Source organism: Primulina eburnea, chromosome 9 (assembly GCF_022965805.1).
Source record: "Primulina eburnea isolate SZY01 chromosome 9, ASM2296580v1, whole genome shotgun sequence".
NCBI lineage: Eukaryota > Viridiplantae > Streptophyta > Magnoliopsida > Lamiales > Gesneriaceae > Primulina > Primulina eburnea.
Genome location: NC_133109.1, coordinates 16,465,795 through 16,609,973, shown reverse-complemented (window position 1 = coordinate 16,609,973; position 144,179 = coordinate 16,465,795). Strand labels below are relative to the sequence as shown.

Here is a 144,179-nt window from a genome sequence, read left to right as displayed (position 1 = left end):
CCTTGATATTTATTGTTCGTTGAAGATGGGATTGTTAAATTTTACTATTGCTATAGCCATGTTTCAAGCCAAGCCCATGTATATGTAGTTGTTATGTATAGCTTTCTATTTACTGAGTTTTATCTCATTCCAGTTAATATCATGTGATGCAGGTGATAAAAAAGAAAGAAATGGATTGTCCGAGGCTGAAGAAGTCATATGGCTAATGGAAGGGAAAACCTTTTGAATTGTCTCACTTTTGTTGGGGTGTTGAACATTAATAGTTTTGGGTACTTGGTATTTTGTATTAAATGAATTACATGTTGATGGTTCTTTTGAATATATGGTGATAATATTTTGAAAGTTGTTATGTTAGAAGTTTAAAAATCTTTTTATGAAAATAGTATTTTATGGTTTCCTTTTTTCCATTGTAATGCTTCCGCATATGTTATTTATTTAAATTAAATATCATAGGATTGGGTTCTTTCAATTGGTATCAAAGCAAAAGTTTCTTCGGACCATATATGACTTCTTCTACCTAGGACAACCCGATATGTTTTCGATCCTGCATCTATTGATTTTAACATTGAGAACAATTCTATTTCATTGCAATTGATGTATTCTTTCTTCCTATCTATGTTAAAGTGAGCATATGTGTAGGTTATGCCTCCCAAGAGAAAGAGTATCGAAGGGGATGATAGGACCCCTACTACTGATAAGACTGCCAAGGTTGTAGATGAATTTAGTAAGTTATTGAAAGAACAAGCGAAGGTTCATGGAGAACAGATTCAACAGTTATTGAGCATGCAAACTCCGACCTAGGGTCGTGACCAAGGAAGAGGACAAGGTAGAACGAAAAGTTCTGAAGATGGTGCTTATGATCGTTTCAGGCATATGAACCCTCCTGATTTTATTGGTGGCCCTGATCCACTAGTGGCTCTTGAATGGGTCAAGCATTAGAGGCCATATTTGATTAATTTGAAGTTCACTGACCAAGATAAGGTAAGTTTTGTTGTGTTTATGTTGATCAAAGCTGCTCGTATTTGGTGGGAAGCTACCAAAGTCATTGTTAATGTTTGAGAACTAAAGTGGAACTAGTTCAAGGAATTATTCTATGCCAAATATTTCTAAAAGAAAGTCAAAGCCAAGAAGGTGAAGGAATTTCTTGAATTGAGGCAAGATGTTATGTCTGTTATTGAGTATACTTTGAAGTTCGAAGAAGGATTCGTCTTTGTTTCTTTTATTGCTGAAAATGATAAAGATAAAGGAGAACAGTTCTGTTGGGATCGATTAGGGGAATCACCGTTGAGCTACAATAGCTCGGTTCTTGAAAAATTGAACACCGATAAATTAAATCGAATTTGGTGTTCAAACCAAGCGGAAAATACTCGAAATAATCCTTCGTAGAAACCGATTAAATCTTTCGTAAAGCATTTAAAATATATGCAAGTTGAATGAGTAAAAGTATTTCAGTTGAAGCATTTTATCAAACACTTGGTATGAAATATTTTGATATTTTAAGAACACATAAAATGCTTCAACAATGCATGTTTAAAACTATGAAAATGATAAGTAAATGCAATAAACAAATAGACACGAATTTGTTTATGGATGTTCGGAGATTTCAAACACTCCTACGTCACCCCTTCTTCCCCTTGGGAAGGATTTACTAGAAGACTTTGATTTATACAACACCTTGTACAAACCCATTCAGCTAGGACTTACTCACTGCCTAAAATGAACTCCTAGCACTCAAGATTGTAGGCAGTACCTCACAATCAGCATATTGTTTAATGTCTCATATGCAAAGACTACATACACAAGTTTATAGTCTTTGTGCGAGACTCACTCAACTAATCTTTGAACTTCAACTCTCTCGTATATGTGTGAGTGATCGTGTGTGAGGAATATATTAGTTACAGTGTACATCTCAAATGTATCCTCACACAAGGGCTTGTGCTCTCAACTAGCTAATATATTCATGCTAACTGCTCATGCTTTGAATCCACTTCAAAAGCTCTTGTTTGATCTTCAATATGTTGTATTTATAGGCTCCAACACTGATATATACGTTAGACAGAAAAATAAGACTGTTGGAAAGTTTCTGTACTGTTTCTGGAATTGCAATGGTCAAATTCGTCTTGCTGGACATTTTCTCGACTGGTCAACTCTGGTCAACTCTGGTCAACTCAACTGGTCGTTCAGTTCAACTGGTCAGCAGCTGGTTCAGTTCAGTTGGTCAACAGCTGGTTCAGTTTCATTTCAGCTGGTCAGCAGCTGGTTCAGTTTCAGCTGGTGTGCTGAAATCAGCTTAGCTGATTTCAGTTTGTGCAGAACCAGTAGCTTCATCATCATTTATCAGCATCGTAAGCTTCGATTCAGACTTTGAATTCTCAGAATGATTTGTATATCTTTGTCTTATCTTTCCAACGCATACTGAATCGCTTCGTTTCGATAATCGAGCTGAAAGATATGACCAAAATACCGCAGCTGCTCAAACCCAACTGATTGCTGTTTTCGTGTGATCAGTTCGGTAATTGAGCGATCAGTTAGACCATGATAACATCCGATATTGACCAACTGACGTGATATACGATTTGTTCCAAATTGAGTTTTCTAATCAGTCCAATTGGCGGATTGTCATTTGAATCATCCAGCTGGGCGATATCATCAAAACGCCGAAGCTCGCCAGAAATTCAGTTTGTGCAAAATTCAGTTTCAGCTTGCTTCTTGTATTTGCAACTTCGCACTTGAGTAAATATGTTAGAATCACAATACCAAGTTTTTTTAACATCAAAATAAGATTGCGAACTTGAAAAGTTCCAACAATCTCCCCTTTTTTGATGATCACAAAACTTGGATAAACAATCAACTCAACTAACATATTTCTCCCCCTTTTTATGTGAATCAAAAAAGTCATATTTTCAAAACATTTTAAACAAAATTTTCTCCCCCTCAATATTTAAAAATAATCTACTCATTAAATTTATAATGAGTTCTCCCCCTATATTTTTGAAATTTTGAAAAATATAAAAGAAGAGGGATAACTAACCAATTTTCTTCATGGCTGATTTTCTGCTGCAGCACAGATGCTCTGTCATCCACGAATAAACTATATTTTTTTCGTGCATAATTAGGCTGTAAATTTTATACCACTGTAAATCTCTACGAGTCTAGTTTGCAACGCAAAAAGCGGTTTGTCATCTGGACACTCGAGCAAGGAGATATGCCATTTTTCCCATTGTCGCTACAAGCTGCGCGAAAATTCAGTTTTGCATATATATGTGTAAAAAATCTGAAATTTCGAATTTTAAGCATCAAAATCAGTTTCAATGTTCTTTCAAGAACACCTGCTCTGATACCACTTGTTGGGATCGATTAGGGGGATCACCGTTGAGCTACAATAGCTCGGTTCTTGAAAAATTGAACATCGATAAATTAAATCGAATTTGGTGTTCAAACCAAGCGGAAAATACTCGAAATAATCCTTCGTAGAAACCGATTAAATCTTTTGTAAAGCATTTAAAATATATGCAAGTTGAATGAGTAAAAATATTTCAGTTGAAGCATTTTATCAAACACTTGGTATGAAATATTTTGATATTTGAAGAACACATAAAATGCTTCAACAATGCATCTTTAAAACTATGAAAATGATAAGTAAATGCAATAAACAAATAGACACGAGTTTGTTTATGGATGTTCGGAGATTTCAAACACTCCTATGTCACCCTTTCTTCCCCTTGGGAAGGATTTACTAGAAGACTTTGATTTATACAACACCTTGTACAAACCCATTCAGCTAGGACTTACTCACTGCCTAAAATGAACTCCTAGCACTCAAGATTGTAGGCAGCACCTCACAATCAGCATATTGTTTAATGTCTCATATGCAAAGACTACATACACAAGTTTATTGTCTTTGTGCGAGACTCACTCAACTAATCTTTGAACTTCAACTCTCTCGTATATGTGTGAGTGATCGTGTGTGAGGAATATATTAGTTACAGTGTACATCTCAAATGTATCCTCACACAAGGGCTTGTGCTCTCAACTAGCTAATATATTCATGCTAACTGCTCATGCTTTGAATCCACTTCAAAAGCTCTTGTTTGATCTTCAATATGTTGTATTTATAGGCTCCAACACTGATATATACGTTAGACAGAAGAATATGACTGTTGGAAAGTTTCTGTACTATTTCTGGAATTGCAATGGTCAAATTCGTCTTGCTGGACATTTTCTCGACTGGTCAACTCTGGTCAACTCTGGTCAACTCAACTGGTCGTTCAGTTCAACTGGTCAGCAGCTGGTTCAGTTCAGTTGGTCAGCAGCTGGTTCAATTTCATTTCAGCTGGTCAGCAGCTGGTTCAGTTTCAGCTGGTGTGCTGAAATCAGCTTAGCTGATTTCAGTTTGTGCAGAACCAGTAGCTTCATCGTCATTTATCAGCATCGTAAGCTTCGATTCAGACTTTGAATTCTCAGAATGATTTGTGTATCTTTGTCTTATATTTCCAACGCATACTGAATCGCTTCGTTTCGATAATCGAGCTGAGAGATATGACCAAAATACCGCTGCTGCTCAAACCCAACTGATTGCTGTTTTCGTGTGATCAGTTCGGTAATTGAGCGATCAGTTAGACCATGATAACATCCGATATTGACCAACTGACGTGATATACGATTTGTTCCAAATTGAGTTTTCTAATCAGTTCAATTGGCGGATTGTCATTTGAATCATCCAGCTGGGAGATATTATCAAAACGCCGAAGCTCGCCAGAAATTCAGTTTGTGCAAAATTCAGTTTCAGCTTGCTTCTTGTATTTGCAACTTCGCACTTGAGTAAATATGTTAGAATCACAATACCAAGTTTTTTTAACATCAAAATAAGATTGCGAACTTGAAAAGTTCCAACAATCTCCCCTTTTTTGATGATCACAAAACTTGGATAAACAATTAACTCAACTAACATATTTCTCCCCCTTTTTGTGTGAATCAAAAAAGTTATATTTTCAAAACATTTTAAACAAAATTTTCTCCCCCTCAATATTTAAAAATAATCTACTCATTAAATTTATAATGAGTTCTCCCCCTATATTTTTGAAATTTTGAAAAATATAAAAGAAGAGGGATAACTAACCAATTTTCTTCATGGCTCATTTTCTGCCGCAGCACAGATGCTCTGTCATCCACGAATAAACTGTATTTTTTTCGTGCATAATTAGGCTGCAAATTTTATACCACTGTAAATCTCTACGAGTCTAGTTTGCAACGCAAAAAGCGGTTTGTCATCTGGACACTCGAGCAAGGAGATATGCCATTTTTCCCATTGTCGCTACAAGCTGCGCGAAAATTCAGTTTTGCATATATATGTGTAAAAAATCTGAAATTTCGAATTTTAAGCATCAAAAATAGTTTCAATGTTCTTTCAAGAACACCTGCTCTGATACCACTTGTTGGGATCGATTAGGGGGATCACCGTTGAGCTACAATAGCTCGGTTCTTGAAAAATTGAACACCGATAAATTAAATCGAATTTGGTGTTCAAACCAAGCGGAAAATACTCGAAATAATCCTTCGTAGAAACCGATTAAATCTTTTGTAAAGCATTTAAAATATATGCAAGTTGAATGAGTAAAAGTATTTCAGTTGAAGCATTTTATCAAACACTTGGTATGAAATATTTTGATATTTGAAGAACACATAAAATGCTTCAACAATGCATCTTTAAAACTATGAAAATGATAAGTAAATGCAATAAACAAATAGACACGAGTTTGTTTATGGATGTTCGGAGATTTCAAACACTCCTATGTCACCCTTTCTTCCCCTTGGGAAGGATTCACTAGAAGACTTTGATTTATACAACACCTTGTACAAACCCATTCAGCTAGGACTTACTCACTGCCTAAAATGAACTCCTAGCACTCAAGATTGTAGGCAGCACCTCACAATCAGCATATTGTTTAATGTCTCATATGCAAAGACTAAGTACACAAGTTTATTGTCTTTGTGCGACTCACTCAACTAATATTTGAACTTCAACACTCTCGTATATGTGTGAGTGATCGTGTGTGAGGAATATATCAGTTACAGTGTACATCTCAAATGTATCCTCACACAAAGGCTTGTGCTCTCAACTAGCTAATATATTCGTGCTAACTGCTCATGCTTTAAATCCACTTCAAAAGCTCTTGTTTGATCTTCAATATGTTGTATTTATAGGCTCCAACACTGATATATACGTTAGACAGAAGAATATGACTGTTGGAAAGTTTCTGTACTGTTTCTGGAATTGCAACGGTCAAATTCGTCTTGCTGGACATTTTCTCGACTGGTCAACTCTGGTCAACTCTGTTCAACTCAACTGGTCGTTCAGTTCAACTGGTCAGCAGCTGGTTCAGTTCAGTTGGTCAGCAGCTGGTTCAGTTTCATTTCAGCTGGTCAGCAGCTGGTTCAGTTTCAGCTGGTGTGCTGAAATCAGCTTAGCTGATTTCAGTTTGTGCAGAACCAGTAGCTTCATCGTCATTTATCAGCATCGTAAGCTTCTATTCAGACTTTTAATTCTCAGAATGATTTGTATATCTTTGTCTTATATTTCCAACGCATACTGAATCGCTTCGTTTCGATAATCGAGCTGAGAGATATGACCAAAATACCGCAGCTGCTCAAACCCAACTGATTGCTGTTTTCGTGTGATCAGTTCGGTAATTGAGCGATCAGTTAGACCATGATAACATCCGATATTGACCAACTGACGTGATATACGATTTGTTACAAATTGAGTTTTCTAATCAGTCCAATTGGCGGATTGTCATTTGAATCATCCAGCTGGGAGATATCATCAAAACGCCGAAGCTCGCCAGAAATTCAGTTTGTGCAAAATTCAGTTTCAGCTTGCTTCTTGTATTTGCAACTTCGCACTTGAGTAAATATGTTAGAATCACAATACCAAGTTTTTTTAACATCAAAATAAGATTGCGAACTTGAAAAATTCCAACAATCTCCCCTTTTTTGATGATCACAAAACTTGGATAAACAATTAACTCAACTAACATATTTCTCCCCCTTTTTGTGTGAATCAAAAAAGTTATATTTTCAAAACGTTTTAAACAAAATTTTCTCCCCCTCAATATTTAAAAATAATCTACTCATTAAATTTATAATGAGTTCTCCCCCTATATTTTTGAAATTTTGAAAAATATAAAAGAAGAGGGATAACTAACCAATTTTCTTCATGGCTCATTTTCTGCAGCAGCACAGATGCTCTGTCATCCACGAATAAACTGTATTTTTTTCGTGCATAATTAGGCTGCAAATTTTATACCACTGTGAGTCTAGTTTGCAACGCAAAAAGCGGTTTGTCATCTGGACACTCGAGCAAGGAGATATGCCATTTTTCCCATTGTCGCTACAAGCTGCGCGAAAATTCAGTTTTGCATATATATGTGTAAAAAATCTGAAATTTCGAATTTTAAGCATCAAAATCAGTTTCAATGTTCTTTCAAGAACACCTGCTCTGATACCACTTGTTGGGATCGATTAGGGGGATCACCGTTGAGCTACAATAGCTCGGTTCTTGAAAAATTGAACACCGATAAATTAAATCGAATTTGGTGTTCAAACCAAGCGGAAAATACTCGAAATAATCCTTCGTAGAAACCGATTAAATCTTTTGTAAAGCATTTAAAATATATGCAAGTTGAATGAGTAAAAGTATTTCAGTTGAAGCATTTTATCAAACACTTGGTATGAAATATTTTGATATTTGAAGAACACATAAAATGCTTCAACAATGCATCTTTAAAACTATGAAAATGATAAGTAAATGCAATAAACAAATAGACACGAGTTTGTTTATGGATGTTCGGAGATTTCAAACACTCCTATGTCACCCTTTCTTCCCCTTGGGAAGGATTCACTAGAAGACTTTGATTTATACAACACCTTGTACAAACCCATTCAGCTAGGACTTACTCACTGCCTAAAATGAACTCCTAGCACTCAAGATTGTAGGCAGCACCTCACAATCAGCATATTGTTTAATGTCTCATATGCAAAGACTAAGTACACGAGTTTATTGTCTTTGTGCGAGACTCACTCAACTAATATTTGAACTTCAACACTCTCGTATATGTGTGAGTGATCGTGTGTGAGGAATATATCAGTTACAGTGTACATCTCAAATGTATCCTCACACAAAGGCTTGTGCTCTCAACTAGCTAATATATTCGTGCTAACTGCTCATACTTTGAATCCACTTCAAAAGCTCTTGTTTGATCTTCAATATGTTGTATTTATTGGCTCCAACACTGATATATACGTTAGACAGAAGAATATGACTGTTGGAAAGTTTCTGTACTGTTTCTGGAATTGCAACGGTCAAATTCGTCTTGCTGGACATTTTCTCGACTGGTCAACTCTGGTCAACTCTGTTCAACTCAACTGGTCGTTCAGTTCAACTGGTCAGCAGCTGGTTCAGTTCAGTTGGTCAGCAGCTGGTTCAGTTTCATTTCAGCTGGTCAGCAGCTGGTTCAGTTTCAGCTGGTGTGCTGAAATCAGCTTAGCTGATTTCAGTTTGTGCAGAACCAGTAGCTTCATCGTCATTTATCAGCATCGTAAGCTTCTATTCAGACATTTAATTCTCAGAATGATTTGTATATCTTTGTCTTATATTTCCAACGCATACTGAATCGCTTCGTTTCGATAATCGAGCTGAGAGATATGACCAAAATACCGCAGCTGCTCAAACCCAACTAATTGCTGTTTTCGTGTGATCAGTTCGGTAATTGAGCGATCAGTTAGACCATGATAACATCCGATATTGACCAACTGACGTGATATACGATTTGTTCCAAATTGAGTTTTCTAATCAGTCCAATTGGCGGATTGTCATTTGAATCATCCAGCTGGGAGATATCATCAAAACGCCGAAGCTCGCCAGAAATTCAGTTTGTGCAAAATTCAGTTTCAGCTTGCTTCTTGTATTTGCAACTCCGCACTTGAGTAAATATGTTAGAATCACAATACCAAGTTTTTTTAACATCAAAATAAGATTGCGAACTTGAAAAGTTCCAACAATCTCCCCTTTTTTGATGATCACAAAACTTGGATAAACAATCAACTCAACTAACATATTTCTCCCCCCTTTTGTGTGAATCAAAAAAGTCATATTTTCAAAACATTTTAAACAAAATTTTCTCCCCCTCAATATTTAAAAATAATCTACTCATTAAATTTATAATGAGTTCTCCCCCTATATTTTTGAAATTTTGAAAAATATAAAAGAAGAGGGATAACTAACCAATTTTCTTCATGGCTCATTTTCTGCCGCAGCACAGATGCTCTGTCATCCACGAATAAACTGTATTTTTTTCGTGCATAATTAGGCTGCAAATTTTATACCACTGTAAATCTCTACGAGTCTAGTTTGCAACGCAAAAAGCGGTTTGTCATCTGGACACTCGAGCAAGGAGATATGCCATTTTTCCCATTGTCGCTACAAGCTGCGCGAAAATTCAGTTTTGCATATATATGTGTAAAAAATCTGAAATTTCGAATTTTAAGCATCAAAATCAGTTTCAATGTTCTTTCAAGAACACCTGCTCTGATATCACTTTTTGGGATCGATTAGGAGGATCACCGTTGAGCTACAATAGCTCGGTTCTTGAAAAATTGAACACCGATAAATTAAATCGAATTTGGTGTTCAAACCAAGCGGAAAATACTCGAAATAATCCTTCGTAGAAACCGATTAAATCTTTTGTAAAGCATTTAAAATATATGCAAGTTGAAGGAGTAAAAATATTTCAGTTGAAGCATTTTATCAAACACTTGGTATGAAATATTTTGATATTTGAAGAACACATAAAATGCTTCAACAATGCATCTTTAAAACTATGAAAATGATAAGTAAATGCAATAAACAAATAGACACGAGTTTGTTTATGGATGTTTGGAGATTTCAAACACTCCTATGTCACCCTTTCTTCCCCTTGGGAAGGATTCACTAGAAGACTTTGATTTATACAACACCTTGTACAAACCCATTCAGCTAGAACTTACTCACTGCCTAAAATGAACTCCTAGCACTCAAGATTGTAGGCAGCACCTCACAATCAGCATATTGTTTAATGTCTCATATGCAAAGACTACATACACAAGTTTATTGTCTTTGTGCGAGACTCACTCAACTAATATTTGAACTTCAACTCTCTCGTATATGTGTGAGTGATCGTGTGTGAGGAATATATCAGTTACAGTGTACATCTCAAATGTATCCTCACACAAGAGCTTGTGCTCTCAACTAGCTAATATATTCATGCTAACTGCTCATGCTTTGAATCCACTTCAAAAGCTCTTGTTTGATTTTCAATATGTTGTATTTATAGGCTCCAACACTGATATATACGTTAGACAAAGGAATATTACTGTTGGAAAGTTTCTATACTGTTTCTGGAATTGCAACGGTCAAATTCGTCTTGCTGGACATTTTCTCGACTGGTCAACTCTGGTCAAATGGTCAACTCTGGTTAACTCAACTGGTCGTTCAGTTCAACTGGTCAGCAGCTGGTTCAGTTAAGTTGGTCAGCAGCTGGTTCAGTTTCAGTTCATCTGGTCAACAGCTGGTTCAGTTGGTTCAGTTTCAGCTGGTGTGCTGAAATCAGCCTAGCTGATTTCAGTTTGTGCAGAACCAGTAGCTTCATCATCATTTATCAGCATCGTAAGCTTCGATTCAGACTTTGACTTCTAAGAATGATTTGTATATCTTTGTCTTATCTTTCCAACGCATACTGAATCGCTTCGTTTCGATAATCGATCTGAGAGATATGACCAAAATACTGCAGCTGCTCAAACCAAACTGATTGCTATTTTCGTGTGATTAGTTCGGTAATTGAGCGATCCGTTATACCATGATAACATCTGAATTTGCCCAACTGATGTGAAATACGATTTATTCCAAATTGAGTTTTCTAATTAGTACAATTGGCGGATTGTCATTTCAATCATCCAGCTGGGAGATATCATCAAAAAACCGAAGCTCGCCAGAAATTCAGTTTGTGCAAAATTCAGTTTCAGCTTGCTTCTTGTGTTTTCAACTTCACACTTGAGTAAATATGTTAGAAACACCATAACAAGTTTTGTTAACATCAAAATCAAGATTGCAAACTTGAAAAGTTCCAACAAGTTCCTTCGTGGTTCGAAACCAGAAATTCGAAGAGATGTTCATATGTCAAAGGTGGTCACATACCAAGACATTGTTGAGAGAGTTTTGATTGCTGAACATGATGAGCAAGAGATTGACAAAGAGTGGTAGTTAAGAAGGCAAGCTTTGCAAGCTAGTGGTCAAGGTGGAAGTGAAAATGTTCGAGGTGGCCACAAATGTAAAGGTAAGATGGAGCAGGGCAATAAACCTTCTGTGCCTTCTTCTGATACTGAGCGACCGGTGTGTCCTAATTGTGGAAAGCCACACAAAGGTGAATTTTTGGTGGGGCAGTGGTCGATGTTACATATGCAAGGAAATGGGGGCACACAGCACAGAAGTGTCCTATTTCATCAGATAAAGGAAAAGTTCGAGGAAGAATTTTTGAAATGACAAAGGAAAGTGCTAATCCTGATTCTTCGGTGATATCAGGTAATATTTTAATATCTGGCAAGGTAGCACTTACATTAATTGATACCGGTGCGACACATTCTTTTATGTCTGAAGTGTTTATGCATTCTTTATCTGTTGAACCTACGGTTATGTCATTACACTTCAATATTGTGTTGGCCTCGGGAGATAAAATTTGTCCCACTAGTATTCTTAAGGTATGTCCTGTGAAAGTGGGTACTAGATTATTATTTGCTGATCTTATTGTTATTCCGATGGTTGCATTTGATGTCATATTGGGTATGAATTGGTTATCTGTTTATCGTAATGTAATTGATTGTATGGGCAAGACAGTGAAGTTTTTAGCCGATGACCGTGATAGTAATGTGTTTGTTGGTCTAGGCTCTTGTGGGGCCTCGGGTCCGACATTAATACTAATAATTATAAATGTAACAAACCAAATGATTGAGTAAAATACATAATTTGTTGTTCGAAAACTGACATAAACATCTTCAGAATAATTTAAATGTCTCAAATGTTTGAAATATAATTAGTTTCAACATGCCAAAATAAACTAGTGACCAAATTAATCCAAACATCATCAAATAGCTTCAAAGACCCGAGAATCCCACTCTAACTCGTATCTCCTCGCCTGGAACTGGACTCTGGCATCCCAAGCCTCGCCTCACCTACCGTCAAGCACATGAAAACAAGAGGTAGCCGACATGCCGGTGAGTATAAACCCAGTACGATACAGTCAATAACATATGATAATTAAAATGACAAATAGTTCATATGAAATTCATAAAGATGCAATATAATGCAATGCATGATCAGAAGCTGTGGGCTATCAATAAATCTCAAGATCAAGTGAATCATTTGGTCATAGGGTACCCAAGGGAATAGAATCACCCAACAACATCCACCGATTCATCCGCTCGGGGTGGATTGCTGTGTTCTACAATCCCAGGACTATGGTCCGCCTATAGAGAGTGTTCAGGCCATAGCAACGACCTCCGCATACACTATGCCAACTCAACTATATCCACATACGTCCAACAAATCAATAAATCAAGGCGACCTCCGCCATATCAAATCTGAATCGACAAGTGGCTCAATATGCAATGTAATGATCCAAATCAATATCATAATTTCGATATAATAATAAACTCATCTCAAGGCCACAATCATCGTATGTTACCGACCGTAACATGCCTTTCAAATATTACCAAAAGAAGATCAAAATGTGTAGATGAGAGGTCTTGAACCTCTGAATTCTACTATAACTCAAGAACTCGGATCATTTATCAAAACAGAGCAATTTCTGTACAAAATTCAGAATTAATTCAATATGGCTTCAAATCAATATCCGCAAATTAGATATTCAAGAAAACTCAAATTCCAACAATTGTGTAAAGAATTAATCCGTATCATTTCTTAACCGTAATATGCCATAATAACATTCATTGAATCATTTTGTCAAACACGTGGCGTGTGCGTGCTAAAGAGTTAGCTCTTTACTTTGCCCTTGGCTTCAATTACATTTCTTTTCAATATATCAATACATACAATATACATAATCAATGATTTAAAGGAGCTAAAATCAATTGAATCTTCATTTATGATATACATAGCTCATGAGATGTATTCAAAGGAAGAATATACTTACAAGCAAATAGAGATACACTAGTTTTGGCACTTGGTGATGATTCTACAAGATCAAACCATAAAAGAATCCATTAATATCATTTTCATAAGCTTTCAATCCTCCGTAATTCGAAAACTTACCAATACAAACTTACAACTCAAGGAATCCAAGAACAAGACAAAGTAATAACTTACCTTGATCTTTCTATTAGCGTAGATGAAGATGCCAATTTGGATTGAAGGAATAAATCAAGAGATGATAGGAGGGAAAGAAGAAAAATGGAAGAACCCTAGCTTCTAACCGATGTAGAGAAATGAGGATGAGAAGAAATGATACAAAAATCATTCCCCAATCTAATATATACCATCCAAACCTCAAAACACGTTTTTGAGTATGTTGATGGGCGCCATGGCACGTGTTTTGGCACAGGGGGGCGCACAATACTTCCCAAAACCCAAAGTTTCAGCACCGGGCGCGCCATCGTGTGGGATCTGGCGCAGGGGCGTGCCGTATTCTGTCCAAAATGCATTTTTAACTTCAGAATTTGCGAAAGTGGTAAACTAGAAAGTTGTAGCACTATGTCTTGGCTTGCATCCCCAATTAACCTCATGTCATTTGGAGGTGTGAGTAAAGAGTTATGCTAAATCTCCCAACATGTGTCAGTGCAGGAACGACGATACACACGACACAGTTTGGGCCACTTTTGTCTCGTCTTGCCTAATGATTTGACCAAAACTCAAATAAGAAAGTTATAGCCTTATGTCTTATCTTTCTAATGAAATGGCCTCACATTAATTGGATCAATATACAAAACATTATGCTAAAAACCACAACTACTGTCACAATTTTAATACCGTTTCTGCACTTCCATTACCTATTTAGCTCAAATTCCACCTTTGATTCTACCCCTCAATTATCTATTCCGTTCTATAACATTCATTACCATTCATACCATAACTTAAAGCCAAGAACCATCACAACTACTGCCACATTTTTCAAAATTCGGGCATTACAATTCCTCCCCTCTAAAATAGATTTCGTCCTCGAAATCAATCATCTCTTTCAAGTCTAGCATGTAATAATCAATACTGAGAATAAAACCGAGAATAGAAGCATACTTCATTTGAATAACTCTGGATATTTTTTCTCATTTTATCTTCTAATTCCCAAGTTGCCTCTTTGACACCATGTCTGTTCCACTGTACTTTAATCAACGGTATCAATTTATTTCTAAGTTGCTTATCTTTTCTATCTAGAATTTGAATCGGTCTCTGAATGTGGCTCAAATTCTGATCTAACTCAACTTCATCGTGTGGAAGTAAATGAGAAGGATCTGGATGATATTTCCTCAACATGGACACATGAAAAATATCATGAACACCTGATAACGCAGGAGGAAGAGCTAATCTATAAGCCAAATCACCAACACGTTACAAAATCTCATACGGACCTATGAATCTCGGTGATAATTTACCTTTCTTTCCAAATCTAACTGTACCACAAAAAGGAGATATTTTTAGAAAAACTCTGTCACCTTTCTCAAAAATCAATGGCCGTCTCCTGATGTTCGCATATTTAGCCTGCCTATCCTCAGCAGCTCGCATACGACTTTGAATCAATTTCACCTTCTCTGTCATATCTCTTATCATATCAGGTCCTAAAATTGGTGCTTCAGATAAATCATCCCAACACAGAGGAGATCGACATTTCCTGCCATATAGTGCTTCAAATGGTGACATTCCAAAACTCACTTGATAACTGTTGTTATAAGAAAACTCGACAAGTGGCAACAAATCCTGCCAACCAATGCCAAAATCCATAACTACAGCTCTTAGCATATCCTCTAATGTCTGAATAGTACGTTCTGCTGTCCGTCTGTCTGAGGATGACATGTTGTACTCAAATGCAAACGAGTACCAAGGGCTTCTTGTAAACTCTGCCAAAAATGAGAAGAAAGTCTGGGATTACGATCTGATACAATGGACTTAGGCACACCATGCAATCTCAAAACTTCTCTGATATACAATCTGGCCATCTGATCATGCCTATATGTAATCTGATAAGGAATGAAACACGAAGACTTGGTTAATCTGTCAAAGATAACCCAAATTTCATCGCAACCTGTAATAGCCGAGCCCGGTGTATGGTACGGTTTAAGTTTTCGTATGTTATAGATTTATTGATTTAGTTTTAAGTCTAGTAGTGATGTTAAGAGTTGTGATTATAGGCCATAGTATTGTTGGTTATTTTGTCTTGAGGTGTGGTTGATATTGTTAGTTGTTGGTTGTTGCGTTGTTTCAGTGTTTTGGTTCGATTTTAGTTGCCTTAGATTTTGTCTTGGCCGTGACCAGACCGCACCCGCACTCAGTGTAAGGACCGCACCCGCGGTCGTAATTGTTGGATTTTGGTGTTTTGGCCGTGAGCACACCGCACCCGCGGTGATGTTAGTACCGCACCCGCGGTGTAGACCGCACCCACGGTGTTTGCAGGACCGCACCCGCGGTCGTATTTTTCAGGGAACTGTTTGGATTGCCGAGAGCTTAGCGCACCCGAGGTAATGATAGAGTGCACCCGCGGTCATGCATTATTGAGGTATGGGCGAGATTTTTAGTACTTAATCGGAGTGGTTAGCTTTACTCTTCCTCATTCTTTCCTCTCCAATCTCGATTTTCTCTCTAGGACCAAGGGTTTTCCTCCATTTCTTTTATTTCCTATCTTCAATCCAAGCTTTTAGTTGGAGTTTCGAGTAGAGATCGAAGTTCTCCTTGGTGCTAGGAAGCTAAGGTAAGCTTTTGGTTGTGTTATTTCTTGGTTTTGGAGAAGAGATGTTATGGATTTGTTGTATGAGTTGGTTTAATGGGTTATTTGACTTGGGTTCTTGGATATTGAATTGTTGATGGTGTTATTTATGGATTGTTGTTGTAGGATTTCAACCAAGTGATTAGTGGAGGTGTTCTTGTGCTTAGTGAGTGGAATTTCATCCCTTGTGCTCACATGATGTTATTTGTATTGTGTTTCAAAGGTTTTAATGTGTTATTCCCTTCAATTGCTTCATAGTTATGTATTTATTCATTGTTATATTTATTGGAGGCGTTATATGTCTCAATTGTATTGAAAGGGAATACAAAGAGTATAGTTTCCAAAGTGTTTGATAAATGTCAAAGAGAGTTTAAATGTTTTATGGATTGATAGATACATAGTCAGAGATTGCATGCAATTAGTTGATCAACGACCATAGGCTTATATCCTCAGAGTTATCGATTTATATCGATAGGATACGAGCACCACAGACAGAGATACTATTGATATCAACCCATACCAGAGAAAAGAGAAATACTATCTCATTGTTACTGTTATTGCTATGTTAATTATGATTCATAGATTGATGGTATTCAATGTTTTAAAGCCATGTTTTACAGAGTATGCTATGTTCATTGCTATGTAAGAGTTCCACTTGCTGAGTTTTATACTCATTTCAGTTATTTTAATGTGATGCAGATAAGAGCGTCAGGCCAGGACGTTGACTGTGGATGGGAGTCATATGCATACGAAGTTGGAAGGATGGCATTTTGGACATGATCATAGAAATGATATTTTGTGTTTTTGATATGTCATTTGAATGATCATGTATTTATTTTGATTGCAAATATTTTGTAAATGATTTTATGTTATGAAATTGTAATCCTTCAATTGAAAATTTTAAATTCCGCTGTATTTTAATTGTAACGAGTCAAGGTTTCACATTTAGTGGTATCAGAGCACCGTTCCTCGGACCAATGCATATGACTTCGTCTACTTTCAACTGTCCGGGTATGTTTTCTTTGCATCTATCCATTGTTATCTATTGATATGTCTTTTGTGAGCACATTGTAGAGTATGCCACCTAAGAGGAAAGCCGTAGAGGGTGAGGATAGTTCTTCCTCGAGAGTTGTCGATGAGTTCGGCAAGTTGCTTAAGGAGCAGGCCAAAGTCCATAGTGAGCAGATTCAGCAGCTGCTTCGATTGCAAGGAATAGGACAGGGTAGAGGCCAAGGGAGAGGCCAAGCAGCTCAGGCAGTTGGTACTGATGCCGTCTTTTCTGCTTTCAAGAGAATGGATCCACCGGAATTCGCAGGTAGCACTGATCCGTTAATGGCTGTTGAGTGGGTCAAAGCGCTTGAAGCAATCTTCGATCATCTCCAGTACGAAGTTAAAGACAGGATCAGCTGTGCAGTATTCATGTTGGTAAAGGCTGCACGTATCTGGTGGAATGCAACCAAGGTTGGCGTGAATGTTTCGACACTGAAGTGGTCAGAGTTCACTGATTTGTTCTATGACAAGTACTTCCCAGAAGCCCTTCGAGCTAGGAAGGTGACTGAGTTCTTGGAGCTTCGTTAGGGAGGTATGAACGTTGATGAGTACATTCTCAAGTTTGAAGAGGGTTGTCTTTTTGCTCCGTATATTGCTTCAAACGACAAGGACAAAGGCGCTCACTTCATTCGAGGCCTTCGTGCAGAGATCAGGAGAGATATCAACATGTCCAAGGCCGTGACTTTCAAAGAGATCGTGTCGAAGGCGTTGTTGGCCGAACAAGACGAGAAGGATATCGCCAGAGAGAGACAAGAGAGGCATCAAGCTAGTGTTCAGAGAGGCCAAGGATCGAATCAGAGAGGCAAAGATCGTTTCAAAGGGAAGGGTAAGATGGAATCGAGTCCTAGACCACCGTCAGTTCCAGTTGATCCCGAGAAGCCGCTGTGTCCTAAGTGCAGCATACATCATCGAGGAGAGTGCAGATTTGGCACTCATTCTTGTTACCGTTGTGGCACTGCAGGCCACATTGCTAGAGATTGTCCTAGGGGAGCGAGCAAGGATAAAGTGCAGGGTCGTATCTTTTCGATGACCAAGGAAGGTATAAACCATGATTCTTCTGTGATCTCTAGCACTATTTTGATTTCAGGCAGAGTAGCTACGACTTTGATTGATACTGGTGCTACTCATTCTTTTATGTCTGAATTGTTTTTGAGATCTTTGGGTATAGTTCCTTCTGTTCTTCCCCTCCAGCTTAATGTTTTATTGCCTTCGGGGGACGTGTTGTGCCCGACGTCTATTGTTTTTGCTTGCCCTGTTCATATTGAGGAGCGAGTTGTTTTTGCTGATTTGATTCTTATCCTGATGGTTGCCTTTGATGTTATTCTTGGCATGGATTGGCTGTCGACCTATCGTGCTGTTATTGATTGCGTTGCTAAGTCGGTGACCTTTGCAGATGATAGCATTAAGGGAGGAGTTCTCGCCAGTGCAGGTACTTCGCTGGTCCTTCCTTTTATATCTTGTCTTGAGGCTGAGAAGTTGATGTGTAGAGGTTGTGATGTATTTCTGGCTTCTATGTGGATGTGGATAGAATGATTAAGTTGAATATTGATGATATCGATGTTGTGAGGGAGTTCGCTGATGTGTTTGAAGATGATGTGCCGGGTTTGCCGCCGGACAGAGACGTTGAGTTTGTGATTGATTTAGCTCCAGGTACGGTTCCTATTTCTAAGGCTCCGTACCGAATGGCCCCTACTGAGATGAAGGAGTTGAAGACGCAGTTGCAGGATCTATTGGAGAGGGGTTTTATTCATCCGAGTTCTTCGCCTTGGGGAGCTCCTGTTCTGTTTTTCAAGAAGAAGGATGGGTCTTTGCGGCTGTGTATCGACTATAGGGAGCTCAACAAAGTGACTGTCAAGAATAAGTATCCGTTGCCACGGATAGATGATTTGTTTGATCAGCTTCATGGTGCTACTGTATTTTCGAAGATTGATCTTCGGTCTGGCTATTATCAGTTGAAGGTTAGGGAGTCTGATATACCTAAGACAGCATTCCGGACCACGTATGGTCACTATGAGTTTCTTGTGATGTCTTTTGGTCTGACCAATGCTCCTTCAGTTTTCATGGACCTGATGAGCCGTGTGTTCAAGCCTTATTTGGATAGCTTCGTCATTGTCTTCATCGATGACATCTTGATCTATTCCAAGACCAGAGAGCTTCATGCAGAGCATCTTAGGTTGTTCTGCGATTGTTGAGAGAGAAGAGGTTGTTTGCCAAGTTGAAGAAGTGTGAATTTTGGTTGGATCGGATTTCTTTTCTAGGCCATGCCGTTTCGAAGGATGGTATAGCTGTTGATCCAGTGAAGATTGAGGCAGTTCAGAAGTGGCCTATTCCTACTACTGTTTCTGAGGTACGCAGTTTCCTTGGTTTGGCGGGTTATTATCGTCGTTTTATTTCAGATTTCTCCAAGATTGCCCTGCCATTAACCAATCTGACGAGGAAGACTGTGAAGTTCGAGTGGTCCATTGATTGCCAGAGTGCATTTCAAGAGTTGAAGGATAAGTTGACGACAGCTCCTGTTCTTTCATTGCCCTGTGGTTCAGAGGATTTTGTTGTGTTTACTGACGCGTCGAAGAAAGGCCTTGGTGCAGTGCTGATGCAGCGAGGTAAGGTTATAGTTTATGCTTCTCGCCAGTTGAAAGATTATGAGAAGAATAATCCGACGCACGATTTGGAGCTAGCAGCTGTGGTTTTCGCCTTGAATATTTGGAGACATTATTTATATGGCGAAAAGTGTGAGATCTTCACAGACCACAAGAGTTTGAAGTATCTGTTTTCCCAGAAAGAGCTCAATATGCGACAGAGGAGGTGGTTAGAGCTTGTTAAAGATTATGATGTTACGATCAGTTACCACCCAGGGAATGCGAACGTTGTGGCTGATGCTTTGAGCCGAAAGTCGAGTTCTTCTTTGAGTTCTTTGATTCAGAGACCTTTGTTGATGGACTTGCAGAGAGAGGAGATTGATTTGGTAGTTCCGGGGACCATTGCTCGTCTATCAGCGTTGGTCATTCGGGCTACATTGACGGACAGGATCCGTAGAGAGCAAGCTACTGATTTGCAGTTGTTAGAGTTGAGAGCTAGAGCTGAAGAGAGGGGTAACTCAGAGTTTGCGTTGAATGGTGATGGTTTGGTGACTTTCAGAGGCCGTATTTGTGTTCCCGCTGGTGATGTTATTCGGCGAGACGTCTTGACAGAGGCTCATACCGCGCCTTATTCGATACATCCAGGCAGCACCAAAATGTATCAGGATCTTCGTCGACTCTATTTGTGGCCAGGTATGAAGAAAGATATTGCTATGTTCATTTCTCAGTGCCTAACTTGTCAGCAGGTGAAGATTGAGCACCAGAGACCTGCTGGGACATTGCTATCTTTGCCGATTCCTCAGTGGAAGTGGGAGCATATTACGATGGATTTCGTGACTGGTCTTCCCAGGATGCAGAAGGGTTTCAACTCCATTTGTGTTATCGTTGATCGATTGACCAAGTCAGCGCATTTTCTCCCAGTCAAGACGACGTACTCTATGAACCAGTATGCCGAGGATTATATAGCAGAGATTTTTAGACTTCACGGTGTCCCTATGTCGATTGTGTCTGATCGTGACCCTAGATTTACCTCAGAGTTTTGGAAGGGTTTGCACAGAGCTATGGGTTCACGGTTAGCTTTCAGTACTGCATATCACCCTCAGAGCGACGGTCAATCAGAGAGAGTCATTCAGATTCTAGAGGATATGCTCAGAGCTTGTACTATTGATTATTCTTGTAGCTGGGATTCTAAATTGCCTCTTGTAGATTTCACGTACAACTATAGCTACCAAGCGACGATTGGGATGGCACCGTACGAAGCACTTTATGGCAGGAAGTGTAGATCTCCCTTGTATTGGGATGAGGTTGGTGAGAGGATGATGTTGGGACCAGAGTTGGTCCAACAGGCAGCCGATGTTGTTGCTATTATTAGAGAGAGGATGAAGACTGCGCAGTCGAGACAGAAGAGTTATGCAGATGTTCGTCGTAGACCTTTGCAGTTTGAGGTTGGCGATCACGTGTTTCTGAAGATAGCACCTCTCACGGGTGTGATGCGGTTTGGCAAGAAGGGCAAGTTGAATCCGAGATTCATTGGCCCCTTTGAGATCTTGGACAGAGTTGGTGATCGAGCCTACAGGTTAGCCTTGCCGCCAGATCTTGACAGAGTTCACAATGTTTTTCACGTATCGATGCTCAGGAAGTATATTGCAAATCCTTCCCATGTTCTTCGCCACGAGCCATTGGATTTGACGCCGAATTTGACTTACCAAGAGATCCGGTCCAGATTTTGGATCGCAAAGTCAGAGTTTTGAGGAACAAAGAGATCGGCATCGTTAAATTCCTTTGGAGGAATCATTTGATCGAAGAGGCTACGTGGGAACCGGAGGATGAGATGAGAGAGAAGTATCCTGAGTTGTTCGTGCAGTGACGTCAATTTCGAGGACGAATTTCCTCTAAGGAGGGGAGATTGTAATAGCCGAGCCCGGTGTACGGTACGGTTTAAGTTTTCGTATGTTATAGATTTTTTGATTTAGTTTAAGTCTAGTAGTGATGTCAAGAGTTGTGATTATGGGCCATAGTATTGTTGGTTATTTTGTCTTGAGGTGTGGTTGATATTGTTAGTTGTTGGTTGTTGCGTTGTTTCAGTGTTTTGGTTCGATTTTAGTTGCCTTAGATTTTGTCTTGGCCGTGACCAGACCGCACCCGCACTCAGTGTAAGGACCGCACCCGCGGTCGTAATTGTTGGATTTTGGTGTTTTGGCCGTGAGCACACCGCACCCGCGGTGATGTTAGTACCGCACCCGCGGTGTAGACCGCACCCACGGTGTTTGCAAGGACCGCACCCGCGGTCGTATTTTTCAGGGAACTGTTTGGATTGCCAAGAGCTTAGCGCACCCGCGGTAATGATAGAGTGCACCCGCGGTCATGCATTATTGAGGTATGGGTGAGATTTGTAGTACTTTATTGGAGTGGTTAGCTTTACTCTTCCTCATTCTTTCCTCTCCAATCTCGATTTTCTCTCTAGAACCAAGGGTTTTCCTCCATTTCTTTTATTTCCTATCTTCGATCCAAGCTCTTAGTTGGAGTTTCGAGTAGAGATCGAAGTTCTCCTTGGTGCTAGGAAGCTAAGATAAGCTTTTGGTTGTGTTATTTCTTGGTTTTGGAGAAGAGATGTTATGGATTTGTTGTATGAGTTGGTTTAATGGGTTATTTGACTTGGGTTCTTGGATATTGAATTGTTGATGGTGTTATTTATGGATTGTTGTTGTAGGATTTCAACCAAGTGATTAGTGGAGGTGTTCTTGTGGTTAGTAAGTGGAATTGCATCCCTTGTGCTCACATGATGTTATATGTATTGTGTTTCAAAGGTTTTAATGTGTTATTCCCTTCAATTGCTTCATAGTTATGTATTGATTCATTGTTATATTTATTGGAGGCGTTGTATGTCTCAATTGTATTGAAAGGGAATACAAAGAGTATAGTTTCCAAAGTGTTTGATAAATGTCAAAGAAAGAGTTTAAATGTTTTATGGATTGATAGATACATAGTCAGAGATTGCATGCAATTAGTTGATCAACGACCATAGGCTTATATCCTCAGAGTTATCGATTTATATCGATGGGATACGAGCACCACAGACAGAGATACTATTGATATCAATCCATACCAGTGAAAAGAGAAATACCATCTCATTGTTATTGTTATTGCTATGTTAATTATGATTCATAGATTGATGGTATTCAATGTTTTTAAAGCCATGTTTTACAGAGTATGCTATGTTCATTGCTATGTAAGAGTTCCACTTGCTAAGTTTTATACTCATTTCAGTTATTTTCATGTGATGCAGATAAGAGCGTCGGGCCAGGACGTTGACTGTGGATGGGAGTCATATGCATACGAAGTTGGAAGGATGGCATTTTGGACATGATCATAGAAATGATATTTTGTGTTTTTGATATGTCATTTGAATCATCAGGTATTTATTTTGATTGCAAATATTTTGTAAATGATTTTATGTTATGAAATTGTAATCCTTCCATCCTTCAATTGAAAATTTTAAATTCCGCTGTATTTTAATTTTAACGGGTCAAGGTGTCACACAACCCCTTGACGACCTAGGCAATTTCGTGACAAAGTCCATGGTGATATGGTCCCACTTCCATTCTAGAACTTTAAGTCTATGCAAAAGACCTCCTGGTCGCTTCCGTTCTGCTTTCACTTGTTGATAATTCAAACAACGAGATACAAATTCTGCTATGTCAGATTTCATTCTTTTCCACCAAAATTGTTTCTTCAAATCACTGTACATCTTTTTACTTCCAGGGTGTACACTGAACTTACTGCAATGAGCATCACGCAAAATCTGTATCCGGAAATCTGAAATATTAGGAACTACAATACGATCATTCACAAACATAATACCCTCATTATTGACCTGAAATTCTGATTGATGTCCTGATTTGACAAGTTCAACTGATTTCTGAATGCTTTGATCTAACTTTTGGACCTCTCTAATTTTGACCAGAACTTTTCACAAACATAATACCCTCATTATTTGCCTCAACTTTACTCAGATCAACTGATATACCAGAACTTGAAATAACATGTCAAGAAAAATCACTCTATCCAACCAAAACTCGCATTTGGATAATTTAGCTTACAACTTTTCAGTTCTCAAAATCTGCAAAACAGCTCTCAAGTGCTCGGCATGCTCAATTTAAGATTTTGAATAAATAAGAATATCATCAATGAAGATCACAACAAATTGATCTATAAACCGTTGAAACACACGGTTGATCAAATCCATAAATACCGCAGGTGTATTGGTCAACCAAAAAGGCATAACCGAAAATTCAAAATGCCCATACCTGGTACGAAAAGCAGTCTTAGGCACATCTGCCTCTCTAACTCTTAACTGATGATATCCATATCTTAAATCAATCTTAGAATATACTGAAGAACCATGCAACTGGTCAAAGAGATCATCAATCCTTGGCAAAGATACTTATTCTTTACTGTGGCATTATTCAATTGTCTATAATCGACACAAAGCCTCATAGACCCATCTTTCTTCTTCACGAATAAAACCGGAGCACCCCAAGGTGAAACACTTGGTCTTATATATCCTTTAGGCAATAGATCCTCAAGTTGTTCCTTTAGTTCCTTCAGTTCAATTGGCGCCATCCTATAAGGAGCTCTAGAAACAGGTTGTGTACCTGACATCAACTCAATGTTGAAATCAATCTCTCGGACTGGAGGAAATTATGGAATCTCATCTGGAAATACATCTGAAAATTCACTAACAATTGGAATATCTGCCAATTTAGGTACTGACCTTGAAATATCAATTGCATAAACCAAGAAACATTCGACTCCTTTCTGCAACAAACGAGTCATGGACAAAATAGATATCAAAAGAATCTTAGCTCGAGAACCTTTGCCATAGAATGTCCTGTGATCTGTCATATCAGGCCTAAACTTAAATATCTTCTGAAAAACAATCTACAGTAGCCCTGTATCTTATCAACATGTCAATACCAACTATGCAGTCAAAATCAGACATCTCCAACACAATGCAATCAACCACAATGACATTATCCTCATAACGAAATTCACAACCACTTATCATTTCTGCTGACCTCATCTCTTTGCCCAGTGGAGTAGAAATACATAATGTAGATGATAAGGCATAGAATGCAATGAATGCTACGAGACAAAGTGCTCAGCTATGAAAGTATGTGATGCACCACTATCCACCAAAAACATAAGCAGGATAACTTGAAAGAAAACAATTACCTGCAATAACATTATCTGGAGGATTATGTGCCTCATCCTCAGTGAGTGCAAAACTCGGGCCTACTGTCTAGGTGGCTGTCCTACCCTGTGGTCACCACTCTGTTTGTTCTGATATGACCGGTTTGACTGCTGATAGGAATGAGCTGCAGGGGTCTGACAATTCTGTGAGGTGTTTGTCTCAATGATCCCCCACTCTGAGATATATCACCGCCACGATTAGGACACACTCGAGCATAGTGTCCCACTTGGTTACACAAGTGGCAAGCTCCCGATACTCCTCTACACTGATCGGTATAATGTCTACCACCACAATGACCACAAGTCGGGCCTGAATAACCAGTGCTCTGAACTAAACTAGACTGTCTCGATCCACTAGAACTCGAAAAATTACTGCCATGCCTCTTAAATTGTTTTCCTCTAGCCTTGAACTGCTCTCTTATGTTGCCAATGTTACCGCCAGTATTACCCTGTCTGAACTGCTGTCGGAACTGTGGCTATTGGGGTCTTTGCGAATATTGAGAACCTCTCTGCCTAATTATTCCAGTTTCAGCTCCCTTGGATCGATCAAGAGCCTCAGCAAAAGTGTTAGGCCTTCCAGTATTAACCAGGGTAAATATATCAGGATTAAGACCATTTATGAAACGATCGGCTTTAGCTTCTTCATCGGATGCTACATGAGGAGAAAATCTCAGTAAATTCAAGAACATAGCAACATAGTCCTCAATATTCAGATTTCCCTTCTTTAAATTTGAAAAGTCGGCTCCCCTATCTTTCCTGTAAGAGGTAGGAAAGAAACGCTGATAAAATTCAGATTTAAAAATATCCCAGGTAACAATCGTACCTCGACCCTCTAAAGCTTTCTTTGTCATGATCCACCAAATCTTAGCAACGTCTAATAACTTATGAACAACTAATTTGATTCTATGATCATCTGGATACTCAAGAGATTCAAATATCTGATCCATATTCTCCATCCAGTTATCACACTCTAATGCATTCTCTATACCCTTCAACATCGGTGGGTGCAAAGACTGAAATCTGGCTAACAATATCTCCATCGGAGTCAGAGTTATATCCATCTGAGTATGAGTAGCACTGCCTTGATCTTGTGCCACTGGTATGTTCTGTCTAGGTCTACCATGACCTCTACTCGAGTAGCCATGTCTGATATACAATATATCAACACATATTAAATCACAATGTCATAACCATCTCAATCTTGTATCAATCATCTATGGCTCTCGAGACTCAACAATCTCAAATAAAGCTCAACAATATAGTATCTCAATTATGATCATGTATTTCACATTACGGCATAGTGAAAATGCTAGCAAAATTATCACATGATCAAGAAATTCGAACTGACTCGATCTACCCTGTTCCCAAATATCTTACGCTCTGATACCACCTAATGTGGGGCCTCGGGTCCGACATTAATACTAATAATTATAAATGTAACAAACCAAATGATTGAGTAAAATACATAATTTTTTGTTCACAAACTGACATAAACATCTTCAGAATAATTTAAATGTCTAAAATATTTGAAATATAATTAGTTTCAACATGCCAAAATAAACTAGTGACCAAATTAATCCAAACATCATCAAATAGCTCCTAAGACCTGAGAATCCCACTCTAACTCGTATCTCCTCGCTTGGAATTGGACTCTGGCATCCCAAGCCTCGCCTCACCTACCGTCAAGCACATGAAAACAAGAGGTATCCGACATGCCGGTGAGTATAAACCCAGTATGATACAGTCAATAACATATGATAATTAAGATGACAAATAGTTCATATGAAATTCATAAAGATGCAATATAATGCAATGCATGATCAGAAGCTGTGGGCTATCAATAAATCTCAAGATCAAGTGAATCATCTGGTCATAGGGTACCCAAGGGAATAGAATCACCCAGCAACATCCACCGACTCATCCGCTCGGGATAGATTGATGTGTTCTACAATCCCAGGACTATGGTGCGCCTATAGAGAGTGTTCAGGCCATAGCAGCGACCTCCACATACACTATGTCAACTCAACTATATCCCCATACGTCCAACAAGTCAATAAATCAAGGCGACCTCCACCATATCAAATTTGAATCGACAAGTGGCTCAATATGCAATGTAATGATGCAAATCAATATCATCATTTCGATATAATAATAAACTCATCTCAAGGCCACAATCATCATCAAATCACAAGTAATTCATCGAGCCATAGAATTTTCAAATTAAAATAAAAATGATACTTTTACCTCGTATATTACCGACCGTAACATGCCTTTCAAATATTACCAAAAGAAGATCAAAATGTGTAGATGAGAAGTTTTGAACCTCTGAATTCTACTATAACTAAAGAACTCGGATCATTTATCAAAACAGAGCAATTTCTGTACAAAATTCATAATTAATTCAATACGGCTTCAAATCAATATCCGCAAATTAGATATTCAAGAAAACTCAAATTCCAACAATTGTGTAAAGAAGTAATCCATATCATTTCTTAACCGTAATATGCCATAAAAACATTCATTGAATCATTTTGTCAAACACGTGGTGTGCGTGCTAAAGAGTTAGCTCCTTTACTTTGCCCTTGGCTTCAATTCCATTTCTTTTCAATATATCAATACATACAATATACATAATCAATGATAGGAGCTAAAATCAATTGAATCTTCATTTATGATATACATAGCTCATGAGATGTATTCAAAGGAAGGATATACTTACAACCAAATAGAGATACGCTAGTCTTGGCACTTGGTGATGATTCTACAAGATCAAACCATAATTGAAACCATTAATATTATTTTCTTAAGCTTTCAATCCCCCGTAAGTCGAAAACTTACCAATACAAACTTACAACTCAAGGAATCCAAGAAAAGGACAAAGTAATAACTTACCTTGATCTTTCTATTAGCGTAGATGAAGATACCAATTTGGATTGAAGGATTAAATCAAGAGATGATTGGAGGGAAAGAAGAAAAATGGAAGAACCCTAGCTTCTAACCGATGGAGAGAAATGAGGATGAGAAGAAATGATACAAAAATCATTCCCCAATCTAATATATACCATCCAAACCTCAAAACACGTTTTTGAGTATGTTGCTGGGCGCCATGGCGCGTGTTTTGGCGCATGGGCGTGCACCATACTGCCCAACACCCAAAGTTTCAGCACTGGGCGCGCCATCGTGCGGGATCTGGCGCAGGGGCGCGCCGTATTTTGTCCAAAACGCATTTTTAACTTCAGAATTTGCGAAAGTGGTAAACTAGAAAGTTGTAGCCCTATTTCTTGGCTTGCATCCCCAATTAACTCATGTCATTTGGAGGTGTGAGTAAAGAGTTATGCTAAATCTCCCAACATGTGTCAGTGCAGGAACGACGATACACACGACACAGTTTGGGCCACTTTTGTCTCGTCTTGCCTAATGATTTGACCAAAACTCAAATAAGAAAGTTATAGCCTTATGTCTTATCTTTCTAATGAAATGGCCTCACATCAATTGGATCAATATACAAAACATTATGCTAAAAACCACAACTACTGTCACAATTTTAATACCGTTTCTGCACTTCCATTACCTATATAGCTCAAATTCCACCTTTGATTCTACCCCTCCATTATCTATTCCGTTCTATAACATTCATTACCATTCATACCATAACGTAAAGCCAAGAACCATCACAACTACTGCCACATTTTTTCAAAATTCGGGCATTACAGCTCTTCAATGAGTATTCCTATTATCTCTTGTCTTCCAGCTAATTAGTTGTTGCACAAAGGTTGTATGGGTTTTCTGGCTTCAGTGGTGGATGTGAGAAAGGAAAGTAATATGCAATTACAGAATATTGATGTGGTTCAGAATTATCCTGATGTATTTGCTGATGATGTGCCTGGATTACCACCTGATCGAGAGGTGGAGTTTGTTATTGATTTAATTCCAGGTACAGGTCCAATCTCTAAGGCTCTGTACAGAATGGCTCTGACTGAGATGAAAGAATTGAAGAATCAATTGCAGGAGCTATTAGATAAAGGTTTTATCCGTCCTAGTTCCTCACCATGGGGAGCTCCGGTTTTATTCATGAAAAAGAAAGACGGATCCTTGAGATTATGTATTGACTATCGAGAACTCAACAAGGTAACTGTTAAGAACAAATATCATTTGCCACGTATTGATGATTTTTTGATCTATTGCAAGGAGCATCATTATTTTCGAAGATCGACCTTCATTCTGGTTATCATCAATTGAAGGTGAAAAAGGACGACATACCAAAGACTGCTTTTAGAACGAGGTATGGCCTTTATAAATTTTGGTGATGTCGTTTGGACTAACCAATGCTCCTTCAGTTTTCATGGATTTAATGAATCATGTCTTTTAGCCGTATTTGAATACTTTTGTCATTGTTTTTATTGATGACATTTTGATCTATTCAAAGACACCATAACTTCATCATGAGCATTTGAGAATTGTGTTGCAGCTGTTGAGGATAAGCAATTGTATGCCGAGTTAAAGAAATGTGAATTCTAGTTAGAGCAGGCGGCATTTTTGGGCCATATCGTTGAAGAGAAGGAATATCGGTTGATCCATCCAAGATTGAATCCATTAAGCAATGGTCCATTCCAAAGACAGTTTCAGAGGTAAGATGTAATGCCCGAGAATTTAATTACCGTAATCTAAAATGATTGGGATATGATTACAGTAATCGGAGATTAATCCGGAAGGATTTATTGAATTAATCGCGATAATTATAGACGGGACGGATCGGACTAGAACACATGAGAAAGGTGTAAATGTGTGTGCCAAGAAAGAGCCTCGCGCACATGCGCTGTATGGATTGGCACACATGCGCGGAGCTGGCCGAAGCTTGCGCGCACATGCGCAGCAAGGCCAGAACCAGTGGCGCATATGTGCGAAGATGCTGGCGCATATGCGCGGGAGGTCCAGTAGGTTGGGCGCATATGCGCGGAGGTGTGTCGCGCATATGCGCTAGCCAACGAGTGCCGAGCAGAAAGTCTCGCGCACATGCGCGATGGGGGTGCGCGCACATGCGCGGAGCGTCCAGAGGCTGTGGCGCACATGCGCGAAAGATGGCGCGCATATGCGCGGAAGATGCTGCCGAGACACGCGCCACAGATTTGTGTCTCGCGCATATGCGCCGATGATTGTCGCGCATATGCGCGAGACGTGTTGCGTGAGGGACGAGCCATGTGCTTTGCTGCATGTGAGTGTAAGTATATATATATATATATATAGAGCTCGTTTTCCTTCAGATTTCAGAGGAAAAATCGAGAAATGGGTGAAAGGCTTTGTTCTTGATTTTAGAAATTGATTTGCGAGCGAATCGTCTATCCAAATTGAAATCCGACTTCGGTACTGTGTTCCTATCAACGCAGGCTACGCAAGGACGTAAGTTTTATTACGTTTAGACAAGATTTGAATTTATGATGTTGTTAGAATTGAATATGATTCAGATATGGGATTTCTGCTACCGTAGATATTGTAGAATCGAAGTCAGATTTAGAAACAGATTGTTTATGGAATTGTTATGAATTTTAGAGTTGATTTGATTGAGATTGCTATCATAATTATGTTGTTATTCATTTTAAAGTGTACAGATATTGAGGTTATAGATTGTACTGAGATTTATTAGGAATTCTGATATTATAATTGGGATGTTAAGACTGATGGGGTTACAAGACTGTAGTGTTATACCGTCTAAACATCAGTGGGTACAGATTGATCAGATTCAGTATTGGTTTCTGTTATCTTGTGATATTGTTGATATGAATCAGATTGTAGATTATTCAGATATTGACCAGACAGATTGTGAATTGGATTACACATTGATACAGTGTATTGGTTATTGTCATTTCAGATCAGATATGGACAAATTCGACTTCGAGACGTCTTCTTCATCAGATCAGGAAGACAAAGGTATAATTCATGTGATATTCGGGAAGCATAAATCAAATTAGATTAATTTGAGTTTCCCAATAAAATCACATACTAGATTATTATTTATATTGTTACCTGATTATGCTTTGATTTTAGAATTGTATTCAAGCAGGTAAGATAATTGTGATATTCAGTTATGAATATGATTATGCTTGTTTACAGATTGTTATTCTTTGCATTTAAGATAGGAAAGTCTTGACAGTCATTGTCAGACTTCTAGACGTTCGGTGTATCTCAACTTAGGAGTAGTCATTACTCCTATTGCCAGCCGTTGATACAGCTCGGACCGAAGTCTAGGAATAAGACGTACAGTCGACCCGAGTGGTTGGGTAGGTGACAGCCAGTGACGTCTTATTCACCCCGGGATCCCTAGAGTTATAGTTGAGTCGAGTCTAGACATGATTTGATTAGGACTGCATGCTCATATGGATGTGGCTCCTAGATCATGGGACCCATCGTTATTGCTTCCAGTTGTGCTAGCATGTCTTTATGATTTAGATTGGTTATAAGCATGTTTAGCTGATTTGAAGTGCATGCTTATTGTGATTAGATTTCATAGCTTATGAAATCTAATGTTTTGATTTTATTCGTGACAGCATGTTTTATGAATTATTTTATGTACATACATGTTTACCATGTTTTATACTGGGATTTATTCTCACCGGAGTTATCCGGCTGTTGTCTTGTTTTGTATGTGTGCATGACAACAGGTGGGGCTGGATCAGGGTCAAGATGATGATGAGAGAAGACGAGTGTAGCGTGGTGATTCCGGACTTACAGTAGACTTGGTTTTATTACTGGACTTTAGTAGTTGAACCTTAAATTAGCTTGTTGTACTTTAATACTGAAATGTATTTTATACAGACATGTATAGTATTTAGATTCCATTACCTTCCGCAGTTATATCTTAAAACGAAAAATTTTTAGACCTTGTTTTATCTTAATTGATAATTAAATCCCAATAAGAATATGATTAGCGTCCGGGTCCCCACAACAGGTGGTATCAGAGCGAGGATCCTTTGGAGATAGATCTGTAGATTGAGATAGTTAGAACTGATAGATCTTTTAGATTGACTTAGATTGAGATAGAAGAGAATGAGCGGGGTAGATGAATTTTCTTTCCTTGCATGTGTGTGCTAGCATGAGATTGATTTTAATGTTGATTGACATTATGTGCTAGCATGAGACTATGTGTTACTGCTTAAAGACACATGTTTACCTGATTATATGATTTGAATGGGTATTATGTATTCTTAAATATGAATCAGATCGGATTCATGATCAGCAGTAAGATGATCATGATCAGAAAAGACTGGCACAGATTTGTATTATTGGGTTACTAATGTTTGTGGTAATCAGATGTACCTCCCCGAAGGATTTTGGAAACAGGCAGTACTTTGTATGAGCAGCAATATATACCAGAACCGCAGATAGATGTGTCAGCGACTCCGATGGAAACCAAGTTGGCCGAATTTCAGTTATTTCAGCCGCCGATTCTGAGTGGTACAGAGACGCCTGAAACGTGTCAGCACTGGGTTGAGGACATAGAGATATTGTTCGATCTACTGGATTGTACAGATGACCAAAGAGTTAAATTGGTATTTCACCAATTACAAGAGGCTGCCAGAAGTTGGTGGATTACAATCAAAAGAGTATTAGCACTACGTGGTACTGTGATCACGTGGGAAGTCTTCAAGACTGAATTCTATCAAAGATTTTTCTCCGTCTCGTACCGAGAAGACAAGAAAGCAGAGTTTGAGGCTAAATTTTCTACTCTGTTGCGTTTTGCTCCTCATATGGCTAGAGATGACGAAGCTGTAGTGAGTCAATTCGTTAGAGGATTAAATTCGGAGATAGTTGCATTCATGAATCTACAGCGACCCTATCACTTTGCTGATGTCTTGAGTAAAGCAAAGAGAGCAGAAGAGAGTCTGATTCGACAATTAACGAGGTTGTGTGTGAAGCAACCCCATACACCACAATCCCCTTCGAGATTTGAACGTGGCAGCACGAGTGGAAAGCAAGATTTGCTGAAAGCTCGGAAGAAACAGTTCAAGAAGTTAGGCAGTGGTTCCTCCAGTTCCAGTGGTTCCAGTCCGAGTTATACTGGAGTCTATTGCGCTAGGTGTGGAGGGAGACATCCCACCGAACAATGCCAGGGAGTAACTGGTAGATGCAATATCTGCGGACAGCATGGGCATTTTTCTAGAGTGTGTCCTCAGAAGGGTTCCCAAAGATTCTGGGGAGCAGGACCATCGGGTGGCAAAGCGTGAAAAACAGACCCAGTAGTTACAACAGGTACCATTCTTTATGATTATATTGCATACGTATTGTTATATACTAATGCATTCGTTATGAGTATCTGTGAATGAGTAGTATGGAGATATGCTGTATCTGTTGGGTCTGTGTATACTGTAGTATTGATTCCTTGGCTGTTGAGGAATATGTTGATATCAGAAATTTCTGTGACATATTATATACTACATTTAGATGAGGATGGGACTGGATTAGATTATGATGTACTTGTAATTGTCTGATTTGGATTGCATTATTGACATGTATATGCTAAACAAGTACAGAAATATCGTAGAATGTGTTCCAGAAATGGTAAGATTAAGACCAGATCTAGTTGATAAATGAGGATTTTCGATCCAGAAGTCCTCAGAAAATTGTAGGGTTTAGGACTCGATTATTACAGAAAGGAACAGATGGCATCCTTATGTATTCAGTAAATCCACTGAAATTGAGCCTAAAATTTGATATTAATATCATAGTTAACTGGTGTTTTCTTAGATAAGATATCAGATGGGTTCTCTATCAGAGAGAATTGAAAGAATTGACAGATTAAAGTATGGGCTAAGGAATCCAGTTGATTGTGTATTTCTCTTGAAGACATTTTAGTTCTGTTTCTAGATTGGCAGATTATGTGTTCAGGGGTATTTTGAAGAATTATGCTTGTTATATCTATGATTCCGGGATATATCCACAGCATCTGATTGTTTATATTGAATATTTGAAGACTGGGTTAAATATTCCGAGAACTGTGATTATGGTATACAGCAATGGGTCAGGTAGGAATCCGGTATACAGTTATTGATACAGGTTTATATTCGGACTATGCGGTATCAGGAATGTCAAAATTAACAGAATGTCAAAGATGTCAGAATTTTATTAGCTGGTTTGAGCAGATTGTCTTCTTCTGATTTTCTTATTCTCGTATTGTTGTATATCTGCTGAGTATTGTTATTGTTCTAAATCAGTATTTGAGACATTTTATATTGGTTAGGAGTATATTCTATTTGCAGATGAGATATAGCAGTTGATCTGGGCAGTATGAAGATTTGGTCAGCCAGCCAGAATTTATTATGTTATGAGTTTTTTTAAACTCACTAGATCTGTATAAGTTCTTTCTATTCAGAATTCGATGTGATATTACCGTTAGTGTGAATCAGTGTAATACAGTTTATTGTAAACAGTTGAAATCAGAGCAGAGTATCGTTTACAGTAACAGATATGTGACTTTCTGTTTGTATCAGACAGACTACTTCTAGTGTGTGAGGTCAGAATGTTTCAGAATTATTTATAGCTTTTGATATGGGTAGTCAGAGCCGAATACCAGGTAGGTATTTCTTATTTATTTTATGTTATTCACTGATCTTTTACAGCATAGTTCGAATCTGAACTCTCAGGCAGTGTCAGAAATGCACAGTAAGGGATTCAGTTTTCATTCAGATATTTCAGAATGTATGATACTCGAACAAATAGTGTTGGTATAGACAGATTTGATCAGTTATAACAGAATTTGTACCGAAAGGGTGGTAAAAATGGTACTGATATGTCTGGATCGCTAACAAAAGAAGCCAGAAAGCTAGGAATCAGAAGATGATTTCCGACTTAGTATATTCCTGAATAGAAATGGGAGTACATTTCTATTACTTTTGTGATAAAATTACCGCTATTTTCTTCAGACTGGGATATGGTATGATCGTGATTGATAGATTGTTCAATCTATATCTAGTAGTTTGTAAAGATGATGTACAAACAGAACTAAGTGACAGAGATCCCTGTCAAAGAAATAGTCAGATTGACTAGAATGATGATTTCGAGTAGAGTATATCAGACTATGATTATGATTAAGTGTGTACTTGTGATAGATTATATCATCAGCTCTCTCTCTGGCAGATTGTTCACAAATTGACAGGTAGTCGGAGTGTCTTGTTCAGATATTGAAAAATATTGATAGAACTCTAGTGCTGGATGTTAGCACTAGTTATCAAGATAGTGCAGAATGAATTAGGAAACCAATGTCGGATGATGACGAGTGGTACCTGAAACCGAGGATGGAATATGTCCTTAAGCGGAATAAACAGATGGAATAGCAACTACAGGTGGTATTGCTTTGTTATGGATTGCAAGTGGCGTATACGGGTGTTGTATAGCCAGTAATATGAGATTGATTCGGCTAGTGAAATGAGTTTGGATTTTAAACTCTGTTCTACAGTTCTTCTGATAGATTTGGGTTGATAATTGGTGAGTTCGAGGACGAACTCAGTTCTAAGAGGGGGAGAAATGTAATGCCCGAGAATTTAATTACCGTAATCTGAAATGATTGGGATATGATTACAGTAATCGGAGATTAATCCGGAAGGATTTATTGAATTAATCGCGATAATTATAGACGGGACGGATCGGACTAGAACACATGAGAAAGGTGTAAATGTGTGTGCCAAGAAAGAGCCTCGCGCACATGCGCTGTATGGATTGGCACACATGCGCGGAGCTGGCCGAAGCTTGCGCGCACATGCGCGAGATAATGCGCGCACATGCGCAGCAAGGCCAGAACCAGTGGCGCATATACGCGAAGATGCTGGCGCATATGCGCGGGAGGTCCAGTAGGTTGGGCGCATATGCGCGGAGGTGTGTCGCGCATGTGCGCTAGCCAACGAGTGCCGAGCAGAAAGTCTCGCGCACATGCGCGATGGGGGTGCGCGCACATGCGCGGAGCGTCCAGAGGCTGTGGCGCACATGCGCGAAAGATGGCGCGCATATGCGCGGAAGATGCTGCCGAGACACGCGCCACAGATTTGTGTCTCGCGCATATGCGCCGATGATTGTCGCGCATATGCGCGAGACGTGTTGCGCGAGGGACGAGCCATGTGCTTTGCTGCATGTGAGTGTAAGTATATATATATATAGAGCTCGTTTTCCTTCAGATTTCAGAGGAAAAATCGAGAAATGGGAGAAAGGCTTTGTTCTTGATTTTAGAAATTGATTTGCGAGCGAACCGTCTATCCAAATTGAAATCCGACTTCGGTACTGTGTTCCTATCAACGCAGGCTACGCAAGGACGTAAGTTTTATTACGTTTAGACAAGATTTGAATTTATGATGTTGTTAGAATTGAATATGATTCAGATATGGGATTTCTGCTACCGTAGATATTGTAGAATCTAAGTCAGATTTAGAAACAGATTGTTTATGGAATTGTTATGAATTTTAGAGTTGATTTGATTGAGATTGCTATCATAATTATGCTGTTATTCATTTTAAAGTGTACAGATATTGAGGTTATAGATTGTACTGAGATTTATTAGGAATTCTGATATTATAATTGGGATGTTAAGATTGACGGGGTTACAAGACTGTAGTGTTATACCGTCTAAACATCAGTGGGTACAGATTGATCAGATTCAGTATTGGTTTCTGTTATCTTGTGATATTGTTGATATGAATCAGATTGTAGATTATTCAGATATTGACCAGACAGATTGTGAATTGGATTACACATTGATACAGTGTATTGGTTATTGTTGCGCGCACATGCGCGGAGCGTCCAGAGGCTGTGGCGCACATGCGCGAAAGATTGCGCGCATACGCGCGGAAGATGCTGCCGAGACACGCGCCACAGATTTGTGTCTCTCGCATATGCGCCGATGATTGTCGCGCATATGCGCGAGACGTGTTGCGCGAGGGACGAGCCATGTGCTTTGCTGCATGTGAGTGTAAGTATATATATTTATATATATATATATAGAGCTCGTTTTCCTTCAGATTTCAGAGGAAAAATTGAGAAATGGGAGAAAGGCTTTGTTCTTGATTTTAGAAATTGATTTGCGAGCGAACCGTCTATCCAAATTGAAATCCGACTTCGGTACTGTGTTCCTATCAACGCAGGCTACGCAAGGACGTAAGTTTTATTACGTTTAGACAAGATTTGAATTTATGATGTTGTTAGAATTGAATATGATTCAGATATGGGATTTCTGCTACCGTAGATATTGTAGAATCGAAGTCAGATTTAGAAACAAATTGTTTATGGAATTGTTATGAATTTTAGAGTTGATTTGATTGAGATTGCTATCAGAATTATGCTGTTATTCATTTTAAAGTGTACAGATATTGAGGTTAAAGATTGTACTGAGATTTATTAGGAATTCTGATATTATAATTGGGATGTTAAGACTGACGGGGTTACAAGACTGTAGTGTTATACCGTCTAAACATCAGTGGGTACAGATTGATCAGATTCAGTATTGGTTTCTATTATCTTGTGATATTGTTGATATGAATCAGATTGTAGATTATTCAGATATTGACCAGACAGATTGTGAATTGGATTACACATTGATACAGTGTATTGGTTATTGTCATTTCAGATCAGATATGGACAAATTCGACTTCGAGACGTCTTCTTCATCAGATCAGGAAGACAAAGGTATAATTCATGTGATATTCGGGAAGCATAACTAAAATTAGATTAATTTGAGTTTCCCAATAAAATCACATACTAGATTATTATTTATATTGTTACCTGATTATGCTTTGATTTTAGAATTGTATTCAAGCAGGTAAGATAATTGTGATATTCAGTTATGAATATGATTATGCTTGTTTACAGATTGTTATTCATTGCATTTAAGATAGGAAAGTCTTGACAGTCATTGTCAGACTTCTAGACGTTCGGTGTATCTCAACTTAGGAGTAGTCATTACTCCTATTGCCAGCCGTTGATACAGCTCGGACCGAAGTCTAGGAATAAGACGTACAGTCGCCCCGAGTGGTTGGGTAGGTGACAGCCAGTGACGTCTTATTCACCCCGGGATCCCTAGAGTTATAGTTGAGTCGAGTCTAGACATGATTTGATTAGGACTGCATGCTCATATGGATGTGGCTCCTAGATCATGGGACCCATCGTTATTGCTTCCAGTTGTGCTAGCATGTCTTTATGATTTAGATTGGTTATAAGCATGTTTAGCTGATTTGAAGTGCATGCTTATTGTGATTAGATTTCATAGCTTATGAAATCTAATGTTTTGATTTTATTCGTGACAGCATGTTTTATGAATTATTTTATGTATATACATGTTTACCATGTTTTATACTGGGATTTATTCTCACCGGAGTTATCCGGCTGTTGTCTTGTTTTGTATGTGTGCATGACAACAGGTGGGGCTGGATCAGGGTCAAGATGATGATGAGAGAAGACGAGTGTAGCGTGGTGATTCCGGACTTACAGTAGACTGGGTTTTATTACTGGACATTAGTAGTTGAACCTTAAATTAGCTTGTTGTACTTTAATACTGAAATGTATTTTATACAGACATGTATAGTATTTAGATTCCATTACCTTCCGCAGTTATATCTTAAAACGAAAAATTTTTAGACCCTGTTTTATCTTAATTGATAATTAAATCCCAATAAGAATATGATTTGCGTCCGGGTCCCCACATAAGAAGTTTTCTTTGTTTGACAGGATATTACAGACGATTCATAGCGGACTTTTCGAATATAGCTTTTCCACTAACGAGTTTGACTCGGAAGTCTATGAATTTCGAATGGACCATAGAATGCCAACAAGCATTCCAAACATTAAAACATAAGTTGACTTCTACCCCTATACTAGTACTCCCTTGTGGTACTGAAGATTTTGTTGTTTATACATATGCTTCAAAGCAGGGGTTAGGTGATGTATTGATGCGGCGTAGGAAAGTGATAGCATATGCTTCTAGTTAGTTGAAGAACTATAAGAAGAATTATCCCACTCATTATTTGGAGTTGGCGGCTTTGGTTTTTGCTTTAAAGATTTGGCGGCATTATCTATATGGTGATAAATTTGAAATATTTATGGATCACAAAAGTTTGAGTTATTTGTTTTCACAAAAAGAATTTAATATGCGGCAGAGGAGATGGTTGGAACTGGTGAAAGACTATGATTGCACCATTAGCTATCATCCTGGTAATGCTAATTTGGTTGCGGATGCTTTGAGTCCCAAGTCGAGTTCTTTATTGGGTTCTATGATTTCTGAACCATTGTTGCTTGATCTGCAAAGGAACGAGATAACTTTGGTATCTCCAAGTACAATGGCTCGATTATCTGCATTGATTATCCACTCAACTTTATTTGATCTAATTTTGAAGGAACAACAGTCCGATGATCATGTATTGGTGTTGAAGAGAAAAAGTTATCTGACAGGAGTTTCAGAGTTTGGGTTTAATCGTGATGGTTTATTGACCTTTCGAGGAAGAATATGTGTTCCTATGGGTGATGACATTCGAAAAGATGTGCTTCTTGAAGCTCATACAGCGCCATATTCTGTACATCCCGGTAGTACCAAGATCTTCGACGTCTTTAATGGTGGCCAGGTATGAAGAAAGATATCATGTTATTTGTTTCTGAATATCTAACATGTCGACAGGTTAAGATTGAACACCAAAGACCGGCGGGATTGTTGCAATCCTTGTCTAACCGCAATAGAAATGAGAACACATAACAATGGATTTTGTTGTTGGGTTGCCAAGGACGTATTGGTCCGATTAGCTTATTTGGATAAAGAATAATAGATAATCAATTTCATGACGACATCGAAATATATTAAAATGGAAACTTAATAAATAGTACTTGAATATTTTATAAGACATAAAATATGGATTTTGATTTTATGAATTACCTTCACTATTTTGACATATTTAACCAATCTCTCATGAAAACAAAAAATTGTATTTCCTTAATGAGTACGCATGACTCAATTGCTAAATTATGATCATGAATATTATCAACTAATCATAATTTCCATAAGGTAGAGCCTAATTGCATGTCGAGACCAGTCCATCTATGTCGAATCTTATTGGGGGATTTTAATTTTGAAAATTTATCTCGCCATTTAATTTTAAAAATTGCACCATGTTTGTTTGTGTATTTGAAGAATTAATTAATAATAACGTACATATTGATTATTTATAATATATCACATCATTATAAGTAATAAATTATTATTGATAACCGATAGTTATTTGATCCATGATAGGTATACACGGATGCAAGTCCAAAACCTAAGTAAATATAGGGATGCAAATACATTATTAAGTATGGTTACAATACTTTACTTGTATTGGATTATCAAAACTATAGATGATCTGGGCCCACTTTCTTCAAGTCCTGATATCCCACTAAATCAAATATTTACGTTAAATTTCAATGCCACATTGAGATACAAATTTAAGGGGTAAGAATTTGACACAAACAGACTGATCACTTTAATATTTACCAAATAAAAATCACAACAATGTAAAATATTTTAAAATACACCTAGCAATGGCTCTTGATCATCCTTTTATCATATAATATCTTGTATTAACCATATAATATCATATATTATAATTAAATCATGTATCTTGAAAATTTGTCATCAACCACCAGAATTAATAATAAATACATAAATTAAATAAACACATTCATTGAATTATCCCATTAATATTTTAATAACTAAAGTTTATTTTAAAATAATTTTTATCATAAATAATAAAAATCGTATTCAATTATTTATTTTATATGAAAATTCCATGAATTTATAAAAATATTAGTTTCATAGTAAATTTTTCATATAATATCAATTTAGCTCATAATTTTAAAAAGACATAAAATTGTACCTGGACCCAAACAATTCGAGCCCGTGGACTGCAGCTGTCTGAGACCATCTCGAAAACCTTGTTCATGCGCCGCTCGTATCCCATTTCTCATGTAGGGCAGAACGCTGCCTTCCTTGAAGCTAAAAAAAAAGATTTTGTTTTAAAAGTGTTCTCGGCTCTCTAGCTGCCCAGATTAGCAGATGTTTCCTGAGCAAAAATTTTTTCGTTTTTTAAATTTTTTTTTTCACGACTGCAGTTTCTGGAATTTCTTGAGCGATTATAATCAAATAAATCAACATGATTCAAAAACAACAAACAAATCCTGATACCACTATTGAAATATCGTTTTCTAGCACCCAAGACGAAGTGAAAGTTTAAAAATTTTAATTTTTGACTATCAAAATGTTAGACATGAATTTTATTGTGGCGATGATAACTAAAACCAGTAGACCAGCAGACCAAAACAACAGAATAACTTATCAGTAGCTGCTGTTCTAGTAAAACTAAACCAGTAGAAAAGGGATAACAATACAAAACCAGTAGAGAACGTTTTCTAACATTGCTAACTTAAATGTTACCGTTAAAGAGTTCCTAGTACTAGTATTAATTGCAGCATTAAATACTATACGGAGTCATTTAATGCATATTACCCAATTAAGTATAAAACAAGACTGATTGTTTTATAGCTTTTCTGCAGGAACTTGTTTCGGTAATAAAGCTGATTGTATCAGTTATCTGAAGACTTCTCTGATTGTGAACGTTGAACTCAGTCGATCATATATACTTGGATCAAATCCTTGTTCGACATGACACTTCGCTTATTATCATTTTCAAGGAACAAAGCTTCTCTCTTATCAGACGAAAATCAAAATTCCTTGAGCATTTAAAAGTTCAACACAAAGAAAAGTAGCACACGCTTCATAGCTTGTATCTGATCTTTTAAAAGATCATCTTGTGCTACTAATTCTTACACTCTTCACAATCTTTACATCACTTATACTTTATCAAGAAGAGTTTGTAATCTGAAAAGAGTCTTTTCGGAACTGTGTGTTTCATATTTTTCGTAAGTTGAGAAACTAAGAGTTTCAGTAGGCTGAGGTGTAAGTCCTTCTGAAGTGGGTGTGTACAAGAGTTGTATTGTAATATCCAAAGTTTTTAGTTATACCTTCTGGAAACAGAAGAATGGGAGACGTAGAAGAGTTTATCTTCGAACTTCCATAAACAACTGTTGCCTACTGTTTTACTGTTTTTCAACCACTTCATCAGATTGTTTCCGCACGTTTTTATTGTAATCAGGTGAAAGTATTCGCACAAGATCAACTACTATCCTTAACAGGATTTTAGTACCTCATCAGAACGAAAAACGAGTAGAGTTTATTCACCCCCCCTCTAAACTCAACTTTGTTCCTCAACAATTGGTATCAGAGCAGGTTATTCTTGTTTGTGAAAAACTACAACAAATGGCACACTTCAGCAAGATCCCTATGTTCTCTAAGGAAGATTTTGATGACTGGAAGATAAGGATGCAAGCTCATCTTGCAGCACAAGATGATGACATGTGGTATGTCATCACAGATGGTCCCTTGAAAATTTTAAAGCCTAACACAGCTGTTGCTGTTACTGACGGTGCACCACAGATGGTCGAAAAATCAAGAAGTGAATGGACCAGTGAAGATAAGAAAAGGCCAATCTTGATAATGTGGCGAAGGACATATTGTATAAAACTCTCGACAAGAACACCTTCAGCATGATCAAAATGTGTTCTACTGCAAAGGATATTTGGGAAAAGCTCATCCAGATATGTGAAGGAAATGAGCAAACGAAAGAAAATAAACTGTCTGTAGCAATGCAGAAGTTTGAAAATCTGAAAATGAGAGCTGGTGAAACTCTAAATGAGTTTGATGAAAGATTCAGTAGCTTGGTCAATGAGCTAGCTGCTCTGGGTAAAGATCATAGCAACAGAGAAATAGCCCTCAAGGTGATGAGAGCCTTACCCAGAGAATGGGATGTTAAAACAATGGCTATGAGAGTATACAAAGACTTGAACAAATTGGAACTGCATGACTTATTTGCAGATCTGAAGGCCTACGAGTTCGAATTGGAACTGAGAAGTGGAGAAGAGCCTTCAAGCCTACCCACCAAGGCTCTTGCTGCTACTGCTACTGCTACTGCTACTGCTTTTACTGCTACTGCCTCTACCTCTTCTACTGCTGCTGAAGTTGTACCTTAGGCATTACCTGCTGTGATCATTGACAATACAATGGAGAAGACTGCTGAACAAATCAGTAGTGATGCTATGTCCTTATTTGTGAAGAAATTTTCCAGGTTCATGAAGAAGAATCATCGAACTTATCAGGGTCCCAATCGCAATTACAAGAAAGATTCACCATCTGGTGATATGAGATGCTTTAACTGTGGAAAGATAGGTCACTTCATTGCTGATTGTCCTAAACCAAAGAAGAATGACCAAAAGAGAATGGATCACAAGAGGAATGACAAAACGTCCAGAAGAGATCGAAAAGCGATGATTGCCGAAGAAAGCAAATCTAAGTGGGCGGACTCTAGTTTTGAGTCATCTGACTCAGAAAGTCATTCCAGTGATATTGATGCAGAAGAAGTCAAATGTCTAATGGCAGACAATGACTCAACCTCGACATCTGGAGAGGTATTTGATTTTGGCTCTAATGAATTTACACGAAATGACTTGATTGATGCACTGCATGAAATGGTAAAAGAGTATTCCAGACTTTCTCAATCATTTGAAGAAGTTAAGATTGAAAATCAGAACTTAAAGAATCAGAACAGTAAGTTAACTTGCTTGCAAGTAGACAGCTGCAATGATTTACAAGTTAAGATAAGTAAATTAATAACTGAGAATGAAAGAGCCAAAGCAGATTACCAGAAGGTGCTTTCTGAAAACCAGAAGTTGTCGCTACTGGTAAATGCTTGGAACAAGTCTTCTGTTTCATTGGAAAAGATGCAAGAATTACAAAAACAGTCAGGAGATAGGAGTGGTCTCGGTTTTTGTAATAATGAAGGCACTTCTGAAACGAATACTAAGCCAACACTGGATATGTGCAAAGGGAAATACATTCACTTTGTGAAATCCAGTGTGGTACAGGAACCAGAAGTACCTACTGCTTCAGTTGAAAGGAATGTAAATCTGACGAACAGAAGAATGCACTATGGTCTGGGTTACGTTAAACCTAAGGAAAAAGTTGACCAGAGTTCTAGATTCAGAAATGAATTCAACTCTGGAAGACAACATCCTATGAAGGTTAAAAACTACCAGTACTACAACTCTAAACCTGTTCAGAAGAGATACAGACTGGAAAACAGAAACAGAAGGGAAGAACAACATTTTGGTATGCATACTGTTAGATATAACAGACCTTCTGTTGCACACACATCTTTGAATACCCGAAGTACAAAGTCACCAAGAATTGTACAAATGTGGGTTCCCAAAGGACTGATAAGGCTTGGACCCAAATAGATTAAGGTACCAGATACTAAAATTTGTGTGTGCAGGAACAGCAGAAGGAAGCAGAAATCAATAACTCTACATGGTATCTGGACAGTGGATGTTCCAGACACATGAATGGACAAAGAAACCTACTTTCCGAGATAGTGAGCTGTACTGGACCAAAGATAACTATTGGAGACAACTCAAAAGGTAAAACCATGGGTAAGGGTAAGATTATCCATGGTAACATAACTATTAATGATGTGTTATTAGTTGACAATCTTTGTTACAATCTAATCAGCATTAGTCAACTATGTGATAATGGGTATTCTGTGGCTTTTCAAAAGCATTCATGTATAGTTAGAGATTCTACTGAAACTACTGTGTTAACCGGAAAAAGAGAAGGCAATACTTACAGAGTCTCTTGGAACTCAAATCATGTCAATACTCCTACATGCTTAGTTGCTTTTCTTAGCAATAAACACTAGCTATGGCACAAGAAATTGAATCATCTGAATTTCAAGTCAATCAATTATCTCAAGAAGCAGAATATAGTTGATGGATTACCTGACATTAATTTCGTTAAAAATCATGTTTGTTCTGCTTGTCAGCTCGGGAAACAGATAAGATCCAGTTTCAAGACCAAAGATAGCAAATCAACTTCAAGATGTCTGGAACTATTGCATATGGATCTATTTGGTCCTATCCCCATCATGAGCTTAGGGGGAATGAAATATACTCTTGTTGTTATTGATGATTTTTCTAGATTCACTTGGGTAATCTTTCTCGCAGGAAAAGATCAAACCAGTAGTCTCTTGATCAAGCATCTGAAAAGGATTCAAAATGAAAAATCTACTACCATCATTAAAATCAGGAGTGATCGGGGCACTGAGTTCACTAACAAATATCTTGAATTATATTTGAATGAGCAAGGGATTCATCATGAATATTCAGCTGCCAGAACACCCCAACAAAACGGAGTAGCTGAGAGGAGAAATAGAACTCTAAAAGAAGCAGTTAGAACAATGCTAGCAGATGCAGACATTTCTCAGCGCTTCTGGGCTGAAGCAATCAATACTGCTTGTTACACGCAAAACAAATCTATGGTCAACAAAAGACACAACCAGACTCCTTATGAAATATGGAAAGGGAAGAAGACCATTGTATCTTATTTTCATGTGTTAGGTTGCAAATGTTTTGTACTAAATAATGGCAAAAATCATTTGACGGGATTTGACTCAAAATCAGATGCTGGAATATTTCTTGGTTACTCTGCTGTAAGCAGAGATTTTAGAATCTTCAACAATAGAACTCTTAATGTTGAAGAATCGATTCATGTTGTCTTCGATGAAGACAGCAGTGCTGAAATTTCTAACATATCTGATTTAAGTAACAGGTTAGACAGGATTCACTTGGAAATTGACAGTGAAGATGATGTAGAAGCAAATACCAAGGATCTTCAAAATCCAGAACCAGACACACCAATAGTGGAAGCAGAAGTACAGAACTTGGATCTATCAATACCAGCAGAAGATGTTCAAGAACCTGCTACTGGTTCTGTAGAAGACAATCTTAACATATCAAATCAGGAAGATGTCCATTCAAATCCGTTTATCTGGAGAAAATCTCATCCTCCATCATTGGTTATTGGTAATCCAGCAGCACCGTTGAGAACCAGAAGGCAAATGCTTAATGAATACATGCATGCTGCTTTTATATCTCAGGATGAACCAAAGAAGATTGAAGAAGCTCTTCTGGATCCTAGTTGGATTGAAGCCATGCAAGAAGAGCTGAATCAATTCAAACATAATGAAGTTTGGTTTCTAGTACCTAGACCATCTCACCAAGCTGTCATTGGAACTCGGTAGGTATTCAGAAACAAACTCAATGAAGAAGGCACAGTGGTGAGAAATAAAGCTAGATTGGTAGCTCAAGGCTTCAGACAAGAAGAAGTCATAGACTTTGATGAGACTTATGCACCAGTAGCAAGGCTCGAAGCAATTAGAATATTCTTAGCCTTTGTTGTTTTCAAGAATTTCAAAGTATATCAAATGGTTGTGAAAAGTGCTATTCTAAATGGTCTTTTACAAGAGGAAGTATACGTCGAACAACCTCCAGGTTTTATCGATCATTTCTCTCCGCATCATGTATTTAAATTACACAAAGCATTATATGGTCTAAAACAGGCACCTAGAGCTTGGTATGACACTCTATCACAATTTCTTATTGATCATGATTTTACCATTGGAGCAGTAGATAAAACTTTATTTACTTTAGTCAAGAATAAGCACATTCTTTTAGTACAGATCTATGTTGATGATATTATCTTTGGGTCAACTAACCACAAATTATGTGCAAAGTTTGGAAAATTGATGCAGGATAAATTTGAAATGAGTATGATGAGAGAATTAACATTCTTCCTAGGATTACAGATTAAGCAATCAGAGACTGGAATCTTTATAAATCAAGCCAAGTACACCAAGGAGTTTCTGAAAAAGTTTGGAATGGAAGCATGCTCTGCTGCTTCTACTCCAATGAGCTCATCTATTAAGCTTGATAAAGATGAAAGTGGTATTCCAGTAGAGGTAACTCAGTATCGAGGTCTTATTGGTTCATTATTATATTTAACTGCCAGTAGACCAGATATCATGTTTGCTGTTTGCATTTGTGCTAGATTTCAATCTAACCCCAAACAATCTCATTATATTGCTGCTAAACGTATTTTGAAGTACTTGAAAGGAACTCAAAATGTCGGCTTATGGTATCCCAATGATTCATCGTTAAATCTTATTGGATATTCAGATGCTGATTATGCAGGTTGCAAACTAGAACGAAAAAGCACAAGTGGGTTTTGTCCATTTCTTGGTGATAGGCTGATATCCTGGTTTAGCAAGAAACAGACTTCCATAGCCACATCTACTGCAGAAGCAGAATATCTGGCTGCTGGAAGCTGCTGCTCTCAGATACTGTGGATTCAACAACAGTTAAGAGACTATGGGATTCAAGCCTCCGAATCACCTATATTCTGTGACAATACCAGTGCAATTGCAATCACACAAAATGCAGTACTTCATTCCAGAACGAAGCACATAGACATCAGACATCACTTTATTAGAGATCATGTGCAGAAGAAGAACATTCGTCTGGAATATGTTTCTACTGATCAACAAACAGCAGATATCTTCACGAAACCCTTACCAGAAAATAAGTTTTCTTACTTTCGTAATTCTCTTGGTTTGATAGATTTAACTTAATTATTTTCTGTTAACTTAGTTAAGTTTTATTCTTACTCGCTTATTTATCGTATTGAACTAACAATAAGATATTTGCAGAAAAGCAGAAGGAAAGTCAGATACGTAATCTGGAATTTTATTAGAAACCATTTCAGTACATTACAAGATGCAAAAGTAAAAACAGTAGATCTTCTTTGCTATTTAACCAGTAGCGTTACATGTAGCGTTTGTCTTCTGTAATAGGAGCTCTCTGATATTTGCTTGCAAAGTACTTCAATAGGAACAAGAGAAAGGCCTAGAAAGAATCTAGCAAGCTCAGGTCTTGTCAGCACTAATGTAATTTTTAGATGCCTTACAGGGCATCAGAGAGGATTTCAGTATCATCAATCCACCAGCACTCTCTTATTGCATTAGCATGCTTCTGGAAGAAATCGATGCTACATTTCAAACTCAATCGAAGCAAAAGATCTGCTTGACTGTGGAAATTACAACTCCAGGAGTGTATTTCAAGGATCATTACGTAAATAATGATATTCTCAAACATCTCTCTGAACACCTTTGATTCGACTCCAGGATCAAACTCTAACTCTCTTTTTACTTGAGTCTTCATTTTTTTTTGTTTTGTTTAACCTCGTTCAAGATATGCAGGTATTTATAGAGGGAACAAAGACTCTTGTGAATCGCAAGATTGCGACTGTTCATTTTCAAAGGCTCAGATTGAGAGATGGCCAAGAGTCACTTGTCGCAATTATGACCACTTCTTAATTGCATTTACCGAGGGGGAACAATATCTTAGTCAGACTAAGAGTTTGACACCTTTTCAAAAAATAGATAGGATGTTTGTCTTTTTGATAAAACTACAAGTCTGCTGGTTTTGACAAAGTGCTCACATATTTCAGCACCCTGAAACTTCCAGCAGACGTTATCATAAAATGACAAATCCTTTTCTGATTTCTTTTAGTAACCGTCTGGACAGCCCGCTATTTTTCAAAATTTTCAAAATCATTCGTCTTTCTAACAGTTTCTGCAAAACTTTTCAAACACTCAACCAAGAACATACTGACACGTGTCTTTATGTTTATTTGACGGCTATATATCTATTTCAAATTTCACCTTTTCACCTTTACTATTTCATAACTATCGCTACTCAGCTACTGCTTTCTCTATATCTTCAACTAACTACTGCAAAATTTGTCTGATCTCATCTGCATACAAAAATGGCTGGAGCATACACTCTTAACGCTTATAAAGTTAACTTTGCTTCCGTTCTCAACATCAAGGATGAGAATCTCGTGAAAATGTTTCAGGATATTGAAATATCCGGACTCAGAAAATTCCTGGAAGCGCCAGCAGTTATTTACAAAAATGCTCTCTTGGAATTTTACGCTAAAGCAACAGTGCATGAAGAAAGGATTGTTCATACTCAAGGAGATGCATCTATCTCTATTGATGCCTCACACTTAGGAGCAACCTTCCTCCTTCCACTTTCAGGTACGTCTGAACTCTCTGATATTTCCAAGACAGATATTTCTGTTGGACTCAGCAACTTCTCAGCATCTGGAGAAGAAGTGTCTCATTCCTGTCAAAAGAAATTGCTCAAAATAGAATATCAGATTCTGGCCGATATTGTGGCTAAAGCTATTTTGGTCAAAGCTGGCACCTTCGACAAGTTGACGAAGGAGAAAGTTCAAGTAATGACTGCCATCACTAAGGGGATTAAGGTGGACTGGAGTCATTTTATTTTCAGAATTATGAAGGATATGGTTATCAGAAAGAGTTCTGGTTTCGCTGTTCAGATCAGCGTTATGCTCAAGGATGCTGGTTTTGCCTCTACCAGTGATCTAGATGCTACTTCAGTCACCATGATCGATGCTGCAAATGTACTGGCTTTAAGGCCTAAGCCAACTGTGGCGGAGTTTGTTGCGTTGAAAAGGAAATTGGGGAAACTGCTTCTGAGGCTTCAAAACCTCAAAAGAAAATTTCAAAGAAACGAGTGGTTATTTCGACGGGTTCAGACAAAACAGCATCAGAAGAGTCTGCTGCTGCTGTTCAACCAGCAGTGCCAACCACAGCCAAGAAGAAACCGCGCACCATTCTTAAGATTAAAAAAACAGCAGCACTGTCTGAAATTGAGAAAGTACCTATTCATCAGGTCTTTCCAGAAGCGGTTACTTCTGCTCGATCAACTGCTTCTTCGACTGCACACGCTACTGCGTCTGTTTCAGCACCTTCTATTGCTACTGTTTTTAAGCCAACATCTGGAATAGTTATTCGAGAACCAGCAAGCGGGTCTTCTGCTTTTCGACCCATCGTGCCTATTTCATCTTCTGACAAAGGCGAAGGGAAAATGGTTGAAGAACCACCTATTTTTGGTCACAAGACCACTGTCACCACCGGCGTTGATCTTCATCTAGCCGAGATTGAGACCTCTGCAAACGATGGCATGCGTTTCTTTGATGAATGGCATACTGTCCGACTATTCCACTCTTTTGATTACTTTAAAACAAAAGGGAATTATAGCAAGATGATGAATGCAGAAAGGAAGATTTTTCAGCTGGCAAAAACAGAAAATGTCATCGAGGCCTTGCGAAGAAGGAATTTTATCCTCGATCAGCTGAAATGTCAGAAATTAGAATCGGTTCTGAAAGTTCTTCAATCAAATTTTGATTCTGCTGTTCCTACTGCTGTTCAGGATCAAAATGTTATTATGATTCTTTATGACAGATTACAGCAGATGAGTGAGAAACTTCTTGCTCAAGAACAAGGCTTTGGAGAGCCTACTGTCTATCATGTTGGCCTTGTCCCGATCTTTCAACAGAATCAGACAGTTGAGGAAAGGACTACAGCCTCCCCAAAGGCTGCTGTTCTTAGTACTCCTGCATCTCCGACTAGGCCCATTCAGTCCTCATCACTATTGTTCGTGCATGAACTGGCTTTGGTTGAGGAAGTCATTGAATCGATTTTCCCTTCAGTCTCCACTACTCTGGAAGTAGCACCGGCTATTTTCTTGCCCCCTTCTGGTTCTCCTAACCCAGGGCAACAAATAGCAGAACCAGATGCTACTTCTTTACTACCGAATTTAGAGATGTTTTCTGCTGCTCAGCAAGCAGAAATGAACATTCTTCTGGAACAGCCTTCTGCACCTTCTACTGAAGCACCTTCAGATTCACAGGTTGTTATTGCATCAACGGAAGAAGCTTTGGCCTCTGACTTGGCCGTTCCTACTGAAGAAATCGCTCTTCCCATGATTGCTGTTGAACCTACTGTTTCTGCAATTCCAGTAGAAAGCACAGCAGATCCTGCTCCTTCTACTGCCTTGATGGATGCTAATCTTGTTTCTACTGCGTTGACTGTCTCTCTTCCTGTTTTGAGTGAGACGAACTCTCGTCTTTCTGAGATTAAACAACGCATTCTTGCGCGAAATCCCTCCCCGGAATCAGATGCATTTAACCTGGAACATCATATTGAGTCTCTACAAACCGAACTCAACAACATCTCTGCTTTAGTGAAACGTATATCTTGTGAAAACATTTCGGAATTCAGTGGTGCTCAATATTTCAGAGAACGAATGGGCAAACACATCTATAACACTAAGGAGACCATGGACAACATGTATGCTGAAACCGTCGTTTTCAGACAAGCTATCTCAAGAACTCACGTCACCATCATGCTTGCTCAAAATGATATACTCACTCGAATCACTGAGCATGATGATCTCTTTCGATCTCTCTCTACTTCTGTGGAACTTTTGGATGCCTAGATTGACTCTCAAAATCAATCTATCACTGCATTAGATAATCGCATCTCTTCTCAGACCCCGTATCTGGAGATGCTAACCGATGGCATTCACAATATTTCCGGCAGACTGAAATATTTCCGGCAGACTGAATGATCTCTTTACCCATATGGTTGCCGCTGATGCCAAAAAGGGGGAAGAGAGAGCAGCTAGAGGAGATCAAGCAGGAGTTAGGCAAACAGAAGATGAGGCTGAACCTTTTAACATAAGAGATCAAGAACCTCAGAATGAAGAAATCATTTACAGGGATATTGGAACCGATTGATTTGTTTACTTTGATGCTTTATTAACATTATCCTTTTTGTTTAAATGATTATCTGTTTTACTTAACGACTTTCTACTGTTTAGGTTTTGGCATCACCGCAAAGGGGGAAATTGTTAGACATGAATTTTATTGTGGCGATGATAACTAAAACCAGTAGACCAGCAGACCAGAACAACAGAATAACTTATCAGTAGCTGCTGTTCTAGTAAAACTAAACCAGTAGAAAAGGGATAACAATACAAAACCAGTAGAGAACGTTTTCTAACATTGTTATCTTAAATGTTACCGTTAAAGAGTTCCTAGTACTAGTATTAATTGCAGCATTAAATACTATACGGAGTCATTTAATGCATATTACCCAATTAAGTATAATACAAGACTGATTGTTTTATAGCTTTTCTGCAGAAACTTGTTTCGGTAATAAAGCTGATTGTATCAGTTATCTGAAGACTTCTCTGATTGTGAACGTTGAACTCAGTCGATCATATATACTTGGATCAAATCCTTGTTCGACATGACACTTCGCTTATTATCATTTTCAAGGAACAAAGCTTCTCTCTTATCAGACGAATATCAAAATTCCTTGAGCATTTAAAAGTTCAACACAAAGAAAAGTAGCACACGCTTCATAGCTTGTATCTGATCTTTTAAAAGATCATCTTGTGCTACTAATTCTTACACTCTTCACAATCTTTACATCACTTATACTTTATCAAGAAGAGTTTGTAATCTGAAAAGAGTCTTTCCAGAACTGTATGTTTCGTATTTTTCGTAAGTTGAGAAACTAAGAGTTTCAGTAGGCTGAGGTGTAAGTCCTTCTGAAGTGGGTGTGTACAAGAGTTGTACTGTAATATCCAAAGTCTTTTAGTTATACCTTCTGGAAACAGAAGAAGGGGAGACGTAGAAGAGTTTATCTTCGAACTTCCATAAACAACTGTTGCCTACTGTTTTACTGTCTTTCAACCATTTCATCAGATTGTTTCCGCACGTTTTTATTGTAATCAGGTGAAAGTATTCGCACAAGATCAACTACTATCCTTAACAGGATTTTAGTACCTCATCAGAACGAAAAACGAGTAGAGTTTATTCACCCTCCTCTAAACTCAACTTCGATTCTCAACACAAAACTTTCTTAGGTGTCGTATGATTCAAATCTCAACAATAGGATATTTAGAAGATTCACTTTTAGTGTATAACACTCAGCTCCAAATATCACATATTTAGACATTAAGAGACCTTCTTGATCAATCTCCTTTCTTCAATTATTCGAACCAAGTTCATGTGAATCGATACTCATCGTCAAGATTACAATAGAAATCTAGATCTTGACGAAATTTGTGTAGAGAATCGTTGGCCGAAAGGCGGCAGAACCACGGTGGCAACACGTTGGGGAGGCAATGACATGTGTTGTCGAGAGTGGTGCTCGACGACTGATGGCTTTCTCCAACCCAGGTGATGGTCCAGTTTTGTGAGAGTGGAAGATTAGATTTTATCTTGTATACAACTATAACCGCAGACTTATCTACTCTATAAGTTATAACCACTTGAAAAATACGAGGGAAGACATTTACAGATCTCTTTCATTATCCTATTTCAGGATTGTTCAATGATTTATCACATGATCAGTCATCTGTATGTTTTGACATCTTCATATCACTATCAATTAAACAATGTACGCATCATAAATGTTAATATCAAGATGAAACAACTTTTTATTGTTATTTTAGATGGTTGATTTGACTAAACACACATTTAATATATATATCAACTAAATAATGAATTTCATTATCGCCATCATATGTTGCTAGGAATTAATCATAAGGATAAAGCATATTTGAAGGTTTATTCTGTGACACCTTGACCCGTTACAATTAAAATACAGCGGAATTTAAAATTTTCTTTCAAATATATGGAAGGAGTTTCAAAATACATCTCCAAATATCAACAAAACTATCAACATGATCAACTAAATGATACATCAAAATACAAAACATCATTTTAATGATCATGTCCAAAATATTGCTTGCAAAACAAACTTCTTCCTTCCAATCTTCGTATGCATATGACTCCAATCCACAGTCAATGTCCTGGCCCGTCACTCTTATCTGAATCACATGAAATAACTGAAATGAGTATAAAACTCAGCAAGTGGAACCCTTACATAGCAATGAACATTGCATACTCTGTAAAATGTGGCTTTAAAACATTGAATACCATCAATCTATGAATCATAAATAACATAGCAATAACAATAACAATGAGATGGTATTTCTCTTTTCTCTGGTATGGATTGATATCAATAGTAACTCTGTCTGTGGTGCTCGTATCCCATCAATATAAATCGACAACTCTGAAGGATATAAGCCTATGGTCGTTGATCAACTATTGCATGCAATCTCTGACTATGTATCTATCAATCCATAAAACATTTGAATTATCTCTCTTTGACATTTATCAAACACTTTGGAAACTATACTCTTTGTATTCCCTTTTCAATACAATTGAGACATACAATGCCTCCAATAAATATACAAGTGAATCAATACATAATTATGAAGCCAATGAAGGGAATAACACATTAAAACCTTTGAAATACAATACATATACATCATGTGAGCACAAGGGATGAAATTCCACTTACAAAACACAAGAACACCTCAATCTAAGCTCTTGATACACCACCTACAACAATAATCCATTAATAACACCATTATCAACTCAATAATCAAGAACCCATGTCCATTAATCCATAAAACCAACATAAACATCAAACCCAAATCATCTCTTCTCCAAAACCATGAAATAACAACACCAAAAGCTTACCTTAGCTTCCTAGCACCAAGAAGAACTTCGATCTCAACTCGAAAATCCAACTAGAAGCTTGAATCGAAGATAGGAAGCAAAAGAAATGAGGGAAAACCCTTGTCTACCAAGAGAAAATTCGAAATGGAGAAGAAGGAAAAGGGAAAAAGTGAAGTCAACTCATCCAAAAAGCACTTTAAATCTCAACCATACCTCTACTGTTCATCACCGCGGGTGCGCTACTCTTGTACCGCGGGTGTGGTAAGCTCACGGCACACCACCAATAATTCTGAAATCGATGACCGCGGGTGCGGTCCTGCAATTACCGCGGGTGCGGTCTACACCGCGGGTGCGGTACTAACATCACCGCGGGTGCGGTGAATCCACGGTAAAACCCACAAAATCCAACAATTACGACCGCGGGTGCGGTCCTTACACTGAGTGCGGGTGCGGTCTGGTCATGGCCAAGACAAAATCTAAGGCAACTAAAATCGAACCAAAACACTGAAACAACGCAATAACCAACAACTAACAATATCAACCACACCTCAAGACAAAATAACCAACAATACTATGGCCCATAATCACAACTCTTAACATCACAACTAGACTTAAACTTAATCAATAAATCTATAACATACGAAAACTTAAACCGTACCGTACTCCAGGCTCGGCTATTACAATCTCCCCTCCTTAGAGGAATTTCGTCCTCGAAATTGACGTCACTGCACGAACAACTCAGGATACTTCTCTCTCATCTAATACTCCGGTTCCCACGTAGCCTCTTCGATCAAATGGTTCCTCCAAAGAACTTTAACAATGCCTATCTCTTTGTTCCTCAAAACTCTGACTTTGCGATCCAAAATCTGGACCGGAATCTATTGGTAAGTCAAATTCGGCGTCAAATCCAATGGCTCGTGGCGAAGAACATGGGAAGGATTTGCAATATACTTCCTGAGCATCGATACGTGAAAAACATTGTGCACTCTGTCAAGATCTGGCGGCAAGGCTAACCTGTAGGCTCGATCACCAACTCTGTCCAAGATCTCAAAGGGGCCAATGAATCTCGGATTCAACTTGCCCTTCTTGCCAAACCGCATCACACCCTTGAGAGGTGCTATCTTCAGAAACACGTGATCGCCAACCTCAAACTGCAAAGGTCTACGACGAACATCTGCATAACTCTTCTGTCTCGACTGCGCAGTCTTCATCCTCTCTCTAATAATAGCAACAACATCGGCTGCCTGTTGGACCAACTCTGGTCCCAACATCTTCCTCTCACCAACCTCATCCCAATACAAGGGAGATCTACACTTCCTGCCATAAAGTGCCTCATACGGTGCCATCCCAATAGTCGCTTGGTAGCTATTATTGTACGTGAACTCAACAAGAGGAAACTTAGAATCCCAACTACCAGAATAATCGATAGTACAAGCTCTAAGCATATCCTCTAGAATCTGAATGACTCTCTCTGATTGACCGTCGCTCTGAGGATGATAAGCTGTACTGAATGCTAACCGTGAACCCATGGCTCTGTGCAAACTCTTCCAAAACTCTGAGGTAAATCTAGGGTCACGATCAGACACAATCGACACAGGGACACCGTGAAGTCTAACAATCTCTGCTATGTAATCCTCGGCGTACTGATTCATGGAATACGTCGTCTTGACTGGAAGAAAGTGCGCTGACTTGGTCAATCTGTTAGAGTAGGTGCCCGTCGAGCCAAGTGTTGGCCGAGTGTTCACAATGAAACTCTATGTATAAACGATCTTTATTTTAATTATATTTGAAATTATTGTTTTGGCATATCTTTATCTGTATACCCATGCTAGTTGCATAGATAAAGTCCTTGAATATACAAATAGTAGAAAGAATATGAGATGCTCATATGATGAGTATCATGAAACTCATATTTGGAATACTGTATATTCTAAACAGTTCCTAGTCGATTCAGCCGCCGCTAAGAAGGATATAGGCCGCTCGAGTTAGAGACTAGTATCTGCGATGTGAGTACCATGTTTCATTGGTAGGGGACATTGTGATGTCCAAGCATGCAGATAGGTGCTCCTTGTAGAGTGCACTGAACAACCCTCCATTAAGGACTTTCCAAGTGGTTCTCACTTATCGAGTTGAAACGTCCTAGTTTATGGTTGTACACCATTAGTCCTTATGACCCGGGACAACATTGAGACTCTATGTGCTAGCATTGCACTTTGACTTGTTTACCGACTCTCAAGGGGTCATCAGGTGGCAAGGTTGGGTGTTCTGTCGAAACATATAGGAGTCGATGCATTGTAGTCGGGGATTCACCGCTTACCTTCGGGTATGGATATCCTATGTGTTTTCATGTATATGTAGTGTGAAATCTCTGATCAGAGTATGGTGGTAATTATGAAAGGAGTTTCATAGATTACACCATCGATGCAACTACGGCATGACACATAGTATCGATTCATTGATAACTCTCGATAAACCAATGGTTGTCGAATCGGTCGGGATATATGACTTGAAGGGACCGTACTGTACGCTAACCATAATTGAATGGTTCTTGCAGGCACTATCATTTGATACCTAGGGAATCATGTAAGCGATGCTGCTAGGCGTTTAACATGATTGGTTGGGTACTATCAGACTTGAGTTCTGACGTTCTTGTTATCAAGGAGTTGATAAGTAAGAATGGAGCAATTGGGGTATGCTCATATAAGGACATGTTTAGTCCGAATCACATGGAGATGTGAACCCACGGCTAGTTGTATCAATGAACCATTGAGGGCCACACAAGTGCTGGCTTTCTAGATCCCGTTGAGAAGTAAAATTAGTTCAATGTGTTGAACGGCTTATAAAGGAGTTTATAAGCGTAAGGAAAATTAGAAGTATGACTTCTATAAAGGAGAAACTAGTTCAATGTGTTGAACGACTTATAAATGAGTTTATAAGTGTAAGGAAAAATAGAAGTATGACTTCTATGAGAGAAATGTAAATTTTAATTTATGGAAGTGTTCCTAAATTAAAATTTGGCCAAGTGAATAATGTATTTGAAAATTGTGATTTTCATAAACATTATTATGGACTAAATTAAATTAATTCAAGTGTTGAATTAATTAAACACTAGTGGACCTAGTAGAGTCCAAATAATTAAATTAATTCAAGTGTTGAATTAATTAAATTATATTGAGTCTTGTAGAGCTCAATTTAAATTAATTATTTAACTAGTGTGACTTGGGTAAATTCAAGTAATGTTTAATTAGTCTCAAATATGTTTGAGATAATTAAATTTAGTCCATGATTTTTTAATTTGTTAAAAACCATATAATATTTGCATGCATGGGAGGTGAAGGGTTGGAGACAACTTTTGCAACTATCAAGGCTTGGCATGCTACTTTTGTCTCTACTTTTTGCAAGACCAAGACAAGTCTCCCTTCCCCCTCATTCAAGCTAGAATGGCCGAATTCTCCACACATATTCTCTCAAGTTTTCTCTCAATTTTTCTCTTCAAGTGTTGAGGAAGAAAAATACTTCTCTTTGAAAAATCCTTTTATTTTTCTAGTGCAAAATAAGAGGGGTTCTAGTTTGCTAGTGGTGGGCCTAATTTGAAGGAAAGAAAGGAGTCCAAGGAAGCTTGTAGATCTTCATTCCATTCAAGAGCCAAGTTGTTTACAACTTGGTTGGAGCCATCATCAATCATTAAGAGGTTGATAGGTAACTATTTCTAAACACACTATGAATGTCATTTTGGTGTTTTATTGTATTTCCTACACAAACTCATGGTGGCCGAAATTTATATGCTAAAATCGAAAAATTTTGTGCTTCCGTTGCGTTTCCGGCCACCGTAACCGATCCTCTTTCAAGTGGTATCTGAGCTATGGTTACGTTTTTGTGTAGCAAATACAAGATATTATGTTGAGATCGATTTCTAACCGCATGAGTGTATTTTTTGCAACAAAATACCAAGGCTTTTGGGGAAATTTCGGGCAGCATTTTGCTGCCCGTGTCGGGCAGCTCGGGCTGCCTTAGGGGCTGCCCGAGGGGCTGCCCGAACAGCCCCATCAATTTAACAAATAAAAAAAAAAATTTGTTGCCGGAATCCGGCGACGGAGCTCCGGCGACGGCGATGACGACTAGGGTTTTCAAAAGGTGTTTTGAAATATCCAAGTGTCATGGGCCTTGAGTTGTTGGGCCATTGGATGGCTAACATATTTGTGAATTTTAAATGGGCCAAAACGTTTTTGGTGAAAAATGAGTTTTTGGGCCCTTAAGTTTAAAATTACAAAAGTTGCAAATATTTTCTCATGAAATAAATAATTTAAGTTGGACTTTAATAATTTATAGTAAATGGTGATTTACAAGAAATTCGGTTATAAATAAATTAATTGGAAAGTAGACAAAGGTGTTTGTATACTTTGTTAATTTAGTTTATAATCGTGGCGGTTAGTGATTGGATCAAGATATATAATATTGGATCAATTAATTATTGTGATAATTAATTGATGGTGTATGATATGTGATATTATGCATGAAGGATGATCAAAAGCCCAAGCCCAATTTGCTAGGTGTATGCTAGGATATTTTGTGTTGAATGATTGTAATAATTATCAATTTATAAAGTGGGCTTGGTTTATGGCCCGTTCCCACCCCCCATGAGATGTATCCCTATTTGCCATGGATATTTATTTGTAAGTATTATTATAATGGATGATCAAGATTGGAAGATGGTGGCCATGATGATTATGAAGATCGAAGACATGTAAATATTGGAAGCTTATGTAATAGTTGCATTTGCATCCCGTGCATTTCCCTAGGTTTGGACCTAGGCCCGTGTTTAGCTCACACAGTCCGTTAGTATTGGGGCGATTGATCATCCTTGTTTGTTTACTGTTTATAATATATGCATGATATGTTATAAATAATGAGTATGTGCGTTATTATTATAATAACAAAGTTGCATGAATCCGGCAAACATACGATCAAACATGGCGAGCTTTTAAATAAAATTAATGATGAGACCTTTTCAAAATTAAAAACCCTCGTTTTGAATTAGATTCAAAATTAATATCAAGCTCGAAAAGGGGAATTATAAATTTGTTTATAATTTCCTTGTCTTCCATCGACAAATGGGTGCATGACGAATCGCTACCCGTACTCGGGGCTCGGCTCATATTATTGGGGGGGCCCTTTGTACCGGAAAGCTGTGACATCCATTTGACATGGTGATGTGAACTACGTGGAACTCCCATGACTTCGGCTCATATTATTGGGGGAACTCTTGGCGACCGTCCATTAAGGTTCAACATCGATGGGTAAGGCTTGACACGTAAAGATGAATGACGTCATATTATTGGGTCCTAATCAAACGTGAGACAAAAGTTTACGTAGAGGGTTGCATTGTGATGCAATTGGAAACTACCTTTTAGGAATTGTGATTGGCTGATATTATTCGGGATCATAATTCGCTAATTGGACCTTACATACCTACTGAGGAAAGGAGTTTCCCGTTTTCACTAGAGGGTAGTGAAAGATGTCAAAACAGTGGGAATAAACATTTATAAAGTTAAAGTCCATACTTTATATCTTACTAAATATTTTAAAATAGTCATTAACATTTATCTGTTTACTTTTCAGTACTATTTGACAATGTCTTCAATTCGCAATCCGCTTTCTGCCATACTCGAAAAACATGTGTTAACCGGACCTAACTACCTCACTTGGCTAAGAAACCTGAAAATCGTCTTGAACTCGGAAAAGATTGCATATACACTGACTGAGTCGCCCCCTGATAAGGCTCCGACTGACTGCACTCCTGAGGAATTGCAGACCTACAAGGATTGGTGTGACCATGACTTGAAGACCAAGTGTTATATGCAGGCTTCTATGAATGATGAGCTGCAGAGGCGTTTTGAGGGTGCAAAGAGTGCTGCTGACATTCATTTGCACCTCAAGGAGCTCTTTGGTGAGCAGACTCGGCCTCTTAGGCATGCTACCGTCAAGGAGCTAATCACTTTGCGCATGCGAGATGGGGCCTCGGTCCATGAGCATGGCCTAAAGATGATTGGACTCGTGGACAAGCTTGTTGGCATGGATTTGATGTTGCCTTCAGAGTTGACCACCGACGTGTTGCTGCTATCGCTGCCTAGCTCATTTGATCCTTTTGTGGTGAACTTCAATATGAACAAGATGGAGCCGACCCTTGAGGAGTTGGTGAACATGCTTGTGACTTTTGAGTCCACTATCAAGAAAGAGAAGTCGGTTCTTTATGTGGGTTCTTCATCTGGTACGAAGACCGATCCACGTGGGAAGAGGAAGAAGCGTTCTTTCCAACGTCCCAAGAAGAACGTGCCCATGAAGAGGCAAGCTCCGAGTCCCGTTGTGGTAGCCACACCAGTGAAGGCTAACAAGACTGTTGACGTTTGTCATTACTGCAAGAAGCCTGGACATTGGAGGCGTAACTGCAGGGAATATCTTGCCCAGAAGGGTTCTGGAAACGGTATGTTCTATATTGAAGTAAACATTTCAATTAACTCTACTTCTTGGGTATTGGATACCGGCTGTGGCTCACATCTCTGTAATGATTTGCAGGTGATGGGAAGAAGTAGAAGGCTTAGAAAAGGTGAGACCTTTTTGAGGATGGGCAATGGAGCAAGGGTTGCTGCCAAGGCCGTAGGAGATGTTTACTTGCTTTTGAACAATGATTTTAAGTTAATTTTGAGAGATGTTTTGTTTGTACCCGACTTGGTGAAAAACATTATTTCCATTTCTATGTTGGACAAAGATGGATTTTCTTGTTTATTTAGCAAAGGTGTTTGCAACATTTACAAGAATGAATGTTTAGTTGGTACCGGGGAACTTGAAAACGATCTCTATAACTTAAAATTGAAAGATATTCCACTAAACAATGTCCAAGCGATAACAACAACAAACAAGAGAAAACAAGATACTCTAAATTCGGCACAATTATGGCATGCTCGATTAGGATATATTTCCTTATGAAGGATGAACAAGCTAGTGGGAGTTGGCATGTTTGATATGTCTGATATTAATGCTCTCACGACTTGTGAATCCAGTCTAAAAGGAAAGATGACCAAAATTCCATTTAAGGGCCATGTGGAGCGAGCCAAAGGGTTATTGGATTTGATCCATACCGATGTGTGCGGTCCGCTTAGCATCACCACTAAGCATGGACATGCCTACTTCATCACCTTTACCTATGATTTCTCGAGGTATGGGTATGTGTATTTGATGAAATACAAATCTGAAGCTTTTGAAAGGTTCAAAGAATTCAGAAGTGAAGTAGATAATCAGTTGGGACGAAGCATCAAGACACTTCGATCGGATCGGGGTTGTGAGTACTTGAGTGCCGAGTTCCAAGAGTATCTAAGGGAGAATGGGATTCTCTCGCAGTGGACTCCGCCCGCTACACCACAGTTGAATGGTGTTTCGGAGCGTCGTAACCGGACTTTGATGGACATGGTTCGGTCTATGATGGGGTTCACGGAGTTGCCGCCATCCTTTTGGGGATATGCGCTTGAGACAGCGGCACTGTTGTTGAACAATGTCCATACAAAAGCAGTTGATAAGACACCATATGAGATATGGATGGGTAAGCCACCCAAATATTCATATTTTAGAATATGGGGGTGCCCTGCTTATGTGAAGCAGGTAGTGGGAGATAAATTGGATAGTCGATCCATTTTATGTTACTTTGTGGGATATCCAAAGAATTCTGTTGGATATTACTTCTATCATCCCCAAGAAACAAAGGTATTTGTTTCTAGGAATGCAACCTTTTTGGAAAGGGAATTTCTATTGAATAGAAAAGGAGAGATGATAGAAATCGAAGAAGTTCGAGAGACACCCACAATTGTAGAACCCACACCCGAAGAGCCAAGGGAGGAGATACAAGCTCCTAGAAGATCCGAGAGAGTCTCGAGACCACCTATGAGGTATGGTCTGCTTCTTGAAGAGGGCCGTGATGAGCCTAACCATGGATGTGATCCAAGGACCTTCAAGGAAGCGTTATCTGATGCCGATTCATCCAAGTGGCTTGAAGCAATGGAATCAGAGATGAATTCCATGCATTCGAACCAAGTGTGGAATCTTGTGGATCCACCTGAGGGAACTGTTCCCATAGGGTGTAAATGGATTTACAAGAGGAAACTTGGGGCGGATGGGAAGGTATTGACCTTCAAAGCGCGATTGGTAGCAAAAGGATATACTCAAAGACAAGGAGTTGACTTTGAAGAAACCTTTTCTCCAGTCGCAATGTTCAAGTCCATAAGGATTTTGCTAGCCATAGCTGCATGGTATGACTATGAGATATGGCAGATGGATGTTAAGACAGCCTTTCTTAATGGGGATATTAAGGAAGAAATTTACATGTCTCAACCCGAAGGGTTTACATCTGTCGGAAGTGAGCATATGGTATGCAAACTTCAGAGATCTATTTATGGTCTAAAACAGGCATCTAGGAGTTGGAACCTTAGATTCGATAGTACAATCAAAGAGTTTGATTTTACTAAGAATCCTGAGGAACCCTGTGTGTATAAGAAGGTCAGTGGGAGTGCTGTGACATTCTTGGTGCTGTATGTTGATGACATTCTACTCATTGGGAATGATGTAGGAATGTTGCAATCAACCAAGATATGGTTAGCAAGCAAGTTCTCGATGCAAGACTTGGGTGAAGCATCTTTTGTATTGGGAATACAAATCTATAGAGATAGATCGAAGAGATTGCTTGGTCTCACCCAGTCCACATACATTGATACCATCCTGAAGCGATTCTCGATGGATGAGTCCAAGAGAGGACATCTACCAATGTGTCATGGCGTGACCCTATCCAAGTCTATGTCTCCCAAGACTGATGCGGAGATAGTGGCGATGACACACATTCCGTATGCTTCGGCAATTGGTAGCATCATGTATGGAATGATATCCACACGTCCTGACGTGGCTTTTGCACTAAGTGTAGTGAGTAGATATCAATCGAACCCTGGTCTTCCACATTGAAAAGCTGTGAAAGACATCCTCAAGTACTTGAGGAGGACCAATAAATTGTTCCTGGTCTATGGGGGTGGAGAACTAAAATTGGAAGGCTATACCGACTCTAGCTTCCAAAGCGATATTGATGACTCAAAGTCAACCTCTGGATTCATATTCATGCTCAATGGTGCTGCTGTCTCTTGGAAGAGTTCCAAGCAAGACAGTACAGCGGATTCCACCACTGAGGCAGAATACATTGCTGCATCAGCTGCAGCAAAGGAGGCAGTTTGGATAAGGAATTTCGTCCAAGAGTTGGGCGTCATTCCTAATGGAGTTGCTCCTGTCCCGGTGTTTTGTGACAACACGGGAGCCATTGCTCAAGCAAAGGAGCCGAGGTCTCATCAGAAGTCCAAACACGTATTGAGAAAGTACCACATCCTCAGAGAGATCGGGGAAAGAGGAGATGTCATGATTGACAAAGTCGACTCCGCAGATAATGTTGCTGATCCACTAACTAAGCCTTTACCTGGACCATTATTCGAGAAGCATCGCGAATCAATGGGTTTGAAGCATATGGGTAGTTGGCTCTAGTGCAAGTGGGAGATTGTTAGAGTAGGTGCCCGTCGAGCCAAGTGTTGGCCGAGTGTTCACAATGAAACTCTATGTATAAACGATCTTTATTTTAATTATATTTGAAATTATTGTTTTGGCACATCTTTATCTGTATACCCATGCTAGTTGCATAGATAAAGTCCTTGAATATACAAATAGTAGAAAGAATATGAGATGCTCATATGATGAGTATCATGAAACTCATATTTGGAATACTGTATATTCTAAACAGTTCCTAGTCGATTCAGCCGCCGCTAAGAAGGATATAGGCCGCTCGAGTTAGAGACTAGTATCTGCGATGTGAGTACCATGTTTCATTGGTAGGGGACATTGTGATGTCCAAGCATGCAGATAGGTGCTCCTGGTAGAGTGCACTGAACAACCCTCCATTAAGGACTTTCCAGGTTCTCACTTATCGAGTGGAAACGTCCTAGTTTATGGTTGTACACCATTAGTCCTTATGACCCGGGACAACATTGAGACTCTATGTGCTAGCATTGCACTTTGACTTGTTTACCGACTCTCAAGGGGTCATCAGGTGGCAAGGTTGGGTGTTCTGTCGAAACATATAGGAGTCGATGCATTGTAGTCGGGGATTCACCGCTTACCTTCGGGTATGGATATCCTATGTGTTTTCATGTATATGTAGTGTGAAATCTCTGATCAGAGTATGGTGGTAATTATGAAAGGAGTTTCATAGATTACACCATCGATGCAACTACGGCATGACACATAGTATCGATTCATTGACAACTCTCGATAAACCAATGGTTGTCGAATCGGTCGGGATATATGACTTGAAGGGACCGTACTGTACGCTAACCATAATTGAATGGTTCTTGCAGGCACTATCATTTGATACCTAGGGAATCATGTAAGCGATGCTGCTAGGCGTTTAACATGATTGGTTGGGTACTATCAGACTTGAGTTCTGACGTTCTTGTTATCAAGGAGTTGATAAGTAAGAATGGAGCAATTGGGGTATGCTCATATAAGGACATGTTTAGTCCGAATCACATGGAGATGTGAACCCACGGCTAGTTGTATCAATGAACCATTGAGGGCCACACAAGTGCTGGCTTTCTAGATCCCGTTGAGAAGTAAAATTAGTTCAATGTGTTGAACGGCTTATAAAGGAGTTTATAAGCGTAAGGAAAATTAGAAGTATGACTTCTATAAAGGAGAAACTAGTTCAATGTGTTGAACGACTTATAAATTAGTTTATAAGTGTAAGGAAAAATAGAAGTATGACTTCTATGAGAGAAATGTAAATTTTAATTTATGGAAGTGTTCCTAAATTAAAATTTGGCCAAGTGAATAATGTATTTGAAAATTGTGATTTTCATAAACATTATTATGGACTAAATTAAATTAATTCAAGTGTTGAATTAATTAAACACTAGTGGACCTAGTAGAGTCCAAATAATTAAATTAATTCAAGTGTTGAATTAATTAAATTATATTGAGTCTTGTAGAGCTCAATTTAAATTAATTATTTAACTAGTGGGACTTGGGTAAATTCAAGTAATGTTTAATTAGTCTCAAATATGTTTGAGATAATTAAATTTAGTCCATGATTTTTTAATTTGTTAAAAACCATATAATATATGCATGCATGGGAGGTGAAGGGTTGGAGACAACTTTTGCAACTATCAAGGCTTGGCATGCTACTTTTGTCTCTACTTTTTGCAAGACCAAGACAAGTCTCCCTTCCCCCTCATTCAAGCTAGAATGGCCGAATTCTCCACACATATTCTCTCAAGTTTTCTCTCAATTTTTCTCTTCAAGTGTTGAGGAAGAAAAATACTTCTCTTTGAAAAATCCTTTTATTTTTCTAGTGCAAAATAAGAGGGGTTCTAGTTTGCTAGTGGTGGGCCTAATTTGAAGGAAAGAAAGGAGTCCAAGGAAGCTTGTAGATCTTCATTCCATTCAAGAGCCAAGTTGTTTACAACTTGGTTGGAGCCATCATCAATCTTAAGAGGTTGATAGGTAACTATTTCTAAACACACTATGAATGTCATTTTGGTGTTTTATTGTATTTCCTACACAAACTCATGGTGGCCGAAATTTATATGCTAAAATCGAAAAATTTTGTGCTTCCGTTGCGTTTCCGGCCAGCCGTAACCGATCCTCTTTCACAATCGATCAACAATAACCCAAATGGAATTAAAACCTTTCTGCGTCCTGGGAAGACCAGTCACGAAATCCATCGTAATATGCTCCCACTTCCACTGAGGAATCGGCAAAGATAGCAATGTCCCAGCAGGTCTCTGGTGCTCAATCTTCACCTGCTGACAAGTTAGGCACTGAGAAATAAATACGGCAATGTCTTTCTTCATACCTGGCCACCAGTAAAGTCGACGAAGATCCTGATACATTTTGGTGCTGCCTGGATGTATCGAATATGGCGCGGTATGAGCCTCTGTCAAGACGTCTCGCCGAATATCATCACCAACGGGAACACAAATACGGCCTCTGAAAGTCACCAAACCATCACCATTCAACGCAAACTCTGAGTTACCCCTCTTCTCAGCTCTAGCTCTCAACTCTAACAACTGCAAATCAGTAGCTTGCTCTCTACGGATCCTGTCCGTCAAAGTAGCCCGAATGACCAACGCTGAAAAGCGAGCAATGGTTCCCGGAACTACCAAAGATATCTCCTCTCGCTGCAAGTCCAACAACAACGTCTTCTGAATCAAAGAACTCAAGGAAGAACTCGACTTACGGCTCAAAGCATCTGCTACAACATTCGCCTTCCCTGGGTGATAACTGATCGTCACATCATAGTCTTTAACAAGCTCTAACCACCTCCTCTGCCGCATATTGAGTTCTTTCTGGGAAAACAGATACTTCAAACTCTTGTGGTCTGTGAAGATCTCACACTTTTCGCCATACAAATAATGTCTCCAAATCTTCAAGGCGAAAACCACAGCTGCCAGCTCCAAATCGTGCGTCGGATAATTCTTCTCATAGTCTTTCAACTGGCGAGAAGCATAGGCGATTACCTTTCCTCGCTGCATCAGAACTGCACCAAGACCCTTCTTCGACGCATCGGTAAACACAACAAAATCCTCTGAACCACTGGGCAATAAATGAACAGGAGCTGTCGTCAACTTATCCTTCAACTCTTGAAATGAACTTTGGCAATCAATGGACCACTCGAACTTCATAGTCTTCCTCGTCAAATTGGTCAATGGCAAGGCAATCTTGGAAAAATCTGAAATAAAGCGACGATAATAACCCGCCAAACCAAGGAAACTGCGTACCTCAGAAACAGTAGTAGGAATAGGCCACTTCTGAACTGCCTCAATCTTCACTGGATCAACAGCTATGCCATCCATCGATACAACATGGCCTAGAAAAGAAATATGCTCCAACCAGAACTAACACTTCTTCAGCTTAGCAAACAGTCTCCTCTCTCTCAACAACTGAAGAACCACTATAAGATGCTCTGCATGAAGCTCTCTGGTCTTGGAATAGATCAAGATGTCATCGATGAAGACAATGACGAAACTATCCAAATACGGCTTGAACACACGGTTCATCAGGTCCATGAAAACTGAAGGAGCATTGGTCAGACCAAAAGACATCACAAGAAACTCATAATGACCGTACCTGGTCCGGAACGCTGTCTTAGGGATATCAGACTCCCTAACCTTCAACTGATAGTAGCCAGATCGAAGATCAATCTTCGAAAATACAGTAGCACCATGAAGCTGATCAAACAAATCATCTATCCGTGGCAACAGATACTTATTCTTGACAGTCACTTTGTTGAGCTCTCTGTAGTCGATACACAGCCGCAAAGACCCATCTTTCTTCTTGACAAACAGAACCGGAGCTCCCCAAGGCGAAGAACTCGGACGAATAAAACCCTTGTCCAAAAGATCCTGCAACTGCGTCTTCAACTCCTTCATCTCATTAGGGGTCATCCTATACGGAGCCTTAGAAATAGGAACCGTACCTGGAGCTAGATCAATCACAAACTCAATATCCCTGTCCGGCGACAAACCCGGCACATCATCCTCAAACACATCAGCAAACTCCCTCACCACATCGATATCATCAATATTCAACTTAATCATTCTATCCACATCCACAATAGAAGCCAGAAATACATCACAACCTCTACACATCAACTTCTCAGCCTCAAGACAAGAAATAAAAGGAAGGACCAGCGAAGTACCTGCACTGGCGAGAACTCCTCCCTTAATGCTATCATCTGCAAAGGTCATCGTCTTAGCAACGTAATCAATAACAGCACGATAGGTCGACAGCCAATCCATGCCAAGAATAACATCAAAGGCAACCATTGGGATAACAATCAAATCAGCAAAAACAACTCGCTCCTCAATACAAACATGGCATGCAAACACAATAGAAGTCGGGCACAACACGTCCCCTGAAGGCAAAACAACATTGAACTGGAGGGGAAGAACAGAAGGAACTATACCCAACGATCTCAAAAACAATTCAGACATAAAAGAATGAGTAGCACCTGTATCAATCAAAGTCGTAGCTACTCTGCCTGAAATTAAAATAGTGCTAGAGATCACAGAAGAATCATGATTTATACCTTCCTTGGTCATCGTAAAGATGCGACCCTGCACCTTATCCTTGCTCGCTCCCCTAGGACAATCTTTAGCGATGTGGCCTGCCGTGCCATAACGATAACAAGAATGAGTGCCAAATCTGCACTCTCCTCGATGATGTCTGCTGCACTTAGGACACAACGGCTTCTCGGGATCAACTGGAACTGACGGTGGTCTAGGACTCGATTCCACCTTGCCCTTCCCTTTGAAACGATCCTTGCCTCTCTGATTCGAGCCCTGGCCTCTCTGAGCAATAGCTTGATGCCTCCACTGCCTCTCTCTGGCGATATCTTTCTCATCTTGTTCAGCCAACAACGCCTTCGACACAATCTCTTTAAAAGTCACAGCTTTGGACATGTTAATATCCCTCCTGATCTCTGCACGAAGGCCTCGAATGAAATGAGCGCCTTTGTCCTTGTCATTTGAAGCAATATACGGAGCAAATAGACAACCCTCCTCGAACTTGAGAATGTACTCATCAACGTTCATGCCTCCCTGTCGAAGCTCCAAGAACTCAGTCACCTTCCTAGCTCGGAGGACGTCTGGGAAGTACTTGTCATAGAACAGGTCTGTGAACTCTGACCACTTCAAAGCTGAAACATCGACACCAACCTTAGTGGCATTCCACCAGATACGTGCAGCCTTTACCAACAGGAATACTGCACAGCTGATCCTGTCTTTATCTTCATACTGGAGATGGTCGAAGATTGCTTCAAGCGCCTTGACCCACTCAACAGCCACTAACGGATCAGTGCTACCTGCGAATTCCGGTGGATCCTATCTCTTAAAAGCAGAAAAGACGGCATCGGTGCCAACTGCCTGAGCTACTTGGCCTCTCACTTGGCCTCTACCCTGTCATGTTCCTTGCAATCGAAGCATCTGCTGAATCTGCTCGCTATGGACTTTGGCTTGCTCCTTAAGCAACTTGCCGAACTCGTCGACAACTCTCGAGGAAGAACTATACTCACCCTCTACAGCTTTCCTCTTAGGTGGCATACTCTACAATGTGCTCACAAAAGTAAATCAATAGATAACAATGGATAGATGCAAAGAAAACATACCCGGACAGTTGAAACTAGACGAAGTCATATGCATTGGTCCGAAGAACGGTGCTCTGATACCACTAAATGTGACACCTTGACCCGTTACAATTAAAATACAGTGGAATTTAAAATTTTCTTTCAAATATATGGAAGGAGTTTCAAAATACATTTCCAAATATCAACAAAAGTATCAACATGATCAACTAAATGATACATCAAAATACAAAACATCATTTTAATGATCATGTCCAAAATATTGCTTGCAAAACAAACTTCTTCCTTCCAATCTTCGTATGCATATGACTCCAATCCACAGTCAACGTCCTGGCCCGTCACTCTTATCTGCATCACATGAAATAACTGAAATGAGTATAAAACTCAGCAAGTGGAACTCTTACATAGCAATGAACATTGCATACTCTGTAAAACGTGGCTTTAAAATATTGAATACCATCAATCTATGAATCATAAATAACATAGCAATAACAATAACAATGAGTGGTATTTCTCTTTTCTCTGGTATGGATTGATATCAATAGTAACTCTGTCTGTGTTGCTCGTATCCCATCGATATAAATCGACAACTCTGAGGGATATAAGCCTATGGTCGTTGATCAACTAATTGCATGCAATCTCTGACTATGTATCTATCAATCCATAAAATATTTGAATTATCTCTCTTTGACATTTATCAAACACTTTGGAAACTATACTCTTTGTATTCCCTTTTCAATACAATTGAGACATACAATGCCTCCAATAGATATACAAGTGAATCAATACATAATTATGAAGCCAATGAAGGGAATAATACATTAAAACCTTTGAAATACAATACATATACATCATGTGAGCACAAGGGATTAAATTCCACTTACAAACCACAAGAACACCTCAATCTAAGCTCTTGATACACCACCTACAACAATAATCCATTAATAACACCATTATCAACTCAATAATCAAGAACCCATGTCCATTAATCCATAACACCAACATAAACATCAAACCCAAATCAACTCTTCTCCAAAACCATGAAATAACAACACCAAAAGCTTACCTTAGCTTCCTAGCACCAAGAAGAACTTCGATCTCAACTCGAAAATCCAACTAGAAGCTTGAATCGAAGATAGGAAGCAAAGAAATGAGGGAAAACCCTTGTCTACCAAGACAAAATTCGAAATGGAGAAGAAAGAAAAGGGAAAAAGTGAAGTCAACTCATGCAAAAAGCACTTTAAATCTCGACCATACCTCTACTGTTCATCACCGCGGGTGCGCTACTCTTGTACCGCGGGTGCAGTAAGCTCACGGCACACCACCAATAATTCTGAAATCGATGACCGCGGGTGCGGTCCTGCAATGACCGCGGGTGCGGTCTACACCGCGGGTGCGGTACTAACATCACCGCGGGTGCGGTGAATCCACAGTAAAACCCACAAAATCCAACAATTACGACCGCGGGTGCGGTCCTTACACTGAGTGCGGGTGCGGTCTGGTCACGGCCAAGACAAAATCTAAGGCAACGAAAATCGAACCAAAACACTGAAACAACGCAACAACCAACAAGTAACAATATCAACCACACCTCAAGACAAAATAACCAACAATACTATGACCCATAATCACAACTCTTAACATCACAACTAGACTTAAACTTAATCAATAAATCTATAACATACGTAAACTTAAACCGTACCGTACTCCGGGCTCGGCTATTACATATTCAATGCTCCAGAAGAGATGATAATATATATATATATATATATATATATATATATATATATATATATATATATATATATATAGAACAATAACGTGTTTCAACTGTATAGCCAATGCCAAAGAACGATGGAGATCATCAAGGAACTGTGACCCAAAGTAATCCCTCCTTAAATCTTGCTCATTTATAATCTTTAATCCATTTTACCACACTCAGAATTAGCAGGGAGACCAAATAAATAAAATGAAATACTAACAATAGGCACAAAAACATCAAGAATCAGACGTAGTATTTGAAATTAGGAAAACTATCACGCTTTTAATTCCAAATTATCATACAAAATTACAAATTATCAATGGTGACGATCAGACTACCTTCGAACATTTCACCTAAGTAGAAATGGACCAGAACCAGTGACATGAGGAATTCGGTTTTCCTAATTCGAATAACACCCAAGCTTGACTTGATTGGCGAGGGCTCGCCCAAACAATCTTTGTTTCATTTTGTTACATGTTGAATCTAAACTTTTACATCGGAAATTACTTCAAAATTGGATAAGTTTCACTACTAAAACATACCACGTGTGATGCAGAATTTCAAGGGACCAAAACAACGACTTCTGCTTTACAAGTTAGAAGATTTGGTTCACACACCATACCCACTACAACTTTGCAGCTAAAAAATTGCAATATTACAATGTACACATTAATAAACGAAAAAAGAAAAAGAACAGCATTCCCTTAAAAGTTGCTACAAAATACAGTTACTCGGGCAACGAAAATCAACTGCAAAACAAATCTAATATATTGTTTGTGTGGATCACACACAAATGATACTTCAAGATTTCCTTACCCAATATAGTACCTGGCAGCGGCTGTGAATAATCATTAATTTTTCCTTGTTTTCTTCCTTCTCCGTCTATCATCGCTATCAGTCTCACTTTCGCTCTCACTCGATTCAGATCTGGATTCTGTTTCAGTACCAGAACTTTCAGATTCATCATCTGATTCTGATACTGCTTTCTGTTGTTGCATGATGAGTCGTGGCATGTTCTTGAGATACTCTCTCAGGTTTTCTGTGATTCCACCGAGCCCAATGGAAGTGAAAAAGTTGATCGCGAATCTAGTGTTTTTGGGAGTATCCCGAGGAAAGATAGATTCAAAAGAATCTTGCATTGTGGGTGTGGGATCTCGGTTTTCTACACGCCCAAACGCAACGGAAGTTTTAAAAATTTATTTATTTTGACAATCAAAATATGTTTGGGCGCTCGTATGGTTTTATCATAAACATACATAGGGAGTTTAGAAAATACCTTTGGTGAATAATTTCACTTGGCACCAACTACTCCGGTATTAGCGGACGTAGCTCTTGTTGTAAATCCCTACGAACATTCTTCGATCTCCTAATCCGGTCCACGACTGGAATATTTGTTCCTCTTCTTCTAATTAGGTCCACGACTGAATTGTATATTCCTCTTCCAAATTGCACTAGTAAATATGGAAGAGATTTTGCGTAGGAGAAGAAAAATTGAGAGACGGCTCACAAATCCTTTTCCATAATAAAGCAGCCGAATTTTTCCCCTTTTTGAGAAGGTGTTCTCGTGAGATATAATTGTAGTGGGGCTAGGGTTTGACTTTCAAGTATTATTTATAATTAACTTAAACCCTAATTACATAATTAACATTAATGGGCTTGATTTAATTAATTGGGCTAGTTCAACTAGTTTAATTAATTTAATCAAAGTCCATTAAAACTTTAATTATTTATTATGTTGGACTTGTACTCCTACAAGCCCATTAAACATAATACCCACCATATTTAATTTATTAATTAATCAACTCAACTTTTGAGCTTAATAAATTAAATACATTATAAATTCAACATTTGAATTTATTATTTAAATTATAAATTCAACTTTTTGAATTTTTATCACCTCCAAAATTTAATATTGAATAAACCCAACATTTGAGTTTAATAAATTAAATTATCACATTTTATAAATTCAACTACTTGAATTTATTCTCTCAAAATTTATTTATCATAAATTCAACTCCTTGAATTTACTATATAATATAAATTCAACTTCTTGAATTTATTCTCTCAACGGGAACAAACAATCCAGTACTTGTGTGACCCTCAATGGTTCAGGGATACAGCTAGCTGTGGGTTCACAACTCCTTGTGATTCAGAATAACATTTATTCTTATTCGGGCTTACCCTAGTTAGCCCCATTCTATTCATCAACTGTAGTGACCCGTTCCAGAATCACCTACTAATTGAAAACTAAGCATGCAATTAACTTAATAATTACTAATCAGAGATAATAGCGGAAAAGTCAAAAAATAATGGTTATACAACCCAATCGAAGTCTAGAACAATTCAAAATAAGGTAAAGAATATCTGGTACAACCATATCGAATCAAATGATACCGAAACTAAACCAACCGGCTACTCAACGTCCTCCTCCTGCTCCTCCGGAACCATCCAACCTGAGACCTGCCCCGAGGGAATGGGGTGTCCAAGATAAACAAAACCGAGGACGTGAGCGATAAGAACGCCCAGTACAAAAGTATGAGTATACAGACCTATATGAAATGCACATGCTATGATCATGATACCGGGGTAGTCAAGAAACAGGAATCACAAAAGGATCTCAACAATGCTCAGTCTAGAGGCGCCAAGTGGATAGTGCCGCGCGGTCCAACCTCTGGGTCACTGCATCCACTACAAGACAGACGTGGACCTAAAATGTCCCGGACCACCGAAGCCCTCCCGACCCGTCGGCCACTGTGTACTCTCGGTGTCCATGCGTCCACAAGACAGGGCTGAGCGGCCCCAAGATATAGCTTATCTCGAAAGAGATACAGCTCAACAGCAAAGGCTATCTCGAAGGAGATACGGCTCAACATGAAATGCAACGTGCAGTAATAAACGTGACATAATAGCATGCATCATATGACATATATCAATGCACCACATAATCATGCAACACATATATGAATGTATACTCAACCAGGATATCTCGGATAGTACTTTCGTACCTCTATCACAGCAATCCTAATCCACTGGAACAACCAGACAACAGGTCTAATCCAAGCCTATTCATCAAGTGAAAACCATCACTAAACTTATCTACCAGACTTAACTAGATAATCCTGAGATAAATACTGATAAAATTCCAAACCTTCGTCCGTCGCTAGCCCGCTGATGCCGCTAGCTCCCAACTAGAGCACAGCTCTGCTACAAGACCAGCAGCTCCCCGCTAGTGCCCAAATCTCGGAACAAGACTAGAACCTGTCAGAAACGACTGAAATGCTATGGAACTCTCTGAATTGGCGAGTCAAAATGAGGAAATCCGACCACTATTTATAGGCCATGTTCGGATCCTCCGAACACCACTTCGGAACGTCCGAACGCTACGTGTCCACTGGCTCTTGACAGCTCATGATCGGATCCTCCGATCATACACTTCGGACCGTCCGAACATGCACGTGTCCAGCTGCTCTTGACACCTCATGATCGGATCCACCGAACCTACACTTCGGAACGTCCGAACTCCCACGTGTCGATCAACTCTTGACACCTAATGATCGGATCCTCCGATCTCACTTCGGACCTTCCGAACTCTTCGGTGCTTCCGAACCATCTTCGGACCTTCCGATCATGATTAATCACCATTAATCCGTTAATTACCCAATTCGGCATTCGGGCTACTACATTCTCCCCCCCTTAAAAGATTTCGTCCTCGAAATCAGGCTTAGAGAATGAACAAAACGAAATAACAACATCGCTATTATATCTCAATTGTTGTTGAATACAACTGATATCTCGATTACAATTGAAAAACACAAACATATACAAAGCAAAACTCAAAAGAGCTCTGGATGTTCTGAACGCATACGACTCTCTAACTCCCAAGTGGCTTCTTCAGTGCCTCTGCGCTGCCACTGTACTAAGACAAGAGGAATGATCTTATTCCGCAACACCTTGTCTTTGCGATCGAGAATCTGAACTGGTCGCTCCACGTAAGACAAATCTGATTCAAGTTGAACTTCAGAGGGATGCAAGATGTGAGACTCATCTGCTACGTATCGTCTCAACAAAGATACGTGGAACACATCATGAATACCGGACAAATACGGAGGTAATGCTAACCTGTAAGCTAAATCTCCCACACATTCTAGAATCTCAAAAGGACCAATGAATCTCGGAGATAGCTTACCCTTGAGACCAAATCTCAAAATCCTGCGAAAAGGCGAAACTCGGAGAAACACTTTCTCACCTGGCTGAAAATAAAGAGGTCGCCGCTTGGTGTTCGCATAACTAGCCTGTCGATCCTGGGCAATCTTAATCCTCTTCTTGATTACTGCAACTTTATCAATAGCCTGCTGGACTAACTCCGGTCCCTCAACATGTCGTTCACCAACTTCGTCCCAGAATAAAGGAGTACGACAACGTCGCCCATACAACGCCTCAAATGGTGCCATACCAATACTACGATGGTAGCTGTTGTTGTACGCGAACTCAATCAAAGGCAAATGATCCTGCCAAGCGAGTCCGAAATCCATAACACAGGCTCGCAACATATCCTCAAGCGTACGGATAGTCCTCTCTGACTGACCGTCAGTCTCCGGATGATAAGCAGTACTCAGACTCAGTGTAGTACCCAAAACTGACTGGAAACTACCCCAAAACCGTGAGGTAAAACGAGGATCTCTGTCACTGACAATACTGACAGGCACTCCATGCAAACGTACAATCTCCTGAATGTACAATCGAGCCATACGATCGAAAGTGAAATCCCGGTTATAAGACAGAAAATGAGCAGACTTGGTGAGTCGATCCACCACTACCCAAATAGCGTCACTATTCCTCGACGATAATGGCAAGTGAGTAATGAAATCCATCGCGATATGCTCCCACTTCCATTCAGGAATAGGTAGATTCAACAATAATCCTCCAGGTCGACGGTGCTCTGCCTTAACCTGTTGACAAACAAGACACTTGGAAACAAACTGATAAACACTGCGCTTCATCCCTTTCCACCAAAATCGTGTCCTCAAGTCTTTATACATCTTATTACTTCCTGGATGAATACTCAACTTACTTCGATGAGCATGAGATAAGATCTCCTCCCTCAAATTATCATCTTCTGGTACTACAACTCGATTAGACAAACACAGAAGACCATTAGACTGATAATGGAAACTGCTATCTCCACCCGCTAACCGAGCTAATCTCTGAGTCTTGAGATCAGACATCTGAGCATCTCGAATCCGAGCGAACAAGGCTGGCTCAGATAAAATGGTAGCAACACGAATGCTCTCCATACCTTTCCGATGTTTGAAATTAAATCCCAACGAACAACAATCCTGAATAGTACTAATCATAGCACTGGTCTGAAGTGCAGAAACTCTCACTTTGCGACTAAGAGCATCAGCTGTGAGATTTGCAGATCCTGGATGGTACTTGATCTCGCAGTCATAATCTTTCAGCAAATCCATCCAACGACGTTGCCTCATGTTCAACTCAGCCTGAGTGAACAGATATTTCAGACTCTTATGATCAGTAAAGATTTCAAACTTAACCCCGTACAAGTAATGACGCCAAATCTTCAGCGCGAACACAATAGCTGCCAACTCTAGATCATGAGTAGGATACTTCTCCTCGTGAGATTTCAGCTGTCTGGAAGCATAAGCAATCACATGACCGTTTTGCGTCAACACACACCCTAAGCCTTGAGAAGAGGCATCGGTGTAAACACTGAAACCATCAGATCCTGACGGTAACGCCAAAACAGGTGCAGAAGTCAGAAGTCGACGAAGCTCTCTGAAACTATCTTCGCACTCAGATGACCACTCAAATGGAACATCCTTCCGAGTAAGTTGCGTCAAAGGTCTAGCTACCTGGGAGAAATTCACGATGAAGCGACGATAATACCCTGCTAGACCTAGAAAACTACGGATCTCAGCCACCGTCGTAGGTCGTGACCAATTTAGCACTGCCTCAATCTTGCTGGGATCCACAGAAATTCCTTCCTTGGAAATCACATGACCAAGGAATACTACACGATCAATCCAGAACTCGCACTTACTCAGCTTAGCATACAATTGCTTCTCGCGAAGAATCTGCAACACAATCCTCAAGTGCTGGACATGCTCTTCCACACTATGAGAATAGATCAAGATATCGTCAATGAAAACCACCACAAACTGATCCAGAAAATCTCGGAAGACTCGGTTCATCAGATTCATGAACACCGCTGGCGCATTCGTCAATCCGAATGGCATAACTAGAAACTCGTAATGCCCATAACGAGTACGAAATGCAGTCTTGGAAATATCATCATCTCTGACTCTCATCTGATGATAACCTGATCGCAAGTCGATCTTGGAGTAAACAGAAGTACCCTGAAGCTGATCGAACAAGTCATCAATACGGGGTAATGGGTACTTGTTTTTGATCGTCACCCGATTCAGCTGGCGATAATCAATGCACAACCGCATCGATCCATCCTTCTTCTTGACAAACAAGACTGGAGCTCCCCAAGGCGAAACACTCGGGCGAATATAACCTTTATCAAGAAGATCCTGCAATTGCTGCTTCAGCTCTCTCATCTCTGACGGAGCCAGACGATAGGGGGCACGAGAAATCGGTGCAGTCCCTGGCATTAATTCAATGCCAAACTCCACCTCTCTAACCGGAGGAAAACCAGGAATCTCTTCTGGAAATACATCAGGAAATTCACAAACCACTGGAATATCCTCTATACCAACACTACCTGTGGACGTATCAATTGTATAGATGAGGTAGCCTTCCCCGCCCGCCTCTAAAGCACGACAGGCTTTCAGAGCAGATACTACTGGCATCGGAGGTCGCGCTCCCTCACCATAGAAAAACCAACTAGAGCTCTCAGTCGTACGAAACTGAACAAGCTTCTGGTAACAATCCACAGTAGCTCGGTAGGTAGTCAAAATGTCTATACCCAAAATACAATCAAAATCTTCCATCTCCAGAATCATAAGATTCGCAGTCAACTCGTTACCCTCAAAATCTAAAGGACAACCCATCACTAGACGCTTGGCTAAAACCGAATGACCCATCGGGGTAGAAACAGAAAGAATGACATCTAGAGAAACATGCGGTAACTTATGACGTTTAACGAATCGTGCAGAAATGAATGAATGAGATGCTCCGGTATCTATAAGAACAAAAGCAGGAATACCGCATAAACAAAAAGTACCTGCTATGACTCTCTCGGTCTCGTCTGCAGCCTGATCCTGGTTCAACGCAAAAACTTGACCTTGGGCACGAGGTCGAAGATTCGAACTACCCACTGCCTGACCCTGCCTCCTCTGCTGAACAGTCGCCTGAGATCCAGAACCAGATCCTGCTCCACCTCGCGACTGAGGACAATTCTTCTTAATATGCCCCATCTCTCCGCACTGATAACAAGCTCCTGCGGCTACTCGGCATTGCTCCGATGGATGGTTCTTCCCACAATGCGCACAAGACTCCTTCTTCTTACCAAAGCGGAAAACACCGCTAGATCGAGATCTAGATCCAGAAGAAGACGAACCAGATTTCTTGAACGACTGAGATCGAGGCCTCAAAGTACTCGGAGGTCTAGAAGAAAGAATAGCCCTACCACGCTGGAGACTGATCTCTGCTTGACGACACCGGTTCACCAACCCATCGTACGAAGTAGGATTATCACAGACAGTGACTCGATCAAAGATCTCCTGATTAAGGCCCTGGAGGAAATGATCATACTTGGCCTCAGAACTGCCACTGATATGAGGAGCGAAGGGTAATAACTCAAAGAATTTCTGCTGATACTCATCAACAGACATACTCCCCTGCTTCAGGTTCAAGAGCTCAATCGTCTTGGCCTGGCGAAGGGCTGGAGGAAAGTACAGCTGCATGAACGCTGCACGGAAATCGGCCCAAGTCGCTCTACCCTGAGACTGAACTATCGGCGCAGAAGTCGATCGCCACCACCTGCGAGCACGGCCCTCAAGAAGAAAACTAAGGGTCTCCATCTTCTGCTCATCGGTGCACTGGAATGCGCGGAAACAACTCTCCATGCGCTCTAACCAATCCTCCGCATCATCGGGAGTCTCACCGCCAACTAAAGGCTTAGGCCCCATCTGCATGAAACGATGCATATCGAAACGCCTAGGACCATCCCGACGATGACGATGCTCATGGTGACGCCTAAGATCATCCTGGTCACCCCATCGACCTACACTCCCCTGACTACTCCCGTCATCAAAATGGTCAGCCATCGCTACAAGATAGAATAGGGAAAAATGGTCAACGGAAATCCCAAAACAAAATCTATATCCCAAAATCATACGCATGCTCTGATACCATAAATGTAGTGACCCGTTCCAGAATCACCTACTAATTGAAAACTAAGCATGCAATTAACTTAATAATTACTAATCAGAGATAATAGCGGAAAAGTCAAAAAATAATGGTTATACAACCCAATCGAAGTCTAGAACAATTCAAAATAAGGTAAAGAATATCTGGTACAACCATATCGAATCAAATGATACCGAAACTAAACCAACCGGCTACTCAACGTCCTCCTCCTGCTCCTCCGGAACCATCCAACCTGAGACCTGCCCCGAGGGAATGGGGTGTCCAAGATAAACAAAACCGAGGACGTGAGCGATAAGAACGCCCAGTACAAAAGTATGAGTATACAGACCTATATGAAATGCACATGCTATGATCATGATACCGGGGTAGTCAAGAAACAGGAATCACAAAAGGATCTCAACAATGCTCAGTCTAGAGGCGCCAAGTGGATAGTGCCGCGCGGTCCAACCTCTGGGTCACTGCATCCACTACAAGACAGACGTGGACCTAAAATGTCCCGGACCACCGAAGCCCTCCCGACCCGTCGGCCACTGTGTACTCTCGGTGTCCATGCGTCCACAAGACAGGGCTGAGCGGCCCCAAGATATAGCTTATCTCGAAAGAGATACAGCTCAACAGCAAAGGCTATCTCGAAGGAGATACGGCTCAACATGAAATGCAACGTGCAGTAATAAACGTGACATAATAGCATGCATCATATGACATATATCAATGCACCACATAATCATGCAACACATATATGAATGTATACTCAACCAGGATATCTCGGATAGTACTTTCGTACCTCTATCACAGCAATCCTAATCCACTGGAACAACCAGACAACAGGTCTAATCCAAGCCTATTCATCAAGTGAAAACCATCACTAAACTTATCTACCAGACTTAACTAGATAATCCTGAGATAAATACTGATAAAATTCCAAACCTTCGTCCGTCGCTAGCCCGCTGATGCCGCTAGCTCCCAACTAGAGCACAGCTCTGCTACAAGACCAGCAGCTCCCCGCTAGTGCCCAAATCTCGGAACAAGACTAGAACCTGTCAGAAACGACTGAAATGCTATGGAACTCTCTGAATTGGCGAGTCAAAATGAGGAAATCCGACCACTATTTATAGGCCATGTTCGGATCCTCCGAACACCACTTCGGAACGTCCGAACGCTACGTGTCCACTGGCTCTTGACAGCTCATGATCGGATCCTCCGATCATACACTTCGGACCGTCCGAACATGCACGTGTCCAGCTGCTCTTGACACCTCATGATCGGATCCACCGAACCTACACTTCGGAACGTCCGAACTCCCACGTGTCGATCAACTCTTGACACCTAATGATCGGATCCTCCGATCTCACTTCGGACCTTCCGAACTCTTCGGTGCTTCCGAACCATCTTCGGACCTTCCGATCATGATTAATCACCATTAATCCGTTAATTACCCAATTCGGCATTCGGGCTACTACATCAACACCTTGATCAAGAATGTCAGAACTCATTTCTGATTGCACCCATCGGATCATGGTAGGAGCGTCTAGTAGGATCGCCCCATGATCCCCTAGGTATCACTGATAGTGCCTGCAAGAACCAGTCGATTATGATTAACGTACAGTACGGTCCCTTCATCTCATATATCCCGATCGAATCTGCAACCATTGGTTCATCAAGGGTTGCATATTAATTCGATAACTATGTGATAACTATAATAGTGGCATCGCGTGTACTATTGGAGAACTCTTTCTCTAACGTACATCTCATACTCTGGCCAGAGATTCCATGTACTATTAATTCATCAGATCACACAGGATATCCATACCCGTAGGTGAGCGATGAATCCCCGACTACAATGCACTGGCTCCTATATGTGTCGCAACTGTACCCAACCTCGCCACCTGATGACTCTCCTGGAGCCGGTAAACGAGTCAAAGCACAGCCCTAGCATATAGAGCCTCAGTGTTGTCCCGGATCTTAAGGACTAATGGTGTACAATCATAACCACGGACTTATCCTCTCGATGAGTGATAACCACTTGGAAAGTCCGAGGGAGGGTTGTTCGGTATAATCATCATATGACTACCCATCTGTATGTTTGGACATCTCTATGCCCTTACCAAGAAACGCAGTACACAACATCACAGATGCTAGTCTCGAGCTCAAGCGACCTTTATCCATGTTTTAGGCGGCTGAATCGACTAGGAACGAATTTAGAATATGTAGTGTTTACAAATGAGTTTCAACATCGAATTACGATTCATTTGTATTAAAGCATAATCAAGGACTTTATCTATGCTGCTTGCATGGGTATACAGATAAAGTATTACGAAACCATTAAAAGTTAAATTATATTAAAATAAAGATTGTTTATTACAATGAGTCAATAAAATCTCTAGCCAACCGTTGGCTTGCAGGGCATCTACTCTAACAGTGGGTACACTGAGACGCTCGTTAAGCAAGCGGATGCCAAGGTGCTCAGATAATTCCTGCAGTGAGAAGTCTTAATAAGTAAAATTTTGCATCATTTAGTCAAAAGTTCAAAATAAGATGCACACACAGGCAAATAAATATGTAATCCGCCAAGCAGGTTGTTCAAGTTCTTCACTTTTGTATCTTGCTCTCTATATAAACCATCTGAATGCCTGATTACGAAAACTTGTACTTTTGAGTTTTCAATTAAGATATAAAAAAAAACTGCAAAATCTACCTTTGTTGGTCTAAAATCTTTCAATAATGACAAGAATAATGTGTCCAGAGTATCCTTATAAAGAAGCAAACACTAGGAATATACAACATTCAACAGATAATAAATCAAACAGAAAGAAAAACAAAAAAATAGGGGGATAGCAGTAAGGGAAAGATTAATGTAATCGCACCTGGAAGAGAATTTTAATGAAAATACGGGAAGAAGAAGAAGTGTCCTCTTCAGTCAACCGGATGTAGGACAGAACATGCCACGGAAGCGCATCTGTGCCTAGTAAATGGGCAAAAAACTTCGCCACATTCCGCAATTTATTGGTCTCTAGTCGGTGAATCATGGAATACTGTTGAACAAAACACTTTTCAAAATTTTCTTGATGGACCTTGTTTATCATACAAAATCGCTGCCCAAGAAGTCCGTAATAACGGAGGTATGTTCTTTCCTGACTGCAACACTCCAACAACATAATGCACAACTCCATCTGCGCAGAAAAAACCGACGACAAAATGATATCAACATGCAATACGTAACAATTTAATAAGCAGTGCATAACATCTAACATTTCAAGAGAGTAATCACTCACTTGTCATCCCCAGGTTTTCAGATATACCCTGGGATGTAAATAAATAAACCCAAAAAACATCACTTACCTAAGATCTAGTAAGCCACAACTGTGGGGACCCGGACGCTAATCATCTTCTTAATCATCGTTGGGATTTAAATATCAGTTCTGATAAACAGGGTCTAAAAATTTTTCTTTTTAAAATGTAAATGCGGAAGGTAATGGAATCTGAATAATATACATCTCAGTATAAAATACATTTCAGTATAAAAGTACAATACTGTACAATCTAAGTCTAAGGTACGGTTACTAAGTTCAAGGAATAAACCAAATCTACAGTAAGTCCGGAATCACCACGCTAACTCTTCTTCTCTCCTCATCCTCTTGACCCCGATCCAGTCCCACCTGTTGTCATGCACACATACAAAACAAGACAACAGCCGGATAACTCCGGTGAGAATAAATCCCAGTATAAAACATGGTAAACATGTATATACATAAAGTAAATCATGAAATATTCTATCATGAATAAAACTAAAAGCAATAAGTTTCATAATCTATGAAATCAAATCAAATAAGCATGCAACTCGAATCTGATAAACATGCAACTCCAATCAAATCATAAAAACATGCTATCATGACTGAAAGCAATAACAACGGGTTTCATAGTCTATGAAACCACATCCATAAACGCATGCAGTTCTAGTCAAATCTTGTCTAGACTCGACTCAACTATAACTCTAGGGTTCCCGGTGTGAATAAGACGTCAATGGCTGTCACCTACTGAAACGTCTGCTTATTCCTTTTCTTAAAAAGTACTAGAATTTTTTTTTTTTTTCAAACCTCGCATAGCATTTGGCTGAATCATAAAATATTTTGGAACCATTTCAAAAATAAAACAACCAACTATTTATCAACCCAAAAACATTATTTGAAAAATATAGCTCATACTTTAACCTCTAAAAAATCACTCATAAATAAATTCTCGTAAAAATATCTTTAACATCACTTAAAATCATAAATCATAACTAGTGCGGAAAACTAGCGTAGGTCCTCGTGTTATGTGCACCTTCAGTCCAGCAAAGTCAACCATCAAGACCTCCATAAACATTATTATCATAATCACCTGCATCAATCACACCCAGTGAGTCTAAAGACTCAACACATCATATCCTTGATAACAAGTAATACGTAATACAGTTAACATATAACAGTGAAAAATACTTGTACTTAAAATATTGTTTTCATGAAGATGCGTAAACTTTAAACAAAAACATTTTTCATAAACTTTTCATGATGCATAAAACTTTAAACAATAACATTTTCGTAAACTTAATCATATCATCCTCAGCATATTCATATTCATATTATCATCAACATATACGTATTCCTTTTTACTTTCGTTGAATTCAGATCGTTAGTTGTGACTTTCGTGTTCATCTACGTCTACGTCTACGTGTTGGGCGATGGATCCATCTACATGTAACCACAGTACTGGGCGGCGGGGACACCAGCGACACTCTCACCCGTCAACTGGGCCTTGGCCTTACGTATTAACATATCATCGTATACATCTACATATCCGTATCCAAGGAAACACGATCGTCGGGCTCCCACTGGGACCATAACCCTCACGAAATTTCCAACATATCATCGTATTAGTCACAATTATTTCACTTCCTTCAACGTTTCATATTCTCATCACTTTAAAAAAATTAAACATGCGTATAACGTTTTTCTTTTAAACCAAGCATGCAACATATCTTTTAAATGTCCATAATTAAACCATAAAATCCATAAACGCTTAAAAACAATAACATTTTAACATATAATTAACCATGAACATTTAAAATAACATTTTAACATTTTAAATCATAAACATTTGAAATAAATCTTTCGTCATAAAAATCCCTAAATATATAAAATTCCATCAACATTTAAAATAATCATATAAAACCCCATAAACATCCATAACCATTGAAAATAATCATATTAGCACATAAAACAGCAAATAGGACACTGCCATGACGTTTACTAATTTTTAGGTGTAAAATGACCGTTTTACCCCTGGAAGTAAAATTTCCCGTTTTTGACATTTTCCTAATTTCATTGACTCTAACATGTCTCAAATAATTATTTAAGCTTACATGAATTTTCTCATATTTTTATTTAGCTTAATCGATGACTTTTAATTTATTCTTTAAATGTGACGTATTAATGCGTTTTAATCCCGAATAAAACAAACCTTAATATAAAATTCCCAAATTAAAAACTTAGACTTATAATAATTATTTAAGCTTAAACCTAATTTTTCATAATTTTATGAAGCTTAAAACTAGGCTTTTCAATTAATTCGTTAATTAGCGTTTCATGCGGCGATTAAATCCCTATTAAATCCAAAACTTGTTATTTTGAGCCCAAATTTTTAACATAGCCTTTTTATTATTTATTCTACCCTTCCATGACATGAGCCACCCCCGTGGACCCACGGAATCAATTTTGGCTTAATTAATCTCGTTTTTGACCCTTCGACGAACACACCGAGCCATCTCCTAATTTACCCGAGCCACGCCCGAGCCACCTTGGACCAAAACCTATCCAACACACCTAGGGACCCTACTGTGCAAGCCCAGCCCCAAAACATGAACCTAACCCGCTCAAAAAGCTCCTGGAACTCGACCCATATTTCTGCACATGTGTGTGTGTAGTGTCCTTGAACAAAAGAGACTCCTATCTAGTCTAGGAGTCCTCCCAACTCTTAACCACCGACCACCCATGACCCTAACCTTCCCTGGACCACGCCCAAACCATACCCAGACCAGCCCATTGAAAGGGAAGGATTTAGGGAGACCGAAACACGCAACGGAAGCTACAAATTTTTCGAAAATCACATTTTCTTAGAAAGAAAATTTCGGCCCCTCATAATTTGTGTAGCAAAATACATTTCAACACCATAAATCTCATTCATAGGGTGTTTTAGAAGATATTACCTATCAACCTCTTGAGGTTGATGATGGCTCCAACTTTGTTGTCAAGCAACAAAGCTCTTGAATGGCATGAAGATCTACAAGCTCTCCAAGATCTTGCATCTTTCCTTCAAATTAGGCCCATCACCAACTAGCTAGACCCCTTCATATTTTGCACTAGAAAAATATGAAGATTTTTCAAAGAGAAGTGTATATTTTCTCCTCAACAATTGAAGAAGAAAAATGAGAGAAAACTTGGAGAGAACACCTTGAGAATTTCGGCCATGAGCATGATAGAAATGGGGGAGAGGAGACTTGTCTTGGATGTCCAAAAAGCAAAAAGCAAAAACACCTTTTTGCATGCCATGCTTTGATATCCCAAAAAGTAGTCTCCAACTCTTCACCTCCCATGCATGCACATTATATTATATGGTTTTTAATCAAATTAAAAACCTTGGACTAAATTTAATTATCTCAAACATATTTGAGACTAATTAAACATTACTTGAATTTACTCAAGTACCACTAGTTAAATAATAATTTTAATTGAGCTCTACAAGACTCAATATGATTTAATTAATTCAACACTTGAATTAATTTAATTATTTGGACTCTACTAGGTCCACTAGTGTTTAATTAATTCAACACTTGAATTAATTTAATTTAGTCCACAATAATGTTTATGAAAATCACAATTTTCAAATACATTATTCACTTGACCAAATTTTAATTTAGGAACAATTCCAAAAATTAAAATTTACATTTCTCTCATAGAAGTCATACTTCTATTTTTCTTTACACTTATAAACTTATTTATAAGTTGTTCAACACATTGAACTATTTTCTCCTTTATAGAAGTCATACTTCTAATTTTCCTTACGCTTATAAACTCCTTTATAAGCCGTTCAACACATTGAACTATTTTTACTTCTCAACGGGATCTAGAAAGCTAGTACTTGTGTGACCCTCAATGGTTCATTGATACAACTAGCCGTGGGTTCACATCTCTATGTGATTCGGACTAAACATGTCCTTATATGAGCATACCCCAATTGCTCCATTCTTATTTATCAACACCTTGATAATAAGAACGTCAGAACTCAAGTCTGATAGTACCCAACCAATCATGTTAAACGCCTAGCAGCATCGCTTACATGATTCCATAGGTATCAAATGATAGTGCTTGCAAGAACCATTCTATTATGGTTAGCGTACAGTACGGTCCCTTCAACTCATATATCCCGATCGATTCGACAACCATTGGTTTATCGAGAGTTGTCAATGAATCGATACTATGTGTCATGTCGTAGTTGCATCGATGGTGTAATCTATGAAACACCTTTCATAATTACAACCATACTCTGGCCAGAGATTTCGATCTACATACACATGATAACACATAGGATATCCATACCCGAAGGTAAGCGGTGAATCCCCGACTACAATGCATCGACTCCTATGTGTTTCGACAGAACACCCAACCTTGCCACCTGATGACCCCATAAGAGTCGGTAAACAAGTCAAAGTGTAATTCTAGCACATAGAGTCTCAATGTTGTCCCGGGTCATAAGGACTAATTCTGTACAACCATAAACCAGGACTTTTCCACTCGATAAGTGAGAACCACTTGGAAAGTCCTTTTATGGAGGGTTGTTCAGTGCACTCTACAAGGAGCACCTATCTGCATGTTCGGACATCACAATGTCCCCTACCAATGAAACATGGTACTCACATCGCAGATACTAGTCTCTAACTCGAGCGGCCTATATCCTTCTTAGTGGCAGCTGAATCGACTAGGAACCGTTTAGAATATACAGTATTACAAATATGAGTTTCATGATACTTATCATATGAGCATCTCATATTCTTTCTACTATTTGTATATTCAAGGGCTTTATCTATGCAACTAGCATGGGTAGGTATACAGATAAAGATTTGCCAAATAATAATTTCAAATATTATTAAAATAAAGATTGCTTATACATAGAGTTTCATTGTGAACACTCGGCCAACACTTGGCTCGACGGGCACCTACTCTAACACCCATGCCCTCGAGCCCACCTGCAGCGAGCCACTTAAACAATACAGCCGCTGCGCACAGCCCTTGCTTCCATGCGTCTACCTCACGTTTCTCGCACCAGCAGCCAGCCCAGCCGTCCCAGACCCTGGCCCGACCCTTGTGCACCCTCCTAGGACCCTAAGGAACTATCCTAGCCCAGCCCAGAGCCCCCGACCGAGCCAACATTCCATGCACAAGCTGCTGCAGCCTGCACCACTTCTTGATAACTCTCGTGGGTGGAGTCCTCGATTGCTAGGACTCCTCCCCAGCCTATTGTCTCGAGTCCTAGCATGGCTAGGACTCCCCCTTGACCCCTCACGGACCCTGGCCAAGCCTTGGTCCCAACCCTGAGCAAGCCAAGTCCCATAACCCATGAAATCGAGCCCTTGACACCCACACAAACCACTTTCTGTTCCAGCTTCACGTTTCTGTGTTTTGTGCAGCGTTTTGTTGCTTTTATGTGTGATTCTAGACCTTTAAAATTGTGGAAATACATGCCTATTCATATCATAATTCATGGCAGCCCCTTGAACATCATATAAACATGATTTTGGGTGAAAAATCAAGAGTTCAAACCATGGGGATGCATAGTTCCGAAAATATTCAAGTTGTGTGCCTTGTTTTCTTTCAAAACATGTTCAAATAAATATTATGGTGTGATGATGAGTAAAAGGAGAATATGGCGTGCCTTTGTGTTTTTAACGCACGAATATCCGTTGACGAAACGAAGAACAGCGACGAGAAACGACGGCTTGAAAAATCTATCAAACTTGATGCTTTTTCCTTCCACTTTTGATGTGTGTGCCGTGTGTATAGGTAAGAATTTCAGAAGTGGGGCGTGAGCTTTTTTGGAAGAATTGTAGGGTTAAAGGAGTTTATCACATAATATATACTACTTAATTACTAACAAGGCTTTTAGGCCTATTAAGCCATCAATTAAGCCCATTAGTCTTAATTAAGATATTAAAAATAATTTTTTTAAAATAAAATTTGTGAATTTACTAGCCGGGTTGTCAAAATGTTTATATTTTTGTTGAAAATCCAACACCGATAAAATTTACGTCTCGGCGTATAAAATCACCCCAAAACCCCATAATTTCAAAAATAAGGAAAAATCATCACCTTTATTTAAAATAATTAAAAACAATTATTTATTAAAAATATTTTCTATTTTTCAGTCCTCGGTCTCCGTTCCTCGATCGCAACTCGAATAACCCTTAAAAATACATTTTAATGCAATCATGTAGAAAAATAAATTTTAAACATGCAAATATGGACAACATAATTAAATAATGCAATTAAAACATTTAATTAAAATACAAAGGAATTTAATAATTAAATGCATGTGGTTTGCGTGGACCTTTAAATTTTCGGGGCGTTACAATCTTTCCCCCTTAAATTGAATTTCGTCATCGAAATTCGCTTATCCTAGAAATCCCAAAGTTTAGAGTTTGTTCTAGTATCCCAAAAGTCCACGCTTCCGCTGCGCTACTCTGATAAAACTTAAATTCTAGAAGGTCCTTACGTCTCCTTGATCCCAATTAATTTATTTTCTAAATCCTTATTTGCAAATTGTAACTTAAAAAGACCCAAATGACTTAGTACTATTACTATTATAACATCGAATTTCCACTTTTTTCTTACGATTCCCAATATTAAAGGCTGGATAACCAAACTTATAGTATATTATTTTCCTTAATTTATACCCAAAATGTTCGTCAACTTATGATATTTAAATCTTAACATCCCAAACACATTCGCAAACGCTTAGATTTTCAAGCCTAATATCGATTCATCCTTAAAAACCCTTGATTCCAATTCCTTATAATACTAAAACCATGATATCCCAAGATTCCAAATATTTTTAAAAGTCTAAATCCTCGAAATTCTTATTATTTAAACCATTTAATTATCGCTTATTGCTAAACTAGTCCCCAAATTCCTTAATATTTTCAAAATAAATTCTTAATTTCCTCAAAATTATCTTAATTGGTCCTTAATTTCGAAAATCCTACGATTAACCCATAAGTTCTTGGCATTCTTAATTTCCTTCTATTGGTTTCCCATAACATAATTTCAAAAATTTCAAACTTATTAACCCAAAATCAATTCTCATAATCAATCTTACCTTTCATCAAAACATAAAATCCCACTTTATACATTTTCTTACTCCCAAATCGTTGGAAATCCTTAAATCATTATTTCTTACGCCTAATTCCCAAAATTTAATTCGACTAGTAACCATGAATCATAAATATTTTCTTAGAAGTACGTGTCCCAAAAACATTCATAAAATTCACTATTAACTTATAGCCCAAAAATAGAACGTCGATACTAATACCCAAGAATCAACATCGTCCAATTCCACCACGAAGCCAACATGCTTTGAAAAAAATAATTTCTTATTTCATATCATATCACGTATAAAAATTATAATGCATATAAATCATATATTATCATGAAGCTACTAAACATGTTACGTAAACATATAATTCATGTACTTATGCAGGTAACATCATAAAATCATATAAAGCATGTAAAAACTTACAACTTCGAGGCTTGACGACTGATCTTTCCGGCGCTGATGGTGGCACAACCCTTTACAGAACCATTGCTCTGATACCAACTGAAATGTCTGCTTATTCCTTTTCTTAAAAAGTACTAGAATTTTTTTTTTTTTCAAACCTCGCATAGCATTTGGCTGAATCATAAAATATTTTGGAACCATTTCAAAAATAAAACAACCAACTATTTATCAACCCAAAAACATTATTTGAAAAATATAGCTCATACTTTAACCTCTCAAAAATCACTCATAAATAAATTCTCGTAAAAATATCTTTAAAATCGCTTAAAATCATAAATCATAACTAGTGCGGAAAACTAGCGTAGGTCCTCGGGTTATGTGCACCTTCAGTCCAGCAAAGTCAACCATCAAGACCTCCATAAACATTATTATCATAATCACCTGCATCAATCACACCTAGTGAGTCTAAAGACTCAACACATCATATCCTTGATAACAAGTAATACGTAATACAGTTAACATATAACAGTGAAAAATACTTGTACTTAAAATATTGTTTTCATGAAGATGCGTAAACTTTAAACAAAAACATTTTTCATAAACTTTTCATGATGCATAAAACTTTAAACAATAACATTTTCGTAAACTTAATCATATCATCCTCAGCATATTCATATTCATATTATCATCAACATATACGTATTCCTTTTTACTTTCGTTGAATTCAGATCGTTAGTTGTGACTTTCGTGTTCATCTACGTCTACGTCTACGTGTTGGGCGATGGATCCATCTACATGTAACCACAGTACTGGGAGGCGGGGACACCAGCGACACTCTCACCCGTCAACTGGGCCTTGACCTTACTTATTAACATATCATCGTATACATCTACATATCCGTATCCAAGGAAACACGATCGTCGGGCTCCCACTGGGACCATAACCCTCACGAAATTTCCAACATATCATCGTATTAGTCACAATTATTTCACTTCCTTCAACGTTTCATATTCTCATCACTTTAAAAAATTAAACATGCGTATAACGTTTTTCTTTTAAACCAAGCATGCAACATATCTTTTAAATGTCCATAATTAAACCATAAAATCCATAAACGCTTAAAAACAATAACATTTTAACATATAATTAACCATGAACATTTAAAATAACATTTTAACATTTTAAATCATAAACATTTGAAATAAATCTTTCGTCATAAAAATCCCTAAATATATAAAATTCCATCAACATTTAAAATAATCATATAAAACCCCATAAACATCCATAACCATTGAAAATAATCATATTAGCACATAAAACAGCAAATAGGGCACTGCCATGACGTTTACTAATTTTTAGGTGTAAAATGACCGTTTTACCCCTGGACGTAAAATTTCCCGTTTTTGACATTTTCCTAATTTCATTGACTCTAACATGTCTCAAATAATTATTTAAGCTTACATGAATTTTCTCATATTTTTATTTAGCTTAATCGATGACTTTTAATTTATTCTTTAAATGTGACGTATTAATGCGTTTTAATCCCGAATAAAACAAACCTTAATATAAAATTCCCAAATTAAAAACTTAGACTTATAATAATTATTTAAGCTTAAACCAAATTTTTCATAATTTTATGAAGCTTAAAACTAGGCTTTTCAATTAACTCGTTAATTAGCATTTCGTGCGGCGATTAAATCCCTATTAAGTCCAAAACTTGTTATTTTGAGCCCAAATTTTTAACATAGCCTTTTTATTATTTATTCTACCCTTCCATGACATGAGCCACCCCCGTGGACCCACGGAATCAATTTTGGCTTAATTAATCTCGTTTTTGACCCTTCGACGAACACACCGAGCCATCTCCGAATTTACCCGAGCCACGCCCGAGCCACCTTGGACCAAAACCTATCCAACACACCTAGGGACCCTACTGTGCAAGCCCAGCCCCAAAACATGAACCTAACCCGCTCAAAAAGCTCCTGGAACTCGACCCATATTTTGCACATGTGTGTGTGTAGTGTCCTTGAACAAAAGAGACTCCTATCTAGTCTAGGAGTCCTCCCAACCCTTAACCACCGACCACCCATGACCCTAACCTTCCCTGGACCACGCCCAAACCATACCCAGACCAGCCCATGCCCTCGAGCCCACCTGCAGCAAGCCACTTAAACAATACAGCCGCTGCGCACAGCCCTTGCTTCCATGCGTCTACCTCACGTTTCTCGCACCAGCAGCCAGCCCAGCCGTCCCAGACCCTGGCCCGACCCTTGTGCACCCTCCTAGGACCCTAAGGAACTATCCTAGCCCAGCCCAAAGCCCCCGACCGAGCCAACAAGCCATGCACAAGCTGCTGCAGCCTGCACCACTTCTTGATAACTCTCGTGGGTGGAGTCCTAGATTTCTAGGACTCCTCCCCTGCCTATTGTCTCGAGTCCTAGCGTGGCTAGGACTCCCCTTTGACCCCTCACGGACCCTGGCCAAGCCTTGGTCCCAACCCTGAGCAAGCCAAGTCCCATAACCCATGAAATCGAGCCCTTGACACCCACACAAACCACTTTCTGTTCCAGCTTCACGTTTCTGTGTTTTGTGCAGCGTTTTGTTGCTTTTATGTGTGATTCTAGACCTTTAAAATTGTGGAAATACATGCCTATTCATATCCTAATTCATGGCAGCCCCTTGAACATCATATAAACATGATTTTGGGTGAAAAATCAAGAGTTCAAACCATGGGGATGCATAGTTCCGAAAATATTCAAGTTGTGTGCCTTGTTTTCTTTCAAAACATGTTCAAATAAATATTAAGGTGTGATGATGAGTAAAAGGAGAATATGGCGTGCCTTTGTGTTTTTAACGCACGAATATCCGTTGACGAAACGAAGAACGGCGACGAGAAACGACGGCTTGAAAAATCTATCAAACTTGATGCTTTTTCCTTCCACTTTTGATGTGTGTGCCGTGTGTATAGGTAAGAATTTCAGAAGTGGGGCGTGAGCTTTTTTGGAAGAATTGTAGGGTTAAAGGAGTTTATCACATAATATATACTACTTAATTACTAACAAGGCTTTTAGGCCTATTAAGCCATCAATTAAGCCCATTAGTCTTAATTAAGATATTAAAAATAATTTTTTCAAAATAAAATTTGTGAATTTACTAGCCGGGTTGTCAAAACGTTTATATTTTTGTTGAAAATCCAACACCGATAAAATTTACGTCTCGGCGTATAAAATCACCCCAAAACCCCATAATTTCAAAAATAAGGAAAAATCATCACCTTTATTTAAAATAATTAAAAACAATTATTTATTAAAAATATTTTCTATTTTTCAGCCCTCGGTCTCCGTTCCTCGATCGCAACTCGAATAACCCTTAAAAATACATTTTAATGCAATCATGTAGAAAAATATATTTTAAACATGTAAATATGGACAACATAATTAAATAATGCAATTAAAACATTTAATTAAAATACAAAGGAATTTAATAATTAAATGCATGTAGTTTGTGTGGACCTTTAAATTTTCGGGGCGTTACACCTACACTCCCAATCGGGGTGACTGTACGTCTTATTCCTAGACTTCGGTCTGAGCTGTATCGAATAATCTACAATAGGAGGGTGTCTGCTCCTACGTAACGATACACCGAACGTCTAGAAGTCTGACTATCTGTCAAACTTTCCTATCTCAAATGTAATGTATAACAATCTGTAAACAAAGCATGCTCATTTCAAAAGATTTGAATATAAAGTCTATAAACAAATCATAATCATATCAGAAGATAAACAATAATCAAGTATGTGATTTTATTGGGAAACTCAAATGAGATCTGATTTGAGTTATATCTTCCCAGATATCACATGAATTATACCTTTGTCGTCTCTGTCTGACGAAGACGTTGACCTGTATTCAAATCTGTCCATATCCAATCTGAAAAGACAATATCGAATACATAGTATCAATGAATAACTCCATTCACAATCTGTTCTGATAAATACTCAACTCAGTACATAATTTGATCAATATCTGAACAAAATACAATCTGATTTATATCAACGATATTGTAATACCATCGAAATCAAATCTGAATCTGAACAATCTAATTTAACTGATGTTTCAACGGCATAACGATACTGTCTCGATACCCCGTCAGTCTAAACATCACAGATATAATATCAGACTTCGTAATCAATAACAATACCAGTCATAATCTCAATAACAATAGAATTCTGATATGAAATCTCAGTCAAATCGACTCCAAAAATCATAACAAATACATGAACAATTTGTTCTTCAGTCTGACTTCAATTATACGATATCTACGGTAGTAGAAACATCATATCTGATTCATATTCAGTTCTGACAATATCATCAATTCAAAACATGTCTAAAAGTAACAAAACTTACGTCCAGTTGTAGCCTGCGTTGATAGGAACACAGTAATGAAGTCGGATTCAAAATCAGACGGACGGATTTCACGTAACAATCAATTTTTCTCTCGTAGAACCGTAAGCTTTCTTTCTCTAATTCTTTGCCTTAGTTCTGAAGGAATAATCGGATGATTGCATATATACATATACACCATGCATGTACAAAACGTGGCACACTCCTTTGTGCAGCACGGCTCGCGCTCGGGAGGACATAAAGTTCCGCCCGGGCGCGGAACTCTCGGCCCTCACAAAATAAACAATCGTGCTCGGGCGGACATAAAGTTCCGCCTGGGCGCGAGATGCCCGGCTTTCTACCAACATTCAATGGCGCTTGGGCGGACATAAACTTCCGCCCGGGCGCCGCACCTTCGGCCCGAATCTATGCATTGCATATTCTTTGCCCAAATCTGAGTTCGGAATGGCCCGGCTATACTCACATCAATTCATAATCAATAAATCATATCAGATTACCATAATCGAATTTTCGGGCATTACAACAACCAAACCTCGACAAGACGTAACATACAAATTGCTATCCTTACCACTTCGAAAATTTGGTAAAGCGTGAAATTATAGCCTCCCAACAGTAGGGACATCGATTTAGGGTATCTCGTGACACTTAAAACCAGATCACATAATTCAGAAAGTCCTCGAATTCCCTATTACTGCCTAACAAAAAGTATAAAAAAGGGGAATTAGTCCATCTAATGATATTAAACAACACTTGTATATTGCCGCATCTTGTCTCTTAAAACCAGACTGCATAACAGCCAAAACCGAAAGTAACCATCATCTGAATGACCATTATGAGGGCTAAAATCATGCTCCAAGTCTCCTTGAATCATTACTTATGACACATTAGCAACACACTTCAAGTGATTTTTTTCATCAAAAACACGAGATAAGATATAGAGATCATATAGCTCACCTCTTGCCCAGGCTCTGATTTGATTTTGAGTAGCTTATGTCCAGCTTCCTCAAAATCAACACTGGACATGATCGTCAAATAGATAGTTCTTCGAAGATTGACCAAATTTGTCTCTATCTCATCCGTTATTTTCATCTGCTCTTCGTCTTCTTCCTCAGATTCTTCATAATCATCCTCATCATCTGAGTCAGCTGCATCTGAATTAGCTTCATCCTCAGATTCTTCACCAAGTATTTGCCTCTTTAATTCTTCGTATCGTTTCTCATTCTCTGAGAATTGGGGATCCGGCTTGAAGATATCTGCAATTAAATTAAAATATAAAAACACTCAGGTTCACTATAAATGAAACTGAAAGAGTAACAGATGAAGAGCGGATTATCATCCAAACATACCTAAAGCAATCTCGGGATCAATTTCATCCAGTAGGGAGATCTCATGAGTCAATTGATCTTCATGCTCCACCAAATCCAATTCTGGTCGAAATGCTGGATATCCCTGAAAAAGGTGTATCATGGAAGAGTTTTAATTCCAAGGAATTTAATTTAATACTTAAAAGAAGTAAACTAGATTTAATGTGTTCTATCTCCACGGAATACAAATTTGAATGAGATCTCACCTGAAACTTCGCCTTTCGCAAAGCAAAGAGACCTTCAATAATAAATTGGACCCGTTTATCAATTTTGATAGGGGTCGGTTACGGTGGCCGGAAACGCAACGGAAGCACAAAATTTTTCGATTTTAGCATATAAATTTCGGCCACCATGAGTTTGTGTAGGAAATACAATAAAACACCAAAATGACATTCATAGTGTGTTTAGAAATAGTTACCTATCAACCTCTTAAGGTTGATGATGGCTCCAACCAAGTTGTAAACAACTTGGCTCTTGAATGGAATGAAGATCTACAAGCTTCCTTGGACTCCTTTCTTTCCTTCAAATTAGGCCCACCACTAGCAAACTAGAACCCCTCTTATTTTGCACTAGAAAAATAAAAGGATTTTTCAAAGAGAAGTATTTTTCTTCCTCAACACTTGAAGAGAAAAAATTGAGAGAAAACTTGAGAGAATGGTGTGTGTATTTTCGGCCATGAGGATGCTAGAATGAGGGAAGGGAGACTTGTCTTGGTCTTGCAAAAAGTAGAGACAAAAGTAGCATGCCAAGCCTTGATAGTTGCAAAAGTTGTCTCCAACCCTTCACCTCCCATGCATGCATATATTATATGGTTTTTAACAAATTAAAAACCATGGACTAAATTTAATTATCTCAAACATATTTGAGACTAATTAAACCTTATTTGAATTTACCCAAGTCCCACTAGTTAAATAATTAATTTAAATTGAGCTCTACAAGACTCAATATGATTTAATTAATTCAACACTTGAATTAATTTAATTATTTGGACTCTACTAGGTCTACTAGTGTTTAATTAATTCAACGCTTGAATTAATTTAATTTAGTCCATAATAATGTTTATGAAAATCACAATTTTCAAATACATTATTCACTTGGCCAACTTTTAATTTAGGAACACTTCGATAAATTAAAATTTACATTTCTCTCATAGAAGTCATACTTCTATTTTTTCTTACACTTATAAACCCATTTATAAGTCGTTCAACACATTGAACTAGTTTCTCCTTTATAGAAGTCATACTTCTAATTTTCCTTACTTCTCAACGGGATCTAGAAAGTCAGCACTTGTGTGGCCCTCAATGGTTCATTGATACAACTAGCTGTGGGTTCACATCTCCATGTGATTCGGACTAAACATGTCCTTATATGAGCATACCCCAATTGCTCTATTCTTACTTATCAACTCCTTGATAACAAGAACGTCAGAACTCAAGTCTGATGGTACCCAACCAATCATGTTAAACGCCTAGCAGCATCGCTTACATGATTCCCTAGGTATCAAATGATAGTGCCTGCAAGAACCATTCAATTATGATTAGCGTACAGTACGGTCCCTTCAACTCATATATCCCGACCGATTCGACAACCATTGGTTTATCAAGAGTTGTCAATGAATCGATACTATGTGTCATGCCGTAGTTGCATCGATGGTGTAATCTATGAAACTCCTTTCATAATTACCACCATACTCTGATCAGAGATTTCACAATACATATACATGAAAACACATAGGATATCCATACCCGAAGGTAAGCGGTGAATCCCCGACTACAATGCATCGACTCCTATATGTTTCGACATAACACCCAACCTTGCCACCTGATGACCCCTTGAGAGTCGGTAAACAAGTCAAAGTGCAATGCTAGCACATAGAGTCTCAATGTTGTCCCGGGTCATAAGGACTAATGGTGTACAACCATAAACTAGGACGTTTCCACTCGATAAGTGAGAACCACTTGGAAAGTCTTTAATGGAGGGTTGTTCAGTGCACTCTACCAGGAGCACCTATCTGCATGATTGAACATCACAATGTCTCCTACCAATGAAACATGGTACTCACATTGCAGATACTAGTCTCTAACTCGAGCGGCCTATATCCTTCTTAGCGGCGGCTGAATCGACTAGGAACTGTTTAGAATATACAGTATTCCAAATATGAGTTTCATGATACTCATCATATGAGCATCTCATATTCTTTCTACTATTTGTATATTCAAGGACTTTATCTATGCAACTAGCATGTGTATACAGATAAAGAAGTGCCAAAATAATAATTTCAAATATTATCAAAATAAAGATCGTTTATACATAGAGTTTCATTGTGAACACTCGGCCAACACTTGGCTCGACGGGCACCTACTCTAACAATCTCCCACTTGCACTAGAGCCAACTACCCATATGCTTCAAACCCATCGATTCACGATGCTTCTCGAACAATGGTCTAGGTAAAGGCTTAGTTAGCGGATCAGCAACATTATCTGCGGAGTCGACTTTGTCAATCATGACATCTCCTCTTTCCACGATCTCTCTGAGGATGTGGTACTTTCTCAATACGTGTTTGGACTTCTGATGAGACCTCAGCTCCTTTGCTTGAGCAATAGCTCCCGTTTTGTCACAAAACACCGGGACAGGAGCAACTCCATTAGGAATGACGCCCAACTCTTGGACGAAATTCCTTATCCAAACAGCCTCCTTTGCTGCAGCTGATGCAGCAATGTATTCTGCCTCAGTGGTGGAATCCGCTGTACTGTCTTGCTTGGAACTCTTCCAAGAGATAGCAGCACCATTGAGCATGAATATGAATCCAGAGGTTGACTTTGAGTCATCAATATCGCTTTGGAAGCTAGAGTCGGTATAGTCTTCCAATTTTAGTTCTCCACCCCCATAGACCAAGAACAATTTATTGGTCATCCTCAAGTACTTGAGGATGTCTTTCACAGCTTTCCAATGTGGAAGACCAGGGTTCGATTGATATCTACTCACTACACTCAGTGCGAAAGCCACGTCAGGACGTGTAGATATCATCCCATACATGATGCTACCAATTGCAGATGCATATGGAATGTGTGTCATCGCCGCTATCTCTGCATCAGTCTTGGGAGACATAGACTTGTATAGGGACACGCAATGACACATTGGTAGATGTCCTCTTTTGGACTCATTCATCGAGAACCGCTTCACGATGGTATCAATGTATGTGGACTGGGTGAGACCAAGCAATCTTTTTGATCTATCTCTATAGATCTGTATTCCTAATACAAAAGATGCTTCACCCAAGTCCTGCATCGAGAACTTACTCGCTAACCATATCTTAGTTGATTGCAACATTCCTACATCATTCCCAATGAGTAGAATGTCATCAACATACAACACTAGGAATGTCACAGCACTCCCACTAACCTTCTTATACACACATGGTTCCTCAGGATTCTTAGCAAAACCAAACTATTTGATTGTACTATCGAATCTGAGGTTCCAACTCCTAGATGCCTGCTTTAGACCATAAATAGATCTTTGAGGTTTCCATATCATATGCTCACTTCCGATAGATGTAAACCCTTCGGGTTGAGACATGTAAATCTCTTCCTTAATATCCCCATTAAGAAAAGCTGTCTTAACATCCATCTGCCATATCTCATAGTCATACCATGCAGCTATGGCTAGCAAAATCCTTTTGGACTTGAACATTGCGACTGGAGAAAAGGTTTCTTCAAAGTCAACTCCTTGTCTTTGAGTATATCCTTTTGCTACCAATCGCGCTTTGAAGGTCAATACCTTCCCATCCGCCCCAAGTTTCCTCTTGTAAATCCATTTACACCCTATGGGAACAGTTCCCTCAGGTGGATCCACAAGATTCCACACTTGGTTCGAATGCATGGAATTCATCTCAGATTCCATTGCTTCAAGCCACTTGGATGAATCGGCATCAGATAACGCTTCCTTGAAGGTCCTTGGATCACATCCAAGGTTAGGCTCATCATGGCCCTCTTCAAGAAGCAGACCATACCTCATAGGTGGTCTCGAGACTCTCTCGGATATTCTAGGAGCTTGTATCTCCTCCCTTGGCTCTTCGGGTGTGGGTTCTACAATTGTGGGTGTCTCTCGAACTTCTTCGGTTTCTATCATCTCTCCTTTTTTATTCAATAGAAATTCCCTTTCCAAAAAGGTTGCATTCCTAGAAACAAACACCTTTGTTTCTTGGGGATGGTAGAAATAATATCCAGCTGAATTCCTTGGATATCCCACAAAGTAACATAAAATGGATCGACAGTCCAATTTATCTCCCACTACCTGCTTCACATAAGCAGGGCACCCCCATATTCTAAAATATGAATATTTGGGTGGCTTACCCATCCATATCTCATATGGTGTCTTATCAACTGCTTTTGTATGGACATTGTTCAACAACAGTGCCGCTGTCTCAAGCGCATATCCCCAAAAGGATGGCGGCAACTCCGTGAACCCCATCATAGACCGAACCATGTCCATCAAAGTCCGGTTACGACGCTCCGAAACACCATTCAACTGTGGTGTAGCGGGCGGAGTCCACTGCGAGAGAATCCCATTCTCCCTTAGATACTCTTGGAACTCGGCACTCAAGTACTCACCACCCCGATCCGATCGAAGTGTCTTGATGCTTCGTCCCAACTGATTCTCTACTTCACTTCTGAATTCTTTGAACCTTTCAAAAGCTTCAGATTTGTATTTCATCAAATACACATACCCATAACTCGAGAAATCATCGGTAAAGGTGATGAAGTAGGCATGTCCATGCATAGTGGTGATGCTAAGCGGACCACACACATCGGTATGGATCAAATCCAATAACCCTTTGGCTCGCTCCACATGGCCCTTAAATGGAATTTTGGTCATCTTTCCTTTTAGACAGGATTCACAAGTCGTGAGAGCATTAATATCAGACAAATCAAACATGCCAACTCCCACTAGCTTGTTCATCCTTCTTAAGGAAATATGTCCTAATCGAGCATGCCATAATTGTGCCGAATTTAGAGTATCTTGTTTTCTCTTGTTTGTTGTTGTTATCGCTTGGAGATTGTTTAGTGGAATATCTTTCATATTTAAGTTATAGAGATGGTTTTCAAGTTCCCCGGTACCAACTAAACATTCATTCTTGTAAATGTTGCAAACACCTTTGCTAAATAAACAAGAAAATCCATCTTTGTCCAACATAGAAATGGAAATAATGTTTTTCACCAAGTCGGGTACAAACAAAACATCTCTCAAAATTAACTTAAAATCATTGTTCAAAAGCAAGTAAACATCTCCTACGGCCTTGGCAGCAACCCTTGCTCCATTGCCCATCCTCAAAAAGGTCTCACCTTTTCTAAGTCTTCTACTTCTTCCCATCACCTGCAAATCATTACAGAGATGTGAGCCACAGCCGGTATCCAATACTCAAGAAGTAGAGTTAATTGAAATGTTTAATTCAATATAGAACATACCGTTTCCAGAACCCTTCTGGGCAAGATATTCCCTGCAGTTACGCCTCCAATGTCCAGGCTTCTTGCAGTAATGACAAACGTCAACAGTCTTGTTAGTCTTCACTGGTGTGGCTACCACAACAGGACTCGGAGCTTGCCTCTTCGAGGGCACATTCTTCTTGGGACGTTGGAAAGAACGCTTCTTTCCCTTCCCACGTGGATCGATCTTCGTACCAGATGAAGAACCCACATAAAGAACCGACTTCTCTTTCTTGATAGTGGACTCAAAAGTCACAAGCATATTCACCAACTCCTCAAGGGTCGGCTCCATCTTTTTCATATTGAAATTCACCACAAAAGGATCAAACGAGCTAGGCAGGGACAACAGCAACACGTCGGTGGTCAACTCCGAAGGCAAGATCAAATCCATGCCAACGAGTTTGTCCACGAGCCCAATAAACTTTAGGCCATGCTCATGGACCGAGGCCCCATCTCGCATGCGTAAAGTGATGAGCTCCTTGACTGTGGCATGCCTAAGAGGCCGAGTCTGCTCACCAAAGAGCTCCTTGAGGTGCATATGAATGTCAGCAGCATTCTTTGCATCCTCGAAACGCCTCTGCAGCTCATCGTTCATAGAAGCCTGCATATAATACCTAGCCTTCAAGTCATGGTCACACCAATCCTTGTAGGTCTGCAATTCCTCAGGAGTGCAGCTAGTCAGGGCCTCAGCAGGGGGCGACTCAGTCAGTGTATATGCAATTTTCTCCGAGTTCAAGACGATCTTTAGATTTCTCAGCCAAGTGATATAGTTAGGTCCGGTTAGAACGTGTTTTTCGAGTATGGCAGAAAGTGGATTGCGAATTGAAGACATTGTCAAATTTTGTACTGAAAAGTAAACAGATAAATGTTAATGACTATTTTAAAATATTTAATAAGATATAAAGTATGGACTTTAACTTTATAAATATTTACTCCCACTGTTTTGACATCTTTCACTACCCTCTAGTGAAAACGGGAAACTCCTTTCCTCAGTAGGGACGTAAGGTCCAATTAGCGAATTATGATCCCGAATAATATCAGCCAATCACAATTCCTAAAAGGTAGTTTCCAATTGCATCACAATGCAACCCTCTACGTAAACTTTTGTCTCAAGTTTGATTAGGACCCAATAATATGACGTCGTTCATCTTTACGTGTCAAGCCTTACCCATCGATGTTGAACCTTAATGGACGGTCGCCAAGAGTTCCCTCAATAATATGAGCCGAAGTCATGGGAGTTCCACGTAGTTCACATCACCATGTCAAATGGATGTCACAGCTTTCCGGCACTAAGGGTCCCCCAATAATATGAGCCGAGCCCCGAGTACGGTTAGCGATTCGTCATGCACCCATTTGTCGATGGAAGACAAGGAAATTATAAACAAATTTATAATTCCCCTTTTCGGGCTTGATATTAATTTTGAATCTTATTCAAAATGAGGGTTTTTAATTTTGAAAGGTCTCATCATTAATTTTATTTAAAAGCTCGCCATGTTTGATCGTATGTTTGCCGGATTCATGCAACTTTGTTATTATCATAATAATAACGCACATACTCATTATTTATAACATATCATGCATATATTATAAACAGTAAACAAACAAGGATGATCAATCGTCCCAATACTAACGGACCGTGTGAGCTAAACACGGGCCTAGGTCCAATCCTAGGGAAATGCATGGGATGCAAATGCAACTATTACATTAGCTTCCAATATTAACATGTCTTCGATCTTCATAATCATCATGGCCACCATCTTCCAATCTTGATCATCCACTATACTAATATTTACAAATAAATATCCATGGCAAATAGGGATACATCTCATGGGGTGGGAACGGGCCATAAACCAAGCCCACTTTAAATTTGATAATTATTACAATCATTCAACACAAAATATCCTAGCATACACCTAGCAAATTGGGCTTGGGCTTTTGATAATCCTTCATGCTTAATATCACATATCATACACCATCAATTAATTATCACAATAATTAATTGATCCAATATTATATATCTTGATCCAATCACTAACCGCCACGATTATAAACTAAATTAACAAAGTATACAAACACCTTTGTCTACTTTCAAATTAATTTATTTATAACCGAATTTCTTGTAAATCACCATTTACTATAAATATTTAAATTCCAACTTAAAATATTTATTTCATGAGAAAATGTTAACAACTTTTGTAATTTTAAATTTAAGGGCCCAAAAACTCATTTTTCACCAAAAACGTTTTGGCCCATTAAAAATTCACAAATATGTTAGCATCCAATGGCCCAACAACTCAAGGCCCATGACACTTGGATATTTCAAAACACCTTTTGAAATCCCTAGTCGTCATTACCGTCGCCGGAGCTCCGTCGCCGGAGCTCCGTCGCCGGATTCCGGCAACAAATTTTTTTTTTTTTTTTGTTAAATTGATGGGGCTGTTCGGGCAGCCCCTCGGGCTGCCCTAGCTGCCCGAAATGGGCAGCCCCTCGGGCAGCCCGAGCTGCCCGACACGGGCAGCAACCTGCTGCCCGAAATTTCCCCAAAAAGCCTTGGTATTTTGTTGCAAAAAAATACGCTCATGCGGTTATAAATCGATCTCAACCTAATATCTTGTATTTGCTACACAAAAACGTAACTATAGCTCGGATACCACTTGAAAGGGGATCGGTTACGGTGGCCGGAAACGCAACGGAAGCACAAAATTTTTCGATTTTAGCATATAAATTTCGGCCACCATGAGTTTGTGAAGGAAATACAATAAAACACCAAAATGACATTCATAGTGTGTTTAGAAATAGTTACCTATCAACCTCTTAAGGTTGATGATGACTCCAACCAAGTTGTAAACAACTTGGCTCTTGAATGGAATGAAGATCTACAAGCTTCCTTGGACTCTTTTCTTTCCTTCAAATTAGGCCCACCACTAGCAAACTAGAACCCCTCTTATTTTGCTCTAGAAAAATAAAAGGATTTTTCAAAGAAAAGTATTTTTCTTCCTCAACACTTGAAGAGAAAAATTGAGAGAAAACTTGAGAGAATGGTGTGTGTATTTTCGGCCATGAGGATGCTAGAATGAGGGAAGGGAGACTTGTCTTGGTCTTGCAAAAAGTAGAGACAAAAGTAGCATGCCAAACCTTGATAGTTGCAAAAGTTGTCTCCAACCCTTCACCTCCCATGCATGCATATATTATATGGTTTTTAACAAATTAAAAACCATGGACTAAATTTAATTATCTCAAACATATTTGAGACTAATTAAACCTTACTTGAATTTACCCAAGTCCCACTAGTTAAATAATTAATTTAAATTGAGCTCTACAAGACTCAATATTATTTAATTAATTCAACACTTGAATTAATTTAATTATTTGGACTCTACTAGGTCCACTAATGTTTAATTAATTCAGCGCTTGAATTAATTTAATTTAGTCCATAATAATGTTTATGAAAATCACAATTTTCAAATACATTATTCACTTGGCCAACTTTTAATTTAGGAACACTTCCATAAATTAAAATTTACATTTCTCTCATAGAAGTCATACTTCTATTTTTCCTTACACTTATAAACTCATTTATAAGTCGTTCAACACATTGAGCTAGTTTCTCTTTTATAGAAGTCATACTTCTAATTTTCCTTACTTCTCAACGGGATCTAGAAAGCCAGCACTTGTGTGGCCCTCAATGGTTCATTGATACAACTAGCCGTGGGTTCACATCTCCATGTGATTCGTAATAAACATGTCCTTATATGAGCATACCCCAATTGCTCCATTCTTACTTATCAACTCCTTGATAACAAGAACGTCAGAACTCAAGTCTGATGGTACCTAACCAATCATGTTAAACGCCTAGCAGCATCGCTTACATGATTCCCTAGGTATCAAATGATAGTGCCTGCAAGAACCATTCAAATAAGGTTAGCGTACAGTATGGTCCCTTCAACTCATATATCCCGACCGATTCGACAACCGTTGGTTTATCGAGAGTTGTCAATGAATCGATACTATGTGTCATGCCGTAGTTGCATCGATGGTGTAATATATGAAACTCCTTTCATAATTACCACCATACTCTGATCAGAGATTTCACAATACATATACATGAAAACACATAGGATATCCATACCCGAAGATAAGCGGTGAATCCCCGACTACAATGCATCGACTCCTATATGTTTCGACATAACACCCAACCTTGCCACCTGATGACCCCTTGAGAGTCGGTAAACAAGTCAAAGTGCAATGCTAGCACATAGAGTCTCAATGTTGTCCCGGGTCATAAGGACTAATGGTGTACAACCATAAACTAGGACGTTTCCACTCGATAAGTGAGAACCACTTGGAAAGTCCTTAATGGAGGGTTGTTCAGTGCACTCTACCAGGAGCACCTATCTTCATGATTGGACATCACAATGTCTCCTACCAATGAAACATGGTACTCACATTGCAGATACTAGTCTCTAACTCGAGCGGCCTATATCCTTCTTAGCGGCGGCTGAATCGACTAGGAACTGTTTAGAATATACAGTATTCCAAATATGAGTTTCATGATACTCATCATATGAGCATCTCATATTCTTTCTACTATTTGTATATTAAAGAACTTTATCTATGCAACTAGCATGGGTATACAGATAAAGAAGTGCCAAAATAATAATTTCAAATATTATCAAAATAAAGATCGTTTATACATAGAGTTTCATTGTGAACACTCGGCCAACACTTGGCTCGACGGGCACCTACTCTAACAAATTTCTCCTTCATGAAGAATACCACGTAATCGCTCAAATATGCCTGTTGAGTTAAAATCCAAATCGCATTACAAAAAGACGCATAATGGCATTTGAAGTGGCACAACATATAAACAAAAAATTGAAGATGCTATTGCATACAATACTTTTTACCATCCAACAACACATTGTACAAAAGCTATACCTATAAAATATCAGACAAAAGACATCAGTGCTATTGCATAGAATACTTTTTACCACCCAACAACACATTGTACAGAAGCTATACCTATCAAATATCAGACAATCTAAAGTCACCAATGGTTAGTCGGACTTGCAGAAGCTAAAATTAAATCCAAGAGAGATGCAGATTCAGACTACATATTAAAATTAAAAACAAAACGTTTTAAAAAAAAAATAATCATAAAAGAGCTAAAAAAACCATAAAATGAGCTTCCATGAAATATAAGTTAACCACTAAAAATTTGTAAAATTAAATGAGAGCTATGGAAACATAGAGCCAGCTGGTACCAAAATTCAGTAATCCATATCAGAGTTTTTGTGATGATCCAAACCGTTATTTTGAATGAAGTACTAATTATGAGATGATTAAAGAGTTGTTAATTAAGCATTGTCAAGGAATTGATAATTCAAGATCAACATGTTGGAATCCACCGAATTTAAAATAGACCACTCGATCTACTTCAAATTATATTATCCCGAGAAATTCAACTATATTAATGAGATTATAACACACCGGCCGATATGATTGATTTCGGATCTTATGAACTAGTCCGAATGTAGCATATAAATGGAAGCTAATTTCATTTGTTTCCTAACACATCATTCCCTCGGCTACTCTTTCTCGAGTTCTAGCCATATACTTTACGTTTTCTAGCAAATTTCTAGAGCAGTTTTGTGTCGGGAAGCTTCAGAGCTAGTGTCGACTTGAGGAAGCGTCGGTGAACCCAGACACACAAATCGAGACATTATCAGCGAGCTGACGACGGACGCATGTATAATTCTAAAGCGTAAATAGTGATTTGAGGATCATTAGAAAAACTTTGAAACACGTTTGGTAATTCAAGATCTAGCTTGATAGTGATTTCATTATGTTATTATTTTCTAGGTTCAGACGAGTAAACTTTCTGTCAGATTGTTTTAGTGAGATACGTGATGTACTGACTGAGATATCCAAGCGTAGTATACACACTTATATGTTACATATACATATTTATCTATTGCATGATACATGTTTTACTACTTTGGCATATTATGCATGACATATCACGTTGGGCTTGATATCTTTTGAGATATATTTCATTTGTTGGGGCCACTCACCCCTATTCTATATTGTGGACGGTTGGGCATTGAGAGCTACAATATCGATGGGACCCGCAGGCTCAGATGACCCCAGACATTGTAGGTTCATGTCTTGACGATAAGTGTGGGAGCCAAATAATGCTTAGGGCAGATCATATATTCTCAAGCGCCTCTAGACTGAGCATGAGATTCTTGACTTGATCCTTATTATCCGAGCATATTGCATTTTACATGCATCATTTTAGTTTGTATACTCGTACATTCTCGTATTGGGCGATTTTTGTAATATCCAAGCTTGGTGAACGGTACGGTTTAAGATTTAATATGTTTATTGACTCCTTGGTTAAGTTTAAATATAGTTTTGATGTTAAGAGTTGTGATTTATGGTTTATATTATTGTTGATTCTAGATGATGTGTAGTTATGTTGTAGCGACGTTGCGATTTAATTCATGGTAATTTGTACGTTGAGCCAATTGGTATGAGGCCAATTGGAGAGGTTAGATGAGACTTAGAGGTGCAACTTTCTAATTTGGAGTGTTTCCAGATTGTGAGGAGAAGCGACGTTGCGATTCGATTTTTAGATGCAAAGCTTGTTGTTGGCTTCAGGGGAGACTGCACCCGCGCTGGAGAAGACACCGCACCCGCGGTGTTTGGGCAGAGACCAGAGCGCACCTGTGGTAAGAACTCAGCGCACCCGCGGTCGTTGTTTTCAGATTTTTGGATGTTGTCCAGTACACGCAACGCACCCGCGGTGAAGAAGCTAGCGCACCCGCGGTCCATGAACAGTAAAGTTGTGTTTTCGGTTTTAAGTGATTAAATACAAGGTTTACTCTCATTTCTCTCCTCTACTTCTCGATTCTTCAGCTCAAGGGAGACTAGGGTTCTTATTTTCCATCTTTTGCTACTTTCGTTCTAGCTTCTTGTTGGGTTTTTGAAGTGAGAGCAAGATCATTTTGGGTTCAAAGAGCTAAGGTAAGCATTGTGGTTTTGTTTATTCTTGGATTATGGTGTTGGGGAAATCATGGAATGTTAGATCGTGTTGGTTTTATGAGCTTTATGGTATGGGTTTGTGATTATTGAGATGTTGATGGTTCAATTCATGGTTTATTGTTGTAGGAATTCAACCAAGAGTTTAGAATCAAGGTTTCTATTGGTTGTAAGTGGAATTCATTTCCTTGTGCTCACATGATAATATATGTATGGTGTTTCAATGGTTTTAACATGGTATTCCCTTCCATTTGATTCATATTATGTATAAATACACTTTGTTGTATATTAAAGGCTTTTATATGTCTCAATTGTGTAAAAGAGAATACAAAAGAAAAGATTATGCAAAGTGTTTGATTTAATGCCCAAAAGAGAGTTCAAGTGATTTATTGGATTGATAGATACATAGTCAGAGATTTCATTCAATTAGTTGATCAACGACCATATGCTTATATCCCAACAGAGTATCGATTTATATCGATGGGATATAGGTATAGAGACAGAGATACTATTTAGATATCAATCCAACAGAGAAAAGAGAAATACCCATCGTTATTGTTATGATATTTTATGTTATTCATGTTTCAAGAGTTAGATGGTATTCAATGATTTCAAAACCATGTTTTACAGAGTATGATATGTACAGATTGTTATGTAAGAGTTCCACTTGCTGAGTTTTATACTCATTTCAGTTATTTCATGTGATGCAGATAAGAGCGACAAGTTAGGACGTTGATTGGAGCCGGGGTCATATGCATACAAAAGAGGGAAGGAAGAAGTTATTTTTCTAGCATTTTGACATGATCAAAAATGATATTTTGTATTTTGATGCAACACTTGATTGATCATGTATATACTTTTGATTGTAAATGTTTATGTCAAGAAATTTTTAATCCTTCCTCCCTTCAAATAAATTTTAGAAAAATTCCGCTGTTTACTTAAGAAATCGGTCAGAGGTGTTACATTTAGTGGTATCAGAGCAACGTTCTTCGGACCAATGCATATGACTTCGTCTACTTTCAACAGTCCGGGTAGGTCTTCTTCTACATCTATTTATTGTTATCAGTTGATATGTATTGTGTGAGCACACTGTAGGATTTGATGCCTCCTAAGAGAAAGGACTTCAGAGGGTGAGGATAGCTCCTCATCGAGAGTTGTCGACGAGTTCGACAAGTTATTGAAAGAGCAAGCCAAGGTCCTATAGTGAGCAGATTCAACAGTTGATCCGTTTGCAAGGGCAAGGTAGAGGTCAAGGGAGAGGCCAAGTGGCTCAAACAGTTGGAACCGTTGGGATATTTACTGCTTTCAAGAGAATGGATCCGCCTGAGTTTGCAGGAAGCACTGATCCATTACTGGCAGTAGAGTGGATCAAAGCACTTGAGGCGATTTTTTATCATCTCAATTATGAAGACAAAGACAGTTAAAGCTGCACGTATTTGGTCGAATGCTACCAAGGTAGGTGTTGATGTTCCGGCACTGAAGTGGCAAGATTTCACAGATCTTTTCTGTGACAAGTACTTCTCAGATGCACTTCGAGCTCAAAAGATTACTAAGTTTTTAGAGCTTCGTCAAGGAGGTATGAATGTCGACGAGTACATTTTGAAGTTCGAAGAGGGCTGTCTGTTTGCCCCGTATATTGCCTCCAATGACAAGGACAAGGGTGCTTACTTCATTAGAGGCCTTCGAGCAGAGATCAAGAGGGACATCAATATGTCTAAGACGGTGACATATAAAGAGATTGTGGCTAAAGCCTTATTAGCCGAGCAAGATGAGAAAGATATTGCTAGAGAGAGACAGGCGAGGCAGCAAGTTATTGCTCAAAGAGGTCAAGGTTCGAGCCAAAGAGGCAAAGGCAGTTTCAAAAGGAAAGGCAAGGTAGATCCGAGTTCTAAAGCATCGACAGCTCCATCTGATCCAGAGAAGCCGTTGTGTCCTAAGTGCAGTAGGCATCCTAAGGGAGAGTGCAGATTTGGTACTCACACTTGCTATCGATGTGGTACTGCAGGCCATATTCCCAAGGACTGTCCGAGAGGATCGAGTAAAGAGAAGGTGCAGGGTCGCATCTTCACCATGACGAAGGAAGGTATAAACCATGATTCTTCTGTGATCTCTAGCACTATTTTAATTTCAGGCAGAGTAGCTACGACATTGATTGATACAGGTGCTACTCATTCTTTTATGTATGAACTATTTTTGAGATCTTTGGGTTTAGTTCCTTCTATTCTTCCCCTCCAGTTTAATGTTGTATTGCCTTCTAGGGATGTGTTATGCCCGACGTCTATTGTGTATGCATGTTTTGTTGAAATTGATGAGCGAGTGGTTTATGCCGATTTGATTGTTATTCCGATGGTTGAGTTTAATATTATACCTGGCATGGATTGGCTATCAACTTACCGTGCAGTGATTGATTGCGTTGCTAAGACGGTGAAATTTGCAGATGATGTTGATAAGGAAGGTATGCTCACCAATGCAGGTACTTCGCTGGCCCTACATTTTATTTCTTGTCTTGAGGCTAAGAAGTTGTTGTTTAGATGTTGTGATGGGTTTTTGGCCTCCATTGTTGGTATGGATAGAATTGTGAAGTTGAATATTGGTGATATTGATGTGGTAAGAGAGTTCCCTAATGTATTTGAGGATGATGTTCCGGGTTTACCGCCGGACAGAGATGTAGAGTTTGTGATTGATCTAGTCCCCGGGACGGTTCCTATTTCCAAAGCTCCGTACAGAATGGCCTCTACAGAGATGAAATAGTTGAAGACGCAATTGCAGGATCTTTTGGATAAAGGTTTCATTCGGCCGAGTTCTTCGCCTTGGGGAGCTCCGGTTCTCTTTGTCAAAAAAAAGATGGGTCTTTGCGGCTTTGCATTGATTACAGAGAAATCAACAAAGTGACAATCAAGAATAAATATTCGTTGCCACGGATAGTACGATCTTTTTGACCAAATGCAGGGGGCTACAGTGTTTCGAAGATTGATTTGCGATCTGGCTATTATCAGTTGAAAGTTAGGGAGTCTGATATCCCTAAGACGACGTTCCGGACCAGGTACGGTCATTATGAATTTCTTGTGATGTCGTTCGGTCTGACTAATGCTCCTTCTGTAACGCCCCAGATTCGACGACTGTCCTCACTGTACCAAGATGAGTCTTTCCAGCAGTGCTTATGTCCTCACTCACACGCACCCTGGGAAACTTCTCAGGAGGTCACCCATCCCAAAATTGCCCCAAGTCAAGCACGCTTAACTTTAGAGTTCTTATGTGATGAGCTACTGAAAAAAAGATGCATCTTCGTGATATGAGTAGTACCAATCAAATCTTTTAAGCCCTCTTAAACTGTACAGTCCATTACATTGAACAGTCTCGGAATCCCTCCCATTCCGGTGTGGGATCGGTTCATTCATGTTCCCTCCACCTAGAAGCCTGCCAGGTGCCGTTTATTGTCCGTGCAACCTCATCGGTGTGCTTCGAGGACGAACCAAGCGGAAGCTGGTGGGCATTTGAGGCCCGGGGCCGAAGAGGGTGGGCGGTGATCGCCGGTGTCCATGAGGTTGCACGGACAATGAGCGGCTCCTGACAGGCTTCTAGGTGGAGGGAACATGAATGAACCGATCTCACACCGGAATGGGAAGGATTCCGAGACTGTTAGATGTAATGGACTGTACAGTTGAAGAGGGCTTACAAGATTTGATTTGTACTACTCATATCACGAAGGTGCATCTTCTTTTCGGTAGTTCATCACATAAGAACTCCAAAGTTAAGCGTGATTGACTTGGGGAAATTTTGGGATGGGTGACCTCCTGGGAAGTTTCCTAGGGTGCGTGTGAGTGAGGACATAAGCACGCTGGAAAGACTCGTCTTGGTACAATGAGGACAGTCGTTGAATCTGGGGCGTTACACCTTCAGTCTTCATGGATCTTATGAACCGAGTGTTCAAGCCGTATTTGGATAGCTTTGTCATTGTTTTCATCGATGACATATTGATTTATTCCAAGACCAGAGAGTTTCATGCATAGCACCTCAAAGTTGTATAAACGGGCCATGTTGTCTCGAATGATGGTATAGCTGCTGATCCAGTGAAAATCGAGGCGATACAGAAGTGTCCTATCCCTACCACGGTGTGGGGCCCTTAGCTCCTAATCGTTATTACAATACAATTTGATTAGGGTTAAGTAATCACAGCGGAAAACGAGTTTAAATTTTCTTTACAATGAGCCCAAGTCATTTTATTTTAATATTAAAAATAGTATCTCATTTCACGTCATAATCATGCCCACACGTAATCACAACCAATCACATACAAACATCTCATATCCTCGGGACATGCCCCGGTATATAGATACATATACATATATACTGGGAACAAGACATAAACATAAAACCTCAGCTCAAGCTGTGGCTCCCACCAGAAGTACCCTCTCTGGTCTCCTGATATCCTGGAGTACCTGCCATTGTCCACACACAAAGACAACAACAGTCCCCCTTGGGGGTGAGCAAAGCTCCGTATGGAACAACCAATCATATATACCACAGGTATCTAAACAATGATATATGGTATGCAATGCATGTATGTCGTGGAGGTATCAGGTCAAATGCCCATCCACTAAGCACATGTCAGAATCAATCGAATCGCTATCAAATCAAATCAATGCTCGAGCTGGCACACCGCCCGATATGGGAATACACGTATGATAGCGTCGACGAAGCGCCATCAATCCCACATCTCATATTCAATCATATGGGGCCACAATTGTCTATGCTTTACGGGTCATATAATACCGGCATAGCGATTGTGTTCACAAACCCCGGAATCCAATCAAATCATATCAGGGTATCCAAGGATCATAGCTCAACGTGCATGTCATGTATCGATGTATGCATAAAATGATGTGTGTTAACAAAACATTTATTTTATACATCGATACTCAAATCTCAATGTCATGTATGCCACATCAAATCATCAAATAGGCACATAGACACGTATTCCAATCCAATCAATCTAATCATATATCATATAATACAGATACCTGTCGTCTGTTACCCGGTCGCAACATACCTCAATTCTTCGTTTCCAATTGATGTAGCCTGAGGATATTGATATTACACTTTATCTACATCAATAACATACTCATTCCAATCAATAACATACTCCAAAATCATTAATATGAGTTTCAAATATCATTTGAAACTTCAAAAATTCATATTAAATTCAAATCATATCATAATTCAGTTCCGACTTCGAATATAAGTCTCTTGTCGGTTATTCTACTACATATCAGAAATTCAACTTCAAATACATGCTATTCCAGCACTTGGATATTTATAGCTACTGGAACTAGAAGAAAATTACCTCAGTCCGAAGCCCTCAACGCGACGATCACAAATATATAATTTGTTTCGCGTTTAGACAGCGTTTCGAAGTCGAATCGGACGAAGGAATTTTCGATTTTCTTTTCTCTCTCTCGAATTTACCGGATAACAATGGAGAAAGAAAGGAAGAGAAACGTCATTCTTATCATAACCGCACTCGCGCTCGGGCGGTAGAATTCTCGCGCCCGAGCGCGAGACATTCTGTCCCCAAGAAATCTTTATGCCGCGCTCGGGCGGTCAAATATTACCGCTCGGGCGCGGATTGTTCTGCCCAAATACTAAGTTTACATACCTTGGCGCTCGGGCGGTCATTTTCTACCGCCCGGGCACCACATGTTCTGTACAAACATTTGATTTTGTACTATATTGGCGTCCAACTTTTCCAATCGAGCTCTTACAACATCAATTCATATTCATTTTCTCAATTTCGTTATCATAATATACATCCAATGTATAATCACATATCAAATGCATGAATTATCGATAATCATATAAGATTTATGATAATAAGATACACGGTCCTTACATTTCTCCCCCTCTTAAAAGATTTCGTCCTCGAAATCTCAAACATTCTTATATACATAACATTGGCAAACATACATATGTCACCAGTTATAGTACATATCAAAACTATAATCAGAATAGGGATCAGAATACATAGAATACAATGGAATAGATGTCGTAGAATCAAACAAATGCGGATACGAATCTCGCATCTTGCTCTCCAATTCCCACGTCGATTCTTCAACACCATGTCGTGTCCATTGTACTCGTACTAGAGGAATCGATTTGTTTCTCAATATCTTTTCCTTTCGATCCATAATGCGAACAGGTTGTTCAACATAGGAAAGAGAAGGATCAAGTTCAACCTCATCTGGTGCAAGTACATGTGATGGATCAGGTTCATATTTCCTCAACATAAAACATGAAACACATCATGAATAGCAGATAAAGCTGGTGGCAATGCCAATCGATACGCAAGATCACCAACTCGATCCAGAATCTCGTATGGACCAACATATCGAGGAGATAACTTCCCTCGCATGCCGAATCGAACAGTGCCTCTAAAGGGAGATATTTTCAAAAACACTCTATCACCTCACTGGAATTCTAAGGGTCGTCTTCGTTTATTCGCATAACTCGTTTGACGATCCTGAGCAGCTTTCATCCGCTGCCGAATCAACTGAACCTTATCATTCATTTCTTGTATCATTTCAGGTCCAGTCAATTGTCTCTCACCAATCTCATCCCAGAATAACGGTGATCTACATCATCTCCCCATATAAAGCTTCAAACGGTGACATACCAATACTCGTCTGAAAGCTATTATTATACGAAAATTCAACCAATGGTAAGGAATCTTGCCATCCCATTCGGAAATCCATCACAATCGCACGCAAAATATCCTCTAAAGTTTGAATCGTACGCTCAGTCTGGCCATCAGTTTGAGGATGATAAGCAGTACTCATAGCCAAACGCGTACCCATCGCTTCTTGAAAACTACCCCAGAATTTAGAAGCAAACCTGGGATCACGATCAGATACAATTGAGACTGGCACACCATGCAGTCTCACCACATTCTCAATGTATAAACGGGCCATTCTCTTATAAGGATAAGTCCGCTCATACGGAATGAAATGCGCAGATTTCGAAAGCCGATCAATAATCACCCAAATAGCATCACAGCCCTTGGGCGAACGAGGTAAATGAGTCACAAAATCTATAGCAATATGTTCCCAATTCCGTTTCGGGATTTCAAGACTATGGAGCAATCCTCCAGGTTTCATTCTCTCGGCTTTCACTTGCTGACAGACCAAGCATTTAGAAATAAACTCAGCAATGTCCTTTTTCATACATCTCCACCAGAATTGAGGTCTCAATGTCAAATACATCTTTCGACCTTCAGGGTGAATACTGTATTTGCTACAATGTGCTTCTCGAAGAAGGGCAGATCTCAAATCAGAATCATCAGGAACTACCAGCCGACCATTAAGTCGTAAAGAACCATCAGAAGAAATCTGAAATCCAGACTGATGTCCAGCAGATACCAGTTCTTTCGACTTTTGGATCTGAGCATCGCTTCGTTGGGCCTTTCGTATTTTCGATATCAAATTCGGCTCAATTTGCAATGCTGAGACAGTGACAGAATTCCAATTCGAGTGAAAAGTCCAACCAGAAGTACATATATCCTCATGTACCTTGGCGACATTGACAGAAGCTAAAATAGAATCATAAACTTTCCGGCTCAGGGCATCCGCAGTAACATTCACCGATCCAGGGTGATATTGAATCTCACAATCAAAATCCCTCAGGAGATCCATCCACCTGCGTTGCCTCATATTCAAATCAGATTGAGAAAAGAGATATTTCAGACTCTTATGGTCTGAATAGATAACAAACTTTTCTCGGTACAAATAATGGCGCCAAATCTTCAAAGCAAATACAATGGCAGCCAATTCAAGATCATGAACATGATAACGAATTTCATGAGATTTCAATTGACGAGATGCATAAGCAACCACTTTGCCATGTTGCATCAGAACACAGCCCAAACCTTTACCAGACGCATCTGTACACACCACAAATCCTCCGGTACCTGAAGGAATAGTAAGCACATGTGTAGTGGTCAATCTCGTCTTCAATTCAAGAAAACTAGCTTCACATTCATATGACCAAATGAATCGCTGATTCTTCTGTGTCAGTTGAGTAATCGGTTTAGCTATTTTCGAAAATCCTTCAATAAACGACGATAATAACCAGCTAAACCCATGAAGCTACGGATCTCAGGAACATTCGTAGGGTCTTGGCCAATTCAATACAGCTTCGACCTTCGTAGGATCAACAGATATGCCATGTCTCGAAATGACGTGGCCCAGAAATACCACTTTGTCCATCCAGAATTCACATTTGGACAACTTGGCATATAAATGACTAGTACGAAGAGTTTGAAGTATCACTCTCAAATGTTCAGCATGCTCCTTTTTTGATTTCGAATACGCAAGAATATCATCAATGAAAACAATAACGAATCGGTCTAGATAATCTCGAAAGACCCGATTCATTAAGTCCATAAAAATAGCAGGAGCATTCGTAAGACCAAAAGGCATAACCAGGAATTCATAGTGGCCATACCTCGTACGAAAAGCAGTTTTGGGCACATCTTCGTCTCGAACTCGTACTTAATGATACCCAGAACGAAGATCAATCTTCGAGTATACAGAAGTACCTTGAAGCTGATCAAATAAGTCATCAATACGAGGAAGTGGGTACTTGTTTTTCACAGTAGCCCGATTCAGTTGCCTATAGTCGATACACATTCGCATCGTACCATCTTTCTTTCGAACAAATAATACTGGAGCTCCCCAAGGTGATACACTCGGTCGAATATATCCCTTATCGAGAAGATCCTGTAATTGTTCTTTCAATTCTTTCAATTCCAGGGGTGCCATGCGATAAGGAGCTTTAGATATAGGCGCAGTCCCCGGCACAAGATCAATGCTAAACTCAACTTCTCGATGAGGAGGAAAATCAGGAATCTCATCGGGAAATACATCTGGAAACTCTTTCGCAACAGGAATCTCAGACAAGGAAGACTCCTTCTTCGAAATATCAATAGCGTAGATAAGATAACCCTCATCTCCGCTAGTCAACAATCGAGACATTTCCAAGGAAGATACCAATGGAATTTTGGCTTGGGAACCCTTGCCACAAAAATTCCACTTGGGTCCATCAATCGGTCGAAATCGAACCACTCCATGACAACAATCAACAGTAGCTCGATTTGTCATCAAAATATCCATGCCAACAATACAATCAAAGTCGTGCATAGGGAGGACAATCAAATTTAGAAATACCACATTATCCTCATATATCAATACACAATTATGCACAACTTTCTCAGACAAAATAATCTTCCCTGCTGGCGTGGCTATCGACAAAGTATCATCAACGGGGTACACTCGATATCGTGAGATGCAACAAATGCATGAGATATGAATGAATGAGATGCTCCTGTATCAAATAAAACACGTGCAGGATAATCGCAAAGCGTGCAAATACCTGCAATCACACCATCAGGAGCTTCTCTCGCCTGATCCTCAGTCATGGCATACACACTCACTTGAGGAGGAACTTGGGCACTCTGACCACCCGGTCCTCGATATCGTGGGACATTCGACTGCTGAAAGATGGAACAGGAACAGCAGGTCTCGTCATACCAGGGCCAACTCTAAATCCTGGCTGGGGCTAAGCAGAAGTCGTACCCCTGTTAGGACATACTCGAGAGAAATGGCCTTCCTGCCCACACTGATAACAAGTACCAAACATACCTCGACACTGCTCGATAGTATGTTGACCCCCACAATGGCTACAATAGGGAGCAATCACAGGACTCCCTCGCTGTGATCCACTAGAACTCGAAGAAGACGAAGAAGCAGAGCCAATCTTCTTAAACTTCTTACCTCTCGGTCGCAAAGTAGGCTGCTGAGCTGACACCGGTGGTGGAGGAGTATACTGTGAACCTCCCCGCCTAAGTCCAGCCTCGGCTGCCTTGGCTCATTCAACTGCCTCTACGTAGCTGGTAGGCAATCCAGAAACAACATATGTGTACAAAGCAGGATGTAAACCATTTACAAACCTGTTATATTTTGCCCTCGCATTTCCAGCTACGTGAGGTGCATACTTCAGTAAATTAGAGAACTTCGAAGCATACTCTGCAACAGACATCGTTCCCTGCTGCAGATTATTAAATTCATTCTCCTGAGCAGTATAATAAGAAGGAGGGGATTACTGCTCCAGAAACTGGGCCTTGAAGACATCCCATGTGACTTCAGTCCCGGCCTCTTTCAATCCAATCTCAGCGGCTTCCCACCAAGATTTAGCTCGGTCTTTCAGCTGATACAAAGCAAGTTTCAGTCTCCGAGCCTTGGAATACTCAACAATATTAAACAAGTGCTCGATATCCTTTAGCCATGCCTCGGCTCTTTCAGCACTCTTAGTGCCAAAGAACTTCGGTGGTTTCAGATCCTGGAATCGAGCCATCACAACATCCATGGACAACCCTTCAAATTGCCCAACAATCCTCTCAGTACTGCTACTCGCAGTTTCATTTGTGTGATGCATCTACAAATCAAAAGATGAATATCACAATTCCATATCAATTTCATAATCTCATCATCTCATATCATCAATCTCATCAGATACTTACTCAAATCAAATCAAATAGGAGCAAGTAATACAAATAATTCAAACACACACGCACAATTCATTTGTGCCTATTTAAGTGTACACAAGACTCAATAGAGCATTCCCAGCTATGCTCTGATACCACTCTGTGTGGGGCCCTTAGCTCCTAATCGTTATTACAACACAATTTGATTAGGGTTAAGTAATCACAAGCGGAAAACGAGTTTAAATTTTCTTTACAATGAGCCCAAGTCATTTTATTTTAATATTAAAAATAGTATCTCATCTCACGTCATAATCATGCCCACACGTAATCACAACCAATCACATACAAATATCTCATATCCTCGAGACATGCCCCGGTATATAGATACATATACATATATACTGGGAACAAGACATAAACATAAAACATCAGCCCAAGCTGTGGCTCCCACCAGAAGTACCCTCTCTGGTCTCCTGATATCCTGGAGTACCTGCCATTGTCCACACACAGAGACAACAACAGCCCCCCTTGGGGGTGAGCAAAGCTTCGTATGGAACAACCAATCATATATACCACAGGTATCTAAACAATGATATATGGTATGCAATGCATGTATGTCGTGGAGGTATCAGGTCAAATTCCCATCCACTGAGCACATGTCAGAATCAATCGAATCGCTATCAAATCAAATCATTGCTCGAGCTGGAACACCGGCCGATATGGGAATACACGTATGATAGCGTCGACGAAGCGCCATCAATCCCACATCTCATATTCAATCATATGGGGCCACAATTGTCTATGCTTTACGGGTCATATAATACCGGCATAGCGATTGTGTTCACAAACCCCAGAATCCAATCAAATCATATCAGGGTATCCAAGGATCATAGCTCAACGTGCATGTCATGTATCGATGTATGCATAAAATGATGTGTGTTAACAAAACATTTATTTTATACATCGATACTCAAATCTCATTGTCATGTATGCCACATCAAATCATCAAATAGGCACATAGACACGTATCCCAATCCTATCAATCCAATCATATATCATATAATACAGATACATGTCGTATGTTACCCGGTCGCAACATACCTCAATTCTTCGTTTCCAATTGATGTAGCCTGAGGATATTGATATTACACTTTATCTACATCAATAACATACTCATTCAAATCAATAACATACTCCAAAGTCATTAATATGAGTTTCAAATATCATTTGAAACTTCAAAAATTCATATTAAATTCAAATAATATCATAATTCAGTTCTGGCTTCGAATATAAGTCTCTTCTCGGTTATTCTACTACATACCAGAAATTCAACTTCAAATACATGCTATTCCTGCACTTGGATATTTATAGCTACTGGAACTAGAAGAAAATTACCTCAGTCAGAAGCCCTCAACGCGACGATCACAAATATATAATTTGTTTCGCGTTTAGACAGCGTTTCGAAGTCGAATCGGACGAAGGAATTTTCGATTTTCTTTTCTCTCTCTCGAATTTACCGGATAACAATGGAGAAAGAAAGGAAGAGAAACGTCATTCTTATCATAACCGCACGCGCTCGGGCGGTAGAATTCTCGCGCCCGAGCGCGAGACATTCTGTCCCCAAGAAATCTTTATGCCGCGCTCGGGCGGTCAAATATTACCGCTCGGGGCGGATTGTTCTGCCCAAATACTAAGTTTACATACCTTGGCGCTCGGGCGGTCATTTTCTACCGCCCGGGCACCACACGTTCTGTACAAACATTTGATTTTGTACTATATTGGCGTCCGACTTTTCCAATCGAGCTCTTACAACATCAATTCATATTCATTTTCTCAATTTCGTTATCATAATATACATCCAATGTATAATCACATATCAAATGCATGAATTATCGATAATCATATAAGATTTATGATAATAAGATACACGGTCCTTACACACGGTATCAGAGGTACGCAGTTTTCTTGGTTTGGCGGGTTATTATCGACGTTTTATTTCAGATTTTTCCAAGATTGCCCAGCCGTTAACCAATCTGACAAGGAAGACTGTGAAGTTTGAGTGGTCCAATGAATGCCAAAGTGGATTCCAAGAGTTGAAAGATAAGTTGACGACAGCTCCAGTACTTGCATTGCCCAGTGGTTCAGAGGACTTTGTTGTTTATACCGATGCGTCGAAAAAGGGCCTCGGTGCAGTGCTGATGCAACGTGGAAAGGTTATAGCCTATGCTTCTCGTCAATTGAAAGATTACGAGAAAAATTATCCTACGCATGATCTGGAATTGGCAGCTGTGGTATTCGCCCTGAAATTCTGGAGACATTATTTATATGGCGAAAAGTGTGAAATTTTCACGGACCACAAGAGTTTAAGTTACTTGTTTTCTCAGAAAGAACTCAATATGCGACAGAGAAGGTGGTTAGAGCTTGTTAAAGATTATAATGTGACTATTAGTTACCACCCTGGGAAGGCGAATGTTGTAGCGGATGCATTGAGTCGTAAGTCAAGTTCTTCTTTGAGTTCTATGATCCAGAAACTATTGTTGTTAGATTTGCAACGAGAGGAGATAGCTTTGGTGGTTCCGGGAACCATTGCTCGTTTTTCAGCGTTGTCATTCGGGCTACATTGACGGACAGAATCCGTAGAGAGCAGGTCAATGATGTACAGTTGACAGAGATGAGAGCCAGAGCAGAAGAGAGAGGTAATTCAGAGTTTGGGATGATTAGAGATGGTTTGATGACATTCAGAGGCCGTATATGCATTCCTACTGGTGATGATATTCGACGAGACGTCTTGACAGAGGCACATACCGCGCCATACTCGATACATCCAGGTAGTACCAAGATGTATCAAGATCTTCGTAGACTCTATTGGTGGTCAGGTATGAATAAGGATATTGCCATGTTTATTTCATAGTGCCTAACTTATCAGCAGGTGAAAATCGAACACCAGAAACCTGCTGGGACATTGCAGTCATTGCCGATTATTCAATGGAAATGGGAGCACATTACAATGGATTTCATGGTTGGTCTTCCTAGAACGCAGAAAGGTTATAACTCTATTTGGGTTATAGTTGATCGGTTGACCAAGTCAGCTCATTTTCTTCCAGTCAAGACGACGTATTCCATGAACCAATATGCCGAAGAGTACATAGCAGAGATTGTCATACTTCATTGTGTCCCTGTGTCGATTGTGTCTGATCGTGACGCTAGATTTACTTCAGAGTTTTGGAAGAGTTTGCACAGAGCCTTGGGTACACGGTTAGCATTAAGTACAGCATAGCATCCCCAGAGCGACGGTCAATCAGAGAGAGTTATTCAAATTTTGGAGGATATGCTCAGAGCTTGTACTATCGATTATCCTGGTAGCTGGGATTCCAAATTGCCTCTTGTTGAGTTCACGTACAATAACAGTTACCAAGCGACGATTGGCATGGCACCGTATGAAGCACTTTATGGCAGGAAATGTAGATCTCCCTTGTATTGGGATGAGATTGGTGAGAGGAAGATGTTGGGTCCAGAGTTGGTCCAACAGACTGCTGATGTTGTTGCTGTTATCCAAGAAAAGATGATGACAGCACAGTTAAGACAGAAGAGTTATGCTGATGTACGACGTAGGCCGTTTCAGTTTGAGGTTGGCGACCACGTGTTCTTGAAGATTGTACCTCTTAAAGATGTGATGCGGTTTGGCAAAAAGGTAAAGTTGAGTCCGAGATTTATTGGCCCATTTGAGATTTTGGACAGAGTCGGTGATCGAGCTTACAGGTTAGCCCTACCGCCAGATCTTGACAGAGTTCATAATGTTTTTCATGTCTCCATACTCAGGAAGTATATTGCGAATCCTTCCCATGTTCTTCGTCATGAACCATTGGATTTTACGCCAAATTTAACGTACCAAGAGATTCCAGTCCAGATTCTGAATCACAAAGTTAAAGTGTTGAGAAATAAAGAGTCGGCATTGTTAAAGTCCTTTGGAGGAATCAATTGATTGAAGAAGCCACGTGGGAACTAGAGGATGAGATGAAAGAAAAGTATCCCGAGCTTTTTGCATAGTGATGTCAATTTCGGGGACGAAATTCCTTTAAGGAGGGGAGATTGTAATATCCAATCTTGGTGAACGGTACGGTTTAAGGTTTCATATGTACTTATCCTATAGGTCATGGGATCGAGGCCTATGGAAAGCTCGTGAGGGAAAAGGCCCCTTGGAGGGAGCCCAAGATCGGGATAGCCTTGGGTCGATCGGGGCAGTGGGCCGTATGGACAGTCCACTGGGCCTGTAATGGGTCGTTACAATTTTCGCTCACGTCTCTGTTTTCATTTTGGGCACCCCATTCCACGAGACAGGGCTTAGGTTGGACGGTTTGGACGTCCAGTGTAGTAGCTAGAGCAGTTGGGTTTTCAGTAGTGATCCAGTAGAGGTTTTCTTTGGTTTCTTGTATTTTCGTGCAGGATTATGCTATCAATATGGTTGTATTAACGTTTAAGACTGAGATTTCGTTTGAGTTGTAAAATGATTAATTATTTAGTTTACGCTGTTTAATCGTTGTTAATCAATTTTAATTTGTGTATGCTTATTAGTCTGTTTTAGTAGTAGTTCAGATAAAGATGCTACAGCTTTATTGTAACGTCCTGAAAATTTGAAGGTCCACGTGAACCACATGCATGCAAGTTATCAAATTTCTCATGTATTTTGAATAAATTGTTTAAATTGCATGAATTGATTATGGTAGGCATGTTTACATGTTTAAAATGTAGTTTTATTTTAGAATGCATAAAGCTGTGTTTTAAAGATATTCGAGACGCGATCGAGGAACAGAGATTGATGGCTGAATAAGGGAAAATATTTTTATTAAATGATTACTTTTAATTATTTAAAATATGGTATATGGTATTTTTAAAAAGAAAGTGTTTTGAAGTGTTTTTATACACCGAGTCGTATTTCTAAACGGTATTCCATTTTCGACAAAAATATGAAATTTTCGAGAATTCGGCTAATAATTTCACAAACTTTCCTAAATAAAATATTTTAAATAATGATTAATGGGCTTAATATACTAGGTTAATGGGCTCAAGGTTGCACCATGTGTTTTAATTAAAATAAAAAGCTAACAAACCCTCCCCCATGCCTCACAATACACGCCCCCTCCCCCCTTGAATTTAATAAGAATCTCCCCTCCCCCAAGACACACACACACACACGAGTTATTGGAAGGGAACTCCAGCAATTTTGAAGGAAAATTTCAGCAAGGGCCCATCTCCGCCGACGTTTATCGCATCGCCAATTTGTTTTCGAGCGTAATATACGCAAAGGCACACCTTAACTTTCTTCCAAACATCTTTCACACCATATTATTTATATTTGATTAACCTTACATGAAAATATGATGCACAAGTTTTATTTTCATTTTATGGGCATACAACTCATGTTTTTGTAATTCAAAATTCTTCCTAATGATGTATAAAGGGACTGTCATGGTAGAAACACAAAAAAGGATGATTTCCAGAGGGTTTAGGAGGCTTATGTGAGGCTGCATAAGGGCTGGACATGAGGGGCTAAAGGGTGCACGAAAATAAGAGTCCTAGTGGCTAAGGGTCTTCGGCTAGAAGTCCTTGTGGGTTACGGTTTCTAGCTGTTGTAGAACACCACTAGGAGAGCCAAGAGGGCTACTAGGGGAAACGGGTGCATGCGTTTGGACGGGATTGAGGGGCTGAGTGTTTAGGCTTCTCAAGCTTGGTCCAGTAGGGTCCATAGAATCCATTGGGGTCCTAGGGTGGTCGACCATGGGCAGGTCGGGTTGCTTGAGGGATAGGGTCGAAACTTGCATGGTTAGGAGGGCTAGGGTTTTCAAAAATAGGACAAAGGTTCAGTAGATGTTCTAGGCTTGTTCATGGGACTTGATTGGCTTGATTTGGTTTGAATATGGTTTATTTAGGTGTTATTAAGCTTTGGTCCAAGTTTGGTTAAGTTTCGAGTAAATAAGAGTCAAAACCGGGATATACGTCTAAGTTTAAAAACGAATCGAGAAAATTATCGAAAACCTAAATTTTAAGCCTAAGGAATATTTAAGGTAGTGTTTTAAGATAAGAAGATAAGTTTGGATTGATTTAGGACGTCGTTTCAAGGTCTAGGGATAGTTTTGGAAAATTATGCGTCTAGTGGTAAAACGGTTATTTTACACCCTAAAATTGTTAGACGTCCTGGCAGTGCCCTGAATGCTGTAAATAATGTTAATATGTTTATTTTAAATGTTTATGAAATTATATGATAAACGTCAACGTTAAAAGACATGTTGCGTGCTTGGTTCAAAAGAAAAATGATTTATATATGCATGAATTTTTATCAATGATGAAAATATGAAAAGTTGAAGGAGATGAAGTCATTGTGACTAATACGATGTGATTGGAGATATCATGAGGGAAAAGGTCTCGGAGGGAGCCTGGTTACGGGAGAAGGCCCCAGAGGGAGCCCGACGATCGTATTTCCATCGACATGATGATGATATGATAAGACAAAGCTCAGTTGATGGGTGAGAGTGTCGCTGACGTCCCCACCGCCCAGTACTGTGGTTACACGTAGATGGAGCCATCGACCTTCATCTGATACGAACGTCACAATAACGATCCGAATTCAATAAAAGGAAAATGCATATGTATATATGATGAAAAGGAAAATGTATATGATGAAGGAAAATTGTTTAAGTTTATGCATGTTCATGAAAAGCTATTTTAAGTAAAAGTATTTGCACTGTTGCATGTGGATGTATATGTGTATTACTTGTTATCATAGTTAAGGTTTGCTGAATCAATAGACTCATTAGGTGTGATTGATGCAGGTGAGCATGATGTTGATGTTAATGAGGAACTTGATCTTGTTGGACTGAAGGTGCACACAACCCGAGGACCGGTGCTAGTTTTTCTGCACTTACGTTTATGACTTATGCTAATGATTTAAGTTACTTTTAAGATTTTATGATTCGTGATGCTTTTAAGAGGTTTTTAGAGGATGTTAAAGTTAAGTTTATTTTTAAAAATGTTAAATTTAGTTTTTGTTGACGATTTACGATTTTATGTTTTAAAATCACTTCCTTTTGGATTTTCAAATAATAGTTGGTTTTTTAAATGGTGTAAAAAATATGTATATATGTATAGATATGTTACGGCCGATTAGTATAGGAAAGAAAAAAAAATTCTAGTATAATTTAAAAGCAAAACGAGTAGTGGATGTAATAGCCGAGCCCGGTGTACGGTACGGTTTAAGTTTTCGTATGTTATGGATTTATTGATTAAGTTTAAGTTTAGTTGTGATGTTAAGAGTTGTGATTATGGGCCATAGTATTGTTGGTTATTATTGTCTTGAGGTGTGGTTGATATTGTTAGTTGATGGTAGTTGTGTCGTTTCAGTGCTTTGGTTCGATTTTAGTTAATTTAGATTTTGTCTTGGCCGTGACCAGACCGCACCCGCGGTGATTGCAGGACCGCACCCGCGGTCGTCGATTTCAGAAAATTGGTGGAGTGCCGTGAGCTTACCGCACCCACGGTACAAGGAGTAGCGCACCCGCGGTCGCGCATTTCGGGTTACTGTTCGAGATTTTAAGTGGGTAGTTGGCTTCACTTTACTCATTTCCTTCTTCTTCTTTTCGATATTTCTCTCTAGAGGCTAGGGTTTTCTCATTTTCTTTCACTTCCTATCTTCGATTCAAGCTTCTAGTTGGTGATTTGTGTTGAGATCGAAGTTCTTCTTGGTGCTAGGAAGCTAAGGTAAGCTTTTGGTGTTGTTATTTCTTGGTTTTGGAGGAGAGATGATATGGGTTTGTTGTATTTGTTGGATTTATGGATTAATTTGCATGGGTTCTTGATTATTGAGTTGATGATGGTGTTATTTATGGATTATTGTTGTAGGATTTCAACCAAGGAGTTAGATTCAAGGTGTTCTAGTGGGTTGTAAGTGGAATTTCATCCCTTGTGCTCACATGATATTATATGTATTGTGTTTCAAAGGTTTTAATGCGTTATTCCCTTCATTTGATTCATTATTATGTATTGATACCTTTGTGGTATGTTGTGGAGGCAATTGATGTCTCAATATTGAAAAGGGAATACAAAAGAGTAAGTGATTGCAAAGTGTTGGTTTAAATGCCATAGAGAGAGTTTCAAATGTTTTATTGGATTGATAGATACATAGTCAGAGATTGCATGCAATTAGTTGATCAACGACCATAGGCTTATATCACTCAGAGTGTCGATTTATATCGATGGGATACGAGCACCACAGACAGAGTTACTATTGATATCAATCCAACCAGAGTAAAGAGAAATACCATCCTATTGCTATGCTATTGCTATGATATTTATTTCAGAGTTGATTGTATTTATGTTTTTAAAGCTATGATTTCCAGAGTATGATATGTTCATTGCTATGTAAGAGTTCCACTTGCTGAGTTTTATACTCATTTCAGTTATTTCATGTTATGCAGCTAAGAGCGACGGACCAGGACAGTGATTGTGGACCGGGGTCATATGCATATAGAGTTGGAAGGAAGGAAGAAGATGTTATTTTGTCGACATTTTGGGACATGATCATAGGAATGATATGTTATTTTTGTTGTTATATTATTTGAATGATCATGTATTTATTTTGGTTGCAAATATTTTGTAAATGATCTTATGTTATGAAATTGTAATCCTTCCATCCTTCAATTGAAAATTTTAAATTCCGCTGTATTTTAATTAAATTGGGTCGAGGTGTTACATTTAGTGGTATCAGAGCACCGTTCTTCGGACCAATGCATATGACTTCGTCTACTTTCAACTGTCCGGGTATGTTTTCTTTGCATCTATCCATTGTTATCTATTGATATGTCTTTTTGTGAGCACATTGTAGAGTATGCCTCCTAAGCGTAAGGCGTCAGAGGGTGAGGATAGTTCTTCCTCGAGGGTTGTCGACGAGTTCGGCAAGTTGCTTAAGGAGCAGGCCAAAGTCCATAGCGAGCAGATTCAGCAGCTGCTTCGATTGCAAGGAACAGGACAGGGTAGAGGTCAAGTGAGAGGCCAAGCAGCTCAGGCAGTTGGCATTGATGCCGTCTTTTCTGCTTTTAAGAGAATGGTTCCACCGGAATTCGCAGGTAGCACTGATCCGTTAGTGGCTGTCGAGTGGGTCAAAGCGCTTGAAGCAATCTTAGACCATCTCCAGTATGAAGATAAAGACAGGATCAGCTGTGCAGTATTCATGTTGGTAAAGGCTGCACGTATCTGGTGGAATGCCACTAAGGTTGGTGTCGATGTTTCAGCTTTGAAGTGGCAAGAGTTCACAGACCTGTTCTATGAGAAGTACTTTCCCGACGCACTTCGAGCTAGGAAGGTGACTGAGTTCTTGGAGTTTCGACAGGGAGGCATGAACGTTGATGAGTACATTCTCAAGTTTGAGGAGGGTTGTCTATTTGCTCCGTATATTGCTTCAAACGACAAGGACAAAGGCGCTCATTTAATTTGAGGCCTTCGTGCAGAGATCAGGAGAGATATCAAGATGTCCAAAGCTGTGACTTTTAAAGAGATCGTGTCGAAGACATTGTTGGCCGAGCAAGACGAGAAGGATATCGCCAGGGAGAGGCAAGAGAGGCATCAAGCTAGTGTTCAGAGAGGCCAGGGCTCGAATCAGAGAGGCAAAGATCGTTTCAAAGGAAAGGGCAAGGTGGAATCGAGACCTAGACCACCGTCAGTTCCAGTTGATCCCGAGAAGCCGCTGTGTCCTAAATGCAGTAGACATCATCGAGGAGAGTGCAGATTTGGCACTCATACTTGTTATCGTTGTGGCACCCTACTGGCACGGCTGGCCACATTGCTAAAGATTGTCCAAGGGGAGCGAGCAAGGATAAAGTGCAGGGTCGTATCTTTTCGATGACCAAGGAAGGTATAAACCATGATTCTTCTGTGATCTCTAGCACTATTTTAATTTCAGGCAGAGTAGCTACGACATTGATTGATACAGGTGCTACTCATTCTTTTATGTCTGAATTGTTTTTGAGATCGTTGGGTATAGTTCCTTCTGTTCTTCCCCTCCAGTTCAATGTTCTTTTGCATTCGGCGGATGTGTTGTGCCCGACGTCGATTGTGTATGCGTGCTCTGTTCGTATTGATGAGCGAGTGGTCCTTGCTGATTTGATTGTTATCCCTATGGTTGCATTTGATGTTATTATTGGCATGGATTGGCTTTCGACTTATCGTGCAGTGATTTATTGCGTTGCTAAGACGGTGTCATTTGCAGATGATGGCAATAAGGGAGGTACGCTCGCCAGTGCAGGTACTTCGCTGGTCCTTCCTTTTATATCTTGTCTTGAGGCTGAGAAGTTGATGTGTAGAGGTTGTGATGTATTTCTGGCTTCTATTGTGGATGTGGATAGAATGATTAAGTTGAATATTGATGATATTGATGTTGTGAGGGAGTTTGCTGATGTGTTTGAGGATGATGTGCCGGGTTTGCCGTCGGACAGGGATGTTGAGTTTGTGATTGATCTAGCTCCAGGTACGGTTCCTATTTCTAAGGCTCCGTATAGGATGGCTCCTACCGAGATGAAGGAGTTGAAGACGCAGTTGTAGGATCTTTTGGACAAGGGTTTTATTCGACCGAGTTCTTCGCCTTGGGGAGCTCCGGTTCTGTTTGTCAAGAAGAAAGATGGGTCCTTGTGGCTGTGTATCGACTATAGGGAGCTCAACAAAGTAACCATCAAGAACAAGTATCCGTTGCCACGGATAGACGATCTATTTGACCAACTTCAGGGTGTCCACTGTATTTTCGAAGATTGATCTTCGGTCTGGCTACTATCAGTTGAAGGTTAGGGAGTCTGATATCCCTAAGACAGCATTCCGGACCAGGTATGGTCACTATGAGTTTCTTGTGATGTCTTTTGGTCTGACCAATGCTCCTTCGATCTTCATGGATCTGATGAACCGTGTGTTCAAGCCGTATTTGGATAGCTTCGCCATTGTTTTCATCGACGACATATTGATTTATTCCAAGACTAGAGAGCTTCATGCAGAGCATCTTAGAGTGGTTCTTCAGTTGTTGAGAGAGAGGAGACTGTTTGCTAAGCTGAAGAAGTGTGAGTTCTGGTTGGAGCAGATTTCTTTTCTAGGCCATGTTGTTTCGAAGGATGGCATAGCTGTTGATCCAGTGAAGATAGAGGCGATTCAGAAGTGGCCTATTCCTACCACTGTATCTGAGGTACGCAGTTTCCTTGGGTTGGCTGGGTTATTATCGTCGTTTTATTTTAGATTTCTCCAATATTGCCCTGCCGTTAACCAATTTGACAAGGAAGACTGTGAAGTTCGAGTGGTCCAATGATTGCCAGAGTGGATTTCATGAGTCGAAGGATAAGTTGACGACAGCTCCTGTTCTTGCATTGCCCAGTGGTTCAGAGGATTTTGTTGTTTATACCGATGCCTCGAAGAAGGGTCTTGGTGCAGTGTTGATGCAGCGAGGTAAGGTCATAGCCTATGCTTCTCGCCAGTTGAAAGACTATGAGAAGAATTATCCAACGCACGATTTGGAGCTGGCAGCTGTGGTTTTCGCCCTGAAGATATGGAGACACTACTTATATGGCGAAAAGTGTGAGATTTTCACGGACCACAAGAGTTTGAAGTATCTGTTTTCCCAGAAAGAGCTTACTATGCGTCAGAGGAGGTGGTTAGAGCTTGTCAAAGACTATGATGTGACTATCAGTTACCACCCAGGGAAGGCGAATGTTGTAGCAGATGCTTTGAGCCGTAAGTCGAGTTCTTCCTTAAGTTCGATGATTCAGAAGCCGTTGTTTTTGGACTTGCAGCGAGAGGAGATTTCTTTGGTAGTCCTTGGAACCATTGCTCGCTTTTCAGCGTTGGTCATTCGGGCAACTTTGACGAACATGATCCGTAGAGAGCAGACTGTTGATGTTCAGTTGACAGAGTTGAGAGCTAGAGCAGAGGAGAGAGGTAACTCAGAGTTTGGAGTGAATGGAGACGGTTTGGTGACTTTCAGAGGCCGTATTTGTGTTCCCGCTGGTGATGATATTCGGCGAGACGTCTTGACAGAGGCTCATACCGCGCCATATTCGATACATCCAGGCAGCACTAAGATGTATCAGGATTTTCGTAGACTCTACTGGTGGCCAGGTATGAAGAAAGACATTGCCGTATTTATTTCTCAGTGCCTAACTTGTCAGCAGGTGAAGATCGAGCACCAGAGACCTGCTGGGACATTGCTATCTTTGCAGATTCCTCAGTGGAAGTGGGAGCATATTACGATGGACTTCGTGACTGGTCTTCCCAAGACGCAGAAAGGTTTCAACTCTATTTGGGTTATTGTTGATCGATTGACCAAGTCAGCGCATTTTCTCCCAGTCAAGACGACGTATTCTATGAACCAGTATGCCGAGGATTACGTAGCGGAGATTGTTAGACTTCACGGTGTCCCTGTGTCGATTGTGTCTGATCGTGACCCTAGATTTACCTCAGAGTTTTGTAAGAGTTTGCACAGAGCTATGGGTTCACGGTTAGCTTTCAGTACAGCATATCACCCTCAGAGCGATGGTCAATCAGAGAGAGTCATTCAGATTCTAGAGGATATGCTCAGAGCTTGCACTATTGATTATTCTTGTAGCTGGGATTCTAAATTGCCTCTTGTTGAGTTCACGTACAACAATAGCTACCAAGCGACGATTGGGATGGCACCGTACGAAACACTTTATGGCAGGAAGTGTAGATCTCCCTTGTATTGGGATGAGGTTGGCGAGAGGAAGATGTTGGGTCCAGAGTTGGTCCAACAGACTGCGGATGTTGTTGCTGTTATTAGAGAGAGGATGAAGACAGCGCAGTCGAACAGAAGAGCTATGCGGATGTACGTCGTAGACCTTTGCAGTTTGAGGTTGGCGATAACGTGTTTCTGAAGATAGCACCTCTCAAGGGTGTGATGCGGTTTAGTCAAGAAGGGCAAGTTGAGTCCGAGATTTATTGGCCCCTTTGAGATCTTGGACAGAGTTGGTGATAGAGCCTATAGGTTAGCCCTACCGCCAGATCTTGATAGAGTCCACAATGTTTTTCACGTATCATGCTCAGGAAGTATATTGCGAATCCTTCCCATGTTCTTCGCCACGAGCCATTGGACTTGACGCCGAATTTGACGTACCAAGAGATTCCAGTTCAGATTCTGGACCGCAAAGTTAAAGTTTTGAGGAACAAAGAGATCGGCATCGTTAAAGTTCTTTGGAGGAATCATTTGATCGAAGAGGCCACGTGGGAACCGGAGGATGAGATGAGAGAGAAGTATCCTGAGTTGTTCGTGCAGTGACGTCAATTTTGAGGGCGAAATTCTTCTAAGGAGGGGAGATTGTAATAGCCGAGCCTGGTGTATGGTACGGTTTAAGTTTTCGTATGTTATGGATTTATTGATTAAGTTTAAGTTTAGTTGTGATGTTAAGAGTTGTGATTATGGGCCATAATATTGTTGGTTATTATTGTCTTGAGGTGTGGTTGATATTGTTAGTTGATGGTAGTTGCGTCGTTTCAGCGCTTTGGTTCGATTTTAGTTGCCTTAGATTTTGTCTTGGCCGTGACCAGACCGCACCCGCGGTGATTGCAGGACCGCACCCGCGGTCTTCGATTTCAGAAAATTGGTGGAGTGCCGTGAGCTTACCGCACCCGCGGTACAAAGAGTAGCGCACCCGCGGTCGTGCATTTCGGGTTACTGTTCGAGATTTTAAGTGGGTAGTTGGCTTCACTTTACTCATTTCCTTCTTCTTCTTTTCGATATTTCTCTCTAGAGGCTAGGGTTTTCTCATTTTCTTTCACTTCCTATCTTCGATTCAAGCTTCTAGTTGGTGATTTGAGTTGAGATCGAAGTTCTTCTTGGTGCTAGGAAGCTAAGGTAAGCTTTTGGTGTTGTTATTTCTTGGTTTTGGAGGAGAGATGATATGGGTTTGTTGTATTTGTTGGATTTATGGATTAATTTGCATGGGTTCTTGATTATTGAGTTGATGATGGTGTTATTTATGGATTATTGTTGTAGGATTTCAACCAAGGAGTTAGATTCAAGGTGTTCTAGTGGGTTGTAAGTGGAATTTCATCCCTTGTGCTCACATGATATTATATGTATTGTGTTTCAAAGGTTTTAATGCGTTATTCCCTTCATTTGATTCATTATTATGTATTGATACCTTTGTGGTATATTGTGGAGGCAATTGATGTCTCAATATTGAAAAGGGAATACAAAAGAGTAAGTGATTGCAAAGTGTTTGTTTAAATGCCATAGAGAGAGTTTCAAATGTTTTATTGGATTGATAGATACATAGTCAGAGATTGCATGCAATTAGTTGATCAACGACCATAGGCTTATATCCCTCAGAGTGTCGATTTATATCGATGGGATACGAGCACCACAGACAGAGTTACTATTGATATCAATCCAACCAGAGTAAAGAGAAATACCATCCTAATTGCTATGCTATTGCTATGATATTTATTTCAGAGTTGATGGTATTTATGTTTTTAAAGCTATGATTTCCAGAGTATGATATGTTCATTGCTATGTAAGAGTTCCACTTGCTGAGTTTTATACTCATTTCAGTTATTTCATGTGATGCAGCTAAGAGCGACGGACCAGGACAGTGATTGTGGACCGGGGTCATATGCATATAGAGTTGGAAGGAAGGAAGAAGATGTTATTTTATCTATATTTTGGGACATGATCATAGGAATGATATGTTATTTTTGTTGTTATATTATTTGAATGATCATGTATTTATTTTGGTTGCAAATATTTTGTAAATGATTTTATGTTATGAAATTGTAATCCTTCCATTCTTCAATTGAAAATTTTAAATTCCGCTGTATTTTAATTAAATTGGGTCGAGGTGTCACAGTGGACGTTTCATTTATATCCTTAGATTTGATGGCCGTTAAAACAATATTAATTTTGGTGGGCTTAACGCAAATTACAAGCTAGAAATGACCATGCGCCACCAACTACTACGTCAATTCAATCTGATTCCATAATATACATCAACAATAAAAAAAATTGTCGGAATAAATGACCATAGCTGCTCTACAAAATAATCCACTCAAGTTTATGAAATGAAGATTTCATACCTACCACACTCATATGTTGTTATATGCCCCAAGGTGACTATTGCCCATTCTTTATGCCAGACCAAATAGTATTTTCATCACGTTGGAAAACCTCCAGCTTTAACAATTCTCAAACAAAACTAATTTCAAGCAGGACGTGAAGCATGTATATTCAGATTTTCTTACAACCTACGAGCATTTTGGACTTTTGTATAATACAAAATAGAATAAAAATTAAAGACAACAGAATAGTCAACATCATTCACCCATTAAAGCTAAAAAATGATTTTGAGCTTTAAGCAATTATATGGCTAACTATCAAATTATATCCTAACCAAGATATCATTGACAAAATCACAAAAAAGAGCCATAAAAGTAATCATCAACACCTTAAAAGTCATACTAAAAACAGAAGTTACTATTATATTGTGAAAAAAGTAGAAGTGCCACATTGCATAAAACTGGGCTTGCTGGTACTCACCATGCAAACCTCGAGGAGAAAGGTCCTGCAGCATTGCGCCACACTCCGTAACAAACCCAACAGCCACTTCGACGCTATCATCGGTAGGTTTTTCTAACAATAATGTCAGCAGCTCAAGAGCAATAAGCTCATGAACAACTTGCTGGTTCACCAGGTGTGCAATAAATTTCACTGCAGCAAGAAGTTGAGGCTGCCAAAAAGTTTCACCATCGTCAGAGCTAAAACTAAAGAATCACATATTGTTTAAATGACGAAACTTGAACCAATGGAAGACAAATAAAATAAATTGAAGCATGAACCTTATCGTTTCGTTTAAATGCCCTCTGGAGCTGCAAAATGATCCTCCTCAACAAAAGATCACCAACTTCAGGGAACTTGGTATTAACCACAGCAACCAATCCTGCAAACACGTCAGTGAAGCCTGGAGAAGCCATTTGAGATTTCATACATGAACGACAAAATAAACCCCTCCCTCTAATCAGATTCTCAGCAAACAACTCGGGAATAATATTCTTAAGATTAGTAGCATTCACTTTATTAACCAATCCATTAATACTCTTCCTCAATGCATCCCACATCATTCTCTGATATTCAATGCTGCTTTTATCTTGGATATCCTTCATCATTCTGGACAATTTAAATGGTGGTATATAAACCCATCCACTCCTCCCCAAATTAGCAGCCATGTCTATGCCAACGTTCTGCTTAGGTTTTTCCATTTTATCAGCCTCAATTGGCCTCAAATCTTCCTCTTTTTTATTCACACTCCTACTCTCTTCTTTTCCTCCATCCTTATCCTTCTCTTTTCTCCCCCTGTCAATATTAACATCATCATCTTGCAGCCTCTCTCTTTCTCCCCTTTGGTCCCTTCTCCCCTTTCTCTTGTGATCCTCTTTGCTACCAAACTCCGGATGACCATCCTCTCCACCTCTATACCGCCTTTTCTCATCATCATCCTCACGTGCACCTTCATTTCTCCGCCTCTTATACCTTCTATCACTCTCTGAATCCATCTCCCTCTCCCTTCCTTTGTGGCCATTTGTGGGGACTCGGGCTCTAACTCAATTATTTTTGGGATTTATTGGATCTTTGCTCGAAAATGTGGGTCAAAATTTTGCTTTTAACATTAACTCAAATGTGTAATCAAAACATGACATATTTTTATAATAATAAAACAACATCAGGTACATACAAGTCTGTTTCGTACAATCATACACTAGTGTTTAAAGTTTTCAGTACACGTCTAGTACAACAACTAGTAAGCTGCACGCCCGAGATCTCCACGCTATCAACAAGCTCTCATCTTCCTCGTGACCCAGATCCTGCCCCACCTGTTGCCATGCACACATACAGACACGACAACAGCCGGATAACTCCGGTGAGAACATATCCCAGTATAAAACATGGATGCATGCAATGTAATAATCATGTACAAAAGCATAGCATATATCAAGTAACATGAATGCAAATCTAAACATGTAGAAGAATACAAATCTGTATTCAACATTTAAATCTTGACTCGACTCATTTCTAATCTAGGGATCCCGGTGTGAATAAAACGGTCTGTCACCTACCCAACCACTCGGGGTGACGGTACGTCTTATTCCTAGACTTCGGTCAACTCTGTATCGAGGGTCTACACATAGAGAATATCTACTACTATGCGTCGATACACCGAAACGTCTAGTTTTGGCCAATCTGCCAATATCTCCTATCTCAGGACTCGAATATAAATCAATAAACAATACATTACATAATCAAATGTAATAACAATCTAGTATGTGATTTAGGGAAACTCGTATCAAATCTGAATCGAGTTGTGAAATCCAGTGACCACATGAATTATACCTTTCTTGTCGAACAATCGGTGTCGTAGTCAAAGTCTCGAGTTCGCAATAGCCAATACAAATCTGAAATGGCAATGTATAGACATATTCTATCAATATGCATCTCAAAGCAACTCATATCAACTCTTGTACCAATCAATAATCAGTCTTGGTACGAATTTGACGGCATAACGACATATTTCTTGGTACCGATCAACTCAATCTCAACACCACAATATCACAATCAATCATAATCAGTCATAATCTCATCCAACATAATAACTATACTGAAATCTGCAAAATCTCTATACATTACATGCTGGAAAAATCGAACAATAGCATACGTTCTCCAAATTTCGATCCGGTAACGAATATATCATGCTCAGTATATCAAGAACACATATTCTAAATCAAATCTGAATTTCCCTCAACATGAATATCTGAAACATGCAGAAATATAAGAAAACTTACATCCTTAGCTAGCTCTTGTTGTAAGGATCACAAATCCGGACTCGAAATTAAAATCGGATGGCTCATTGTTGCATAATTTCAATTCTAGTATAAAGAAGCTTTAAAAGAAGAAGGAAGGCTCACTCACGGTTCTCTCTTTCCTGAATGAAAATGAAGATTCAGCAGCTTCACATATATATATACATGCCATGTGTCAAGCCAAGAAACAAAGGTGGCATTTTCGCATGCAGCACCGCGGGTGCGGTTGCTCAAGAGCGCGGGTGCGCCGTGCTCACGGCGAATTCATCTAAAAGTACAGCACCTAGACCGCGGGTGCGGTCCCTGCATGACCGCGGGTGCGATCTCACCACCGCGGGTGCGGTCTTGCTTGCACCGCGGGTGCGGTCTTGCTTGCACCGCGGGTGCGGTCTTGCTTCGCACAAATCCACTAATTTCCTTTCAATGCACCGCGAGTGCGGTCCTTCCTGTACCGCGGGTGCGGTGTGGCTTCGACCTAGCTTCACAATTCTGATTTAAATGTCATGCATTCTTCCCTTTACAAGTCTAACATCAATGCCAGTTATTAATTCTCGAGCCTTACATTTCTCCCCCTCTTAGACAGGAGTTCGTCCTCGAACTCGTAAGCAATTAATCATGCAAGTATATACAACACAGTATAATCAAAATTGAAAGGAAGACTCACATCATATGAATAGCTCGGGATGTTTCTGTCTCATATCAGACTCTGTCTCCCAATTTGCTTCCTCGATGCCATGACGACTCCACTGAACCTTCACAAGCGGAATGGTCTTGGTTCTAAGCTGTTTCTCCTTCCGATCAAGAATCTGTATCGGTCTTTCAACATAGCTCAGAGTCTGATCCAGCTCGGCTTCGTTTGGCTGAATGACATGAGAATCATCTGGCATATATCTGCGTAACATCGATACATGAAAAACGTCATGTATACCGGACAGTGAAGGAGGAAGAGCAAGTCTGTAAGCTCGGTCGCCAATCTTCTCAAGAATCTCATACGGACCGACGTATCTAGGAGACAACTTCCCTCGCTTGCCAAATCTGACAACGCCTCTGAAAGGTGAAATCTTCAAAAATACTCTGTCTCCCTGCTCAAACACTAACGGTCTACGTCTGACATTGGCGTACTTCGCTTGCCTATCTTGTGCCGTCTTCACTCGTTTCTGAATGATCTTCACTTTTTCGGTCATTTCACGAATCATATCAGGCCCCAACTCTGGTACCTCGGAGATATCATCCCAGTACAACGGAGATCTGCACTTCTTTCCGTATAAGGCTTCGAACGGTGCCATCTCTATGCTCGTCTGATAGCTGTTGTTGTATGAAAACTCACACAAAGGCAATGAATCTTGCCAGCTAGTACCAAAGTCTAGTACTACAGCTCTCAGCATGTCCTCTAAAGTCTGGATAGTCCGCTCTGACAGTCCGTCTATCTGAGGATGATAAGCAGTGCTCAGGTGTAAAGTCGTACCTAAAGCCTGCTGCAAACTGTGCCAAAAATGAGAAGTAAATCGTGGATCACGATCTGATACGATCGACTTCGGCACACCGTGCAATCTGATGACCTCTCTGACATACAACTCCGCCATCTGATCGTGTCGATAGGTCATTCTGTACGGAATAAAGCACGCTGATTTGGTCAGTCTGTCTATCACAACCCAAATCGCGTCACAGCCCCGCGAAGATCGAGGTAACTTCGTCACGAAATCCATGGAAATGTGGTCCCATTTCCATTCAGGAATAGACAAACTCTGAAGTAAACCCCCGGGCTTCTTTCTTTCTGCCTTCACCTGCTGGCAATTCAAACATTTAGACACAAATTCTGCAATATCGGTTTTCATTTGCTTCCACCAGAATTGTGTCTTCAAGTCATTGTACATCTTCCTGCCACCACGATGAATGCTGAACCGGCTACAGTGTGCCTCTGACATGATCTGTCGTCTCAAATCTGAAACTTCTGGCACTACTAGACGGTTATTCACATACAGAATAGAATCTCTAACCTGATACTCTGATATATGACCAGCTCTGACCATATTAATCGATCTCTGAATGCTCGGATCAGTTCTCTGCGCCTCTTTAATCCTCAAAATCAGATCTGGCTCAATCTGAATTGCAGCAAGTCGCAACGGTCTACTCTCTGTATCAAATATCAACCCAGACAAACAACAATCTTCTACTAAATTCGATACACCTACGGTCGACAAGGAAAGAGCACATACCTTTCGACTCAAGGCGTCTGCCACTGCATTCGACTTCCCTGGATGGTATTTGATCTCGCAATCAAAATCTTTTAACAGATCAAGCCATCGTCGCTGCCTCATGTTCAACTCTGACTGAGAAAAGAGGTACTTCAAGCTCTTATGATCGGAATAGATCTCAAATTTCTCGCCATACAGATAATGGCGCCAGATCTTGAGTGCAAAGACAATCGCCGCCAATTCAAGATCATGAATTGGATAACGGGTCTCGTGCGGCTTCAGCTGTCTAGAGGCATATGCTATCACGTGCCCTCGCTGCATAAGAACACATCCTATCCCTCTGTGAGATGCATCACAATATACAACGAACTCACCTGTACCTGAAGGAATCGTCAAGACAGGCGCACTAGTCAGCCTCTTCTTCAGCTCTACAAAACTGGCTTCACAATCTTCAGACCATACAAATGGCATGTTCTTCTGTGTCAACTGAGTGTTTGGCTTCACTATACTGGAGAAATCTCGGATAAAACGACGATAATACCCGGCTAGACCCATGAAACTGCGTATCTCAGGCACAGAAGTCGGTCTCGGCCAACTGATCACAGCCTCCACTTTACTCGGATCTACAACAATACCATCTCCAGATATAATGTGCCCCAAAAAAACAACCTGTTTCAGCCAAAATTCGCACTTGGACAATTTGGCGTACAACTGCTCTTTTCTCAAAGTTCGCAATACAATCCTCAGATGATCTGCATGCTCAGTCAGACTCTTCGAATACACCAAAATATAATCAATGAACACAATTACAAAATCATCTAAATATTTCTGAAAAATTCGGTTCATCAAACTCATAAAAACCGCTGGCGCATTCGTCAAACCAAAAGGCATAACCACAAACTCATAATGTCCGTACCTGGTTCGGAATGCAGTCTTCGGAATATCAACATCTCTAACTCTGAGCTGATGATACCCTGATCTCAAATCAATCTTCGAGTATACAGAAGATCCCTGTAACTGATCAAACAAATCGTCGATGCGAGGCAAAGGATACTTGTTCTTCACTGTTGCCTTGTTCAGCTGTCTGTAATCAATACATAATCGCATCGAACCATCTTTCTTTCTAACGAAAAGCACCAGAGCACCCCAAGGAGATACACTGGGTCTGATATATCCCTTGGACAGAAGATCTTCCAACTGCGCTTTCAATTCTTTCAGCTCTATCGGTGCCATCCTATAAGGAGCTCTCGAGATAGGAACAGAACCAGGCATAAGATCTATGCTAAAATCAACCTCTCGAACCGGAGGCAACCCTGTAATCTCATCTGGGAACACATCTGCAAACTCGCAAACCACTGGCAGATCTGCCAATGCTGGGCTCGACTTCAGTAGATCTACTGAATATACGAGAAAGCCCTCTGCTCCTCTCTTAAGCAATCTACTCATAGTCAGAGCAGATACTAAGGGAATCCGAGATCTGAAACCCTTGCCGTAGAATTTCCACTCATCTGTCATTTCGGGTCTGAATCTGACAATCTTGTGGAAACAATCTACAGTGGCCTTGTTCTTGGTCAACATGTCTATACCAACTATACAATCAAAATCAGCTAAACCAAGTACTACACAATCAAGATCGATCTCATGCCCCTCAAACTGAAGCATACAGTGTCTAACAGTAGTCACAGATATCAACCACTTCCCAACGGAGAAGCTATAGACACTAACGTCGACATCGACTCAACAGGCAATGAATGTCTCAATGCAAAATGTTCAGAGATGAATGTATGTGATGAACCTGTGTCTATCAACACATATGCAGGATAACCACAAAGGAAACAGTTACCTGCAATGACGTCATCTGGTGCCTCCTGCGCCTGCTCCTCTGTCAGCGCAAACACCCTTGCCTGCTGTCTCGGAGGTTGACTCACTGTCTGACTACCTCCTGGTCTCTGCTGGGTCTGTGTGGATGGTGGCTGAAAGGAGTGTACAGAGGATGCCTGTCTCTCCATCTGTGGCACTGGTGCTGATGACCCTGTGCTCTGGAATCGTTGTGCACCTCTCTGGGGACAAACTCTGGCGAAGTGTCCATGTTGCCTACAGATGTTGCAACGTCCCATAACTCCTTGACACTGCTCCGTGGCATGTCGCCCTCCGCACGAACTGCAATACACGCCACTGTAATCTGTCCCCTGACCTCTCTGTCGAGATCCAATCGAACTCGATGAACTGCTCCCGGATTTCTTAAATTGCTTGCCCTTAGCCTTCAGAAATTCCTTCTTGCCACTACCACTAGATCCACTATCGAAGTGAGGAGGAGGTGGTGGAAACTGAGTGGTAGGCTGTTGCTGTCTCTGCCCCTGAACACTGTAAGAAGCGCCTCGCTACCTGATCAAGCCAGCCTCTGCTCCCTTAGCTCTGTTCAGTGCCTCTGAAAAAGTATTAGGCCGCCCCGTGTTCACCAAAGTAAAAACATCTGGGTTCAGCCCATTGATGAACTGATCGGCCACTGCCTCGTCGTTCCCTGCTACATGAGGTGCAAATCGTAGCAATGCAGAAAATTTAGCCACATACTCCTCGATGTTCCACTGTCCCTGCTTCAAATTCGCAAATTCAGCTCCTTTGTCTTTTCGGTAGGAAACGGGGAAGAAGCGCTGATAAAACTCATCTTTGAAGACTTTCCATGTGATATCAATGCCTCGGTGCTCCAAGGCTCTCTTTGTAGTCAACCACCAACTCTTGGCAACCTCTTGCATCTGATGCCCTATCAATTTCACACGTCGCTCATCAGTATACGCCAAAGACTCAAACAACATCTCGATATCATCAAGCCAGTTCTCGCACTCTACTGCACTCTCTGTGCCCTTCAGGGTAGGCGGATGGAAAGACTGAAACCTCTTCAATAAGGTCTCCATCGGCGTAGCGGTAACATCCATCTGTGCACCTGATGTGCTACCCTGCTCTGGCTGTGGTACATGTCTAGGCGGCATAAATCTTATTATCAAACTTATTAGTACACAATCAATATCATTTGTCTCAGCCCTCCTCTGATCATAACCTCTGATCGAGAATCGGTTCTGATTCAGGCTTGACAAGTATATGCTGTAAATCAATTCAGATAATACAACAACATACAATAAGGAAAGCAATAAATCATGCTATCACATCAAAAGCAAGGAAGATGACTCGATCTACTCCGCTCATTCTATTCTATCTCACTCTACAGAACCTACAGCTCTGATACCACCTGTTGTGGGGACCCGGGCTCTAATTCAACTCTTTTTGGGATTTATTGGATCTTTGCTCGAAAATGTGGGTCAAAATTTTGCTTTTAACATTAACTCAAATGTGTAATCAAAACATGACATACTTTTATAATAATAAAACAACATCAGGTACATACAAGTCTGTTTCGTACAATCATACACTAGTGTTTAAAAGTTTTCAGTACACGTCTAGTACAACAACTAGTAAGCTGCACGCCCGAGATCTCCACGCTATCAACAAGCTCTCATCTTCCTCGTGACCCAGATCCTGCCCCACCTGTTGCCATGCACACATACAGACACGACAACAGCCGGATAACTCCGGTGAGAACATATCCCAGTATAAAACATGGATGCATGCAATGTAATAATCATGTACATAAGCATAGCATATATCAAGTAACATGAATGCAAATCTAAACATGTAGAAGAATACAAATCTGTATTCAACATTTAAATCTTGACTCGACTCATTTCTAATCTAGGGATCCCGGTGTGAATAAGACGGTCTGTCACCTATCCAACCACTCGAGATGACGGTACGTCTTATTCCTAGACTTCGGTCAACTCTGTATCGAGGGTCTACACATAGAGAATATCTACTACTATGCGTCGATACACCGAAACGTCTAGTTTTGGCCAATCTGCCAATATCTCCTATCTCATGACTCGAATATAAATCAATAAACAATACATTACATAATCAAATGTAATAACAATCTAGTATGTGATTTACGGAAACTCGTATCAAATCTGAATCGAGTTGTGCAATCCCGTGACCACATGAATTATACCTTTCTTGTCGAACAATCGGTGTCGTAGTCGAAGTCTCGAGTTCGCAATAGCCAATACAAATCTGAAATGGCAATGTATACACATATTCTATCAATATGCATCTCAAAGCAACTCATATCAACTCTTGTACCAATCAATAATCAGTCTTGGTACGAATTTGACGGCATAACGACATATTTCTTGGTACCGATCAACTCAATCTCAACACCACAATATCACAATCAATCATAATCAGTCATAATCTCATCCAACATAATAACTATACTGAAATCTGCAAAATCTCTATACATTACATGCTGGAAAAATCGAACAATAGCATACGTTCTCCAAATTTCGATCCGGTAACGAATATATCATGCTCAATATATCAAGAACACATATTCTAAATCAAATCTGAATTTCCCTCAACACGAATATCTGAAACATGCTGAAATATAAGAAAACTTACATCCTTAGCTAGCTCTTGTTGTAAGGATCACAAATCCGGACTCGAAATTAAAATCGGATGGCTCATTGTTGCATAATCTCAATTCTAGTATAAAGAAGCTTTAAAAGAAGAAGCAAGGCTCACTCTCGGTTCTCTCTTTCCTGAATGAAAATGAAGATTCAGCAGCTTCACATATATATATACATGCCATGTGTCAAGCCAAGAAACAAAGGTGGCATTTTCGCATGCAGCACCGCGGGTGCGGTTGCTCAAGAGCGCGGGTGCGCTGTGCTCACGGCGAATTCATCTAAAAGTACAGCACTTAGACCGCGGGTGCGGTCCCTG

At 39.5% G+C, this 144,179-nt stretch overlaps 2 protein-coding genes across 2 annotated transcripts; both read right to left on the bottom strand.

The window, feature by feature from the left end:
* Positions 1-14,302: 14,302 nt before the first annotated feature.
* Positions 14,303-15,040, bottom strand: LOC140840757 (uncharacterized). The gene is made up of 2 exons (XM_073207925.1): positions 14,695-15,040; positions 14,303-14,601 (listed from the first exon to the last, which is right to left on the bottom strand). The coding sequence occupies exons 1-2, from the start codon at positions 15,038-15,040 to the stop codon at positions 14,303-14,305; spliced, it is 645 nt and encodes a 214-aa protein (XP_073064026.1).
* Positions 15,041-71,927: 56,887 nt separating this feature from the next.
* Positions 71,928-135,874, bottom strand: LOC140841312 (uncharacterized). Its single transcript, XM_073208617.1, has 9 exons — positions 135,139-135,874; positions 134,840-135,029; positions 106,452-106,490; positions 96,416-96,480; positions 96,192-96,294; positions 95,800-96,098; positions 82,507-82,812; positions 82,071-82,116; positions 71,928-72,440 (listed from the first exon to the last, which is right to left on the bottom strand). Exons 1-9 carry the CDS (start codon positions 135,850-135,852, stop codon positions 72,139-72,141), a joined length of 2,064 nt encoding a protein of 687 aa, XP_073064718.1. The 5' UTR covers positions 135,853-135,874; the 3' UTR covers positions 71,928-72,138.
* Between the last annotated feature and the right edge of the window lie 8,305 nt (positions 135,875-144,179).

Coding starts and splice junctions, on each gene's coding strand:
- LOC140841312 (XM_073208617.1), bottom strand. CDS start 135,852: ATGGATTCAGAGAGTGATAGAAGGTATAAGAGGCGGAGAAATGAAGGT. Junction 96,295..96,415: donor TGCGAAAGGCGAAGTTTCAG/GTGAGATCTCAT, acceptor CACCTTTTTCAG/GGATATCCAGCATTTCGACC. Junction 72,441..82,070: donor CTTGCTTAACGAGCGTCTCA/GTGTACCCACTG, acceptor TAGAAAACCGAG/ATCCCACACCCACAATGCAA.
- LOC140840757 (XM_073207925.1), bottom strand. CDS start 15,040: ATGGATTTTGGCATTGGTTGGCAGGATTTGTTGCCACTTGTCGAGTTT. Junction 14,602..14,694: donor AGTTAGATTTGGAAAGAAAG/GTAAATTATCAC, acceptor CTGCGTTATCAG/GTGTTCATGATATTTTTCAT.